This window comes from Dunckerocampus dactyliophorus, chromosome 5 (assembly GCF_027744805.1).
Source record: "Dunckerocampus dactyliophorus isolate RoL2022-P2 chromosome 5, RoL_Ddac_1.1, whole genome shotgun sequence".
NCBI lineage: Eukaryota > Metazoa > Chordata > Actinopteri > Syngnathiformes > Syngnathidae > Dunckerocampus > Dunckerocampus dactyliophorus.
This window is the reverse complement of record NC_072823.1, coordinates 19,108,067-19,252,245: the sequence shown is the minus strand read 5'-3', so window position 1 is coordinate 19,252,245 and position 144,179 is coordinate 19,108,067. Positions and strand designations below refer to the sequence as shown.

The 144,179-nt window shown below is 40.2% G+C and overlaps 5 protein-coding genes across 13 annotated transcripts; 3 read left to right on the top strand and 2 right to left on the bottom strand.

The window, feature by feature from the left end:
* Window positions 1-31,518: 31,518 nt before the first annotated feature.
* On the bottom strand, window positions 31,519-37,077 carry si:dkeyp-59c12.1 (Ras-related and estrogen-regulated growth inhibitor-like protein). Its single transcript, XM_054776140.1, has 4 exons — window positions 36,968-37,077; window positions 36,834-36,887; window positions 36,684-36,760; window positions 31,519-33,393 (listed from the first exon to the last, which is right to left on the bottom strand). Exons 1-4 carry the CDS (start codon window positions 37,014-37,016, stop codon window positions 32,962-32,964), a joined length of 612 nt encoding a protein of 203 aa, XP_054632115.1. The 5' UTR covers window positions 37,017-37,077; the 3' UTR covers window positions 31,519-32,961.
* A 17,146-nt stretch (window positions 37,078-54,223) lies between these two features.
* On the top strand, window positions 54,224-95,389 carry slco3a1a (solute carrier organic anion transporter family member 3A1a). Its single transcript, XM_054777411.1, has 10 exons — window positions 54,224-54,867; window positions 61,980-62,436; window positions 87,020-87,118; window positions 87,201-87,479; window positions 88,198-88,362; window positions 88,493-88,691; window positions 89,875-90,019; window positions 91,723-91,895; window positions 91,986-92,050; window positions 92,984-95,389. The coding sequence occupies exons 1-10, from the start codon at window positions 54,706-54,708 to the stop codon at window positions 93,334-93,336; spliced, it is 2,097 nt and encodes a 698-aa protein (XP_054633386.1). The 5' UTR covers window positions 54,224-54,705; the 3' UTR covers window positions 93,337-95,389.
* Window positions 95,390-95,531: 142 nt separating this feature from the next.
* On the top strand, window positions 95,532-120,718 carry st8sia2 (ST8 alpha-N-acetyl-neuraminide alpha-2,8-sialyltransferase 2). Of its 3 annotated transcripts, XM_054777412.1 has the most exons (6): window positions 95,532-98,588; window positions 100,978-101,031; window positions 101,912-102,049; window positions 102,120-102,377; window positions 106,402-106,695; window positions 111,654-120,718. In XM_054777412.1, exons 1-6 carry the CDS (start codon window positions 98,491-98,493, stop codon window positions 111,964-111,966), a joined length of 1,155 nt encoding a protein of 384 aa, XP_054633387.1. In that variant the 5' UTR covers window positions 95,532-98,490; the 3' UTR covers window positions 111,967-120,718. The 3 variants fall into 3 exon arrangements, with proteins under 3 accessions (XP_054633387.1, XP_054633388.1, XP_054633389.1); XM_054777413.1 differs by lacking the exon at window positions 100,978-101,031; XM_054777414.1 differs by lacking the exons at window positions 100,978-101,031; window positions 101,912-102,049.
* fam174b (family with sequence similarity 174 member B) lies at window positions 114,740-141,846 on the bottom strand. Of its 2 annotated transcripts, XM_054777416.1 has the most exons (3): window positions 137,465-141,837; window positions 137,026-137,157; window positions 114,740-118,402 (listed from the first exon to the last, which is right to left on the bottom strand). In XM_054777416.1, the coding sequence occupies exons 1-3, from the start codon at window positions 137,752-137,754 to the stop codon at window positions 118,399-118,401; spliced, it is 426 nt and encodes a 141-aa protein (XP_054633391.1). In that variant the 5' UTR covers window positions 137,755-141,837; the 3' UTR covers window positions 114,740-118,398. The 2 variants fall into 2 exon arrangements, with proteins under 2 accessions (XP_054633391.1, XP_054633390.1); XM_054777415.1 differs by lacking the exon at window positions 114,740-118,402 and having other exon boundaries at window positions 137,007-137,157; window positions 137,465-141,846.
* Window positions 121,061-141,841, top strand: LOC129181786 (uncharacterized). 6 transcript variants are annotated; one of them, XM_054777404.1, is made up of 5 exons: window positions 121,061-121,791; window positions 121,868-121,893; window positions 122,198-122,302; window positions 122,408-122,548; window positions 122,659-141,841. In XM_054777404.1, the coding sequence occupies exon 5, from the start codon at window positions 123,150-123,152 to the stop codon at window positions 127,671-127,673; it is 4,524 nt and encodes a 1,507-aa protein (XP_054633379.1). In that variant the 5' UTR covers window positions 121,061-121,791; window positions 121,868-121,893; window positions 122,198-122,302; window positions 122,408-122,548; window positions 122,659-123,149; the 3' UTR covers window positions 127,674-141,841. The 6 variants fall into 6 exon arrangements, with proteins under 6 accessions (XP_054633379.1, XP_054633380.1, XP_054633378.1 ...); XM_054777405.1 differs by having other exon boundaries at window positions 121,061-121,795; XM_054777403.1 differs by having other exon boundaries at window positions 121,061-121,893.
* Window positions 141,847-144,179: the final 2,333 nt, after the last annotated feature.

Here is a 144,179-nt window from a genome sequence, read left to right as displayed (position 1 = left end):
TGGGGGAGAGAAGGATGTTGGCTAAGCTGACATCCATCATGGACAACACCTCTCACCCGCTACATGACACTGTTGTTTCCCTGGGCAGCTCCTTCAGCAGCAGACTGTTACACCCACGGTGTAAGAAGGAGAGGTTCTGCAGGTCCTTCATACCGACCTCTATCAGGCTCTACAACACCTGAACCATTTTGTATTCACTATGTCACGATGCATTCTTTACTTGTGTATCTTGCTTGCTGCTGTAACAGGTGAATTTCCCTGCTGTGGGATTAATAAAATACTACTGCTACTACTACTACTACTAGAAAAGCTGTTGACTATGACTTCCTAAATACGTTTTTTTCCTTACTAGAGCCCTGTAGACATGAAATAACACCCTACAGTCACATTAATGCTCCTATTTATCTTTGTTTACAACACATTGCTCAACTGTAACATGCAGCCTACGGGATCATTGCAGGAACACAATAGAAAGCCGCTGCTTTAAACATAGCATGCTACCGAGCTAACTAGTTAGTTTCCTATTTATTTATTCTAAACTTAAGAAAGGGATTGAAACGGAGTGGGTAAGAAGAACCAAGTAAGACGCCAAAAGCTCACCACTTCCACATGGAATGGGAGGAGAACTTTTTTCCACTATGTCATGACGGACATGCCATGGTTGACTCCATGAAGTATGAAGATAATCTATTCTAAAGTCATGTCTCATCAGTGTAACATTACTGACACCTGGCCACAATGCTACATATAACATGTCTTTCAATATTTTTGGACTAATAATTGTCCATAGTCAACCACAAACCAGTGACATGACAATATCATCAAAGACTTGCAACTTGACTTGGACTTTAGTCTGATGACTTGCAAAAACTTGAGATTTTCAGTGAATGTGATGAGTAAAATGTGTCCCCATTCAAAGCATTCAACTAACGTGATCGTCGTTATGTTATGTCCAGCAAGACAACATTTTTCCTTTGAATCTGCCTCATTGAATACATCCTGAATAAATCCTGAATGCTATGTCAGCACACTTTTTCTGTTGTCATACTGGCCTTATTTTATTTTTAAAAATGTAAAAAAAATAAATAAAAATGCCTTAATTGTAGTTGTCCAGCTCTGCGATTGGCTGGCACCCAGTCTGTGGTGTACCCCGCCTCTCTCCCAAAGTCAGCTGGGATACAGTACAGCATACCCCCGCGGCCATACTGAGGATATAGTGGCATAGAAAATGTATTTTAAAATGTATTTGTCACATTTAATAGATTGTTACATTGTTAACATTTATTTGGTAAACACTAAACAGTGCTTATGTACTAGAAAACCTCAAGCCCGTGACTTGAGACTTGACACGATGTGTCTTGTCTTGACTTGAGACTTAACTTGGATTTGCCATTAATTGAGACTTGAATTGAGACTTGAGATTACAGACTTGAGACTAGCAAAACACTGACTTGCTCCCACCCACAAAATGAATCCTGTCATATTTTGTATGTGTGGGCTCAATCAGACGGCATATTCCACAATGCAAGCTTTTTTTTTCACAACTTCAAGCAACTGCGACCTTTGAGTCCGCTGAGTTTTGTGTTATGGCTAAATTAGATGATGACATCTTTTACTGTTAATATGTACAGGTAATTGTGGTAATAATAGCAGCTCCAGGGAAATGAGGCTTTGATAGAAAGCAGAGTGGGTAGGGGTCTGGGGGGTCTCAGACTTTTACAACAAAGTATCAGAACTTTTCCTGGAGAAGAAAAGGCTGCATGTACTTCATTCACATATAAACGCTGAGAACACAAATGTTTTTCCGTTTATAAAAAAAATAATAATTGGGTGTGAGAAGTATCTGAAAACATTTTTGTAACCATTTTTCTTTTTCTGGCTATCCTTTTACTGAACAACCTGTATTAACATAAGAAAGCTCCAAAGGAGTCAGTGCCTCACCAGCGATGAACTTCACCGCACGTCACTGACGGGTAGGCAGGTGATGTGTACAAGATTATACTCTTTGAGAAGGTCAGTGAATATCCCTATTATGGGAAAATCAAACCTAATATATGCTGCCACAAATGTCCTTGGGGTACATTGGATTCTGATTGGATTCACATGTAGAGAGTACCGCTTACTGGTGGTGGTGGAAGTGAGGGGATGAGGGATCTGACTATAGAAGCTGGGAAATCATCCCATTTCATGCATTTTCCAGTTTCTCATCCTCAACAAGCCTCTTGATCTCACAACTTACTGGGATGAGAATGAGTTCATCTAAAAAAGGAGAATGAGCCCTCACTATAAGCTCTGTAATTGGCCTGCGGGGCAGTTATCGCTGCAAATCCTGCAACGTACGCCGCCAACTGTACGCATAATATAGTATCTTTCATTGTTTTATTATCCGTGGATGATTTCCATAAAACCATTTTACACCAGGCTTTCTTCCTGTGGATAGATGAGTTTGCGCAGTGCAGGCGCGGCCGGTGCATTTGGTACAAGGACCTTCAGTGAGCCGCCCAGAATTCTTTTTCACAAGACACTGTGAGAGCTAGTATTAAAAAAAAACCTCCAATACTGATAGTAATTATGTTCCACAACGGGGTTTTGAAGCATGGTTGCTCATGTCGAGAAATACACATGCTACTACAATATTTTACCAGTATAATTCCCCTTACACAGTGGTTCTTAACCTTGTTGGAGGTACCGAACCCCATCAATTTCATATGCCCATTCACCGAACCCTTCTTTAGTGAAAAATAAAATATAATTTTTTTTCAAATTCAAGACATAGGTATAGGTTTGTTTACTGGTGCACAAAATGACAGAGACAGGACGCTGACTCCCATCACGGTCCGTGATACATGTGAATCCATGCTGTACATGTTTGTCCGACCACTTTCTTTTTTTGCTCGACATAGTTAGTATGGATTCAAATACTGTATTAAGAAGGAAATCACACGACGTGCTAGCACTGTTACGAATGGCCAAGGCCGTGATACAGGAATCCAAAATGCAGAGTCGAATACGTGAAACAGAAAAGGTCTTTAATACAAAAATGGATAACAAAAAGGTACAAAAACAACACAAGAAACAAAGTACAACAAAAATACATCCAGACCTAGTCGCGGGAAATAGTAACAAAAAACACTGCTAGCAAGGAGAGCTTAGCAGGGAAAAATACAGACACGTAACGAAAAGAGCTGCTAACAAAAAACTAGCAGAAGTACCGAAAATACAGCTACTGCTGAGAACGTCAAGCAGGTAGGTAGGTACTTACAGGTGAGCCGAGCGTGGGTCCAAAAGCCAAAACACAATGCACAAGAACAAGCTGGAAGGAGCTGAACAGGGTGTAGCAAAGGGACAATCTGGCACTGGATATGAGTAAACACACAGCTTAAATAGATCAACTAATCAGGGACAGGTGAAGATGATCAGCTCATCAAGGTGCTCAGGAGTGTGCTGCAACAGAGAAACAGTAGATGGCAGTACTGCAGCACACAATCCTGACAAGCACATCAGTCACACGTTGACTACTTGATGGTGCGTTTCATTTGTACTTGGAACTGGGAAGTCGGAGTGAGAGTGACGTGATCGAGTTAAAAACGTTCCAGATGCTAAGTCAGAAAAACTTCACACTATAGCAATATTTTTTTATTAATTATTGATTGATTATTTATCGTTTACACACGAGGCAGCCATTCTTGATTGTTAACTCAGAGGTGGTGTGGATGCTCTGACTTCCAAGTTGAACATTCCGACTTCGGGGGGCGTTTCAGTCGGGTGTTTCCGCTAGGAACTCGGAAATTCCAACTTCCAAGTACAAATGGAACACACCATGAGTGCGCTAAATTCTTCGCAGCACTGATTGGCCAAGGCAAGCAATGTAATGTGATTATCTGCAGCCAGTGATGGCTAAGCGGGGCGTGTCATCACGAATTGACACGATGGGTCCGGTGTGTCTTAACCTCTGTGGCGGAGGCTCCGCCGAACCCCTGGGGCCGACTCGCCGAACCCCTAGGGTTCGATCGAAACCAGGTTAAGAACCACTGCCCTTACTTTATACAGTAATACATAGTGACCAATATGCCTGACTTACATTACTGCTAGTAGCTTTGAGTTAGTGATTAATTTCCACCAGTAATTGGCGATGCTTGTGAAGTTGGCGCTCAGCCAAACGTTACAAGCATAAATAGAACGGCTCGGTGATCACTGCTTCAGACAACTCCAAACATGTACTCTACAACATCATCTGGAGCAGTTCACAATCAATATTTATCTAATAGCACGACAAAAATATAAAACCCTTTTAAGTAAAATACATCTACTCACCACAGACGCCAATTGCTCCTCCTTAGTCAGCCATTGTGGGCGTAACTTATCTTGTTGAACAGTTTTGCTCTGATCAACCAATCAGGACTGGGGGCCTGCAAGCTGGCCCAGTGGTGAGAATCAGAAGTCTAAAAATACAGCCCCATTGCTAATAGTGTGTATGTGACAGGGGCCAACAATCCTGATTCTGAAAGCCCTGGACAGTTTACACTGATATTATTGGTATTGGTATGAAAATAATCGGAGATTTCCAGAATAAAGTCGTAAATTAGAAAAAATAAACTTGTAAATGTACGAGAAAAAACTCATAATACTACGGGAATAAAGTCCTACAATTATGAGAAAAAACTTGGAACTTTATGTTACAGGCATTGCCTGAGACAGCTATGAGAAGGGGGGGTCTCGGGCATGTGGAGTGGGAGGGTTAAGGAAGGCAGAGTGAAAAGGACATGCTAATCTAAATGCTAAATGCTCAACTGCTCTGATTTGTCGCCACGTTATAAATAAAAGCTTGCCTGAAGCAGAGGAAAGTTTCCTTCCGTCCTGAAGAGCTATGCTCTATTTTCCCTCTGACACATGTGACACATAATATTACGACTTTATTCTCTGAAATTTACGACTTTATTCTCGTAATATTACAACTTTATTCTTGTAAATGTACGACTTTATTCTTTCTCTAAATGTCATATCTATATATGTCCTCATATTCTGTATACACCCTGTGTCCTCTGGGTCAAAATGACCCATTTTCGTTTGAGTGGCATTGTGGCTCGGAAAATTGACCTTCCACTCTCTGCATACCTAGTTTCAGCCTCACCTGTATACACCTGCTAAGATTAGCAGCCCCTAAGTAGGCATGCAGGTCAGTGTCATTCTTCTGAAGATGAGTCATCATTCTCTGGGTTGTAGTCCTCCCGATCTTCTTCTGATACATCCTCTACTTCCTCTTCTGAGTTGTCTTACTGGACATCTGAAAAAATCAGCTCTAGAGCCTGTTCAATATACGCACTCATGGCTTCAGCATAGAGGGGTACTGTCATCTGCAGCACCTATATAGCCTCTGGGAATCCACAGACAAAGAGGCAATATTGTTACATTGGGTCAGATCAAAGGCAATGCAGTCCACGAGAAGACCACCTGTCTTGTATTTGTATTTGTACTTTATTTATCCCACAGCGGGGAAATTCACTTGTTACAGCAGCAAGCAAGATACGCAAGTAAAGAATACAGTGTAAAGAATACATAGTGACTACAACATGGTTCAGGTGGTGCAGGTGTTGTAGAGCCTGACAGCGGTCGGTATGAAGGACCTGCGGAACCTCTCCTTCTTACACCGTGGATGTAACAGTCTACTGCTGATTGATCTGAGACAGAACCAAAACATTCTCATATTCTGTGGTGTGTAACTAACTCTGTGACTGTGATTTAAACTCAATTTGACTGCTGGGTCATTTTGACCCCAAGACAATCTTTGTAATTATTATTGTACAGCTTACATCGAAATGTGAATAAAGGCAACAATTCACTTTTTGTAATGTTGGAGTCAGTCTAGGAAAAGTAATCAAATTTCAAGGTGAAATAGTATTGTTTAGGGGAATTTTTTTGTTTTTTTTTAACACAGTGGCGGGTCATTTTGACCCGACGACAACAGGAGGGTTAAATGTGGCCCTAATACTCTATCCTACTGGAGGACAAGCAGCATAGAAAATGGATGGATGGATGGATGGATGGATGGCGCTGCAATGCTGCCTCTGTCCACCAGAGGGAGCCAGAGAAGCCTGGAACACAGAGGGAGGCTGATGTCATTGCAGCACCCCTATGGATGCATTGCACAGACACAATGCATTATGGGAAAAAAAGAGTTTTTTTTATTTTAAACTCTTATTGGTACACGTTTGTATATTTATCAGGTATACCTTTTGAGTGTTAAATTGCTGTGTGATGAGTTTAGTGTTCTTTGTAAGATGAGACCATGAGTCAGACTGTTATATTGTTGTACTGTTATATCATGACCTCCTGCGATTTCCAATGGGTTGACAAGCTCTTTGTGAGTGCACTGATAGCTTGTGATTGGCTCCTGTCAGAGAAAGCGATACCATTTCCTCACTGACTCACGAGCGGTACAGTATTTAAACAATTAGTAGTAGTAGTTCGGAAGAAGATGTCACAAAATTACAACTTAGCCATAAATTAGCTGCACCGCTGTATAAGCCGCAGGCTTCAAGGTTTAAGAAAAAAGTAGCAGCTTAAACACCGGAAATTACGGTAATAGGCCATATTCAAACACGCAACAGCATTATTTATTAATTTATATATTTTGGAAAAACCGTGATAGAGTGAAGCTGCGAAATTCAAGCCGCAAAGTGGTGAGGTACGACTGTATAATATACACACTGTATAATATACACACTACTGACAACATTACTTCCAATTTACAAATAAAAAATTTTGTCATTTAGAGCATTTATTTGCAGAAAATTAAAAATGGCCAAGCACAACAAAAAAGATTATGAAAAGTTATGAAAGTATGGTTTGTTATTGAACACATAAAATGTTTTGTGTACATTTGATTTGACTAACGTTCATGTATTTCTGCTAGAGAAAGAATTCAGAAAATAGTATTTGGTGGAATAACCCAGATCTTTAATCACATGCACTCCACCAGTCTTTCACACTGTTATTGGGTTACTTTATGCCATTCTTGGCGCAAGAAACAAGGAGCTTTTTTTTGTTTGATGGCTTGTGGCCATGTGCTTGCATTGTTATGCAACAGACACTTGAATGAAACAGCTGTCATACATGTAAAGATGCTAAATTCAGAACATTTTCAGGTGGTCTCTTTGATTTGTATAATGTATATATATACTGTATATATATATATATAGCATATATTATACCATATTTGTTGCGCAACTATCCAGGCAAATATTTGAAATTTACATGAAGACTCCAGGAATTACAGTTAAAAAATAAGTCATTACCTTGAAATCCATATTTCATATGTGTTTGCTTTACACTCCCCGCATTCTCCTTTCAAGCAGCTACTTTTGTTTACCCGCGCCCCAGGATTATTTACCTTATTACCTTATTATTTACCTTACCTTATTTACTGGTAAGAATGATTTAGATGAACAATGGACTCTCACAGAGCTCATTCATCTGTTTCAGCCGCGCGGGTCAGTGAGTCAGTGCTGCTTATAATGGAAGGCAGTCTGAGCTTTTTTTTGTGCACCGCTCCCCTTGTTTACAAGCTACGGCAATGCATGATGTAGATGGTGCAAGAGCTCCTGTGAAAATGTATTCACGGGTGTTACGCTAGCAGCCAGAAGACGTGGTAGCAGCTTGTTTACAGACCTGTTACATTGTCATCAGCTAACACCGTGGATTAAAAGACAGGCAGCAATGAAAAATGTAAGCATCTTTGTATGTCACATTTAGGACCACATGAATACAATTTGCACACATAAAAAAGGTTGTTTCAAACCATTGTGAGGCAATATATGTGAAAAGCCATGCACTTACTGTAGGAACATCTTAAAGGGATAGTTCGGATTTTTTGTATGACAAGTTGTATGACATCCCCATCAGCATTGTAGTCTAATAAGAGTGACTTACTCCCCACTTGGTCTCCTATGTCCAGTTCTGGTCAGATTTCCGTGATGAAGAACGTAGTTCCACTTAGTTGCTGGGGACAATTAAGTAAAGAGTTTGGCTTCTCAAAACAACATGCGTTCAAAAGATTACTGGTAATACATTATCATCACAAAAATGCCTTCTGAAAAAAATCTGACCGCACAAAACGCTTGGCGTTATATCTGTCTCCTGCCGTATCCCTGCGCACTGTGGCCTGCGCGTTCATGTGTATGTGACGTAGACGCTTGTATCTACTTCCGTGACGGAGCGCCGTGGCCATTTTGTTTACGTATGTGTTCCACAGCGGAAGAAGATGGGAGTATCTTTGTCACATTCACATGACCGCACAGGAGGTTTTCTTTTTATATTAATACAGGTTGTGCATTAAGAGATTACCAACAAAAAGAAGATAATAATTCACTTTGGTTAAAAAAAGATTTTGTTTGTTGAAATTGTTTTTAAATACTCTAATCCCATTTATATATGTTTTTATTAACTGTAAAATGTGTGGTCTTACCTATTATTTGTATATGAAGTACATGCACCATATCGTTCTCCAGGAAAAGTTCTGATGCTTTGTTGTAAAAGTCAGATCACCTCCTGGTGAGCTTGGGTATATACAGTATATACAAATACAGTCAAACCTGTCTTAGCGGCCACCTTTATAGAACGGCCACCTGCCTACAGCGGCCACTGAAAAATCCCCCTCAGCAAATTTACACGTTATAGACCCTGTGTATAGCAGTCACCTGTCTAACGCGGCCAGCAGCCACCCATTTGGTCTCCCTTGGTCAATATCTGACCGCATATAGCGGCCAAATTACCGACTCAAGTAGAAGCTTCATGCACGAAAAAGTTTGTTTTTTCAATCAATGAAGCCGTCGTGTGTAGACTTTAATTAATGAGTCCTAGCTCAGTCACAATCATTCACAAGATCCACACAAACTGTCAGTTGTTTGACATAAAAAAGCAGTCTTCTTTTGAGCTTGCTATTTCCTGGTCAAACATGTAACTTTAAGAGCATTTGCACCAAAACATTATGTAGGCTGGGAACAGGACGTTCTCCCGGCGACGCTACAGTACAATACAATACTGCCTGCACGCTAAAGCCATGCTAGCATATGTTTTTCAAAAGCAGCGGGAGCAAAACTGAGTCTCTTGATAAGCCATAGATGTCATGTTATACATGGTGTTTAGTACTGTACATTTGATGATGAAACGTCATGTTTTAACTATCTGATATCTGATGCAGAGACACTTTGAGACATGGCCGTCATGTCTCTGCCGTATTGACTATATGAGGTTAATTAAACGCTCAAGCGTGGGTTGCCTGCTACTCCAGATGCGTTTCATCATCCCTATTATTGGTTGTGACACAAAGTAAACAGCAAAGAGTGACACATATGGATGTCATCTAGTACATGTGACGCATCAGTCAGCCACGCAAAATCATTTCTGAACTTCTTATGTTAGTGACGTCCGTGAGGAAATGATCCACATACTTTGATGTAACTGCTTTCTAACTCTTCTGCCAAGCGCAGCTACTTGACTGTTTTCCCTGAAGTATTAAAATTCATAAGTGGCTTTTATAGTTTCTCGTGTTCCTGCAATATGGAAAGCTATGTGCAACTTTGTAATTACAGTATGCTAACGAAGGTAACCTGGGGCGCTTCAGTTTAATGATGAATGCCTATATGGTGCATCAAAGACTAGTACATGTAGAGCAGACTTGGGCAACTGGTGGCTCACAGGCCGGGTACGGCCCTTGCTTCTGATTAATCCGACCCCCTGAGTAATTTTGCAATTCCAAAGGCGTACAGCCCACCTTTGTGAACACCTTCTCTTTAGATTTTGGATCATCAATTGCAATAAAAGTAAACTGTTGTAAGACGATTAGTTCTTTCTCCAATAACACTCCCCTTCTCTCTTGAATTATCATTGTACACTCACGACGAAGGACGCTAACAACGTGTCACAGAACAGGAAGAAATCATGAACAAGAATAAAGAAGGCATATCATACATTATAGCAATCTATCCATCCAATATAGGTCGTGGGGGGCATGCTGGAGCCTATCCCAGCTGACTTCGGGCGATCTTATTTATCAAATTAAAAGCACAAAATGAATACAGACCCACCATGCATCAGTGCATCTTTTTCAGATAGAAGATTATAACATCGCTGTTTGATGGCAGTGTGCTAGCATGAATTAACTTGAGGTTGTGCACCGAACACATATACACATTAGCACTCAATAATGTAATCAAACCTTACCTTCATGCAATTCTCACATAGTATCAGCATTTGGGACCAAATATGAGGTGAGAGAAAAAGGGGAAAAATACAGTATAGTGTTTTATCTGTGCAGGGTGGGAGAAAGTTAGCACAGGCACAAACTATGGTGCGGTCAAGGACTGTCGAACAAATTGGGACAGGTCGCCGCTAGCCGAAACACAATTAAACATGCAAAAACTGGGGGATTACTAACGCTAATTGATTTGCATTTACATAAAATTTTATGTAGTTATATCCAAGTTTCTTTTTTTTATGTGTCTTTTTTTTATCATTGCGGCTGAAAGTTTCCCATGTCCCAGTTCGGCCTTGCCCACGGACTGGTACTGGGCAGCGGCCCAGTGGTTGTAGTCCCTTGTTTTATAGTGTTAATGAGGAAGTTGACAGTACTACAACAGATGTCGACATAAATTTACCAATTTTTCATGGAAAAAGATCCCAATTGCATTTAAAATTTTATGTTGAGAAAAACGGTTGACCGTGTATTATGTACAGTACATCTTATATTTGTGTCAATACAACAGGATTGAAGAATGAAGGATGATCAAAGGATGAAGAATGCTGCTTTACAAAGTGACATCGCCACCGACTGGCATGCATAGGACAGTGTTTTCAGTCATGTCAAGTCGCTTTAAATGATAAGAGAGGCATTGCTCCATATTATACTTATTGTTTGAAAATATTTTGACTACAACGACTAATGCATATCCTTTTTTGCCTACTTTCAAATCAAATCCAAAAACAGGTATAATCCAGGGGTAGTGAGTGCATTGAGCCCTTGTGAGAAACCTCCAAGTTTTTCTGCAACTTATAAAGCATATTTTTTGCAAATAATTAGGTGGAATTGCAGTTGGATGTTGGCATTTTTGAGTTGAAAATGAAATACTTTGAAAGGCAAGCACTGTAAACATGCAGTAGTCTTGTGCATAAATATGTTTTTTATGTCTATTTTTTATGAGGACAAAACAGGGCACAATGTAGAACTATATAAGGGAAATGTATATTTTTCTCCTCTTTGTCATTGTGTGCAATTTTAAGTACCTCCAAGTGCCTTAATAACGTGCTCCGAAAGGCACTTAGCACATGTAATTATGTATATTTATATTTATAAAGAAGATCATTTTGGTTCCATGGCAACCAGCGGTACTCAATAGGCGGCCTGCAAGCCACATCCGGCCCCCAAAGTTTTTCATTCGGCCCATCAAACATAACCCAAATAATGAAACCATTCAGTCTCATTAGCAAATTGCTTGTTTAGGCAGTATTTTAACATAATTATTCATTATTAGCATTATTTTAACAGTGAGCCATACACTTTGCAAATAAGCAGCAGTAGAAGAAGTCAGATCACATTTAAACAAATAACGCTCTATAACCCTAACCCTAACCCTAACCCTAACCCACTAGTCAATACTAAAATATCAATACCTTAGATTCTAGATATTTATGCCCTAAAATTGATTCTCAAATCAAATTATTGATACTTTGTTACGTAAGTCATTTGAGGTAATGTATATCATTAACAGGTACACAGAGGAAAGTAACTCAATTATTGAGTTCTTGTCTAAATGGTATGCGGTTGTGTTTCTTCGGCCTGGGTAAGTGTGTAATGCGTAAGCACAGCGGCACACTGCTCAGTCAGTCAGTCTCAGTCTGTTGAAACGATGGCAGATCATAAACGGAGACGTGTGTGAATTTTGCATTCATTTTTATTCTTATAGTAGTTGTTTACAATTAATAATTTATTTTAATTGTTTTATCATTTTACCTATTTTCTTTTTTTTTATTGTTTAAAACACAATTTTCACATATGTTTTACAGTATAATTTTGTCCACTGTTGTTAAATTTACCAGACGCACTAGGTGTATTTGAATAAACGGGATTGGATCAATATCACTGATACTGGCCTGAATTTTACTCAGTATCGGATTGGAAAGAGAATCAGTGGTATGGCTCACTTGTTGACACTGAAAATTGGACTTTTAACTCGTGTTTACTGTGTAACCAAGTAAACATCGCTTCGAAGGAATGTAACTTTTGGAAGGACCTACAGGCAAAATATCAAAACTAACACACACACACACACACACACACACACACACACACACACACACATATATGTATACATATATATATATATATGTATATATACATACATACAGGGTGTATAAAAAAAAGTATACTCTCCAAAAAGTAGCCACTAAAGTTACAATTGAATATTTTCATGAAATGTCTTTATTTGCATATGTTGATATGGACATCATCCTTGGGTCCATACCAAAATGTATTGCATAATTGCATGCATGACTGAAAACAGGCTTGTGGGCGGAAAAAAAAAATGTCACCCAAAAAATTAAAAGGTTAAAATTTAAGGAAAAGTCTTAAACAGTGATGCAAAATGAGAATTTTTGTTCTCCTACGCTGCGATACCCAGATTAACCCTTTGTTTCACGTTATTTGCGCTGGGGTAATGGATGTAAGTTTTTGTCAACTTAGTCCTCAACATTTGGATGCACAGTTGCACTCTCCCCCGCATGTCCTGCACTGGTCCTCTGATCATTCCCCCGTCCCTCCGGAGAATGTTAACTTCAGCTCTGATTCGATGTTCAATGTCGTCGAGATGATGTGGTGGTGTCACATACAGACCCTTTCCAAAAAATTAGAATGTCATGGAAAAGTTGTTTAATTTCCATAATTCCATTCAAAAAGTTAAACTTTCATAGATTATAGATAGAGGCTGGTTGTTCACAGAGTGCTGTGTCCAAGCATATCAATGGAAAGTCTAGAGCAAGGGCAAAATGTGGCAGGAGAAGATGCACCAGCAAAAGAGATGACCTTGGGCTTCAGCGGATTATCAAACAGGGAAGATTCAAGAATCTGGCAGAGATCCAGAAAGAGTGGAATGAGGCGGGAGTCACAGCTTCAAAAACCACCACATTCAGACGCATCCGGGAGATGGGCTACAACTGTCGGGTTCCTCGGGTCAAGCCACTTCTGAACCTGAGCCAACGTAGGAAGCGTCTCCACTGGGCCAAGGAGAAGAAGGACTGGACTGTTGGCCAGTGGTCCAAGGTCCTCTTTTCCGATGAAAGTAAAGTGTGCCTTTCATTTGGGAATCAAGGTCCAAGGGTTTGGAGGAAGACGGGTGAGGAACAGAACCCAAGCTGCCTGAGGTCCAGTGTGAAATATCCACAGTCCATCCTAATTTGGGGTGCAATGTCCGGTGCAGGTGTTGGTAAACTCTGCTTTCTTAAATCCAAGGTCACCGCAACAGTCTACCAGAATGTTTTAGAGGACTTCATGATTCCTTCTGCTGAGGATCTGTATGGAGATGCAGATTTCATCTTCCAGCAGGACCTGGCCCCTGCCCATACCGCCAGAAGCACCAAAACCTGGTTTGATGCCCATGCCATCACAGTGATTGACTGGCCAGCCAACTCACCGGACCTAAACCCCATTGAGAATCTATGGGGTATTCTCAAGAGGAAAATGAGGGGCACCAGACCCAACAACAAAGAAGAGCTGACAGCAAGCATCAAGGAAATCTGGGCTTCCATAACTCCCAGGCAGTGCCTCAGGCTGATTGCTTCAATGCCACGTGGCATCAAGGCAGTGATTAAGGCAAAGTATTCCCAACCAAGTATTGAAGATTGACATATCGTTTTGAAAGTACTATATTTTGATTAATTTGATGTGATCCTAATTTCTTTCTTTTTTTTCTGCAAAAACTGATAAGTAAATGGTGATTTCTTCACAGTATTCTAGTTTTTTGAATTCCTGTTTTCGTGGGTTTTATGAGCTGGAAGCCCAAATTACGTAAAAATAAACAAATAAACACTTGAAATCGTTTAAATCGTGGGCCCTGAATATATAATCTATGAAAGTTTTACTTTTTGAATGGAATTATGGAAATTAAACAACTTTTCCATGACATTCTAATTTTTTGGAAAGGGTCTGTACACTTTTGATTTCAGATGGCCCCACAGACAAAAGTCCGGCGGTGTCAAATCAGGTGACTTCGGGGGCTGTCCCACTGGGCGGTTCGAAGCAATAACACTGTCACCAAAAAGCTCTGTCAGCCGATCAGTTACAGTTTTTCTCCGGTGTGGTGGAGCACCATCTTGGGCCCACCAAGCACATGCCAACCGACCATTTCCATGAAGACAAAAACACAGCATTCCTCTAAGAGTACGAATGACATGCATATATATATATATATATATATATATATATACTGTGTATATGTGTATATATATATATATATATATATATATATATATATATATATATATATATATATATATATATATATATATATACAAAAGGTAAAAAAAAGTACATATATTTATGTATGCATATACATATATATATATGCATACATACAGTAAATATATATACTTTTTAAACCTTTTTTTAACTACTGTATACCATCTGGGCCTCGCAGTGTCTGCCAAGAAAAAAAATCAGGCACTTGGACAAATGTTATTGTGGACCTTTGCTCAATACTGTGATTTGCTTAAACACCCTGAAGCATGCAGTGTTTCCTGCGTCGCTTCCAGCGAATCAGTCGCATTTAGAACGACAGCCTCTCCTGTGAATCCCATCGGTGCTTGTGAGGTTTTGCAGATAAAATGTGGAGCGTAATTAAAAAGCTGCTCCACAGGGTGCACCAAAAACATAGCAAGGCGGCTTTCTTTAGTGATAATGTAGCAAATGCATAATTTCAGGCTGTATTGATCATATTTTTTATTCTCTCAGCTTGGAACAAATTGTTTTCCACATGTAATAGCGTAGTTATTATTTTTATAGTGTTGTTTTTTTGAAGGCAAAGTGAGCTTTGAGTGCAAGGTGGAATTATTGTATTGTATATATATATATATATATATATATAGTGTTCTCCTTGCAATTACCTTCCAGCCCTCCTCACCATGATTTCAGCTTCCCATTGCAGTGTGTGATATTCAGCGTGACAGTATTATTCACCATTCTGTATGTGACACGCCGGCACGCCAACCAGCACCTAAGGATATGATCTGCTAACAGATGAAAGTGTTGCGCTTCACTTTGAGCATGACATTTACATCAAGAACCAGAAATCACTTACAAAACCGCATCACAGTGCATATTACTACTCCAATCAGGGACAAATTCAGGATATCAATTTTAGAGGTGCGTATCAGAATGTCAAGCATAGAGTACAAACAGCACATTGCAATGAGCAGATTTAGAAAAGTCCAATAAAAATGAATAGTGGAATATGTTGCTTTTAAATGAAGGTAGTAAATATTATTCACTTATTCACTACCCTTAACGACCCCAGTGCTCACAGGACATCAGGAGCTTAGCCAAGGGTGTCTAAAGTGCGGCCCAGGGCTGTTATTTTAATTATTTCAAATAATGAATATAATTAATATATATAAATAATTAATAAAAAATAAACAAAAACAGAAACAACAGCAAAAATAGAAAAGTTAACAGTAATTTTACCAGAATAAAGTCAAAATGTTAAGAGAAAAAGTTGTAATTTTACAGGAATAATAATATTATCAGGAAGAATAATGTCATTTTGCTAGCATAAAGTTGACATACAGTGGTGTGAAAAAGTGTTTGCCCCCTTCCTGATTTCTTATTTTTTGTTTATTTGTCACACTTAAATGTTTCAGATCATCAAACAAATATAAATATTAGTCAATGACATCACAACTGAACACAAAATGCAGTTTTTCAATGAAACTTTTTATTATTAAGGGAGAAAAAACGTCCAAACCTACATGGCCCTGTGTGAAAAAGTGATTGCCCCCTCCTGTTAAAACTTAACTGAGATTAATTGAGATCTATCAGTCTGGAAAAGGTAATAAAGCCATTTCTAAAGCTTTGGCACTCCAGCAAACCACAGTCAGAGCCATTATACACAAATGGCGACAACATGGAACAGTGGTGAACCTTCCCAGGAGTGGCTGGCCAGCCAAAATTACCCCAAGAGCGCATCAAAGACTCATCTAAGAGGTCACAAGAGACCCCACAACAACATCCAAAGAACTGCAGGCCTCATTTGGCTCAGTTAATGTCAGTGTTCATGACTCCACCATAAGAAAAACACTAGCCAAAAACGGACAGCTCCAAGACAAAAACCACTGCTGAACAAAAAGAACATTCTGGCTCGTCTCAATTTTGCCAGAAAAAGCCTGGATGATCCCTAAGAACTTTAGGAAAATACTCTGTGGTCTGACGAGACAAAAGTTGAACGTTTTGGAAGGAGTGTGTCCCATTACATCTGCCGTAAAAGTAACACCACATTTCAGAAAAAGAACATCACACCAACAGTAAAATATGGTGGCGGTAGTGTGATGGCCTGAAGCTGTTTTGCTGCTTCAGGAGCTGGAAGACTTGCTGGGATAAATGGAACCATGAGTTCTGCTGTCTGACAAAAAATCCTGAAGGAGAATGTCCGGCCCAACCAGTTATTAGGTTTCGGGGGCAATCACTTTTCACACAGGGCCATGTAGGTTTAGCCTTTTTTTCTCCCTTAATAATAAAAGGTTTCATTTCAAAACTGTATTTTGTGTTCAGTTGGGTTATCATTGACAAATATTTAAATTTCTTTGATGAACTGAACTGAAACATTTAAGTGTGACAAACATGCAAAATATAAGAAATCAGGAAGGAGACAAACACTTCGCACCACTGTATTACCAGTATATACCACCGTATAGGGAAAAAGACGTTTTTAAAAGTCGGAATGTTATGTGAAACAAACAAAACAAAATAAAGTTGTAATTTTTTGCAAAATTAGGTTGCGGAAAACATTATAATGTTACGAGAATAAAGTCAAAATTTTATAGCAATAAAGTCATAATTACGAGAAGTTAATTTACAAGAAGAAAGCTGAAATACTTGGAAATGTAAAAAAAATAAATAAACAGTGGCAAGCATGTTGGCCACAGTCAGGAGATCGGGAAGACCTGGGTTTGAATCTCTACTTGGGCGTCTCTGTGTGGAGTTTGCATGTTCTCCTCGTGCGTGGTACTCTGGTTTCCTCCTACATTCCAAAAACATGCATGTTAGGTTAATTGGCGACTCTAAATTGTCCATAGGTATGAATGTGAGTGTGTATGGTTGTTTGTCTATATGTGCCCTAAGACTGGCTGGCGACCAGTCCAGGGTGTACCCCGCCTCTCGCCCGAAATCAGCTGAGATAGGCTCCAGCATACCCGCGACCCTAATGAGGATAGCGGCATAGAAAATGGATGGATGGATACTCATAATGTTATAAGGAGCAATAATTTCATTTTAGTAGAATAGAGTTGAAATATTAAAGAAAAAATATGTAACTTTTTTAAAAGTCGTGACATGATGTAAAAGTAGGGAAAAAAATGAGCAACGAGTGAAGTTGATACAAATTTTTCAACTATATTACAAAGCTGAGATTCAGTTTTTTCTTGAAATATATATAACATTATAACATATCTACGTGTGATGCTTTACAAAATTTCAAGGTGGCCTTTGCATCCTTCATTTTTCAGTATGTGGCCCTCGTTGAAAAGACTTTGGACACTCCTTGGGCTAATCTAATGTTTTGTATTTGTGGTTTTAGAAAGACACAATTTATATTACACAAAAATGTACAAAACGTGTTTCAAGCTCGACTTGGGGAAGAGCGGGAGGGGCTTTAAAGAACCGATTGCCAACTGTGATGCGACTGTGATATTTAATGGCCTGCTTCTATTGTGAAGGCTTGACTTTAACGGCTGCAGGACGTGTTACACTTCTGTACCAGAGAGTACCGGATTTTGTTTTCATTAAAGTTAAAATAACGACTAATGAGAGACAAAGAAGACCAAAATACGGGAGTTTCCCGAGGAAAACGGGAGGGGAGAAAGATATTATTAAAAATATTCTGCAGTCAAAATATTCACATAATAACTGCATTATTATGAGGTTAGAAGGCAATGTTATAAAATCATTTCACTGTGAAGGGTTTTCAGAAAGGCCAGCAAGAGAGCTCCTTGATGACAATTGCTTTGGACTCTGCTGCCCTCCCGTGGCCAATAGTGGTAATTCAAGTATAATTATTTTTGCACATGTAACATTTTTCTTACTCAACATCATAGAAATCATCCTTTTACATTACATTACTCTATAGTAATACAATACCTACAGCAATTTTAAAAGTTGTATATAGTTTTAGTTGTATAGTTATTATACTCTAGTTTGTTTTTAGTTAGAACAATCAAATTTAACTCTTTGAAGGTTGTGATGATTACATGTATGTGTCATCACATTTTTAAGTATAATAAATACTACATTAATACTTTTAGTATCATCATTTTAGTACAAATCTGGTTGTCTCGGTGAGAAAAAAATATATGACAGCCATCACAGTGTTTTGATAGTGAGGATAAGAAAACACATGGATGGGTTGCATTAAGGCTACCTGAGCCAATACTTATTCTGCAGGTTATTAGTAGCGCCCTATAAATACTGTATGTTACTGCAGCTGTTACCTTGTATTAATCTACACTTCCTGCACGGTGAATGTTGATGCAGATTTCACCGCCATGCTGAGGTGATGTACTGTATAGAGCTTACCTGCTATTTTACTTTACTAATTGCACCACTTTGCCTCACTCGTTTGTCAAATTGCCGTGAGCGCGCTGATATTGTGTGAAATGATTAAATCTGCGTGTGCAGTCATTCAGCGATGGAAAGGAAAAGTTCATTCTCCCAACCACCAACCCACATCAAAGTCAAAATCTCATTTTAGGGACCATAAGAGTTTTTTTTTCCCTGCAGATTGTCAGAGTCAATGGCCACATAAAGTGAAGAGAACCCAGTTTTTCCCGATGTAACAAAGTAAGGCCGTTAATCCTTTTAAAATTGATTTTAAATTAAAATGATAAAATGATGTATCTTGAAGAGGGAGCTGACCTGGAAGGCAAAGCTCTCAATTTACCGGTCGATCTACCCTCGCCTATGGTGATGAGCTTTGCGTAGTGACCGAAAGGATAAGTAGGTACAAGCGGCCGAAATTAGTTTTCTCCATAGGGTGGCTTGGCTCTCCCTGTCCCTGTCATCCGGGAGAAACTCAGAGTAGAACCGCTGCTCCTCCACATTGAGAGGAGCCAGATGAGGTGGCTTGAGCATCTGGTCAGGATTCCTCCCGGACGCCTCGCTGGGGAGGTGTTCAGGGCACGACCGGTAGGAGGACTCGGGGGAAGACCCAGGACACACTGGAGAGACTATGTCTCTCAACTGGCCTGGGAACGCTTCGGTATCCGCTGGGAGGAGCTGAACGAAGTGGCCTGGGAGAGGGAAGTCTGGGCTTCCCTGCTTAGGCTGCTGCCCCCGCGACCCGACCTCAAAGAAGATGGATGGATGGATGGATGGATGGATGGATGGATGGATGGATGGATGGATGGATGGAAATAATGTATTTTATAAGGACTGTATGCCCTGCGATTGGCTGGCGACCAGTCCAGGGTGTACCCTGCCTGTCACCCGAAGTCAGCTGGGATAGGCTCCAGCATGCCCTCGCGACCCTAATGAGGATGAAGCGGTATAGAAAATGGATGCATGGATGGATGGATGGTTTTAATACTTTTTCAGTTGAATTATAGGGGTTAATAGTCACATTATTAAAAATGTCAAAATCAAAAAATATTTAAAATTTAATTTAATTTAATTTTAATATTTAAAATTCATTTATTTTGATTATCATGGGTGCAGCACAGTTAGGAGATCGGGAAGACCTGTGTTCGAATCTCCATTTGGGCATCTCAGTTTACGTGTGTGGGTTTTCTCCGGGTACTCCGGTTTCCTCCCACATTCCAAAAACATGCATGTTAGGTTAATTGGTGACTCTAAATTGCCCATAGGTATGAATGTGAGTGTGAATGATTGTTTGTCTATATGTGCCCTGCGATTGGCTGGTGACCAGTCCCCCCCCCCCAGCCTAAGTCAACTGGGATAGGCTCCAGCATACCCCTGTTACCACATTGAGGATAAGCGACATAGAAAATGGATGGATGATTATCATGGCCTTATTTTGTATCGGGAAAAACTGTTGTTGTAACAGGGCTCTCTTCACTTTGTAAACTAAATCATAATAGTAAATAAATTATTATACTAGTATACTATCCATAGCAACAAATCCTATCAAAATGGAATTCTAATAAATCCAATTAAAAATATATGGGGGGCAAGAGATGCCCTCACAATCTAACACATTTGGAGCCCTTCTGCAGGAATGAGTCAATCATACTCTCTTGCCAAGTCCAAATGTGCCATACTGATGCCATTAAAACATGTAACAGCTTTTTGTACACATTTTATACTCTTACCCTTAACAAATGATTGTCTTTTTTTGTTGTCCAAGTTATAGGTTTATGTTTTATGTTCATCATGGTCACATTAAAAAAAAAAATAACAAACTGCTATTTTGACAAGTATCTGCTCACGTTCTACAGCAGCAGCAGTCATGTGTCGCTGCCCGTACATTCATGCTATAATATCCAAGCACATAGGATGTCTTGCTGTGTGTGTGCTTTCCTAATGCAATCAACAGCATTCTTCACATTCAGTACACATTCACGCCATCTCCTCCCTTTCCCCCTTTTTTTGCAGCATAATCAAAGAAATTTCAAACAAAAGGCAGTTACACAATCCCGGACCCCTGCAGGAAGCGCAGGATGGCTGCCAGCCAGACACTCACTTGTAAATTTAATACTGTAGGTACATGCTGCTCAAACTATAAGATGAGTGAATGGATTTATTTAAGGGGGCTTTTACGAGGCTGGAATGTTGGAAATGGTTTAACTAAACTGTGTTTCTATTGTTGATTATAGTTAATAAAACAGACTTACTTTTAAGGTATGCCTGCCTGCACTAGACAGTACATTTTTGTCAGACATAAAAAACATACTTCCCATAGAAAACAAAGCAAATGTGTCCCAGGTTCAAAACCTTTAACTGTACAAGCAAAGGTTCAAGTCACATTTTACAATTATAAAAAGAAGTTAACGACTGTTAATAGCTCAACTTAAAAACAATACAACTCTCAACTGTAATGATCTGTTGGCAACACAGGTATTTATCTCTTGAAATTGTACGACTTTAGAAATTCCACTGTATTTCATATGTAGTTTTTAGTGATACCAGATAATATCGGCCACCGATACTTATCTGGCTGACACTGGCATAATTATCTTGGCGGATACTAGCATAAAAATGTGATATGGGCTCACATCTGTATTGATTTTTTTTTACTACAATAAAAACCGAGAGCTTTTAGCCCCAAGGTCGCAAATTTGCTACACCGCTGAACTTGCTGCATCATGAAGTTATATATAATAAGAATATAAAATAACAACATGAAAGTTATCAATCAGCAAATTGATGTGTTTTAAACGATACCCCTTTAACTAAAAATAAATGAAATCTTTCCAAAAATAACATAAATCAAGGCACAAGAAACACAAATGTATTGTTATATACATATATACGCAGCAGCTGTATTCATGGATTTGACAAAAGCTTTCGATACAATTAATCACACTATCTTAATTTCAAAATTAGAAAGGTATGGAATTAGAGGATTAGTTTTGAATTGGGTTAAAAGCTACCTAGCAAAGAGGAAACAATTTGTAAAGCTAGGAGAATACACATCTGGGAGTTTACACACCACGAGTGGAGTACCCCAGGGGTCCATACTGGGACCAAAACTATTTAATTTGTATATCAACGACATTTGTAAAGTAACTAAGGACTTAAAATTGGTTTTATTCGCGGATGATACCACCGCTTTTTGTTCTGGTGAAAGTACACAACAACTCATTAAAAAGGTCAAGGATGAAATTGTCATATTAAAGTCATGGTTTGACAGGAACAGATTATCCCTGAACATAAGTAAAACTAAAATAATGCTATTTGGAAATAGCAGAAGGGAGATGTACGAGCAAATACAAATTAATGGAGTGGATATTGAAAAAGTGGAAGAATATAAATTCCTCGGGGTTATAATAGATGAAAAAATGAGTTGGAAATCTCATATTAAATATATACAACAAAAGGTGGCGAGAAATATCTCTATATTGAATAAAGCAAAATATGTCCTTGATCAAAAATCACTCCACACTCTGTACTGTTCCTTAGTATTACCATATCTAACGTATTGTGTGGAGATATGGGGAAATAATTACAAAAGCAATCTTCACTCACTCACTGTATTGCAAAAAAGATTGGTGAAGATTATTCATAATGCCAAGTATAGAGAACATACAAACCCTTTATTTTTAAAATCACAGATATTAAAATTTGCAGATTTAGTTCATTTTCAAACCGCTACAATAATGCAGAAAGTTAATAATAACTCATTACCCAAAAACCTCATACAGTATTTCTCAATCAGAGAGGAGAAATATGATCTTAGAGGAAAACTAAACTTAAAACACTTATATGCGAGAACTACGCTGAAAACCCACAGCATTTCCGTGTGTGGAATTAAACTATAGAATGAATTGAGTAAGGAACCCAAACAAAGTACAGAGATGAGCAAATTCAAAAAACAATACAAGCAGTTGGTGTTTGCTAAATACAAGGCAGAAGAGTCTTGATTATCACAATGATGTTCTGTCAGGTTTGCTATTTCTTGTTTTGTTTTGTTTAAAGAAAAAAAAAATTCTTTACTCATATTTATGTAATTATTTATTTATTATCACTTATTATTACTATTATTACTTATTTACTTATTTTATGGGACTTACCGATATGGATTATGTATTATTCTGACAATCACAGAAAACATGACATGGAATGCAGGAAGTGAACTACATGTACTGTACAAGATGTAGAATGGATGGGGGGTAGGATTAAATAAGCTTTGCTTCTTCCTACTCCTTTTGGACATGTGGAACTGTGAAAATGATTCATGAGATGTATTCCATTGTAACCTTCATGTTCAAATAAACTAAACTAAACTAAACTAAACAATAAAATATGTAATAAATGAATGATCTACTCAGAGATGGGTGGACTAGCCAACAAAACAACTGTACTCATTCAAGAGTATTGTTACTTTACAGCAATTTTACTCAAGAAAAAGATATGTGATGTTACATATATCGGTATCGGTTGATATCGGAATCAGAAATTGAGCGTTGGAAAATATCGGCATATCGGCATTAAAAAAAACGGACATCCCTAGTATTTTTGTATATTTAATACAGAGCAGTGTTTTAATGGGGACATCTATATGAATGAATAAGCTTGTCTAGTTATCACTATACAGTTGTGCTGTTTTTGGCTGATTTGGCTGTAGTGATGATTGTCCCCTGTGAATTCTCCCTAGCAACAAGTGAAGATACAGAAACATGACGCATGATTGCATCATTGTCTTGATTTCCGTTGCTGAATCTGTTAGCTAACAAAAAGGACGGTTTATAATGAACCCACCAAGGATTTTATTTGTCTGCATTGTAAAAGGAATTATTTCAGTAGCCTACCTTTGCTATTGTGCCAAACTACCAGAAGGGTCTCCAGCTGGAGGTCAGGTTCCAGTCATCCGTTCTTCAGGGATGAGTCACTCATCGCCATGCTTGGTTTCGTTAACAGCCTCACGTGCAGAAGTCTGCCCCACTTCCCTCCACGTGAGCCTCGCCGCCATGTGGAAGAGGAAACGTTTTTCTATTAGATCAAAGCTTTGCTCGCTGTGCCCTGGAGACGTGACCCCGCCTTGCACAGTGTCGGCTGATTAGCGGCCAAAGCCAGCAAATGTCTGCCTTGTCTTATTTGGTTAGGAGGCCTCTAGGTGATAGAACCTACATTTCAAAAACTGCTTCTTTATCCATTCTGCTGTTCTCGATATTGCAAAAGCGCTTCATGTATTTAATTTGTATTTTACGAGAGGCTGAAATTGAGTTGCAGGTGGTGAACACGCGCTGCTGCTACTGCGGTGTAGCTCAAGTCAGTAGGTCACAGCTACGTATACGATCATGGTAGGATGTCAGCGTGCACAAAAAAAAACCCAATACTGACAGTATTACATCGATGACCTGTGAAATAACATGACTACTTGTTGTTTTTCAGAAACCGTTACAAGTAAGGGAGGATTATACATCTTTCTTCCATACACTATAGTCAATACATGCGCATATCATACAGTACATATTACCTACAATTCATGTTACATGCTATACATCCATTACAGATAATCTACAGAGCCTAATACATATGTAAAGTACATATAAATTAACTGTTTTTTAAAATTCTACAGTACGGCGGAACGGTGCCAGGACGCGTGAGTGACTTAATAATTTCTTAATAATTTCTACTTTTTTTTACACAGCAAAAACTAAATTTCAAGAAAGTAACTATTTCTTTTTTTCTTCCTAAAAAGAAAACATGTCTCGAGTAGCAATTTTCACTTGAGAAAAATAATCTTATATGAACAAAGTATAGCTAGCCAATTCTTATAAAAATATTTTTGGCCAGAAATGAATTATTTTTTTGTAATAACAAGCTAAATACCTTATTTTCATTATTCTTTAGCAACAGATTGAGAATATTTGTCTTAAATTAAGAATAAACTGTTTTTTTTAACTTTCTAAATTTAAGAATGGACTCATACAAAGAAAATAAATGGAAAGATTTGCTGATTTCGGACCAATGTGAAGGCTGCACAGCAAATTTCGTAGAGTATACCAAGATTTATTAAATTAAATCTGTGTAAATGTTAAATTATTAAATTTGATTCAAGAAAATATTGCTTAAATCTAGCCTCATAAAAGCATATTTTGTCTCAATTTAAGAAATTCATCAGAGCATTTGGCTTACTTCTTACCTTGTAATAAGAACATTTTACTTAAATCTAGCTATGTGACTAAGAACAACCTGCTTATTTTAGGACTCATTATATTCTTAAAAGTCACTAGAAATAATATTCTAGTAACAAAAATTCTAGCCAGGCAACTTTTGCTTACCACATTGGCAATTTTTTTTTTGAAATAAGAAAAGTTGTCTCATTTTAATATAATTTGGGCTTCTTTCAAGTATGGCTGTTTTTGCAGTGTAGGTTGATCATCAAAATTCAAACAAAGATTTGAAGTTCGTTGAGAGTGTTTAAGCAAGAGAGAAATGTGATAAAATGTTAATGCCTGTCCGAGAAAAATGTATCAAGTGTATGGTGAGGGGCTATAGAGCCTTAAAACATATAATCATTGTAAAAAAAATGAAGTTGGCTACTTTGCGGATTTCACTTATTGCGGGCTATTTTGGGAACCTATCCCCCGCGGTAAACGGGGGAACACTGTATTTTTGTAGTTAGAGCATAGAATACCTGTTTACCTGTTACCAAGTCTGGTGCTTGTTTGTCCATTAAACATCACAGTAACATTACTAACCCCTACTGGCCAGTGTAGAACACTACATATTCTCACAACGTTTTTGAATGCATCTTCTGAATGCCTTATATTTGTATGTTAGTTCATTTATCAATTTTTATGCTTGAAAATGCTTAATTTAGGGAATAAATATGTAACATTTGCTTATGCATATTTTTTTAAATAATAATAGGCCGTATTCAGCCTGTCAAGGGAACCTTTTCTGATGGTTCATTAATAAATAAATTTTTGAAAAACCATGATAAAGTGAAGCCGCGAAATTTGAAGTATGAGTTGCGAGGCATTACTGTATTACACTCAGTAACTATTACAAAAAAACAGTACATATTACATAAAGTACATACACACTACACGCTACATACAGTACATATTAGATACATTACATATTCTATACAGTACATATTAAAGTGCATATATACCACATATTCACAAGCACTACATATGGTATACACAACGTAATACATGCAGTACTTACTACCTACAGTACCTACATATTCTGTACAGTAGAAAACTCAGAACAGTTCATATAGCATAGCATACACTGGATGTTAGGTGGTGCTACACCACAGTGGGAGGTAATCCATTAAATCCCTGGGTGAAAAAGCAGCAAGTGCCACTAAACTTTGAACCCTGCTTTCCTCTGCTACTACTGTTGCAAGGTCAATTATGAACGTGTGTGCGTGCGTTTGTTAATGTCAGCTCCTTATATGGATAGCGCTCTGCTTGAGCTGCAGGGGGTCTTTAAGGCTTTGCGGGGGAGCTCAAGCAAAGGATAGCTGGCATGGATGAACAGTTAACACATTTTTATTAAGCATGCATGAGGTAAAGGCTCATTGAGCACTTTGGTTAGTTCCACACATTCCTGACCCCCTCTGTGTCTCTTTTATTAGGAAACTGAAAGGCATCATATGAAAAATGCTATAGGTGGCAGATTCCTTGTGTGAAGACACCGGAAACATTGTGTTCGTGTAGTTTGCTGTATAATAAAATATGCAGAATTCTGTGTTAGTGAATTTACGCATATCACACATCATATACATGTATTTGTATTTCTCAAGATTGCACGTTCTCCCCGTGCATGCGTGGGTTTTCTCACGTACTCCGGTTTCCTCCCACATTCCAAAAACATGCATGTTAGGTTAATTGGCGACTCTAAATTGCCCATAGGTATGAATGTGAGTGTGAATGGTTGTCTGTCTATATGTGCCCTGCGATTGGCTGGCGACCAGTCCAGGGTGTACCCCGCCGGTCGCCCGAAGTCAGCTGGGATAGGTTTCAGCCTTCCCCCGCGGCCCTAAAGAGGAGAAGCGGTATAAAAAATGGATGGATGGATGGAAATATTATAACCAAAATATTGCATGATGAGGAAAAAGGTCATATTTTTACAAGAATAAGGCATTATATATATATATATATATATATATACACATATATTTTTTAAAAATAAATGTTATACTGCATTCCTTAGCAGTCCTCACCTTAATGCGGGTACGTTTTTGTCTGTAATATTGAATATATATATTTTTCCAACTTTATTCTTGTAAGTAATTTTTTTTCTCCAAATATGACATATTTAATTTTACTAAAACGTGTTCTTTGTTCACTCAATACATTATTAAAAAAAAGATTTCAAATTACGATTTATTTTCGTACTGCAACTTGAATACTACTAAAAAGGCGAGTTCTTTTTTCGCAACACTGGTATTATTCTGTAAAAAAAAAAAAAAAAAAAAAAAAAACATTACACACACATACACATTTTTCTGTAATATTGCAACTTAATTTTGAAATTCTTGTGATTCTATGACTTATTTCTCGTCAGATAATAAAAATTAAAATTTTAATGGTGACACTCAGCAGCATTTTTTGTAAAAGAACAAATTATTTCTTGTATTAAGACATGTAAAATCTTTTTTATGTGTTATATGATGTAACCTTATAATTAAGACCTATGATTTTATTTGTAGAGTGGCTGTAACAATCTTTGATACAACGTATCAAAGATTGTCTACGCACAGATATGGTCTGTTCCCAGCCAACTTAGTGTATTCCTTTCTTCCACTTCTTTGTTTACCTTGTTTGTGTGCGTGCTTACCTCCCCGTCTATACATCTTAGTTAAGCTGCCTCCGCCATAATAAAATAAGAACAACTCCAATTAGATGAGGTAAGAGAAAATTGCATTTCGTTGTTGCAGTTGTGTGTCTTGAACATGTGCTGACAGGAAACATTTTAGACAGAACATGCTGCTTTCTTTATGTCCCAGGAAAAGGATTTTGTTTAACATTAGGAAAAACCTCAAGTTTGACTGCAGGTTAAGTCTTTCATTTGGTTTCTTTTTGGCATCTTTGGACAAGCTTTTATAAACTGCAGATTGATTTGGCAGGTCGTAACTGCATGAAATTCATCTCCAAAATCCTTGAAACATTGAATGGATTCATGTTTTAATTTCAGACATGTGAGATTATCACAATCCACAATGCAAGTAAAAAAACATACTGTCCAAACAAATCTGAACAGGAGTAGGAAAAAGCATAAGCTTTTTTCATCCTACCCCTTCTCATCTCATCAAACATGAGCATTTTGAAAACTGTCTAGTAATTAATATTCCCACACCATTGCCCATGATTTCTCAGTTTCACATTCCAGAGATTGTTTTTTTTATGACTTCCCTGCTTGCGCCCCTCGGCTTCAAGCACGTAGGAGTAGAACCGGTGCGATACTTCTCATTAGACAGAGCGTGAAAAAGCAGAACTTTGAGAGATCACATCATTGTTTCAGGAATGACCTGAAATCCGACGTGTTCGCATGCTTCCCTGCCTTTGGCACCATTGGAAGAGGTGGGCTAGGGCACAGCACCATTCCATGCACTCTCACATGCCTGCGTACCTGAGTCCATTGGATGACTCTAATGTTATCGCTCCTTGCAGGTTATTAATGATAACCGACACAATTCCTAATATTAATCAAATAGAAGGAATCCAAATAATCCAAAAGTCAAGCCCACGGCACTACATTCATACGTGTAGTAAAGATGTGTCATTTAGTTCATGTGGTTGCTTCTCCTCCGCAAGCTGCCACCTTGCACACAATAAAGTCAGGGAAGTTGCAGTAATACAGCATAATAGAAGTGAAGGGACAGGTTCTAGCATGAATGCTCAATGTGGCCAGGAAAGGGAGGGGGAATCGTGCGCACCCAAGTCCAGTGCGGAGCGAATGGCCTTGTGTGAGCACTCCCTTAAAGTAGCATGTTCTTTGTCTCAGGTTTTTATCCCAGAAAGTTGAAAAATATTCAACTTTTCATCGCCGTCGCCCAGACAAGGACCAATCAGCGGGAGTTTCAGTGATCGACCAATGAGCGGACAGGATGCTGTTCAGTACTCTCTCGCAGTTAAACATGGCGGAAAAAAATGATACTTGCCATGAAGGGTCATAAAAGTTTGCATGGTTTAAATGAGGGTGCAATTAGGGTTCTTTTTGGATGAAATGTCTGAACGTCCCCATTAATTCTATTAATGATATGAACTTTTTATCAGCTTTACTATGATTTTCTCACAGATCTATCTACACTTTCACAAAAGATGTTTACTTTTAAAAAGCTCATGAAAAAAACATTTCCAAATATGCTGTTGTTTGTGTGTTAGTGAGTGTGCGATTCTGCAGGCACTTAAACATGCACTAACCTGGGTGCAGAATATCGAAGAACTTGTGGAAGGTTTGTCTATGAGCTGTGAGTCTTGAGCTACCATTAGCACAAGTATACTTTGCTGCCTCAATGTTGGTGTAAGCTATTTTTTATGACACCCTTATTTTGTTATTTTGTTAAGCCAAACGTTGTAGCTGCTTCTTCTTCGTTGGTGTCTTGAAATTTAAAAAAAATTATGATTCCAGGAGAATCGAAATGTTAGTCCCAGTTCCCATTGATGATCGAGCCTTGATGCCCAATCCTTTATCTTTAAAAAAAAAACAAGGCTTCAGTGTATGCCGCATATCTTTTGCTTTTTCTTTTGCTTTTTTTGGGCAACCTTTATTCCAAACATACACAGGAAGTTCTCATACTCATTGTCACTTGGAATTTAAAGTTCATCTAGAGCAGTGGTTCTCAATTATTTTCTGTCATGCCCTCAATGGGGGACAGAAATGTTTTCGTGCCTCCCCCAATTTGAAGTACTATTGAGTAACTGATAATATCCATTTATTTATCGGTGCTGTACAGACTGAACTCGATACGGAAACCAGCAAAATGCAACAAAATGGAGAGCAGTGAAGCATACAAGCGTATTCAGGAGTCAAATTCCATGCTGAATACAACAAATTCATACATGTTGGCAGGTCTGCACTAATACTGAAAGTCCTCCCTGCCTCTCACCCCCCCACCCCCCCCAGGCGACAGTTCACCGCCCCACTATTTGAGAAGCACTGATCTAGAGTGTTTTGTTGGTTTGAATTGGTTAAATTCTTTTTATACTTTTGTGGCAATAAGAATCCAGACCCAGACAATCATCATTAAAGTTCATTAACTTTTTTTAATTGTGCTTGACGTATTTCTACACTTGTACAATATAATGATTTAGTTTATTATTTCATTAATATTAAGTTATAATGTAACACTTTAAAATCTTTTTTTTTTTATCAATTTCATGTAATGATTCACTACATACATACTGTACACTGTATATCAATATTTCTTTTCTATGGGGAAAATTGTTTCTAAAGCAGAACAAAATCAGAGGTCAACCATCATCCCGGCAAAGGAACGTGTTCAACCTTCAAATTTTACTGTATTTTGGAACTGACAAATTTTGAGTTTAGAAAAGTAATACAATTTAGACTTTGTTCTGAAGCTGTAATCCATTGTGTGATTAGAAAAGAAATGAAAATCACACTACGAGATGCTAATTAGCATGTAAGTGTAATATTCCAAAATGAGACATTATCATTGAATGGCATTAACTGGTGCTGCTATTCATTCATTCTTCTACCTCCTTTAATGTCACGCAATGCAACTGTTTAGTGAGTGTGCTGAAGACAAGCTAACATTTTAGCGTGTTGTGATGCCACCAGGTCAAGAGACACCGCAATAGCGACCCACAGGGGGCCAGACGGGCCACGTTCTGCTTTGTTAACCTGCGCCTTGTTCCTGTCAGATTCCTCATCTGTAAAAATGAGAAAATCAGGGAGAGAGAGAAGGAGTGCAGTGCAAGGGGTGGTGATGATGGGTGCCCTGCCACCAGCTTACCTGCCATTTGACCTCGCGTGCTGCAGCCTCTAATGGCCTACTGAGACGGACATCTCCCTGACACAGAGCGACAGAGGGTGAAAGGAAGAAAAGCAAAAGAACATTGTTGATGCAGAGGGGGGGTCACAGCAAGGTTACTGGAGCAAGATAACGACACAAAGGAGAAATACTCTCTTTTGTCTTAATAATTTAAAGGAGTGTAGGAACAAAGGTGTACTGAGTGGACACCTGCACAATCTAATCAAATTATCAGCCATAACAAGGCAGAATTGTTGAAATTCTGATTTAGGATGGCATGAAATTGTGCATTTAAGTGTTTTACTTTGTCACAGAAACTTAATAGGCCTAAAATATCAGTTTAACCTTTAGTTGCTTAATTTATTTAGGATGCTTTCACAGTATGCAAAAAGCATATGACCTATAAAAACGCCAGTGCAGCATTACTGCATCATACATGAGTAGGTTCAGGCCCATCCATTAGAAACTCCATGGCTACCATCTATCACTAGGTGTGTAAATATCAACATAAACCTGCTGGAATTCGATTTGAACTGAAGGGATGATGTCAATTGTGGCAATTATCCTTACGATTTGGCTTCAGGTTGAGACAAATGACAAGGTATGTGTTTTATGTGAGTATTTATAACGTTTATTTCAGTCCCATTTGTAAAAAGCTCAAAGCACTTTCTACAACTTGGAGCACCAGAGCTCACAAATATAACATACAATGTTTAAAATGACAGCAACATGTTTAAATATGATGGTTGAAGTTCTTGTGTTCACACATGACAGGGTAGTTTCTTTGGCATGTGCAACACATATATATACTGTGAGTTGTTTTTTCTCATAGTGTCGATGCTTCGTTAGGTATTCCAGAGCTAATTAGAATAATAATAGTGAAGATAGTAGAGAAGTTTTCATTTCATGTAATTATCCATACATCCATTCACTTTCTATGCCGCTTATTCTCATTAAGGTCGCTGGGCTATGTTGGAGCCTATCCCAGCTGACTTCAGACGAGAGGAGGGGTACATCCTGGACTGGCCGCCAGCCAATCACAGGGCACATATAGACAATCATTCACGCTTTAGAGTCGCCAATTAACCTAACATGCATGTTTTTGGAATGTGGGAGGAAACTGGAGTACCCGGAGAAAACCCACGCACGCACGGGAGAACACAGGAGATTCGAACCCAGGTCTTTTCATATAATTGTTTTAAATTATATTATTATTTAACACAATATAATTTAATATTTAATACGTTTATTTTTGTGGTCCTAGAAGTGCACTCTTGATGAGGTGTTTCTCATATTTTGGTTGCCAGGTACACTTGGCAGAACAGTCACAATAATAGCCACATCGTTTAAATGTGTTATTGTTATTGGATTGTGAAGGTGTGCCTAATGTTGTGTCCAGAAAGTGTCTGTTGCATTTCGAGTTACTATGTCATTTACTATGTCACTATATCATTTCATTGGACATTGGCTGCATACTTCATGAGCTACACCTGCACATGCTTATACACAATAATGGTTGAATGGAGGCAACTGGACTGTTTTTTGAAGGCGTTTCACCTTTAATCCAAAAGGCTTCTTCAGTTCAAGATTTTTAAGTGTGGAGTCTACCTATTTATTTCCCCCGTGGGTGTGTCACAATAGGGTTGATATTGTTGCCTGGCATGGCTGGTGAACGACCGTCCCGCATAACAATAGGTCATTCAATAGGTCATTGTCTGGTGGCAAAACAGTTCATTAGTTGCCACTCTGCCTGTGGAATGAGACAATCTTTGGGGGAGAGATGTCAGGTTACAATATCTTAATGAGAAACTTAAAGATAATCATGCTGATTTAACAACACGTATTGTTATTATTGTGGTTGTAGAAGGACTTAGAGGTGTCCCTAATATTTTGGTTACCACAATAACAATAAACCATACCTTTGTTGTATGATGCATATGAATTTGTACAGTAGGTCACTAGTATGAGTTTAACGTCTGTGTTGTTTCCTTGTGTCTTCAGGCTTTGGTGGTAAAAGAGGTCTTTGGCACCACAACATGTGACATAAATCCAGTGGATGTACACAAGTCTCCTAAATGGAGTCTGTTCGTCGTCTGGCAAACACGGCTGACACGCTCTTCACGATGCCCTTGAGTCCCATGCATGGCCTCCTGGCACTCAGCTTGGCGTCCTTCATACTATCCAGCAACCCGTGAAACACCGCCAGCACGCCGTGGTAGTCCTCTGCCGCCGACACCTCATAGAAGAGGCAGCCGGCGTTGAGGGCCAGGAGGCGGCCCTCCTCGCTCAGCACGGTCCGACGATGGTGGAGGTCACGCTTGTTGCCCACGATGACCACGGAGGGCTCTTTGTCGGCGTGCGTGCATCCTCTGACGGATTTGATGACGTGCAACAGGCGGGTGACAGCATTAAAGCTGGCACGGTCGCAAATGCTATAGGCAAGGATGAAGCTGTCGGCCCACTGGACTTTCCTTTTGAAGAGTGCCGTCTTCAAGGAGACATCCTGGCAGGAGAAGACACGTAGGTAAGATGTCTACACCACTGACTATAATTATGCTCATTGCTTAACCCTTTACAGCAGGGGTGGGCAAAATGAGGCCCATGGTCCACATATGGCACATTTTGATGTTTAGTCCGGCCCATTTGACATTTACTGTTTTTATCCTGCAATTGATGCCTTCCTATATTTACTTCGACTAGATGGCGCACTGCAAATACAGCTGACCTTTTTATACGTGGAGTCAGCTACAACACAAACTCACAAGAACAGGGGTCTCAAACTCTTGTCTGCTGGACAATATTTTGTGATCCCTACTTGACATCAAAGTCTAGGGAGAGATCAGAGACAGTTGCTCGGGCAAGCAATAACCAGCACTGAACTTGCAGTGACTTGTCATGCAGTGAAATGAATGGGGGTCACTAGACAGAACACAAAAATGACAGCACAGCATGTAACAGGTAAGTAAACACACACAGGGCAACTACTACTACAGACCTGATCAAAATCTTAAGACCAGTTGAAAAATTGCTAGAATTTGCATTTAATGAGGTTTTAAGTAGAGCAACAATATGCAAAAGCAAGAAGGAGGAGTGAGACAAAAAGCACTTAGAAAAAGTAATTTATTGAAAACAACAATTAAACCGAAATAGGCTGTTTATCAGCTGATCAACTCTCCAAACCAGAACAAAAAATGTTGTCAGTAGGACTCAGTAATGAGTAGCTCCACCGTTCTTGTTAATCACTTCAAAAGTTAGTTTGGGCATGCTTGATGCGAGTGTTTCCAGGAGGCTAGTGGGAACATTGCTCCAAGTGGTGAAGATGGCTTTACGAAGGTCATCAACTGTCTGGAACTGATGGCCATTTTTATAAACGTCCCTTGCCATCCATCCCCAAATGTTCTCTATGGGATTTAAATGAGGGGAACATGCAGGATGGTCCAAAAGAGTGATGTTAATCTCCCTGAAGAAGTCCTTGGTCAAGCGAGCATTGTGAATTGCAGTGTTGTCCTGTTGAAGAACCCAGCTGTTACCACACAGACGAAGGCCCTCAGTCATGAGGGATGCCCGATGCAACATCTGCACGTAAGCAACCGCCGTTTGACGATCCTGCACCACCTGAAGCTCTCGTGCTCTACTGAATGAAAAGGCACCCCGGATCATGATGGACCCCCTCCACTGTGTCGGGTAGAAAACATCTCAGGTGGGATCTCCTTGTCATGCCAGTAATGTTGGAAGCCGGACCGTCAAGGTCAAGGTTACATTTTTTCTCATCAGGGAATAAAACTTTTTTCCATCTTTCAATGTCCCATGTTTGATGCTCCCTGGCAAAGTCTAAACTGACAGTTTTGTGGTGTTGAAGGAGACGAGGTCTTTTAAATTTTTTTTTTCTTTTTTAAACCCTTTTCCCGCAGATGCCGTCTGATGGTTATTGTGGTGCAGTGGGCACCAGTAAGGACCTTAATTTGGGTGGAAGACCGCCCTGTGTCTTGATGGCCAGCCAATCGGATCCTCCGTGATTTTTTTGGGTCTACCACTTGACTTTTTTGTTCCATCATGCTCAGGATCTTTCAAAAAAAATTTTAATGACTGATTTACTGCACCCAACTTCAGCAGCAATGGCACGCTGAGAGAGGCCTTGCTTATGCAGCTCGACAATCCGACCACGTTCAAAAAGAGAACGTTTCTTAAAACCTTACTTAAAACCTCATTAAGATCCATCCATCCATTTTCTCCTCATTAGGGTCGCGGGGGCAGGGTGGACCCTCCCAGCTGACTTCCGGCGCCAGGCGGGGTACACCCTGGACTGGTCGCCAGCCAATCGCAGGGCACATATAGACAACAACCATTCACACTCACATTCATACCTATGGACAATTTAGAGTCACCAATTAACCTAACATGCATTTTTTGGGAATTTGGGAGGAAACCGGAGTACTCGGAGAAAAACCCATGTACGCACGGGGAGAACATGCAAATTCCACACAGAAATGCCCAAGGGAGAATCGAACCCAAGTCTTCACGATCTCCAGGATGTGACTGTGTGGCTAACCACTAGACCACCGTGCGGCCCTCATTAAGATCCAAATTAAGATTTTGATCAGGAGTGTACTGTGGGTTCTAGGAAACAACTACATTAACTCTAAACACAAAACTTAAACAACTTTTTACACAGCAAGTACCGCAAAGCATGCTGGGAATCCAGAAGCTCTCCCAGCGACAGGAGTGATGCCAGCTCCCAGCATACCTTACAGAACATTTTTGTAATGTCTGGAATAGATTAATTAAAAACATTTTGTTTTGGTATGTTTCGGTTTTTGTTTGACCTTTTGAAATGGATTAGTGACAAAAACCAAGGTTCCACTGTACATCCATATGGACCTGAATATAAGACAGTATTTTTTGCCAAGAAAAAATACTGCGTGTCATCTTATATCCATACATGCAAACCAACAGGCGACGCCAAACGACTTCTCCCCAAGCGTGTCAGAGCTTTTCTTTCTGTCAGTCACACACACTGCTGTGCCCTGGAGGGAAATATTTAGCCAAAAACGGGTCTTGAAAAACACAACGTGTTGTCTTATATTGGTGGTTGTCTTATAGTCGGTTCAAAACAGTAATTAAAAAGTGAAAAAAATCATGGCAACAACTTTCTAATTAACTGCTTTGGTTACCGCTGGCCACACACTAATGTGCTTTGGGTGCCATTAAAACAATTGATAGAGGAATGGATTGCTTGTGTATTTTAAACTGATATCTCACTCATTTTTTGCTCATTTTTTTCATTGTTGGCCATTCCTGTTTCATGGGGAACTCTTTGGAATAGTTTTGATCATTTTTCATCATTAGCGTTCTCAGTTACAATAATTGTATGTCAGTTTAATATGCTTTTCTTTCATTTTAAGTAAGTTTTCTTTGTTTGGCTGAGTTAAATCACTGCCTTCCATTAAAGTTTAAGGTACCAAATATGGTTCCTTTAGCCTAGAAATTGCTGCCACATCCAAGATTCTACAATGAAAACTACCACCATTTTATGATGACTTTCTACCAGTGAAACCTTCCAACAATACACCAAGTACTTGTTTAATAGAAACTTGTAGTCTATCTAAAACCCTCTAATAAATGAGGTAACCCAAACATTAGGAACAGCTGTCAGTATGATACTGGCCAGTTCAATTATTAACATATTGTTAAATCAATATCTCTCTGTATTATCTTTGGAAGTGCCCATTTTTTTGATACAGCTCTTGTATTGGATTTCATTAGATTGTGATACACTATCAATAGTGTCCTTACCTCAGAAAAAGGTGAATCCCAAATATTAACAGCAATTTCCCTCCCATCTACTATGAATCGATGAGTGTAGACGGATTCTGAAAGACATTCATACTGTAAGTCATTTTTCCACGATAAGGTGTCAGTGTTATCACAAACCAAAACACATACCAATGTCTCCATACTCTCCTATGAATCTCCTCGTCAACAGCCGAACGGTAAGCGCTGCAGGACAAAAAAAAGTGAATACTAATAATAATGCACATATACATAACACAGAGGAATAGTGGATGTTTATTTTTTACCTGACTTGCCCACACTCTCTGTACCCATCACAACGATGTTAGCTTCCATGTTGAGTGGAGCAGGTATGTGAGTCCACTCAGCTCCATGAAGGTTCTGTGCATGCAATGTTTTCTGCTTGCACTGCTGGGCACATTAAAGCAGCTCTGCACATGAGGGGGAGGGGCTTCTCACACGTCATATTCAAGAACATGCATACATGCCTCCTGTCCTGTGCACACGTGTTTATCAAGGAGTCCTGAAAATTCTAGTTCATTATCTAGGTCATGTGGTTCGCTATAGTAGGCTTTTATTATTATTTTTAATTGCATCCCGGGGTTTTGTTAGGGAATTTTTTAAGGCCTTTTGTCCGTTATAAAGAAATGTGTGCAACAGCTTGACTTTTAAAATAACATAAAGTCCATGTTGTTATTTATTTATTAGTTTATTTATTTACTTACTTACTTACTTACTTACTTACTTACTTACTTACTTACTTACTTAGTTTTTTATTTGTTTTTCATGTGGAAAATAATTCCCTGTGTTTTTGTTAAGTTTGAATAATTATTTCAATAGGACCACTTTTGGTGTTTATTATGTGAATTCAACTTTTTTATTCAAATGTTTGGAATTCTTTCTTTTATGGAAGAAATAAGTGTCCAAAATAATCTGGGATTTTGGGGAAGTTAGCCCTTAACAGGATGTGTTTTTGTTCAATTCACAAAATATAATGTGTGAAACTGGTGGACATGTAAAAAAAAAAAAAAAAAAAAAAGTAAAATCTTATCTCGCTTTAAAAAAAAAAATGTTGATTAAAAAAAAAAAGGAAACATAATTTCCTGGATTTTTGCGTGGCCGTTTTGAAGATTATTTTTGTCATTTACTAGGTACATTTATTTATCAAAGAACAAAATATATGAACCCAAAAATTATCACAATTACAGCATAACATTTTCTCAGTAAAAAGAGCACAAAAAGTCAAACTAATAATGCAATCTTGTTTGTTAACGCAGACATCACGTTGCCTTTATGTGTAATACTAAAACAGCCATCTCTTCACAAAAAATCATATAATTGCTAAATCAACACGGACCGCTTTTGAAATCCAGCTTCTGTCTATGAAAATGTTTATTACTGAATTACACCAAAACAGCCGCCAGAGGGCAGCAGACTTCAGAAAACTTGATGACTTCATTTTTCCTTCCACGTGTCACACAACTGGACGCTGATTGGGTACAAGGTGGCACGTAATTGGCTGTACACTCTTACACCCGCCCAACCACACTGCTCAATGATCTTTCAACGTCTCTGTTGATCATTGTGAGATGGGAGGTATCATGTGACTTAGGTGAACCTCATCAACATACATTAATAATAACTAGTGTATTTATTAATATAAAGGCTATGCAGGTGCAAACTTTATTGACTTATCAATGCTAAGTACCCTGACTCTTGAGTATGTAGGTTAATGCAAAAGGCAATGTGTACATTAGAAGCACATTATTTGCATGAGAAGTAGTTATATAGCCCCTGCGAAAGCCTTTCCACTGCAGCGCTGTGTACCTCTGCAAGTAAATCTTCTTATGGGCTTAACATACACACACACACACCTCTGTGTGTGTTCCATTTTCAGGGGGCAATAAGGAAATTAACTGAGCTCATGACAGAAGACACTGCAGAGGAGATGTTATTTAAATGTACACTTGATCATAGAAGACAGGTTTTTCTTGCACATTGTGCTTACTTGATTGGAGAGCACATAAAGGATCTTTGATTAGCGTTTTTGAAGTACTGTATGTCCTTATAGGGGATTTTTGACAAACATTTTGGGCAGTAGGTGATTAAAAACAGCAGATCACTCATATAGAGAATGTTTTGCCATTGTTTTTGCAGTAGGTCCTCAAAAACAACAGAGCGCTCCTGTCGTATAGAGAATCTTTGACAAGCAACAATAGCAGGAGATGCTCTGATGTCATCTTTGTTAACCACCTGAAGGGAGAATTCACTTGCCAGTATGCCAGTATTTTAACGCCTCAGAGGTGGAATTTCATTGTACTGTGTAAGTTTCTCCTGAAAATATCCCAAAGTCAGGATCATGCGTGCTTGCTTTACAAACTGACTAGTGGAGAAGAGCACACAAGAGATATTTATCTTGCTCCCCGCCAGCCTTATTATGGGCTGTCTAATGGAGTAAACATGATTAAGAAACTCCAAACTTTTTAGACTACGTTAGCACCCGTAAAAGAGAAACAAACGTTAGTTGAGACCTGCAAATCACCACATCACCTACAGAGATGTGTATCGTTGTACGTGTGCAATTTCAGCCTTCTATAATAACCATAAGTGTTTAAAAAGAAGCCAATGCAAACAAGACACTTCATCTCATCATAATGAAATCCATTGGTAATGGTAATGGTAATGGTTTAATTTGATTCAAACATGCCTACAAGTTACAGTGTAATACATCACATAATTCAATTCACAGTTCCACATTTCCAAAAGGAGTAGGAAGACGTAAAGCTTATTCAAGCCTACCCCCCATCCATTCCACATCTATTGCAGTATTTATTCATTTCCTGTAGTCCATATGTGATTTGTCTTGTATTTGTATTTGTACTTTATTTATCCCACAGCGGGGAAATTCACTTGTTACAGCAGCAAGCAAGATACGCAAGTAAAGAATACATAGTGACTACAACATGGTTCAGGTGGTGCAGGTGTTGTAGGTGTTGATTTTTAATACATAGAGTGATAAGGTAATGTAACAATAAGATGATGCAATTATTAAGATGTTTGTGATAATAAATAGAAACCATATATAATAATCAGTATAATAATAAATAAATAATAATGAATTGAGACAAACATAACAAACAAGTTCAAGATTCTTCTTCCTTGTATTTTGCAAACATCAACTGCTTGTATTGTTTCTTGATTTCACTCATCTTGGTGCTTTGTTTGAGTTCCTTACTCAAACAAAGCACCGTTCCATAATTTGATTCCACATACTGAAATGCTGTAGGATTTTAGTTGTTCTCGCATATAGAAAAGTATTATATGACAATTTGGGGTAGTAGGTTATTGTTATCTTTATGCATTATTTTAGCTGTTGGAAAATGTACTAAATCAGCAAATTTTAATATTTGTGATTTTTTTTTTTTTTTTTAATATAATTTTTTATTGAGCACCGACAATGTATGTACATGAACTTACATGCAGTCATACAAACATACAGACAAGGGAAGACATTTTGGAACAGTGCTCAGGTTTTTTTCTTTTAACAATATAACACTCAGGCGGGACGCCTGTCATACCCTCTCCCCCTACCCATGAACAAAAGGGACACCTCCCAGTAAAAGGCAAATAGCAGGGAATCTCAGATACATTGAGAGAAGAAACGAGAGGGAAAAAAAAAAAAAAAAAACAGAAAGAAAACAACAACAAAAAAATGGAGACAGACTGAATGCGTGTAAGTGATAAAAATGTGGATATAAGATATCAATAGTATCTATATCATAAAGCTGCACACTCCTCACTGATTACATGAATTGACTTCACTTTATTACATGGGCCATCCAATCCTGTCAAGTGGGGATAGTTTGGAGCTTACGCAAGTATGTCAGTACTGGGTTCCAAACAGAAAAAAATTTGTCTCTACACCCCCGGAGTGAGTATTTTATTTTTTCTAACTCGATATACTGTATTAGGTCACTCATCCATAGAGACACTTTTGGTGGCTTGGTTGATTTCCAATGGAGTAATATCCTTCTGCGCGCGAGTAGTGTTGTAAAAGTGATTATGTTTTTGTGACTTCTCCTAATTGTAGGACAACTCTCGTCTACCACGCCAAATATGGCCACTGTGGCAGAGGGTTGAAAGTCAGTATGTAGGGCCTCTGACAGAGTTTTGAAGACCATGGACCAGTAGGGGGTCAAAGATGGGCAGGACCAAAACATGTGAGTTAAATGTGCAGGGGCCGTGTGGCATCTATTGCATCTTTCATTTATATTTGGGTATATTTTTGCTAGTCTCGCTTTTGAGTAGTGACTGCGGTGCAGAACCTTAAATTGTATTATACTTAACCTTGCACAAGAAGTGCTATCGTTTACTCTTTGTAGTGCGTTGTTCCAGACATCCTCCTCCAAGATAACTCCCAGCTCGTTTTCCCAGTCTGTCCTTATTTTTTGAACAGTTATATCTTTAAGAGAGGCTATACACTCCTTAACTCTTGAAATAATTTTTTTAGGGTTTAGAGGACTTTCCAGAAGCTTGTCTAGCGCAGATACCGGCGATGCATATGGGAAATTCGGATCGCTACACTGAAGGAAGTGGCGAATCTGGAAGTACCAAAATAGGCTGGATCTAGGGAGGTTGAATTTAATTGATAAGTCTTCAAAGCTCGCAAAGGTACTATTTATATACAAGTCTTTAAAGCTGCAAATACCCTGTTCCCGCCAGCGAAAAAAAACTGAGTCCGATTTAGCTGGGGGAAAGAGGTGATTGTTAGTTACGTATTGGACCAATATGGAGAAGGTTATTCAGGCCAAAATTCTTTCTAAGTTGGGACCAATATTTGTGATTTTAAAAATAAAGGATTGTATGTTCTCTATACGCGGCATTATGAATTATCCTCACTGATCTTCTTTGCAGTACGTTTAGCGAGCGAAGATTGCTTTTATAGTTATTACCCCATATCTCCACACAGTACGTTAGATATTGTAATACCGGAGAACAGTGTGGCGTGATTTTTGATCAAGACCAAATTTTGCTTTATTCAATATTATTTATTATTATTATTTATTAGGTATTTCTCACCCCCTTATGTTGTATATATTTTTTTTCATCTATTATCTATATTCATCTACATTTATGTTTCTTATTTTTGTTCACCGTTTCCATGTCCAATTTTTAATTAGCTCTTGTGTGCTTTCCCCAGAACAAAAGGCAGTAGTATCATCCGCAAATAATACCAACTTTAAGTCTTTCGTCACTTTACAGATGTCATTGATACAAAAGTTGAACAGTTTTGGTCCCAGTATGGACCCCTGGGGTACTCCACATGTAATATTTAAACTTGCAGATGTGTATTCTCCAAGCTTTTCATATTGCTTCCTGTCAGCTAGGTAGCTTTGAACCCAATTCAAAACGAATCCTCTGATTCCGTACCTGATGTTGTGATTAATTGTACTGAAGGCACTTCTACGATCTCATTATTAACCCTTTTATTGTTTCCATTACAAACAGTTGATGTTTTTGCTTTACAATTATTGACAGTATCAGAGATTTCCTTTTTTGTTTAGTTGTCGCTCTTGTGTCACTTTTTTCTCGAGCCATTAGCCATTTATCTTGAGCTAAACCTTTTTATTAAAATTTTTTTTTTTTTTTTCCGTTTTAAATGAATGTGAATGTGACCTTATGTGACCGCCTTACAATGCAGTCATTCTCTTTGTGACTTAAGTGGTTGGCAGCTAGAAATAAAACAGCGTTGGAGAGGAGTACAGTAAAAGTAAAAGAGATACAGTCCCTTTCATTTATTTTGGACTTGACTCAAACTGGCAACTCTGAGGTGAACAAAGTCATGAATCAAAGTGAATCAGCGTGGACGTTTTAGGGGAAGTTTGAGCCAAGCTTTGTTTCACAATGGGTGAGGTCCTTCCACCATGTTGGTTTCCTTTTACGAGGAAAATGAACTCTTGCATCTGCATGGATGACAGTGACAGCAGCAGCAGAAGCGTTTTGCTCCTTTTTCAAAGGATGTATTTTAGTCGCTGACATTTTGTTTGGGAGAGTTTTTCTGGCATGGAGCATGTTGGAAAGCTGACTAATTGGGCTCTGCATTGAAAAGGTTCTGTGCCACTGGAGGGTCTTCTGTGGCTTGGATGAATTCATGCGACGGAAGAGGTCATTCAATTGCAACGGGATGAGATGATCATGTGCTCGCCGATTGCTGCATTTCATGACGCTGTTGTTTTCTGAGTATCATTTAGACGTGTGTGCGTCCAGATTTTAAGAAAACATCAATACCGTTTTCCCTCTCACGTCACACAAAGAAACATTTACTACTTGATACTCTAAATCAGGGGTCACCAACGTGGTGCCCGCGGGCACCAGGTAGCCCCCCACGACCACATGAGGTGCCCGCAAGCCTGCTTTTCATTCAGGTTTTCAGTTAATAATGAAAGAACAGTAGAAAGAAATGCATTCTGAAATACAAAATGTGAGTTGTGGACACCAGCATTTTGTTAATGTTCTGGTAAAACAAGCATATTCGCTTTGTTTGGGTTTAAAATAAGCTCTGAAAATAAATGTTACAAAAATGAGTAGCTCTTGGCCATTTTCATTTTGTAAAAGTAGCTCTCACAAGGAAAAACGTTGGTGACCCCTGATGTAAATAAATGACCACAGTTCGGTACGCACCTCGGTTTTAAGGTCACTGTTGGGTTCATCTTTGATAGGCTTCAGTAAGGGAACAGAATGCAAAACATAAAACTGCTTAGATTTTAGGATACAGCTTTCATTTTTAAAATGAAAAGTGCAAACTGCTAGCAGGCAATTCCATAACAAATATAATTCTTCAATAAATGAACACCCCTCATCACCAGTGCAATTATTTGTACAATATTCAAACAAAAAATCCTTAAGAAACATGACATAAAACTCACTTATGTTTAGAGCATGAAATATTTAGGTAACACTTTCCACAGTAAATGCATGCTCACTCTCGCAAGGCAACGTTTGAGCATATGGCCACTTTAATGGCGCAGAAGTGGGACATGGTGGTCATAGCCTTATTTGTTAAGTAACAAGTTACATTCAGGAACATCACATGATTACACTTATACAACTGAACATTCAGCAGAGCTTACATTTTTGTACTGCTTCTCCGTGTCTCATCAATTACGGATAGTTTGGTCAATTCCTGTGTTTAAATGGTACCATTTTCTAATAGGGAGGGAAAAGAATAGAGAATGAGTAGCAAGAGCTTAAGCAGTGAAAGAAAAGGACGGAAAAAAAAGAAGAAGTGTTGCAAAATAATGGTAATAAATATGAAATAAAAATAAATAAATATGTACAAATAATACAAAAGAAATAACTATAAATTGAAAATAAATTATGCCCTAAAGCAGATTTTCTTTCAGGTTAAAAATAAATTATGGTGAATTTTCTTATATTCCGGGTCACAGGAAGCTGGAGCCTATCCCAGCTGGTCCCTGCATTGCTTGCTAAGCACATATATCTTGTTCAATTCAACAGGAAAAGAAAGAAATCGGTGAGGGTGAAATGATTGACTTCATTTGCCCATTCTGTCTTGCATAAGTGTTCCAAATGTGTCAGATTGCAAGGGCATTCTCTTGTATACACCCCCCTTTAGGTCACCCCATGGTTATTCCTGCACGGACAATTACTTTATCATGGAATGTGTTTAATACTAACATGGCTAAATAAAGAATTTAGACACGTTCAGGCAATTATGAAGAGTCAATTACATGAAAGCAGTGCATGCTGTTTTTTTTCACCATCTCTCTCATCCTGTAATTCTGAAGGTGTTCGTGTGAAAGCTTCCTTCCTGCCAGAGAAATGACATGCTAATGAGCTGCTCTCCTCACAGCTGCCTAATGAAGGCTTTCCAATAGAAGTGGCCACCGATGATGGATGCCTTCAGTCTTATCAGCTGCAAAGCGACTGCACAATTGATCTTAATGGTTAGCTGAAATGTCCCAGTCTGTCTTTGTCCGCAGACGGGCAAACACTCCTGCACTCTCTGAATAGAATAAACAATTTTAACGAATGACTTCCAGTCAATGCTCGGAGATGTTTATCTATAGATCTATAAATCTCAGATGTCTCACATGTTAGCACTGTTTTTGTAACTTGTTAGGCCAGACCAAAGCAATAGCAACAACTCGTGCAGGAAAACTACAAAGGAGTACAAAAAATAAACTAAACTAAATAAATAATAGAATAAATACATGTTATGTTTTCAAGAAAAAAAATCCTAAAGTATTTATTTCTTTACAAAAACAGTGCTTTATGTCGGGTAAAAAAAAAAAGTAAATTTAAAAGTCTTTTAAGAGAGGGAAAGTCACATATTTTATTGAAAAAACATTTACATTATCAATATAATAATATGTATTTTCAGTAGGCAAATTTGGGGCGAGAAAAAGTCATAGTTTTGAGGGAAAAAAAATATTTTCTGAAAATTTATATATATATTTTCTTGAAAAAAGTTTTCTTGCATAAACTCATATACACTGCTCAAAAAAATTAAAGGAACACTTGGAAAACACATCAGATCTAAACTGGGGGAAAAATGATCTTGAATATCTTTCCTGATAATAAGTGGGTGATGTATTAGTAACAAAATGATGCCACATAATTTGATAGAAATGAAAATGATCACCCTATAGAGGGGGGAAATCAAAGACACCCCAAAAATGAAAGTGAAAAAATGATGCAGCAGACTGGTCCATTTTGCTAAAATGTCATTGTAGCAACTCAAAATGATTCTCAGTAGTTTGTGTGGCCCCCACGTGCTTGTACGCATGCCTGACAACGTCGGGGCATGCTCCTAATGAGACTACGGATGGTGTCCTGGGGGATCTCCTCCCAGATCTGGACCAGGGCATCACTGCGGTACCTGGACGCATGGAGGAGATTCCAGGAGACAGGTAGTTAGTCCAGGAGAGCTGGACAGGGCCATAGAAGGCCCTTCAACCCTCAGCAGGATCGGTATCGGCTCCTTTGTGCAAGGAGGAACAGGATGAGCACTGCCAGAGCCCTACAAAATGACCTCCAGCAGGCCACTGGTGTGAACGTTTCTGACCAAACAATCAGAAACAGGCTCCATGAGGGTGGCCTGAGGGCCCGACGTCCTGTAATGGGCCCTGTGCTCACTGCCCAGCACCGTAGAGCTCGATTGGCATTTGCCATAGACCACCAGAATTGGCAACTACACCACTGGTGCCCTGTGCTCTTCACTGATGAGAGCAAGTTCAACCTGAGCACATGTGACAGACGTGAAAGGGTCTGGAGATGCCGTGGAGAACGTTATGCTACCTGCAACATCATTCAGCATGACCGGTTTGGTGGTGGGTCAGTGATGGTCTGGGGAGGCATATCCCTCGAAGGACGCACAGACCTATACAGGTTAGATAATGGCACCCTGACTGCTATTAGGTATTGGGAATTGATACCATTGACTGGCCCCCACGTTCACCTGACCTAAACCCAATAGAACACCTCTGGGACATTATGTTTAGGTCCATCTGGCGCCTCCAGGTTGCTCCTCAGACTGTCCAGGAACTCATTGATGCCCTGGTCCAGATCTGGGAGGAGATCCCCCAGGACACCATCCGTAGTCTCATTAGGAGCATGCCCCGACGTTGTCAGGCATGTTTTGGGGTGTCTTTGATTTCCCCTCTCTATAGGGTGATCATTTTCATTTCTATCAAATTATGTGGCATAATTTTGTTACTAATACATCACCCACTTATTATCAGGAAAGATATTCAAGATCATTTTCCCCCAGTTTAGATCTGATGTGTTTTCGAAGTGTTCCTTTAATTTTTTTGAGCAGTATATTTCGGGGGAAAAAGTTGTTTTAGAGAAAGAAAGTCATATTTTTTACAATAGCTATAATCTTTCTTGTTCTATCTTTTCTCGAAAGAAAGTGTTTTTTTCCAGGAAAAAAAGTCACATGTGACAATCCAGTTGTTCCTGTATGGACCTTGTTTGTCTTAAAATCTTTGCACTGGTCATAGATAAGGGGCCTTCCCCAAAACTGTTTCCACAAATATGGAAGCATGTAATTGTCCAGTTGTCCCGATACTTTCGTCCAACTAGTCTACTATCAAGGAAAAGTCTCATTTGGATGGCAGTAGAAAGTACAGCAGGCTCATGTTAAAAAATATGTACATGCACGTGTCCTGTTACTTCATGACTCGTCCCAGAGGGGAAAAACTAGAGCGTGTTGCTTTAAATGTTTTTATCCCTGAGCTGTGCAGACGCAATCGCCACACGCTGGCCTCACGATTGATACAAGTGTAAAAATAGACGTGGGGGAGATGATAGGCTTTTTAAAATGTAGAACAGACAGCAGCATGCTATATTTAGACAGGACACAATTATGCCACAGTGTTGTCCATGGAAACTGTAAATGCCACTTGGCTCGTCAGAGAAGCATTCAGTAGGTGCTCTGCACATACAGTATGTGACCCTCCTCCCTTGATTACTCTTCGTCTTGTCAACGTCGCCACGAATGAGAGCTGACAACTGTTTTCAAGCGTTTTCAAGCGTAGACATAAAAGGTCCTCTGACGAAAACCAGCATGCACAGATGGCCGCTAATTACATGACAGTCCTAAAAGATTGTCATTTTGGTGGCTGCCTGATGAAACTGAAGCCACACACTTACTCACAGTGAATCTGCGTAAGAAACACATCAGGGGATTTCTTAGCAGTAGATTGAACTTTGACTTCTGCTCCACACCATCTCTGCAGGTAAAAATTCCAGCTGTGCAACACCCGAGTGAACATGGAACAGGCCTATTTTATTTTATTTTCTGCCTGAACAAGCTATAGAAATCATTGAGGGAACCAAAAGTATGACACGTGACATGTATTACTGCGGCTTTAAGGTGTCATCTTAGGTGCCATGAGCAGTTATAATGACTAGGAGTGACTCAACCTCAGCTTTTATCCTTCAAGCCTATGATTGTGGAGAGAATTAGGAAAGTCCCTGCTTTAAGTCTTAAATCATATGATATAACTTTGATGTTGACAATACATATGGAGACAATGAAAGGTACTGAAAGGATGTTATGATACTTTTTCTTACTTTTCCTATGTAACTACCACAAGTGGAAACATGAATGTATCCATCCATTTTCTTACCCAGGTCAAGGTTGCAGGGACAACAGTCTCATCTAGGAAGTCTCTGGTCACCTCTTCCAGTTCCACCAGGGGGACACCGAGTGATTCCTCAGCCAGCTGAGACATAATCCCTCGAGCGTGTCCTAGGTCTGCCCAGGTGGGCATGCCCGGAACACCTCACCAGGGAGTCATCCTGGAGGCATCCGGACCAGATGACTGAGCCACCTCAACTGTCTCCTCTAATGTAAAAGAGAAGTGGCTCTACTCTTAGCTCCAGATGATCTAATAGGGTGAGTCTAGCCACCCTGCGGAGAAAACTCATTTTGGCCTCTTGTATCTTGCTCTTTCAGTCACTGTCCAATGCTCATGACCATAGGTAAGGGTAGGAATGTAGATCGACTGGTAAATTGAGAGGTTTGCCTTGCTCAACTCCCTCTTCCCCACGGCGGTCCCGTACAGCGACTTCATTACTGCCTGTACCTCCAACCTTCCATCACTGGTGAACAAGATCCCGAGATACTTGAACTTGTCCACCTGCGGTAAGACCTCACTCCCACCCCGAAGGGTGCAATCCACCCTTTTCCAGCACCTCAGATTTCGAGTCTCATCCCAAAAGCTTCACACTCAGCTGCCAAGCACCTGAGTAAATGCTGAAAGTTACAGGTTGGTGAGGTCATCAGGATCACATCATCTGCAAATAGCAAGGATGAGATCCTTTAAGGCCCCAAACTGGACACCCTCAAGGCCTTGGCTGTACTTAGAAATGCTGTCCATAAATATAATGAACTGAACCGGTGACAAATGGCAGATCTTGCGGAGGCCAACGTTCACTGTAAGCAGGATCGACTTACTGCTGGCAATGCAAACAAGGCTTCTGCTCTGGTTGTACAAGGGCCGAATGGCACGTCATGAACCCCGTACTCCGTGAGTACCCCCAACAAGACACAGCAAGGGACACAGTTGAATGTCTTTTTAACTGTCAAAAAAGCACATGTGGACCATTTGGGTAAACTGCCATGCACCCTCCAGTATACTTACATGGATGTAGAGTTGCTCCAGTGTTGCACGGCCAGGATGATAAACACATTGCACCTCCGGTAGCTGGGGTTCGTCTAACGGTCTAAACCTTCTCTCCAGCCCTCTGGAATCGAATGTCCCAGGAAGGCTGAGGACTGTGATCCTCCTGTAGTTGGAACACACCCTCCGACCACTCTTTTTTATAAGTGGATCCACCACCCTCGTCTGCCAAACCAGAGATACTGTTTCCGACTTCCATGCAATGTTGTAGCCTTAAAGAGAGGGGGAAAGTTGTCCACCCTAGGAGCTGTCTGTGAAAAAAAAACAATTTCAAGAAGAAAAATAATAAAAACGAGAGTTTGCCCAATCGGTCTATATGTGCATTGTGGACTTGGTATTTGACCGTGACCGGGGTGGGGGGGGGCGTCATTTTTCCTTGTACAACCCGAACAGGAGCCTTAAGTCGAGCCTGTGCCCTGTGAATGTTGGCCTCCGCCAAGGCTGATTCTGATTCTGTTCATAACGTTTATGGACAGAATTTCTAGGCATCTACAGTACAGTAATGCGGTCGTTGTACTGGACCGTCGTGGTGAAGAGAGAGCTGAGACGGAAGGTAAAGCTCGCAATTTACCAGTCAATCTATATCACACTCACCTATGGTCATGAGCTTTGGGTCGTGACCAAAACAATGAGATTGCGGATAAAAGTGTCCGAAATAAGTTTCCTCCGTATGGTGGCTGGCCTCACCCTAAGAAATAAGGTGAGAAGCTCAGTTGTCCGGGAGGAGCTCAGAGTAAAGTCACTGCTCCTTCACAAGAGAAGCCAGTTGAGGTGGCTCAGGCATCTAGTCCGGATGCCTCCTGGGCGCCTCCCTGGTGAGGTGTTCCGGGCATGCCCAGCTAAGAGGTGACCCTGGGGCAGATCCAGTACACGCTGGATAGATTACGTCTCAATGCTGGCCTGGGAACTGGATGAGGTGGTCGGAAACCAGGAAGTCTGGACTTCCATACTGAGACTTCTGCCCCCACGACCCGGACCCAAATAAGCGGAAGAAAATGGATGGATGGATGAAAAAAAAATATTTAAAAAAAAAGTTTTTGAGAAAATGAGCAGATATTTTCAAGAAAAAAGGTTTACATTTTTTTTTCAAGAAAAAGTTGTATAATTTCAAATATATATGTTTTTGAGAAGTAAGTTCTTTATTTTTAATACTAATGAGTTTTACCTATTACCTTATTGAATCGAATTGTGTTCGACACATACTGTATGACAACATGAAGCAAACAAGCAAATACACTAGGTCCCCAACTTCGTATCTCCGACTTGCGAACATGCGGAGATATGAACGCAAGCTGACTGGTCTTTATTTTCATGTATTTTGCCTTGTAGCCATATTTATACTGGTACATGCTTGACCAGTAGAGGGCACTGTGACACTGCGAATGGGAGCAACAGGTAGCGGAAGACCGGGGGAGGAGAAGTGAAGAAAAGCTAAGTTGTAGCTGTACGATGCAACCCGGACAGAGTGTGTGATTGAAGTTTATGAAGAGTTAATAGGCCTGCTTAATTCTACACCACCCACAGAACACTACCTCTTTTAGAAGAGTCTAACGACGACGACCATTTGGTCTTTTTTCAATAACTCCTACTCCTCCTCCACCACCACCAGCGACGTACTGTATGCTCAACACTCCACTTCAAAGGTAAATAACATTTATAATTACGTATTATTATATCATTTTTATTATTATACAACAGAACCCATCATTGAATCGGAATGGTGGTTTGAGGTTTAATTTGGACCCTGTGTTCAGCAGGTTACTGAGACCAAACCCACAGCTCTTAGTCAAGCAAATGAGGTGGAGCCAGGGCGGAGCCAGAACAATAGATGCTAACGAGCCAGTATCAGAGTCGTTCATACCCAACTACAGGGAGCTACACTTCCCTTTGATCGGAGGTGCTAATGGAAGGAGAGGATTAGACCACAACTCCTCCCAGTCTTAGTGTAAGGAACCAATAGGAGGAGGGCATTGGCACACCAATTCCGCCCTCTCTTTCTGTATTTAAGGCCTAGGCTACCAGCACTTGTTAGTTCGCTGACGAAGCTCTTCGGATGAGGAGCGAAACGTCCGACACCTTCTTCACAGAAGTACAGATGACGTCTCAAGAAGCCTTTCCCTCGTTGGACAACTCCTGTACGACTGAGAGCCTACACAGATGCATTTTTATTATTGGTTTTTTTCATTAATTATCCTCGTTTAATATTACTACTGCATCCAAACTCATATTTACATACATACGCATATACTGTATGTATATATGTATACAGTACATGTACATGTAGTACCTTTATAATTGGTAAATTACCTTTTGTTCGACTTACGAACAAATCGACTTGCGAACGGTCGTCTGGAACCAATTGTGTTCGTAAGTTGGGGACCTACTGTAGTGTAAGTGTAAGTGCACGTTTGAGTATAAAATTCAATGTAGAAGTGCACATTGGCCTGCGTTGATTGGGTTGGCAACATACAGTCCGATAAAGTTACACACAAATATATTCTGCTAAAGTTATACGGAGGTTTTTACATCTAAAAAATGTGATCAACAAAAGGTGTACAGAAATGGTACAAAACAGTATTTACGTAGAACTTCCACTTAGTTCAGAGACATCCCCCCTTTCCTCAGTTTCTACCAGCAGACAGGCGGGGCATCTTTTCCACTGTCCACACCCTTTTCCAAATTCTAAAAATAGTACGCACTTCTGCAGGCAGAACAATAACAAGGCTCTTCTATTCAAACATTCTTGGCAAAGTCTGAGGTGTCTCCGCCCTGGCCCACCTGACTCATGTTTCTAAACATCTACTGCATGTGTGTATACGTACATGTGCAGGTTTACTGTCACACAGACAAGCAGGAAAGAATTTGACAAGATGTGCTGGCAGCTTTAAGCTTTTGTTAAATTTACTGTTTACACCTTTAGTATACTTATAGTATACTTACTTGAGTATACTCGACAATATTTTGGCTCTGTTGTGCTGTTAAAAGACTTACACACAGGTTGCTACATTACCATATATTAAAGTGTCTGAAGAAGAAATAGACTGACAATGACATGTCGTCTGAAAAGTAGTTCCTGCCAACATGAATGTTAAAAAATGTATTTCTTATCAAAAAGGTATAGTTGAAATCACATGATTTATTTGAATAGATTTCTATATCGGAATCCTTGGTATCAACATTTTGGTATCAATCCACCCATCAGTGTCAGAGCACTGACAGTGAATAGTCATGTACATTGGATATTTTTTATACATTTACAAAGCATAGTGGAGCATAGTGCAGTTTGATGATGTCTTACTTGCTTGACGATATCGGTATTGGCAGCAAAGCCGATAATGATGTGATCTGATATCTTTTTTTATGCCAATATTGGAGGATTTATCAGACATCCCAAGTAAAATTATATAGAGTATATAAAGTCATCCCTCGCTACCTCACGGTTCAAACATCACTCCCAGTCCCTCACTATATTGTTTTTTTCCAAAATTAATTAATACATGATCGCTGTTTCGTGGTTCACTACGGCAAATATTAGTAAAAAAATATGCTTATTTGAGGAAACTCTATGTCTTTATTTTCTCAAATTAAGCATTTTCAAGCACAAAAATACCTAAATTAACCAAAATACAAATACAGTATAAGCCATGAAGACAACCATTCAACTTGTGAATGTACTTTTTGGGTTCCTGCAGGACCCAAAGATGGCAAAAAACCCAACTTTTCCGAGGGGTCGATTTTCGCCCATTTTTTCAGTGTCGGCATTGTCGCGAAATCAGGACTCAAAGATGATTTCGAAATCACATTTTTTCAAGTTGCTGAAACTACACTTTTCCGGCCCGGGAGGTGGGCCAAACCCCCTAAACATTCATCAGGGGTCCCGGCAGGACTCAAAGATGGCAAAAAACTTAACTTTTCCTAGGGTCGATTTTCACCCGTTTTCTCAGGGCCGCGGCTGTCACCAAATCGCATTTTTTCAAGTTGCTGAAATGACACTTTTCCGGTCCGGGAGGTGCTCCAAACCCACCACACATTCATCGGGGGTCCCAGAAGCACCCAAAGATGGCAAAAAACCCAACTTTTCCGAGGGGCCGATTTTTGCCCTTTTTTTTCAGTTCCGCGGCTGTTGCGAAATCGCATTTTTTTCAAGTTGCTGAAACGACACTTTTCCGGTCTGGGAGGTGCTCCTAACCCACCACACATTCATCGGGGGTCCCGGCAGGACCCAAAGATGGCAAAAAACCCAACTTTTCCAACGGGCCAATTTGCGCCCGTTTTTTCAGTGCAGCGGCTGTCGCAAAATTGCAAGAGTTGCTGAAACAGTATTTTTCCAATCCGGGAGGTGGTCACTAGGTGTCAGTAATTGTTTGGTAGGACAAACACCAGACCTGCTCACCGGAACAACAGGCTTATATTGCAAGTGTAAATTATCTCACAACAGGCACAAAAATAATAACATAACATAACATAACATAACATGAACACAGCATAGCCACACGGTGACCGTCAGGAGATCGGGAAGACCTAGGTTTGAATGTCCGCTTGGGCATCTGTGTGGAGTTTGCATGTTCCCCCCGTGTGTATGTGAGTTTCCTCCGGGTACTCCGGTTTCCTCCCATTCCTAAAATATGTATGTTAGGTTAATTGGCGACTCTAAATTGTCCATAGTTATGAATGTGAGAGTGAATGTTTTTTTTGTCTATATGTGCCCTGCGATTGGCTGGCGACCAGTCCAGGGTGTACCCCACCTCTCGCCCAAAGTCAGCTGGCCAAAGTCAGCTGGGATATGCTCCAGCATACCCCCGCGAGGATAATGAGGATAAGCGGCATGGAAAAAGGATGGATGGATGGATGGATGGAAACACAACATAATAATAATTATTATTATTACAATTATGATAATTATTATTACTTATTATTATTAATATTGATTTTAATAAATTATTTATTTATTTCTTAGTTTAAGTTATAACCGACATAATTTTTTGGAGAGTTGTAAATTTCCGAGAAAGCAGACACGTTATCAAGAAACAAGTTTTATATTTTGGAGGAAAAGTTGTATTTTTTTCAAGAAAAAATATTTAACATGACATAATTCATGTTTGTATGAATCATGCTGTATATTTTGGAGAAAAAAAATACTTTTTATCAAGAAAAAAGCTGCATATTTTGGAGAAAAAGTTTTCAATAGCTTGTAAATTAAATCCTTTGACATTTACTTTCAGAATTGCCTTCTGGTGACGTAACAATCACGTGATGTGTCCTGACGTCCCATTAAACGTATACGTCATAGTCAAACTTTTTTTTTTTTTACTTTTAGTCGTTGCTCTCATTAAACCATGTCCTTACTTTGTCTCTGGGACCCCCAACATTGAGCTCCCGCTTCCCCGCGCCTCAGGACCCACGCATGAGCGTCCAAGGGGGCGGAGAGACATCAGAGTCCAAGAGGAGGCAAGCTAGTCAAACAGAGGAGTTGACACCGAGAGCTGAGCCTCCACGGCGGAGGACACTTCCCTCACTGCGGCGCTGTACGCGCCTCCTGGGGATTCTTTACGCACTCATGGTCGTCTTGTGGCAACCTCCGGGAGCTCAAGCGCGGTGACGACGACGACGTGGAGGAAGAGGAAGAGGAAGAAGAAGAAGAACGATGTTTAGGTGCAGTCGCAGAGGAGTTCGGACTTAGCTTCCTCAAGTGACTTTGGAGCGATACAAGCCAAGGGAGTTTCGGATGTAATAGCCTTGAACGAGTTACTTTTGGCCGGCTACCTCTCCCTTGTGTTCCTCGCTCTGCTGAGCCGGAGGAAGGTGAGGTGGGCATGCAGGTGAAGAAGCACCGGGAAGTGTCGCACCGGAGCGGCGGGGACATCCTGGAAGTGGACGTCCCCCATAAAAAGACCTCCTGCTTCTCGAATATCAAGATATTCCTAATTTCGGAATGTGCGCTCATGTTGGCACAAGGCACCGTGGGAGCATACCTGGTGAGTGGGGTAGCTCTGGTCCCACTGCACGCCTGGTGCCTGAGGGGCTCCACAGCATTGTTTAGTGACATGGATGAGGGTACAGTAAAAGGTAGAATACTCCCATAGGGTATATTGTCGGACTCTAAGGTGTCTTTTTGTACCTTTTTATCGTATTGTATACAAAAGTAGTACCACCCCAGTGAAATACCCTAAAATACCCTAAAGCAGGGGTTTCCAACATGTAGCTCGTGACCAACCGATAGCTCGCCCCCTGGTCATCAAAGGGTCAAAAAATTATCTACATGAAGTACTATTTTCACAATGAATGATGCAAATTGCAGATAAGTAAGTGAAAGATGTTGATTATCAGTTTTTAGATGGGAGCTATAAGATACCGTTATCAAAACATTGACATCTCCAAGTTAGGCGTGTGAAATTGGTGCCTATTATAAACAATACAGCACAAGTGGCACCCGGCTTTTTTATTTTGGCTGACATATTCAAAAAAGGTCAGAAACCTCTGACAGCTACAAGCTTTGGATTGATTCTGCTTTCCTATCTGTTATAATCACTGATAAGAGTTGGCTGAATTCTTTCATGAAACGGCCTGACTAATCAGTGACCTTAAAGCTTCCAAGATTAACAGTCTTTTTAGGAAGCCAGATTTTTGTTTACTATTATTGATTGTACCCTGTAATGTCATTCAAGGTCACATACAGTATTGTCATAACCCTGGCATCCACTTCTATACCTTAACAGTGTTTATTAAAACATAAAACATTGATTGATTACATTGACTAAAACACTGCAAAAATATAGCTTTAGTGAGACTCCAGCAGTGAATGCCTCCTTTAAGTATCGTTTACTCTAAAAAGGGCTGTTTCCTGAGCTAAACTTTAAACAGTGCTGTCATGTTTCCAGTGAAGAGTGCACTGTCTCCTGTTGGTACGCTCACAGGAAGAAAAAAAAACTGCTTTAAGCATGCAGTATAACAGCTTGTCAATGTTGCATTGCCACAAATGAGCATAGAGTAGGTAAAAAAAATGATATAGTTTTGAGAGAAAAAAACATTTATAAAGTCTCTTCTGGAATTTGTTTGTTTTTAAGAAAAAGGCTTATTTTCAAGAAAAACATGGGATAAGAAATGCTTTAAAGATGCATTACTGTCCTGTAAATAGTGTAGATTTTACCTCAAATTTGAACAAATGAACTCTGACTGAACTTTTACTATTTCTGAAACCTACAATACCTTTTATAATGTTATAAAAGAGGCTTCAGGTTAGACACCTGTTCAAACATAAACATGGAACAATTACTTGGACAAACACCATAGCTTGACCCTCTGTGGCTATAGCGTTTGTCACTACTGTAAACCGAACATGCAAAAAGTCCTCCTACCTCTGTATGAGTTCCAAACTAATTGGATGATGGCAGCAACCCAGCTATCCCAACCCTTGTTTTGGGCGATCCGATAATTAGCACAAGACACTTAACACATTGCGAATGAACACGCAGTCAAATGTTGCAGGAGTGCACTTGAAGTAAGAGTTTTTTGTAAGCTAAAATTAGAAATTTAGCTTAAATACCATATTTCATCTAATCAAAGGCGACCCAGTAAAAACTGACCTGACCATTTTGGGTCCTGTCTCGAAGTTTGCTCAACCATGCATTAAAGCAGTGGTTCTAAATCATTTCCTGCCATGCCCAACTAGGGTACAGAAATTATTTCGCGCCCCCTCTGATTTGAGATATTATGAATAACCTGCAATATTAATTCATTTATCTGTACAAACCACTGTATGATATTGATATGATATTTCCCAAGCACGAATAAAGACACTAAAAACACCTCACTGACACCCCCACCCCCGTAACACAATATTTGAGAAGCACTGTATTATACCAATGGTGGTCTAGTGGTTAGCATGTTGGCCACATGTTGTGTGTGCGTGGGTTTTCTCCAGGTACTCCGGTTTCCTCCCACATTCCAAAAACATGCATGTTATGTTAATTGGCGACTCTAAATTGTCCATAGGTATGAATGTGACTGTGAATGGTTGTTTGTTGTTGTTATGTAGCCTGCGATTGGCTGGCGACCAGTCCAGGGTGTACTCCGCCTGTCGCCCAAAGCCAGCTGCGATAGGCTCCAGCATACCCCGGCGACCCTAATGAGGAGAAGCGGTATAGAAAATGGATGGATGGGTGGCTGTATTATAGCAACCGTAGAGAGTGTAACCTCTATAATTTTACCATAGTAAAGTCTTCTAGGTGACACATTACTTGGGTTATAACATTAATAAGGCTAGTTGTTGAATATTTCAGTGGAATTTTTTACCTAATTTAAGACTGACAAGTACAATTTTACAAAACCAAAATGACACACTATTGAATGTATGAGTAGATGTGCACGTTATTCAGAATTCCATGGTGCTACACTACAGAAATCAAAGATTAAATCAGAGGAAATCGAGGTAAAAAGTACTTATTTTTGACATGTAAGACATCTTATTTTGTAGCAGGCGCTCTCTTTGTTAGACTAATTTGCTTATCTTAAATAATTTGCCAAGAAATCTGAGCTTTACTATTCCAAAAGCAAAATGATCTGTCAATAGAACAAACAGCATTGCCAAAACAGCAGAAACATGTAAAATGGCATGTTGCTCAAAAGGCTTGAAACAAGCAAAATGGTGTTTTGGCAGATTTGTTAATTTTGACTAATATATTATATGTTAGTACATATTACCATACTTAAGATGAGCAGCGAAACGAATATGTGCACTGTCTTCAAATATGATGGTAAAAAGTTTATTTACGCAAGTTTATTTATAAAAAAATGTATACGGCAATTCTTGTTTGAGCCATAACATAACAAAATTTCAGTTTATAAACTTCCATTTAAGCACTTTTGTTTCAGTGTCTACTTGTTGAAGCAAAGTCCCTGACCATGGAATGCTTTGTCCCCTTGTTGGTCTCTGAGGCAATGGGTTGTCACACAACTGGGTGAAGTTTATTTTGTTGCCGTGCAACATCTTAAACATTTTCCCCCAGTTTGAGTGGTGAGGTTGACAAAATGTAGCTGCCGTAGTCTCTCCGTAATATGTAATCCACTTTTTTTTTTTTACCCTCCCTATGTAATTTATGTTGGTTCCTGGAAGGCTGTCTGGTCTATGTCAAGAGTAGAAGTGCACTAGCATGTTGAACCTGTCGAAGGAATTCATGCATAGTGTTTCCAGTGCTGAGCTGAGAGCTGCTGAAGCTGTCAATCACACACATTACCTGCTTAGGCCTTCTTCCTTAATGGGGTGAGATGTGGTGTGACGAGATGATGGCATCCTCAGCTGCACTAAAGCTGTCGTGTCAACAGGTTGCTCCTCAGTCTTGGCATCATGTCTAAGAACAGGATGAGACGTTGCCCTTTCTAGATCCAAGCCAGTCAGCCACCTGTTAATGCAGCCTTATTCAATGCGAGAAAGCGATGCCCAGGGGGGAAGGGACGTCGCAGCCTGTTCGGCTGGTTTTCTGCTGACATGTGCTGCTCCCACCGATCAGCCTCCCCGCGTCGTGATGTGTTACGAAGGAGATGCCACTTTTGTGGTCGCAGCAGTAGCAAGAACAACCTGTTGTCAATTCTGCTTCCTCAAGGTCACAGTGGAGAACTTCTTTTATAACTCGCGTGGCACCTCCACCACGTTGTCGCATTGTGCTTGTCAATGTCATTTTCTTTGTATATTGCTGCCTTTTCTACCGTTAATTCCGGTTTATAAACTGCAGCGGTGTACAAGCCGCAACCACTAAATTTAGAAGAAAAAACAGATTTGTTCTTACTGTATACCTGTATAGCCTGCATCGGGGTATAAGCCGCACGTGTCCACATGATAAAATGGCATATTGTGGTGCGCGTGAGTCCGTGAGGAACAGTCAGCTCTGTATTTGACAAGATCCAATCATGAGCTTAAAAAAAACGTCACGACAAGCTCGTGAACACATTGGAAAACTCATCACATGGCAACTCAACAATCAAACGTATACCTTTAGAAATATAGAAACATGTATCGGTACGATTTCAATACATATATATGAATATATAAGTTTGCCCAGAGGAGCCGGAGCCCAAAGCCCAGAGGGAATCTGACGTCATTGCCCAATGAATGTGCTGCTCAGACGCAGTGCCTTATGGGAAAACCTTACAAAAAAATTAATCCATATTGGGACATGTTTGTATATTTGTGTATACACCTTTTGAGCGTTAAGTTGCTGTGTGATTAATTTAGTGTTAATATTGTTCTTTGAAAGACGACACTGTGAGTCAGACTGTTATTTTGTTATACTTGTATATATAATTACCTTATTACAATAGTGCCATTAATTTTTTCAGCCTTCATCTTAGCGTACTTTCCTGCAACAAAACAAGACTGAATTGAATTTCTTACTCTCTCACAATCACACACACAGGCTTCTACAACGGACTGTTTCCACATTGATAATACCAACAGCATTGTTTCAAGTTATTAACAGACATATCATGAGGTATTACGAGCTAGCAAAGCTGCCGTTTGTGTTTACTCCGCTCTTAACGTTACGTTATTGTAGTAGTCGTGAGGTGTAGGGTTTTGCACACACACTATTCTCCACATTGCATACATTCTCCCCATTGGTAATACATCGTCTGCTGAGCCTTTAGAGCCAGACCGGCGAACTAATGTTATGGTACGCTAGCCAGCCTCCATCTTGGCGTGCTTCCCTCAAAGACAACAAGTGAATTGATTTTTTACGCACGCTCTCTCTCTCTCAATCACACACATGCTTTTACTATCACGGACTGTTTGAGTGTTGGCATTATCAGCAGCCTACTTCACAGACATGTCGGGAGGTACTACGAGATAGCAGAGCTGCCGCTAATGTTTGCTCCGCTCTTACGTTATTCTGCTGCTCACTGTAACATTAGTAGTAGTTGTGAGATGTAGAGCACTGGGATATTTATTACAATTTCGAGAGAGTTTTCTGCGTTTACCTTGACATTTGTTTGCTCTCAGGACGTTGGTCACACGAGAAAACTGCCCTTCCCTGACGACAGCGTCCGCTTCAGATTGGCTCTGCCACTAACGTGTGCTGTGGCTTGCTTAACCAATCAGATGGCGCCGTGGGTGGAGCAATGCTCGAGACAGAAGTCGTAGCCGGCAGGAGAGAGAGAGAGGCGCGGCTGCATCTGAGCCGAAATAACCCAGTTTTAAATTGATTTCTTGATATCGGCCCGTCGGATTTAAGTAAAGGCTGATATACGTAAAAATTATGTAAAAAAAATATTGACCCCCATTATCGGCCCGGCCGATAATCCGTCAATCAGTAAGTAGTAGTTCTGAAGTAAAGGAGATGACAGTCTTACTATAAATTAGCTGCATCGCTGTATAAGCCGCAGGGTTCCAAGTTTAAGAAAAAAGTAGCGGCTTATACCCCGGAATTTAAGGTACATATTTATTTGCCCATGTCCGTTTTTTTCCCTAAACTACTTTTTTCAGGCTTTTGATGAACTAAAATATTTGTACGTCTGGGGATTACTGTGCCAAATTTCAGCTGTTGCCTTGGCTATCAACAAACTAAGTTGTACAAATAGCTGCAGATGTTGCCTAAATGTTTTATTTATGTTAGCGATGGGGCTGATCTGATCCAGTGTTGGTATCTGGGCAGATTTCCCATCCATGAGCCACATCTGTGCTTTAATGCTGTCAGCAATCATAGCTAGAAGAATATCAGCAAACAGAACTGTCAGAACTGAAGCAGCGAATGTGTCAGGCTGAGCGCTTGTGTATGTTTGTATGCGACAGATGTCCAAATTCAGCTATTAGGATCGGATCGGAAGTGGAAAAAATGTGGATTGGTGTGTAATTTCCATCTCAATGGTACCTGACATTTTTTTGTTGTGTAATTTGTAATTCCACAGAAATTCAATAAATCCAAAGGAGAAATGCCTCAAGTTGCAAAATAAAACATTAGCGGTCGGGCCATCATCATGTAAAAAAGTCACGGAAGCACGCAGGTGACTACTAACGTTTGGCGCCAGCACTAGCCACTATTATTACTTTTCGAGTATTTTATTATTTTATTGGTTAAATAACACAACTATTATTATACCCTTGTCATTCAAAATTTAAATAAAGAGTGATTTAATGTATCCATTTTACAATACGGTACTTGTTTACAATTGTATGGTACAGCTTGACTCTGGAATAGATCAGTTGTATTTACATTTTTCCATGTTTCCGACAGGAAAATATATTCAAAATCGAAACAAATTGTAGCTCAAGCGTCATGTTTACCTCAGATGTTCTCCAGTACATTTATACCACGAAAAGAATGCGAAAGGATCTTAAACTCAATTTAAGTCAAGCTAATTTAATCAACTCCTTTACAACGCTGATTTGCAGCCACCCGCATTTGGCTCTATAAAGGAACCATCCATCCATTTTAATCCTATTCGAGGTCACGTTGGAGGTCATTTCTACATTTAAACAACTTCTACTCCGCTACAAAATAACCATGCACATTACATCAGAACAGTGGAAAAATGTTCCAACAGTAAAACCACAAGTTTGGATGAGCCACTGGGAGAATGGAAAAATCCTGATTCCAGTCCCAGGGACAGTTTGGGAGTGATTTGAAAATAGCCTGAGAAACGTTTTGGTGTGTCAGTGGTTCACACGGTACAGACACACACACACACACACGCATGTGCACATGCAAACACACACACGCACACACACAAAAGTAAAACCCACCTCATTTAACTTGACACAAAGTGATTGTGAGGCTTTACTGTGGAATGTCATGAAGTTTTTGATGGTGTGATTGGCTGGTGTGTAGATGCCAGCTGGTGGAAGGCTTGAGATGAGTTGTTCCTCGCTTCTAAGCCATGGAAATAAAAAGTATGACTGGCCAGCTAATGGGAAACAAGCCTGTTGGCAGCGATGCACCAGTGTGGAACAACTGATCTGCTTGTTATTCATGGTAGTCCAATGGAAAAGCTGCGTGACTGATTATGAAAGCAGGGGCCAACGTGGCAATGTTTGTTTTGATTACTATGGGGAATTCCACAGTATTGCTTGGTCATTCTTACTGTCTCCTGTTGTTCGCAGGTGAGTGTGCTCACCACCCTGGAGCGTCGCTTCAACCTGCAAAGTGCCGACGTCGGCGTGATCGCCAGCAGTTTCGAAATCGGCAACCTAGCACTCATCCTGTTTGTCAGCTACTTTGGGGCCAAAGCTCACCGGCCCCGTCTTATCGGCTGTGGGGGCATCGTCATGGCACTGGGTGCCCTCCTCTCTGCACTCCCCGAGTTTCTCACAAACCCGTACGAGATAGGGGACACGCGACGGACTAATGTGGGGCGGGACATGTGCTCCAACAGGAGCCAGGATGCCCAGTTGGCGGAGAAGGACACTGCGTGCGCCAACAGGGCCAACACCAACATGATGTACCTGCTGCTGATCGGGGCTCAGGTGTTGCTGGGCATCGGAGCCACGCCTGTGCAGCCCCTGGGGGTGTCTTACATTGATGATCATGTCAAGAAGAAAGACTCTTCTCTCTACATAGGTAAGCCAGATCTCCAATCATTAGTTCCAAAATGCCGTTGTAACAAAAGGAAGTGCCCCTGCTCGTGAACACACAAAGCCATCAGGTGCAATGTTTACATAGTTTGAGTCAACACTCTATTTACAAGCTATTTACATAATGACTACCGAGCATGGGCCTGTCCTTGTGAGTACCAGGTGAGCAGATTTTTAATCTTCCTAACAGCCGTTTGAGCGGCGTCAGAGGCCAGGTGCGTTTCGATGGGTTAAATGTCTTTGCTTCGCCTGAGCACACACGCCCCTCCCCTCTCTACAAGGCAAGATGCTGCTGATGCGGCTCTTCAAAAGGAGCATTCCAAGTGCTGGCAGTGCAAATTTTCTAATGTACAATGGCCGGTTAGGGATGCATAGCTGCTATGGTGTTGATTTTTGTTCATATAAAAAATAAAAAAGGTAGCTTAAACTTATAAGCAGCTTTTTCATCTTTTGCAAGAGACTGCATCTCGTCAGGACATGATGGAATGTTTGTTTTCTATGACATTGTGTCTGATTTAGCCTGGAAGGACTTGGCTTGGGGACTATGAAAAATACTAAACACCCTTGAGCTTCCCTTCTCACTGCTGTGCAATTCATGTGGAACCGGATGCATAGTTGTAAATGACTACAATATACACTGTAAAGGTGTTCCACAAAATAGTCAGGGTTCCAGTAATACAGTTTCTATTGATTTGATGATTTGAAAAATGCTGTGCATGGTAATGAAATATTGTTGTTATTGTCACTTTCACATGGGCAAATCAGTTACGAGTGAGGTAGTATTTCTAGTACCTGGTCAGTTAACTGCCATACTGTCTAGAGCAGGGGTCGGCAACCTTTACCATCAAAAGAGACATTTTGCCTCCCTTTTCTGTAAAAAAAAAAAAAAAAAAAAAAAAAAAATAGTCAGGAGCCACGAAACATTACACAACTTATGAACTTGTTACAACCACAAAATTAATCAAACAGAAGTGCGCCTACATTTGTAGGCCTACTCTGAAACCATTTAAACACTTTACTCTGTAAGTCCTACTGAGTGGTTCCCATATTTGTGTAAAATAAATAAATGTAGCCAGCTTTAAGATTAAAAAAAAGTCCTTGACTGACTTTGTAAAGAGAGCCATTCTTTCATTTTCTCAATAATTTCCTGTTTATTTTTTTAATTCGGAGAATAGATGCGTTGATATTTTTATGAACCATTCTTTCATGTATTCTCCATCTGTGAATGGCTTCCCATCTCATTTCTTGCTAAATCTGCCGACTTTCCAAACCCTCTTGGTGTCTTATTTTCTCAAAAGCGACTGCCGACAAATGCAAAGACTTCTCCTGACGTAGCTGCGAGATTTTTCTGGTATTTGGAGACGTGAAAGCGAAAGCACATATTGTTCTGAGCAGTGACTGCACAGTCAGCTGCAGCAGCACACTATCTGCCTCTCCTGGAGTCACCACCTCGGCGATTAGCGTGTCACAGGCTCCGAGCACGTAGGTACAGCGCACTTCTAGTTATAAAACATATTTCTATGCTCATGTTAAATTGATTTATTTTACTGCGCTGTAACTTGGTTCAGACTCAACTCAAAACTCCCTCACCTTTTTTTTCTCCCACGCAGTGAGACTCACGGCATACACTAGCCTAGGTCCCCCTCTCTTGCTCATCCAATCAGCAGTCAGAACGCAGTCTAGATGCGTTCACAGACTGGCAGTGCGTCGGATATTTCACATTCTTTTCGAAAATGGACATATACCTTACTTCGGTATTGAAAAAAATCACTGCGAAGGGCGCCGCATCAAGGCGGCTGAAGAGTCGCATGCGGCTCCAGAGCCACGAGTTGCCGACCCCTGGTCTAGAGGTACTGGAGGTGATATAAGCCACTGCTGGTCACTCATTGGTTGAATAGATTAATGATTGCCATGTCATAGCATTTGAGGATGCACGGCTAAAAATGACAACAATAAACACACACCTTGTAACAGTGCCCCAGCTCTGGATGCTGGAGTATTATACTCCAGAGACTCCACTTTGCTGCAGTGGTCTGGTTTCTGCCTGTCCTCAATCTACTTTTGGATAAAACATTTCTTCAAGATTTAAATACAGGAGGTTTTTGTTCGCCTCCATTGTTATTGTTTACTATCATTTCACATTCTGACTGATGCATTCCATTCAAGCCAGGATAGTAGCATAAATGAGGTAACATAGCCTCGCCTCCCAAGCGCACATTACCATTACATAACTGTCACCTATAGCTCAAATGTGTGATGTTCGAACCGCGTTGTAGCAAGGGACAACTGTACCGTCGAGTTACACTGCATTAAAACAGTGTCTTCCTGTCTAGTGAAAAGTAAGCTTCAAAATAAAAGCATGGCAGTATTCACTTGGATTCTACCGTCGCAACTAACAACATGCACACGTTATTTATGTAATTTATGTTAGATTGTAATTTCGTTTAGATTGTTAGCCACGGGCAGAAAGATTTGTCATGGTAGTCAAGAAGACATAACGAAATTACCGCAGCAGCTCTGCCAGATGAGGGTCAAAACAGTAGAATCATTCATCAAATGATGTCATCAAACTGCCGTCGGTTCAAAAATCTTTATCGCCCTTGTGTCTCTGGAAAAATGCAAACAATGACTAGTTTTGGTTTCAATTTTGTCAACAACCAGTTATGTCCATCCGTCAGCCAGGCCGAGGGGCGTGGACACTGTAATGTCCGCTGTAATCTCATAACTTTATCTCAATTATATTAAGGGATACCATGTTTGGCATATGCTGAGATATCAAGTACTGTTAGAAACAAAAACAATGTGACTGTAATCCAAACTGTTTTGCTCTGTGCACCTGTGGTAGACATAGTGTAAAACAGTAAATTTTAACCAGGAATGAGAATCGCGTGTTTGACTGGCCTGTAATTTGCCAGATCAACCCTGACCCGGACTAGAAGAGATGTGTCGGCAAAGCTGTTTGTTATCGCTCTGCTGCAGAGACAATAAGAGCGTGAATGGATGCTGAATTAAAGCTACCCTTTCTGATAGCCGCAGCAGCAAGATGTGTGCCCACCTTTTGTCACTCTGATACAGATGTGACCTGCCAACAAAGGGGCAGCACTGTGCTCTGTAATCTCAAGGCCAAAGCTGATTTCCTAAATTACCCTTCGTCATGTTTGTTTGTCCTGTACATGATCTTGAACCTCACGCTTTGTTTGGGGTTAGAAAGGAGCCTTTAGAAATGCCAGAAAGGCCTTGACATTCTGGCACCCGGGGGGATGGGCGGGGGGTGTGATTTGTTTGCAGTTTACAGCAAGGAAGTGGACTGGGAGTGATTGGATTTTGGCAGGCGTTTGGTTCTGTCGTCCTTTGATAAGCTGCAGCGAGCTTTGCAGGGAAAACAAGCGGTGAGCAGCGGGGAACAATGTGGTATTGAGTCGCGCTCAGCTGATCGTCCTAATCCCTCTGCTGCAGGCATGTCATGTGGCCCCAGCTGCATGAATGGCAGAGATTGTCTGAAATTCTGCAAGATTGGCTCTCGTGTCCTGACAATTTGTTTGCATTATTCATCCGTTGATGTCTACACAGAAGATTTGCCTGTAGGTTTTGCATATGTCCTACAGACTCACATTTCACCCCAGTCCAAATTATGGATATACATTATACACTAAGTTTGGCTGTAAGGTATTGGTGGCTTTTCAAACAATAAAAGTAAAATCCATGCATCATCTGACTTACGCTATGTCTCTGCAGAGCATTTGAAAGGGATTTTAGGAGTGCTTTGAAAAAGCCATTGGAGGGAAATTAAAGAGGAAGAAGTACTTTGAATAGGAGAGCCGCGAGTTTAACCTCGCACGCGCTTTGCAGACACATGCACCACAGTGTGGAAAAAGAGTGTGCTTATTTACTGAGGCATTACAGTTTTACAAGAACCATCAATTCATGATACGTGGCTAGAAATGACACATGCACATGCTAACATTACATTGCTACTTACTGCAGTATTGTATTCCATAGTCTCCACTTCATTGCAGTGGCCCTCATTCTCTGTGAATAAAAGGTCTCCTTACCAATAGCCACAGTATAACATTACCTGTACATAGTAATGTTCTTACACTGGTGACAGTTTGACTCTGTAACATATTGTCAACTATCATCGTCAGTTATAGTCAACGACCTATGGTTTGCGCTTTCAATGCTTTGGAAGACATACCACAGATAATCAAAGACTTATGGGCAATTAGTTGCTATGTGGCCCTGCAAAGACTTTTTGTTTGATGGCGACCATGTTTTTCAACCAATCTTGCTGAAATTTTACATGTTTGACAAGATCTTGCCAGTCCCCTAAAGACATGTACCAAATTTTGTTTGAGTGGGTGTTTTGTAGAGTGCATTAAACTGTGTGAGAGATTTCAAGTCAATTCAACATTCGGTATGGAGGTCGATTTTGGGGTTTAATAACAGTGCCTACCTGAGGTGTATTTGTTAGAAAAATAGTAGCACAAGCAACACAGTCAAAGTGCATGTTTTGCAACATTATTACCTTTTTGTGTGCAGCTGTTCAGGTGTGGAAGAGTTACCTTACACAAACAAATACACACGGAACTCAATGGAAGACACTTTGTTCCGCTCCTCATGGCTGCTTTTCGAGAAGCTCATTGTCACCTAGCAATGTGTTGCCGGTAAAATTAGAGACTTGGGACTTAAAACACACAGGTGAAAATTGAAAGACTTGTACAGAGACACGTCCCCCCTTGTCGGGATATGGCAGCACAGGGAAAGCTGAGGCCTCAAGACAAACCATACTGTATAATTGCAGCGCGGCACAGGAATGCCAACCAGCTTGCCCTGTGCTGGTGGATGGGAGTGGGCTGGGGCGTGCATGCATACCACAGAGGCTTGTGAAAAACAACTCCTCCAGAGGCGTTGGAGCGTTCCTGCTTTTACGGTGTGTGCTGTGGCAGACAGTGCTGGTTAAACAATAGTAAATCAGGCTCCAGCACAGCGATTGCTTTTTACAGACTGATCTCGTCTGGCTCTCGCTTGGCTCTCGTCTGGCTCTCGTCTGTGTTGCCGTTTTTTCTTTTTTCAAGTTTCTTGTAAAATTACCTCAGCCTTTTCAAGAAAATTCTTTGAATACTTATCTCTTTTAGGGGTTTTACTTTATTTACCTCTTGTCTCTGTCTGAAGGGAATGACTATGACTTTACAGATTGCGTCAATAGGAGCTCCATTCCCACTGCTCTCTGACCTTTCAATGTCCACTGCTAATTTTGGCTCTTCCCACAGGACCTCCTCTGCTCCTCCCCCCCACTATATCTATATATCTATATCTATATGCTGTGTATATATGTATACTGTATACACTGTGAGTGTGGCTTGGCTTTACACAGCAATCGACCTCTGAAGCTTTTAAACAGCTGGGAAATCTTCATAAAACTATAATGTACAGTATGAAGAGCCTTATGGTATGGCACATTTGCAGGCTGATGTGATGATTAATTGATAAAGACAAATCAGTGCTTTTTATGTCAAAATGTGGGCACACTTTTTGCATTAAAGTAAATAAGGAATGTATGATCAAACACAGTGTTGGCCTTTCTTATGTGCAAGTAGTGTCACACAAGACTAAAAAGAAGTTAACCACTGTAAAATGTAAGAAATAATATGCTACCTAAACTTTGATAAGTGATGCTGGTAGGCCTGTCATGATAATTGCCAAATCAATTAATTGAATGATTAAAAAAAACAACTCCTCCCTGAGCTACCACCTTATCGTGGTGGAGTCCTGAGTTTGCGTGTCCTGATGAAGGAGGAGCTAAGTTGTTTTTATGCCCCTAGTAGGGTCAACCACGACAAACGGATACTAGGTGAGGGACCAGACAGAGTGGCTCAATAGATCCCTATGATGAAACAAACCATTGGACCACGTTTTCCCTTGATGCAGACGCGGGTCACCAGGGCCCCCCTCTGTAGCCAGGCCTGGAGGAGGGGCACGATGGCGAGCATCTGGTAGCCGGGCCTACACCCATGCGGCCCGGCCGGGCACAGCCCGGAGAGACGACATGGGTCCCCCCTCCAATGAGCTCAACACTCACGGGAGGGGCCAAAGGGCTCGGGTGCAGAGTGAGCCAAAGGCTGGGACCTTGGCAGTCCGATCCTCGGCTACAGAAGCTAGCTCTTGGGACATGGAATGTCACCTCTCTAGTAGGGAAAGAGCCTGAACTGGTGCATGAGGTTGAGAAGTTCCGGTTAGATATAGTCGGACTCACCTCAACGCACAGTAAGGGCTCGGGAACCAGTCCTCTCGAGGGGGGCTGGACTTGGTTTCACTCTGGCTCTTCCACTTTGCCAGCAGTGAGAGGCGCTGAGCAGGGGTGGCAATTCTTGTTGCGCCCCGGCTTGTTTCTTGTTAACTCGGTGAACGAGAGGGTAGTTTTCCTCTGCCTTCGGGTGTGGGGGACGGGTCCTGACTGTTGTTTGTGCTTATGCGCCAAACAGCAGTTCAGAATACCCATCCTTTTTGGAGTCCCCTTTTTGGAGTACTGGACAGTGCTCCCTCATGGGATTCCCTTGTTTTGCTGGGGGACTTCAACGCTCACGTTGGCAGCGACAGTGAGACCTGGAGAGGTGTGATTGGGAGGAACGGCCCCCCTGATCTGAACCCGAGCGGTGGCTCGGGCATCTGGTCAAGATGACTCCCGGACGCCTCCTTGGGGAGGTGTTTAAGGCAAATCCGACTGGTGGAAGGCGTCGGAGAAGACCCAGCACACGTTGGAGAGACTGTGTCTCTCAACTGGCCTGAGGATCCAGCGGGAAGACCTGGACGAAATGGCCGGGGAGATGAAAGTCTGGGCCTCCCTGCTTAGGCTGCTGCCCCCGCGACCCAATCTCAGATACACGTTAGAAGATGAATAGATGGGTGGATTAAAAAAAAAACTATGTCGATAATTTTGCCTGCCTCGATAAATTGATATGTGCATGCATGCTTGTTTGTTTTCCTCGTCTCTTTACCACACAGGCTGGATGATAAGAGGGTTCACTCTGCTTCTGTCTGTGCGTGTTGGTGTCCCAGTGGAATGAACGGAGAGAGTGAACCCTCCTCTCAGACATTCAGCCTCTTTGTCCCTGTGCGTGGAGGTGGGGCTACTTGCGAGTGGATACACAGAGTGCTAGCAGCAATTTAGCCTCGTTAGCCAACATACGCTAACACGAATGAAGGCACAGAAGCGATTGTTTCTAAGATGAATGCCACAGTCCCAGTGTGGGAGTATTTCAGTTTTAACCAGAATGAACAGGGTGAGTGCATGAACACAGACGAACCGATATGTCGCATTTGTTCAAAAGTAGCTTACTGAGGCGTTTGGTTGGCAAAGTAAATATACATGTGACATGTGTACGATTGCTTCATTGCAAAAGAAATGCAACCTTCAGCTCAGTGTTAGAAATGTTTGACAGAGGGTACGAAATGCCTGGGAGAATGTAAAAGTCACAAAAGCAAATTCCTGAACTGTACAACCGAGTGGAAGAAGATGTGTTGAAGTACATCAGAAACATTGCATTTCACTCTACCACCACAGATATGTAGTCCAGCTCAAATATGACCCCTACATTACTTGACCCCCTACATTACTTGAACGATGCACTACATAACTGCGTGTGTTTGTGGTTTTTATTGGAGGTTTTTTTTTCTTAACATTTTTTATTGTTTTTGGTTATAATTGTGATTTTTATTTAAGTGCAATTTTTGCTAAAAGAGACAGAGTCCATTTTATTTTCATTGAGGTTTGTTTAATTCATTATGTTTGTTTGTTTAATTTATTTAAAAGCTCTTGATATTGTAATATTTACAATATTAAATAGTCTTGAGAAATTAAAGTTTTTTGCTTTAGATACAATTGACTCTCATTATTATTTCTTATAAGTAATGAAAAAATTGTGTCAAAAAATGTCAATATATCGATTATCGACAATAATTTAGGACAATTATCGTCCAGAAAAATGTGTTGTTATGACAGGCCTAGATGCTGGAGTCTTATTTCTCTGATATTCTTCTCTTAACAGGTGTAGTCCCTCTTTGGCTGTAAACCACACCTTTTCAACAAATAACATACAAACACCACCACCGGCGAGCATATGTAACCACTAGTGGTCTCGTATACGCTTACAAAGCAGTCTCGGAGAAGCGACTGGCAGTTTGAGATCAATGTGTAGTTATGATACGTTCAATGATGGTTAACGCAAAAAAGAAAACAAAGGAAAAAGCTAATAGTAAAACTTTGCCAAATTGCTATCATTTGCTGACCACAAACATAGCTAATGTTTGTGTGTGTGTGTTACTTGGGGCGTGGCTTGCAACGGCAGGGCAGGGACAGGACAGGTTAATACGCTCATGTATGCACATTCAAAAGTTAGCGCCCCCGAGGAGTACCTTACCAAGTCGACAGCACCTTTTAACGCCGAGCATCTCAAAAGAGTCAGATAAAAAGCAAAACCCTTGCAATTAATCCTTCAATGCCCTGTGAACTGAGGTCTATATGCTGAGGTCCATTATTGCATAGCATGACACTTTTAGTATTGTATCAAACATACATGACTGTATTTGTGTTAGCTAACTCTTCTACTCCTGAACCGCTGCGCACAACAGGGTGAACACCCTACTCTACACCCCAGCTGTGTTTCTTGTGCTATTATTTTTCTGACAAATACACCACATGGTAGCGCTGTTATTAAATCCTAAAGTCTTATCCAAAAGTTCACACAGCTCAATATGCTGTAAAAAAAAAAGAAAAAAAAAAAAAACTTTAGGGTGTTTTGCCACAAGACCACAAAATTTGGTACACACGTTTCAGACAAACACGTGTGTAAGTGTAAAATATTAGCAAGATTGGTTGAAAAACATGGCCGCCATCAGGCAAAATATCTTTGCAAGGGCATGGGCAGGTCCTGGCAACTAATTGTCCATAAGTCAGTGATTATAAAAGTTTGAGGATATTTGTACTGTATTACATGTATGGTAAGTGAAATAAACAATCTTTTGACCAAGGTACGGCGCAAACTTGTAATGCTGATTGGGACTGTTGATTAGCTTTGTATGTCGTTCAAATACTAAGCTGAACCCAGTGGACATTTGCATGGCAGCTTGCTTTCTCAACTTTTGGCCATGCTTGTATGCAAAATATTAGTCAGTGCAGTAGTCGCAACGCCAAAGGCCTCTGGATGTTAATGCTTTCTGTCCTCTAGCTCACTTGTTTCCACAGATTAGCAGTTAACTATGAAGAAGCACAACAGGCCTTTGTTGTGCCTGCCTCTACCTGGAGAGTTAGTTTTTTTTTCTGCCAACTTGCTATTGAACATTTCTTCAAAGCTACGAATGAAAGCCTTTTTATGAAGATACATTTCACACAAGATAAATTTATCCCCAGGCATTGTTAGCAAAAGTGCATGGCGGTGGAGTCATTGACAAAAGGTCTCCGGAGACTTTTCATTATTCCCGCAGAAACACTTTGACTCCAAACAGTCACTGCAGTAGGGCGTTTATATAAGCTACTTAAACTCTGCACATGTTAATGTCATCTTGAAGGATTAGATCCTAAATGGGTTTTTCCGGGCCTTGCCATAAGCCGCATGCTGAGTTTGCCTAGCAACACACGCTGCTTTTGTCTCAAGACGGTGCTCGGTGGTGTGGCGGTAAGGGTCACCAGCTCGCCGCTGCATTGCATCGTTGCGTTAATGAACTACGCAGGTGGTTGACGCATGTTCGTCGTCCATGTGGCTGACTTCACGGTTTCAGAAGCCGCCCCAGTGGCTGTGTGAGTGTGCAGAGGGCAGCGAACATGAGATTATCTCATATCCAGCTGGTCAACAACATGCTGCCGTGGCCTGCAGGCTAATGAGTGATGATCACATCAAGTAAAGGAGTCAGACAGGATCTGAGCCCACGGCCCAGTGAACTTACACCGTTGCACACTCGCAGTTTGGAACCCATCCGGGAGATGTTTGTTTACGTCTGCATATGATGCGGATGACTCATTCGGGCTAAACTTATCGTCTTAAATGAACCCAGATGCACTTGAAAAGATGATGTCATCATCACTCATCGACCTCTGCTGTGTAGTAGCACCACGGGAACACGCTATCAGCCGTCAGCTAAATCACTCGTACTCCCGCCCGCCCTTCCCAGTGAGTCTGCTGTTTTTCTGGGATAGAATCACAGTGGTAGTGTAAATATGGTGCCTGGGTAGTTCGTAAGTCAACCTAATAATCAGCCCTTCTTGGGAATGTAAACAAAGTAGTTCTAATGTTAGCTTACTATATAATTAAACATGTATTGGTGCAATTACAGGAAATGAAAGTGGAAGAAAATATGGACTTGGTTCCTCTCTTTGCGGCTAAACGGCTTTCACTCTTCTGGGTAGACTTTCTACAAGATGAGTGAGTCTGGGGGAATTTTTCGGCAATTCATCCAGAAAAATATGTAAGGAACTTAAATGCACTGGAACACTCTCATGCTGGAAAACTGGTCCCACGAAGTTGGAAGCATAATGGATGAATTATTTTAAACTTAAGCTGTGAGAGTAAATATGTGATGAGGTCAAACATGATCCGCTAGTGGACTACCTTGTACAAACTTTGAAACAACAACAAAATACAGTAGTAAACCCGAGATAAGAAAATCCCACTTTCTTTAAAGACAAAATCAAAGACAAGAATATCCCAAATTAGTCTCATCATATTAGTAAAATCATATTTAACTCACACTATATGAATCATATTTATTTATTAGTTACATCAAATTTCCAAAACTCCTCCTCTGTTTGCTAACTTGCACAACCTTTGAGACAGTTTGAGTGAGGGAAGAAAAGCTCTGCCTCCCACCTGTTAGTTTGCATGTATAAACCTCTAGACCCCAAATATAAAACAATTTAAATCTTTTTAAGAATATTTTTTCTATATAGATGATATAAAAAAATATAGTCTCATATTTCAGTCAGGATAGTAATTTGTTTAATGGTCAGACTGTCGCCGTTATAAAACCTTTACTTTTTTAAATTAAAAAAAGTGCACACAACAAATACCTCTACTGTAAAAGTTTACATCAGTGAAACTTTGCCTTTGAAAACAAGTAACAGTAGCAGCCAGCGGCAAGTTCTGGTGGCTCACTAATTTTGACTTTGGTTTATCTTTTCTACCTTCAATCTTTATGACGGTCATTCATCCACATGTCCAGCTTGCAACAGTCATGATGATGATGATGATGATGGTTTTTGTGTGACTTTTGAAGCCCATATTTTGGTCGAATTCCATATTGTACCACCTTCGTACAATATTATATTATTAATACATAACTATAGATGAGTTTCTACTTTTAGAAACTCCCACAGTTTGGAGTTAAGGTAAGTCTGTGGTGTAGCACCACACTCTTGACTTCAATCACTATACCCCCAGTGAGCTTGACCTTGAAGTTTCACTGGCTTTCACTACTTCCAGATATTTCCATGATTTTGTTATCCCTATCGTGCTGCCTTTGCAGCAGCTGGTAACAGCAAGGGTCCTTCCGGGTGGCATCCTACAGCATGGTGCCAAGTATTTGGGCCAAAAACATGATTGTGGCACCTTTCTTCTCCACCAGTAAACCTCTGCCACCGTGCAGCTTTCTCAAGGCAATCTAGGTCAGGCTGTGACACTGCTGATTAAAACAGGATTTTTGTCATCCATTGGGGGGAGGAGGACCATGTGGATAAGAGGTGGGAGGCTCATAAGCACTGCAGCATCAGCAAACCATCGCCTCACAATCAGACGTTGGATTGAGATGCTCAGTTCTTTTACGTTGCTAATAGCTACCACTACGCTTGAAAACCACTCAAGAGTTTAGGAATCATGAAAGCAGCTTCGGTCTAAGACTCACTGCACACGCAGCGATTCATTTCCCAGAATTTAAGCAGCCGACCTTGCACAAGGACTTTGTTGCTTTGGAAGTAGGGATCCACGCTGCGCTTGGTGGCTTTAACCGCAAATCCCAAGCCCCATTGAGTGAGTGGTGCGTAAGTGGTCGCTGCGTGGATTACTCGGGCGCATGTTCAGTGTAAGATGTTCATATTACTGCTGCTAGTGTGGAGGGTGCGGAAGGCACGTAATTAAATGCACTCTGATCAATATCTGGGTGGTTATTTTAATGATCTCAATAGGTTGCTGGACAAATAGACGAGAGGCTGTTTGTGTTTGGTAACTAAACAAGTCATATTTTTAAAAAAAAAGCAATAAAGCTATGTTTTTGGCTATATATAGAATGAATTACGGGGTATAGCCAAGACAATACATTGTAGAATCTGAATATAAGATGACCCCTTTTTTTCAGACAAAGAAAAAAATGCTGTTTTATATTCTGCTCAACACCGTCATCATTATGAAAATTGTTCCACGCCACCTACAGGACACGGGGTACATGAATAGAAATGACAAGAATATACACACATGCTAACATTAGCTTATCCTGTTGCTGCAATATTATGTTCCACAGTCTCCACTTTGCCGCACGGGCTTGGTTGCCTTTGCTGCCGTCAGTCTCCCTCAATGGTGGAAACTGGTATTACATCAATCATAAGTTAGTATGCAAGGTAAGGTAGTATGCAATCCAGGCTTTCCCATACGTTCATTTATTTGTGGCGACACCGCCTCGTCTACCGCTGCATAAAACCCACACCCAAACAACACTCATAAGTCAATGACTTCATGTTATGAGGGAATGTCGCACATTTCTTCCGATGCAAAACAAATAGCTCAGTTTTACCTGTGAGTCAGGCGATGACGACAAGAACAAGCATGGTTGTCATAAATTAAAGAAAGCGAACTGAAGCCTGCAACACTGAGGGAGGGAAAGGAAAAGGAAAAACTCCCTTGCAGAAGAAACTGCAAACAGAACCCAGACATTGTATCCTACATTTATTCATTTTGGGCTTAATCTGTAGGTTACCTCACAATGAGACACAAACAGTGTTCTATGACAGAAAATACAGCACAGTACACTTGGTGTCTTCTCCATCCTGATAATTAGTCCACACTACTTGCTGAAGCACTTGCTAACTGTCCCAACCCTCCCTGTGTTTGTCTGTAATAGAGCATCTGCCCTTCCACCTACTGCATAACCAGCAAACAATGCCTACAGTGTGCTGCTCTGTCTGGGCCCAAAGCTAACATGTCAAGCAATATTTGCAGATAGAAAAGTGGAAGCTGTTACAGCATGAAATTCCATATTTTTACTTCCCGTAATTGTAATACACAATTCCGAAGAAAACACATGCACTTAAGATTCTGCTAAGCAAAGTAATTCAGGTCAATTAGTGCTTTTAGGTCTTCCTGGAAGACTTGGGTGTGTGGTGACACAAGGTTAATTGGACTCAAAGATTATGTTCTTGCAGGTCATTTTAAAGTAGCCTAATGGCATTGACCTATATGGTAGGAGAGGAACATCACAAGCAGCCTGAGTGCAACACACATCTCATCATCAATGACAACATTCCATGTGTACTTTTCCAGTGGTGTGTATACTCCACTGGAATGGGCACTTGATTCAAGTGTTATTAGAATCTATGAATGTTCTGAACACCTGTTTCCATGCTTATTTTCAGCAGAATAATGCTGCCCGGAGGAGTTGTGTCAGAGCATGAATGTAGTTAACATTATGGTGTCCTTCTTTAGACAGCTGTGTGGGGCGGAGCTTGCTGAGTGGTGGGTGGCAGTCCATGCATTCATGCATTGTCAGTGACAATTACAGGTTCACACATTCGCACACATTTATATACTGAAGACATGCACACATACAGAGATACCTGTACACACGTACATACTGTATACACACTCACAGTACATGCAAACTTCCCCACATAACTCACTGAGTTAACCAGGGGGTTATTATGTCGTTGGTTTTATTACCGTGACGGTGATGTCGGCAATAGGATTATAGTTATTATAATTGTGTGCATTACAGTTACTGTCATTCTCTTCACTATCATAGTTAATCATTTCATGACTACTATTACTACTGATAAATGTATGACTGTTTCAATGCAGTATTATCATTGTGGTTGTTATTATTTTGTCCTCTCAGTCACGGTCTTTATAACCATCACAGACATTTGCTGATATAGTCCTGTTTGTTTCTTTTGTTTTGCTATTGTTATCGCAATTGTTGTTTTTGCTGTTGTTATTGTCTCTCTATGTATTGTCCCCGCACTCCTTCTCCGTTTTAATTTCTCTTCTTCTCTATCCCCTCCTGCTCCTGCTGGTTTTGCATGAATATTTGCATAACAAGAAAACATCAAAGTCAAATAAATTTTGTATAACAGGGGAAGAGTATCTTACACTTTTCCCTGGCAGGGCAAATCTGTTGAGCACGTAAGGGAATTTAGATCAACTATACTATCTGCCCTAATGACTGGACAGGACAAAAAAAAAAAAAGATAATAGAAGGTACCGAAGGCTTGAATCTCCACTTCCTTGCTAGCCGCTTGACTTTCATCTTAGACGCAGCTCTGCTGGCTTGACATCAATAAATTCATTCATCTCCAAGATAAATTCACATTTCCAGCAGCTCTGAAAAAATGTCATAATGAACTTAATCACAAAATAAAACAACAAGGGAAGGCATCGGAATCAGAAATTGAGAGTTGGACAATGTCGGTATATCGGTTATTGACAAAAAAGCCAATATCGGACATGCCTAATATTTTTACATCATGATTTCAATATACATAATAGGTAACTGGTAGATTCCAATAAAAATGACACTATTTATGCTCAACCGACTAATCTTCCTACATATTCTATTTATTGACTCTCCCACTTCTCTTTAATTTCTTTGGATGGCCATCTGACAGCTTTTAATGACTGAATTGACTGAATGATTGAAAATTTAACACATTTAATTAATAATGATACATGAAATGTGGGTGCTGTATGTTAATTAGTCTGCAAACTGGCCTCAGCTGAGTCATGGCTGTTTCCGTTGTGATGTGGCAAAATGTCACTTTAGAAAAATGACTTGTAGGTGGTGCTAACACTTGCTAACACTCTCTGTAAAGCTCTATTCAGCTAGCTTCAAACTGCCTCTTATTTTTTTTTTTTTATAAATATGATCAGGTACTTGCCCATTCTTATACAGTATTTCAAGAATGCACACTTTTTCTGTAATTTATTATTTTTATGTTCAGTATTATTTAGCCTTAAGATATATTATTTATCTATAAAGACAGAATATGGACATATTCACACTGTGTCCTGTTTGCCAAGATTTAATACCATGGCTTTATTCTCTTATATAATATGTATATGTATATAAGGACATTTTTAGTATAAAATGCACATTTACATAACAGAACTTCACTATCAAAAAAGCTTTTTTCACTCTTCATGCCATATGGGAGTGCATTTTACTTAAGTGAATTTTCTTTTCATTGTCATCCAAAGAGTCCTGAGATGTGGCAGCTTGGTTGTCGCAGCCCCTAAATTATACAACAGGACAGAGATCTGTCTGGCACTGCACATGTTCATACTACACTTAGAGTTTTTTATTGTATCTTTAGACAGAATAAGTGTATTGGTAAAAATGTGTTGGATTATGTTTGTATTTCCGTATACTATTTGTTTCCCCCCATAATTGCTTTTTTTTTTTTGCATTTTGTAGAGACAACTTTTACCAGAATTCAAATGTTGGTGAATGATTAGAAATGCAAGTGACTGAATTCTTAATCAGTTAGTTATTATTAGACTAATCGATTATGATTGTTGTCACTTAAATCAATGGTGAGTCACATTTCTTCTGTAAGTAGCATTTACAGTCCAACCTCGTTTTTTTTGTACACCCGTTTTCGTATGATTCGGTTTTCATCAAATTTTCACAAAAACCTTTTACCTCGGTTTTCGTACACTGTTTGTTTTTGTACAATATTGCACTTCGCAAAAAGTACGTTTGAGCTGTACTATATCGTTCAAAGGCCCAAACAAAGCACCCTGAGCGCTGGTGACTTACTGTCCATGCTTTTTTTTTTTTTTTTTTTTTTTAGATGACTTCTATATAATCTGCCATGAGGCCAAAGAAAGTTGCAAGTGTCAGCAGTTTCATCAAGGAGGTGAAAACACTATTTGAATTCGATCTCACTAATGAGTTTCAGCCATTCGTCGTTTAGATTGTTTTCAGCATTAAAAGTAATTATTTTTTGCATTTTGTTGTTCATATTTTTGGGGTGTCTGAAACACATTTTTTCTGGAAAAAATTGCCTCATTTTCGTACGTTTCGTTTTTCGCCTGACCTTTTGGAACGAGTTAATGACAAAAACCGAGCTTCCACTGTATTGAGTTGGTGATTTTTATCAGTGTTGAAGACATGGAGTCTTGATGACAGCCAAGCATTGTTGGTTAGCTCCATATCAGTGACCTCCGGGAGGCCCAGATAGAGCTCGAGCTCGGCTTAACCATGGCCGCATGTTGAGTCGGTAATGTGTGTGTGTGTGGTGTGTCGCTTACAGCCTTCATCAATCTCTGCACTCACCCCACTCCAGGGTCAAAGCTCTAATAGTTTTAAACACGTCCATAAGCCACACTTTTTATTTAGCAGCCATATGGCTGATGAAACTGTCAGATTTTTAAAATGTCAGCCGATTTGACACAAGCTGATATTTTTATTGGGATGAACCTGCAGTGGGGGCCTTTCAATGTTGAATTGAGAGACTACGTTATGTAGCATTTGCTTGTTATTTATGTCAGCAGAGGAGCAACGTAACATCTCAGATGCATATATCTTGAATATTTAGGGGGAAAAATCATGTGAATTTTATTATTTAAATATTTTTATTGATTTAAAAATACATTTAAAGATTTTTTTTGTCATCTAATTTTAATAGTTATGCAAATGCAAATTTTTTTACATGTATGTGCAGGTGCTGTAAAATTCGCCTGATTTAAAAAGTTAAATTAACAAACAAGTTTTCCATGGATGAGCGACATGGATACTAAAAGCCACTTCGGTGGAAACAAGGCTTCACATCCTGGGTGAAAGCTGCTGTCTAATGCTGTTAGCGCTTCCTTATGGATCAGCGAAGATTGGAGCGCCATTAATCTCCTCTACTTCATCAAAATAGACTTCACCTCAGCGACTGCTAAAGCGTGACTTTTACCTGTTATGAAGGGCGGTCCTCTTACATAACAGCCATGAAGTCACAATACCCTTTACAATTAATTAAAATCAAATGCAAAGCAAAAAGAAACAAATTCCTATTTAATTTATTGAATTTAATTATTGGACTTTTGTGATACTTAAAATATGTACACACTGACATGTAGCTAGCTATGAGAAAAGCAGGTCTCTCGAGCTCATTTTGTGTCTTAAATCGCTTAACAGCAAATGTTCAGTTTAAGAATGTAATTTGTCATATAAAGATATGGAAACGCAATAGCATTCCATTTATTGTATCCACTATGTATCTACAAGTGTTGGGTGAGTGAAAACATTACGGTACTATTATTGAAAAATGACTGTTATTGTCAAGAAAAAAATGCTCGAATGTAAATTGTGTTAAGTTAACGATATGAAATGCGAACAATATCATATCTTAGATGCATTAGCTTATACAAATATACCCTGGCAGAAAAGAAAGCTAGAATATGCACTTCATATTTGGGTCAGTAACATTAGCTTTTCATAATTAGCAACTAGTGTGCTCAAGCAAACAACCATGGTTAGCTAGCTAGCTTGCATAGCTAAGCAGACAGAAGGTATGCACTTTAGTGGACAGGTAGCTGCGAATTGTTATGATATACAGTGGAACCTCAGTTAGCGTTCACGAGGGTTAACATGTTTTTTGGTTCACGCCGCAATTTTGCCTTGGTTTGCGTGCATTCTCCAGTTAGCGTACAATATGCTGCTCGTCTTGTTGTGTTGTTAATACACTGCGTAAGTCCATCTGTATTCTTAATAAAGTTTTTATCAGAAAACATCCTTCCTTTTTCGAATCCTACTAGTTAGCGAACAAAATGGCAACCTGAACTGTAAGTTACGTCGCCTGTCTATGATGTCATCAGTGGTTGACACAAAAAGCTTTACATGCATAAAACAATTCTAAATGCATCAAATTACACATAAAAGGGCTAAATGGACATTTAAGGTTACTTTTACCTTCATTGAAGGCTACTGTTCCCAAAACCACAATGTGGCAGTGAGACACCCCTTGAACACCATCTTCCTTTTTTTGTCATGAGTAGTGCTTTTCGCCTTCTTTATCAAAATGCTGGCACTTGCAACTTTCTTTGGCTCCATTTTGGGTTATAGTATTGAGGTGAGAAACATGATTGAATTCAGAAACAACTCATGTCAAAACAGGAAGGTGGTGGTGGTTGATCTTGCCACGTTGTGTCTTTGGGAACAGTCATGTCAAGAATCACGACTTCAATGAAAGTAAACTTAACCTTAAATGTTCATTTGTGGGTCATGCTCCCAAAAGAGGTACCAAAAGCGCGACGTAGCAAACCAAAATTAAAGTTGTTATTCTCGAGCCAATTGGCCAAAACCAAACTTGTTCTGTTTCAGTTTGTGAAGAAAAACTTGCAAGAAAATATCACATTTCAGTATATTTCATGGTTGCAGGGCACTGAAATCTCACTTGTAGTGTTTAGATTAAAATGCTGTAATTTACTTGCTTATTTTTATTATTTTTTGATAAATGCTCCATTTGCGCTTTGTATGAGTTTTAAGTGAAAGATTTTGAAAAAAACAATTGACATTTTTACATATGCTTCAATGTTTCTTTAGTAATTCTGTGCATTCATATAGAGTCATGAGAAAAATGAAAAATGTTTATTACAATTTAAGATGGTGAGGTTTTTTTCTATGAAGTTTTTTTTCACAGCTTACCATTTTTGGTGTTGGTGGGCTGACCGTGGCGTGATGGAATGGCGACATAATTTGACGTAACAGCGCTAGTGGATGGACTCTGCAAAATTCAACACTGTGTTCTTCAAAGCATTGCTAGTTAGCACAAGAGTACAGTAACATACTTTTTCAGGTTTCTCTAGCATAACGTAACATAACAATAGAATGTGTCCATTGATCAAAAGAGTGCTCTTTCTCTTTGAGATGCAGGTAGACTGCAAAGTCTTGACCTGAAGAGTTAGCCCATGTGTGTTGTGCCATGCGCCTGCTCAGTGGCTGCTTGGTTTCCCCAATGTAAACATCAGAGCATTCCTCATTGCACTGGACAGCATACATGTACTGTATATGTCCTGTCTTTGGGGTGTACCAACCTGTCTCAATGTGTTATCAGGTTTGTTTTGTGTTAACATGTTTGGCTTTCTGGAACGGATTAATTGGATTTACATTTTTTGTTATGGGAAAAATTCATTCAGTTAGCGTCCGTTTTGGTTAGAGTCAGAGCTTCTGGAACAAATTAATGACGCTAACCAAGGTTCCACTGTACATAAACAATGAACTGTTTTGATATACATTAACAATATGAGCGCTTCATATCGCCTATTAGGGAATTTGTTGCTGGAAAGAAGTTGGTTGTTGTTTTGGTGCGTTGTGTGATTTACAGTCCATGGGGTGTCCTAATAGTTATATATATTTGTTTGCGTAAGATGACTGTTTTAATCCTGTAGCGCTATGCACAAAAGGGTGACTCTTGTTTGACTCTTTTGTGTAACTGCCAGATGTTATCTCACATGCGCAGACTGTAAGGAAGTGTGCGACCTTCCCTTCTTGGCCTTTTCGAGCGCTTCTTGTCTTGTCTTCTTGTGAGGTGGAGGAGGAAAAGATGGCCTTTTGTTTGAAAGCTCTTTGATGTGTATTATTTTGCAGACCCACTTAATGGCTCCATTTTTGGTCATCTGTGCCCAGTCTCCTCATTTTGTATCACCAAGTTGACATTTCGGGGTTATCTGTGGACACCTGCAACACTGTGCTCTTTATCTTTTGGTACGGTTTAGCTTGCTCTCAGTTTCAGATACAGGGCCCTTGTGAAAGCTGCACAAGCTGCTGTGTCTTATCTAGCTTGAGGGGGATTACCCAGCCAACTTGAGCAGGATTACTGGTGGAGGAGAAGGAATTGGCTTTGTATCGTGAAAAAAACCCACATCAAATGAACTGCGGACAGAGCAAACATAATGCTTTTGACGTTTCAATCACTGTGAGCTTTTCTTTCTCAAGTAAGTAAAAGTTTTGACCGTGCAGCTTTCATTTTTACTTCAACCCATGGACATTCCTTCTGGTTTCAAACAATAGTGCAAAGGATATCTCCTATTCAAAATGCGGAAAGGAAAAGTCTCATGGGCAGTGGCTTTCCCAGCCGTTTCTATTGCTCTCTAAACAAATTAGACAGAGGCAAAAACACCAGAGCAGAGCTGTGTTATTGAATTACTTCTTGACATGCCTCCCCAGGAGGATAATTTACAGGAGACTAAAGGGCTTTGGTGAACTACAACATGAAGAAATTAGTTTGTTTTGCACTTATCTAGCAAAAGGGATTTGCGGCAGTTTGAAAAAGTACAGTGCAGTGCAAACATGGCCCACGGCTGTGGTTGCGTAGTGTCCTTCACGGGGAATTTAATGTGCTTAACTTTTCCTTTTTTAATCCTGTTGTGAAAAAAACATCTGTGAAAAATGTTTTGCATCTTGTACAGTTCTTCACTTTCAGTTTGACCTGAGAGGAAAGGTCCGTACGCACTGTCAGGCAGGTGTTGAGTCCACCGATTTGCACTCAGGCAAGGCCTACTTCCCCTCTTTTGGCACCATCGTTGGCTGGGGCGCGGCACGATTCCACACACATTCATGCACGCTACGTAGTTGAGTCATAGAATGCCTCTAATGCCTTTGCTCCCCTGCAGGTTATTAGGTCACAAGTCATCATACATATCATACAAGGACTCAAAATGATCCAAGAGTCAAAGCCACAGCACGCTCACTCACCTGCTACATTTGTGTGCATAATACAGACGTGTCATTTAAGTCATGCGATTGCTCCTCTCGCAAGTGATGAATGACAAACCGCACCTTCCACAGTAGAACTAACCATTCAAAATGAGACTAAATAATTTCACAGTTTTGCCGGTGGACTAGCGCGAAAAGTGAAAAGAGCCGCGCTGAGACAGGTAGGCACCATGCAGTGGACGAGGGGCAATTCTGAGGCAAGATTAGATAGATTACATTACAACAATTAATCGCTGAATCGATAATTCATCGATAATCTAATTATCAACAACTTTTTGATTAATTAATCACTTTTTGATTTAAAAATGTAAATACCCTCTGATTTCAGCATCTGAAATGGGAATATTTTTTAAATTTCCTTAGTTATCCATGTAAGCACACCTACAGTATTACCTTTGTAGATATTCACACACACCAGCTTTGACTTTGGAAAACAGTGATCGGCATTTTTGCCTCTTTTCTGATATGTTGCAGACCAAACTACTAGCTGCATGTGTTTGGTTCATATTCATTTGGTCTGTCTAGGGCAGTGGTGCCCAAACTACGGCCCGGGGGCCACATCCGGCCCGCCAAGCGTTTGAATCCGGCCCACCAGTTGCTTCCAAAGTATTTCATTTGAAATTTCAACATACAAGAGTCACAGTAGCTTTTCACATGCAGCCATCCACACAGCTAGATGTTCATTGCATACGAGATGGTTAGTGCAGAAACAGCAGATTAAGAAGTCAGCATGGTCCCTTGTAAATGTCTAAACTTTTTATTTTTTTATTTGTACTTTTTAATTGTTTTTAGCTATGCTTTAATGTTTGTATTTATTATAAAATGTTATTACCATACTGTTTGTTACTCCACTTTGGGCCACTAGTGTTGTTATCATCAAGGAGACCACACTTCTTAACGCAAATGAGTGTGGGCACACATCTCGGTGAAAACGTCGCTCCTTCTTGGCGTCCATTGTCTGGTTGAGCTGTCATCAGCTTCTACAATTCACTAAACTTAATTTCCTCTTTGAGGTTTCCTGTGGTGAAGGCAATTGTGATGTTGTTGCTACAGGAAGACAACATCAGGTTTCTAAGGAAACACTTAAGGCAGAGAGGGCCCCGCCTCATTTGCCACACCACAGGCCAATTTGCCAATTTCCATATAGAAACTCATGTCTCCTCCATATATATTGTATATTGTCATTGTGCGTCACAATCTGCGCATCTCTACTGTGCATTTTTATCATGTCTTTTTGCATGTTTGGGGAGTCTGAGTAGTTTGGTACTTATTGTGAAGGCTCAACATTACACAGAAGGGATAAACCCTGCATCTTTTTTTCCCCTCTCGGTGGCTGTTAAACCACAGGTTTTCACTGTCTTTCTTTTGCTTCATGTCTCATCCTGCCTCAGTGACTCTGTTTGTGCGTTATTATACTGTATCTGGGAGCTGTTTGATTTATGTGTGAATTACAGTCCAAAAATGCTTGACGCCACAGAAAGTGAGGACGGAACAAAAATAATAACTGAAGTGACTGATTAAATAAAATTGAATCATTTAATTGTACAAAGCTCTATTTTATATTTGTAACTATTGTTGTATTTTTGTTTTTACATCATAAAATCTTACTATTTTCACAAGGCACAGCAGATTCGTCTACCTCTGTATGCACTTTAAAATGTTGGTTGCACTACTCAGCTGTTGGTGTAAACTCACGCGTGTTACACTTGCCGTACTGTTGTTTACATTGAACTCATCAGCGGTATTCATGCTGGCTGAGCAGTTTGCTCCTTTCCGCTTTTACAACATTGGTTCTGTTGCTACTGTGATGTGCAATGCACTTGTTATTAAGTGACCATGTGGTCAAAGAGAGCAATGTTTTACATCCTAAAAAGCTGCTATTTTAAGAGACCTTTTGTGTCCATGTATGTCCATGTATGTGATAGGATAGCTGTTCCTGGCGTTGGAACATCTATGTGGCATTCATCTGCTGATGTAGAACAAAAGTGCGGATGAAAACAGGGCGTGAATCATGTGGTAATGGCAAAGGAAGTGGGATGATTTTATTTTCGCAGTAATTTAATTGATGCAGGGGTGGCTGCTCATATGAGGATGGTGTCTGTGTGCCAGATAGTCTCTTGTGACCATGATATCATCTTTTGTGACAAACTGAGACATATTTTTTCCGACATTACATAATAATTGACTCCTGACTCATTGACAGCACTACTGTTTTTTCATTGTTGGATGGCTTTGCTGTCAACGTTTAAACATGAACTGTCCTTTTTTTCAAATAAGAAAAACTCTTCATAGTGAATTTAACAACACAAGACATTTAAGATGTCTAATTAGATGTCATATTTGCAGGTGTTTCGCTGATGCAATTCACTTGAATATATTCATATTTGACATTTCCACTATAAATTAGCATCGAGCTAGCACATTTGTTTTGCAGTGCTTCAAAGTAAAGGCTCTAAAATACAACTCGTGCCCCACTATTTGAGAAAGGCTCGTCTTGACTCGCCTGACTTCAGTTGCAGGCAGTGTGGATTCAGGCCCCACTCAGTGGCGATGTGAATATGAGTGTGAATGATTCTATTTGTGTGTCCTGCAATTAACTGGCAACCAGTCCAAGGTGTAGTCAGCTGGGATAGTCTACTCCCAGCCAATGGTAAAAAAGGATAGACGAATGAATGGTTGTCATCATATTTATCTCTTTGCTATCACCGGTTCGCTTCTGTGATGGCATCAACAAAAACCCAAAGAAAAGGCAAAAGACATGTGCATGTTAATCATCAACTTCCAGGCTTTTTTGGGACTTTAAAGATGTTTTCCCCACAAATGTTCTAACTGTATGATATTTTGTGTTAGTGTACTAATTCCTTCCAGCAGCCCATTTTCAGCAGCAAAGTGATTGTTGTTGCCAGGTAGTGAAATCCTTCAAATACAGTGATCCCTCATTTATTGCAATTATTGGTTCCAAACCCGACCATGATAAGTGAATTTCCATGAAGTATGATTGCTTATTTCTAAATGGAGTATTTTTAAAGTTGCAGCATGGAAAACCTGTTTATGACCTTCTATAAGTGAGGGGACCCTCTCTTCTATAGTCACCTTGCCAAACATGGTAGCCATTATAAGAGTAAATAAGCCATTTAAGACACAAACAAGACTTATGCTCATGTGTCTTGCTATAAATACTGTATGTTCCCTAGGGGAGCAGAGTGAGTGGCAGACAGGATGTGACGTCGCGGGATCAGTGTTCCGTTTCATCTTACGGTGGTAGCTCGTGTTTTTATTAAAAAAATGTATTCAGGATTATTGTGTCTGTTGTGAGATCATTCAAACCGGCAATAAAAGCCTCTTGTTCTGGCGATCAAGTCTGGTGCTTCTGTGTCTCACCAAACATTACAGTAACATTACTGACACCTTGTGACCAGTGTAGAGTCCTACATATTATCACGTCTTTGATTATGTCTTTGTAATATTTGTGTCTTAGTTCATTTTGCCATTTTTATGCTGGAAAATGCTCAATTTAGGCACAAATGTGTACAACTTGCTGAAATATGCATGCACCTTGCGCATACTGTTTAAAAAAATGTTTTACATCTGGTCTATCTGCTATTCTTGTGCAGGAATCCTCTTTTCCACTCTGGTGTTCGGGCCTGCCTGTGGCTTCATCCTGGGCTCCGTCTGCACTAAATATTATGTGGACGCCATCTTCATTGACGACAGTGAGTTAGACAAGTCCAAACTGTTTCCTCATGAGGATACCCTGTCTCTTTTAAATGAACAACATATGACTTGTTCTCACAGGTAAGCTCGACATCACTCCAGAGGACCCGCGATGGATAGGGGCCTGGTGGGCGGGCTTCCTTCTGTGTGGTGCCTTACTCTTTAGCTCTGCCCTCCTGATGTTCGGTTTCCCTCAGTCCCTGCCCACCAAGGAGAGAGAGGAGGGGCCGGACAGTGAGCAGGCCATGCTTCCTGCTGCTGCTCCTTTGAGTCCAGACTATGAGGCTCCAAAGACAAGCAACGGTGCTGTGAGCAACCACGAGCGGCCCAACAGCCCCACCTGCTGTCAGCAACTCAGGGGTGAGCCTTCAAGAAGCATTTGAACATGATTAGATATAACTACTACTGTATGTATTCAAGCACATGAAATAATAGTCAAGCAACTCCGGTGGTCCCATTAATGTTTTGTACAAATGGAGAAAAAACATGTATTGTACACAGCAAAAACTGAAATCTAGGCAAGATTAAATATCTTAAGTAAAGGTAAAAAATAATAATTTGTTACTATTTTTCTTAACTAGCTCCTTCTGTGCCAACTAATTTAAAATCTCAGATATACTAATTAGTAAACAAGAAACATAATCAGAAAAAAGATCTTACTATCTTTTCATTTGATATTCAATCGGTAAATTAAATCAGTTTCTGCAGTAAATTATCGTTATTTTTCAGTCTTTCATGCTATTTTAAAGCAAAACCATCCAATACACAGACATTGTAATTGCCCTTAAAGGCTAAATTAGTTGCATAATAGTATATAAGTATGAATAAAATTAAATTAAACTGGAATAAAAAGCATGCAAATCAGCACACCAAGGGCGCTTTGTAACAACGAGGTTTCAAGAGAAAGGAATAAGCTAATATTTTACCTTGTGTTGCACAGTGGAAATGATTTTAAGTTCAACCAGAATGACGCTATAATCAATAACTGGTTAGTTTGGCTGCATTTTTGGAATGCAGTGAAGCAAGCACAGCTCCCATGCCTTAGTGTTGTAATTCTGTCTTTGTCCCCCACCTGCAGTGATCCCCAAGGTAACCAAACACCTGCTGTCAAACCCCGTGTTCACCTGCATCATCCTGGCAGCCTGCATGGAGATCGCCGTCGTGGCCGGTTTTGCCGCCTTTTTGGGCAAATACCTCGAGCAGCAGTTCAACCTCACCACCACCTCGGCAAACCAGCTATTAGGTCTGAGGAACATGGTCGTTTCTTAGCTAATGCTGAGAGACGAGCATTCATACTCATGTGATTGAACATTTTGATTTGATTATTTCAAAGGGAATTTCAGCATCCAAAGACGAATCCTTTGTCTTGACAGGCATGACTGCCATTCCGTGCGCATGTCTGGGAATCTTCATGGGCGGTTTGCTGGTGAAGAAGCTCAACTTGTCAGCGCTTGGAGCCATACGTATGGCCATGCTGGTCAACCTGATCTCCACCGCATGCTACGTCTCCTTCCTGTTCTTGGGCTGCAACACAGGCTCTGTCGCAGGGGTGACCGTCACGTACAGCAACAGGTAAGAGAAGCTCCAGTTAATGACTCCATTCAATTCACCACAGCATGGTCGCGGGGTGTGTGGTCTACAAAAGCAAAGAAGTAACACAAAGTCAAAAACAACGGCTGTAGGCAACCTCCTGATGTAGTTTTTATTGTTGTTAACGCCACAAGACGGGAGTGGCTGCATTTGAAGTAGCATGAGTGCTAAGTATCAGCAGCTTTGTCCACCTCTGCTTGTGTTTTAAGATATTTGCGCTACTGAGCTGTTGCTGTTACTGCTACTACAACATTGGTTCTGTTGCTGCTATTTTGTGCAACATACCGTACTTGTCAATACATGACCATGTGGTCCAAGTGAGCTAACATGTCCTTTCAACTTTCTCATGCGCTCCAAATTATTATAAAAATGTCAAATTTCAGAAATAAGAGCCTTTCTCCAATTATCGCTAGTTTCCAATAGATAAACACCCCAGCTATAATTAATCAGCATTTACAGTACTCCTATTAGCTATATGTACTCTCTTCATGACACCAGCAGTTTGTCATTAAATTGCTTGGTAATGTTGTATATTTTTCTCCATAGTAGAGTCAGTTGTGCTAGTGAATAAAGTGGTCATATTAAAGCTACAAGGGGTTGGGAGACTTTTATTAGAGGTGAACTATGCAGTCAAGATGTGTCAATAAAAATTCTCATCACTGCAGGTCCTCAGGGCACAAACTGCCTTATATTTTATTCAGTTTTGTGTCGCCTTATCGAACCTATAAAAAAAAAGGAGATTGGCTGTCCCAAGAGCGGCTGCTGCACAGAATATAGATGCAGCTAACCTTTGCTAAACAAGCTCCTGGACGGTGTGAAAGTCTACATGGGTTGTTGATTACTTAATAATAGAATAGGGCATCAGATCTGTAGAATATAAACTCAGTGATTCACAATCTAATCGGATCCAATACAAACGAGTTGTATCAAAAAGGAAGATGCTTCAACGTGTACAGGAGCTAAAGTTAGCATAGTAGGGTATTTTTCTTAAGCTGCTGCATTTCCCTTTATTATCTTCTATATTCTCACTTTCTATTTGAATTTCACATAAAAAAAACTTTGATAACTTTATTGCTGTAAAATGTCTACATTTATTTACATGTTGTTTTTTTTTTGTTATATGGACAGTTGGTCCTCACAACGCAAATGCTTGTGTCTGTTGAAGTACTCTGCAGGTGGGCAACAAACCAGAACCTCCGTGCATCAATCACTGCAACTGCTTCACCTCCTCCATCAGCCCCGTGTGCGGCGCCAACGGCGTCACCTACCTGTCAGGCTGCTTTGCCGGCTGCACCCACATTCTCGCTCAGGTTGGCGACAAAGAAGATCGATGCAAACTTTAAAATAATGGTGTTGCAAATATTTTTGTACCTTAAAATCCGATGGAAAATGTGGAGTTTTACCGACAGTTGCCACATACTTTGGAGTGAACTTGTACTCAGGACGATTAAGTCAGATACTGATGCATATATCAAATATTAATTTTAAATGTCAGAAAATACCCCCCAAAAATTCCTACACTGAAATATTTATTAAAATGATATTATTGTTTTCCAACGCATTGACTAAAACTAAACTTAAACTAAAAATTTAATGACTTCTTTATAAATAAAGTGGACTAGGCTAAACTGTAACATTAAAATTCTAAATCTAATGGTAACTAATGATGTATTTGTCAGGAGTGAAAAGCAGCATGGTAACAGCTTAGCTGCTAAAAAAACAGCGTCAGGTGGAGGTGTTAGCTCGCCAGCGTGGGGAACCTCACTCCATTATGTGTGTTCTGCATGTCATGTACAATATTTAAAATAGAAGACAAAAGTTTAAACAAACTTTCTCACGCTGTTAAATTTGGACTGGTACTGCATATATACATAAGTATTGCAATACAGTGTTCCCTTGCAAGGTTCACCTTTAGCGGACTTGCTGTTTCGCGGGTTTTTGTAGTGCAGTTTTAGTGTTTGGTTGGTTTTTTTTACAGCATATGAATGCGCATTGTGTTCTGCGTCCTGATTGGCTAAGGAAGAACCCACCCATTGTTTTCTGCAACCTGATTGGCTAAGGAAGAACCCGCCCATTGTGTTCTGCGTCCTGATTGGCTGTAGACCATTGCCAATCAATCTCCTTTGTGCCCCTTACTGCCATCTTTCCTGTTGTTTGATCGCTAGCAAACAGCTTGCAGAGACTCTGTACTATGTTAGCACGTTTTCTCCCCAACAAAATCCACAATGTCGACGAAGCGTTCTGCACCCTAAAGGCAGAGGAAGATGCTAACCATCGCACAAGAAGTTGGACTTGTGGACTTGCTGAAGGAAGGTAGACATTCTGCAGCTGTAGGGCGCCATTACAGAATGATGTAAATGAATCTTCAGTTGGAGGAATAGGAGGGGGACGAGGATACAGCAACGCTATGTTTTAACAAGGACACAAAAACGCGGCGCCAGGACAAAGAGGCATGGCCAGAGGAGTGAAATACGCGCAAGTCCAACCTCGTAGGTTGAGCATTAAAATTCAAACAAAGGTTGGAACTTAGACTGTTTAGACAAGAGAGAAATGGGAGAAAATGTTAATGCCTGCCTGAGAAAAGTGTATAAAGTGGGCTGGGGTTAAAATATATATAATCATTGTAAAAAAAAAATAAAGTTGGCTACTTCACGGATTTCACTTGTTGTGGGCTATTTTGTGAACCTATTTCTCCCCCCCCCAGATAAACGAGGGAACACTGTATTTACTTCCTGTTTACTTTGGCAGCCTGTTTAGGCAGCAAACGTATTTGCACCCTCTGCTGGTTGCTGCCAAAAAGAGAAATCCATAACCCATCCATCATTGTCAGTGCTCTACAAGCATTTAAACAATTAAAGTCAATATATCTAACACACCCATTCATAATGCTGAGGCAGGCATTCAGATGCTATGCAATATGTTGTAGCAGTACAAATCACCTGTTTATCCTTATGTGGAAAGCAGACACTGGAGAATGCTTAGCCATAATTGGCCTTTTTTTTCCTCTTCACAGAACCTGAGTGGATGTGCTTGTATATCTGCTGACAGCGAATTCGCCACAGCTGTTCCAGGAAAATGCCCGACCGACGGCTGCCAGGAGGCCTTTCTCATCTTCCTGTGCATCATCTGCTTGTGCAGCCTGGTGGGGGCCATGGCCCAGACGCCCTCTGTGATTGTCCTCATCAGGCATGTCTGCACACGGGGGGGGGGGAAAAATGCATGAGTGTAAATAGGAAGGCATGAAAAAATGATAATTTTGTTTCTTTTCTTTTGAAGGACCGTCACCCCAGAACTGAAGTCGTATGCCCTTGGAGTGTTGTTTCTCTTGCTGCGACTCTTTGGTAAGACACTGTCATCTTTTACCATTTTAATTTGTCATTTAGTGTTCTGGTTTCTGCAAAATTCTCTTGACATTTTACATGGCAAAATTCGTACGGCACACGAACAAGCTTGCCATGGCTCATTCAGTTGTATGAACGGCAACACGTGGCTACATAGCTTAATTATGTACCTTCTGCCATCTAGTGGAAAAGCATGTAATTGTTCTTCCCAGCACAATACAATATGTTGATGGCATAAATAGATGAACAAAGATACAGTACATTGTTTGTAGTAAATGAATGATCATTTTTGAAACAACTGATGATCTCGCATGGCGCACTAATGTGCCGCTGCACCGTGGTTTGGAATTACTGGAATACATTGTGGCAAGTTTGTGCAGTCGGACTTTGTAGTCTCTCCTGCTGACACATTAAACCACATTAAAACACCAAAGAAGTTAGCAAAAATAACAATATGTGGTACATGAAGAATTATGTAAAAAGACAATACCATACCATAATAGCCTTCTTGGGTCCTTGCGTCCTGATTGGAAATTGCGGAAATAAATCCCTGTAGGACAGTTTATTTATTTATTTATTTATTTATCTGTACAAAACTCTGTATGAGTTGCTGGCACCAGCATAGTTCAAGCATAAATAAAGACACTAACAGACCTGTAGTATATTCCCTCCTGCCTGTCATCTCACACCAGGGGGGCCCGTCCCACTATTTGAGATGTCCTGCTCTAAGAAGAGTACATTTTATTTACAGTACTACTACCTGGGACTCAACCACTTGCATTCTAAGGCAGGGGGGAGAGGAAATTACATTCCCTTACCTTCATTTCCAGACGTGCATCAAACTGTAATGTGTATTTCTTCGACGTGCAAAGTTTTGGTGTAATCCTGTTAACCAAGCCGTCAAAACAACGCCCCGTGGTTTTCGTCCCACAGGGTTCATCCCGCCTCCGCTCATCTTCGGCGCCGGGATCGACTCCACCTGCCTTTTCTGGAGCTCAGATTGCGGCGACAAAGGTGCCTGCCTGTTGTACGACAACCTGGCCTACAGATGGCTGTACGTAAGCTTGGCCATCATCCTGAAGGCCGTGGCCTTCCTCCTGTACGGCACCACGTGGTACTGCCTACGCCGCAACTACAACACCTACATCAAAAGTCACGAGGCCCAGATGTCGCCCAGCGAGTTCTACCCCTCACTCTCGGACGGACCCAAACTAGTGGACAGGACAAAGTTCATCTATAGCCTAGAGGACCACGAATTATGTGAAAACATGGAATCGGTTTTGTAGGCCGTAAAGCAACATGGACGACGTGGACTATTCATGTTTTCATTGAAAGTATGTAACGACAGAAACCGCTGCTCTACTGTCCTCAATACAAGGGTCCACTTTAGGTGTGTGATGGTGCTGGTGGTAGAATTGATGAGCTTGTTGTGTTGTTGCTAGGCAGACAAAGACAACAAATTGTAGCTTAGCTTGTTGACTGGAGTGGTGTTACTACTACTAGTTGCCATATTCTTGTAGCTCTGTAATGGCTGCAGGTGTGCATGAGAGAAAATGACAGTGTCATCTGTCTTACCAAGGAGAACTAGGGCCACGCCCAACAGAAAAATTACCACTACGTATATAGAGTCCTAGATTGACTGGTGACCAGTCCAGGGTGTACCCCGCCTCTCGCCCAGAGTCAGCTGGGATAGGCTCCAGCATACCCCTGCGACCCTAATTAGGATAAGCGGCGTAGAAAATGGATGGATGGATGGAAGAATGACAATAAAAATTTAATTATGAGAAGAAAGTTGGAATATTACAAGAATTAAATTTTTTTATTGAACACATAGAATACATTCTAAAATGTTGTTTTTACGAGAATAAAGTTGAAATTTTACAAAAAAATAAAAGAATATACCAAAAAAATTAATGTATGTGTGGAATTTTTTCTCCCAAACAATGCAACGTCTTTCCCCCCCCCACATAACTTTACGTATAACTTACGTATACTTAATTCTTGTAACGTAGCAAAATATATTTCTATTGACTTCTTAAATCATATCACATAGTTTATGTAACATCTCAACATTTTTTGTAGTAATTCAACTTTATTCTTGTCACGTTACCACTTTCTTCCTGTAACTTTCTCCAAAAATACAATATGATTTTTATTCTCAATTTTATACCCATACATTTATGTTGGAATATTACAAGAATACATTCTTAATTTCACAAAAACATATTTGTATGAGAAAAAATGTATTTACCAGAATAAATGTAGGCGTGGAATTATTTTTCTCCAAAAACGGCAACTTTTTCATGTAACTATGTAATATTTATAATTTATTCTGATAAATATTTTTTAAAGTGACTTTTAAAATAATACTTTTACGCAACATGGCATTTTTTTGTAGTATTACAACTTTATTTTTGTCACTTTACCACTAGATTTCTGAAACTCTCTCCAATAATACAATGATTTTATGCTCATAAATTTACGACTTTCATTCATGACATTACAACTTTTTTCTCATAACATCACAAATGTATTCTGAATTTTTGTGTGTACGTGTGGCCCTTGGACTCCTTGGTACCGTGTGTGTTCAGTGAGATGTTTTCTGTATTTAAAAGTTTGGGGTGGTTCTTCATTAGCACAGAAGTTGCCAAGAGTTTACCGTCATTTGATGAGAGAGCAGATCACCCTGACTTTACTACTCTAGTGGCCTCTTAGATGTTTTTCAAATGAAACCAAACTGATCGTGCTCAGTTTAGCTTCTCATGCTGGATCACACACACACACACACACTGTCGTCCATACTGTTTAGAGACAAATGTGCAATGATATGTGTGATACATCGTACTAGTGAGTGTGTCTTTGTTTCACAGTTCATTCAGCAGCCTAATTTGTCTGAATAAGGGATTCTACAAATAAGATGTGTATTTCCTTTGGACTCCTGCTCAGAGACAGTGCAGGAGAAGAAAAAGAGATTAGGAGTATTACATTTGTTATTTTGGAGGCCCAGAATGCTTTATTATATTGATGTCAATGACTATATTCTACACTTCCTGTATCTATATGATGTCACAAGAGATGATTTGCAGTGAAAGTAGCAGAAACACAACATGTCTTCTGACTAGATCTGTGGTAGCTGCAGAGACAACAGGACTAAGAGCGTGTGTGCGCGCGTGTGTGTGTGTATGTGTAGTCGAAACACGTTTATTCCTGGTGTGTGTGGAAAATGTCAATTTACGATGCTACTGATCTCTGCAGTTCTAGTTTTGACCTTGTTCTCTTTTCTTACTCTTTTTGTATGGCATTTATTTTACTCTGGAAATAAATACTTTTTTAATAACATTGGGATGAGTGGCAGTTTCTGCAATTGGCGGTGAGCGCTCTGATAAGCATGATGCAGTGGAAACTGCAGAATGGATATCATATGACAGGACTGTACAATTTTTGAAAATAACAAAATCTCGCTTCCTGGTTAGGACTAGACAGGACTCAAATAATATAATGATAACGATTATAAATGATAATGGTAGGCCGCACGGTGGTCTAGATCGTTAAGATCTGGGTTCGATTCTCCGCTTAGGCATTTCTGTGTGGAGTTTGCATGTTCACCCTGTGCGTGCGTGGGTTTTCTCCGGGTACTCCGGTTTCCCTCCACATTCCAAAAACATGCATGTTAGGTTAATTGGTGACTCTAAATTGTCCATAGGTATGAATGTGAGTGTGAATGGTTGTTTGTCTATATGTGCCCTGCGATTGGCTGGCGACCAGTCCAGGGTGTACCCCGCCTCTCGCCCGAAGTCAGCTGAGATAGGCTCCAGCATACCCCCACGACCCTAAAGAGGAGAAGCGGTATAGAAAATGGATGGATGGATGATAATAGTAACAAAACATCCTCTTTTCTGCACCTTTATCCAGATTTGCACCAATATACTGTATGCTCATGGGCCACCTCTCCACCGGAAAGAGGCTGTATACTTTTCTGTGTAATCTCGCTAAATAACTAAATCTTTTCACCCCAAATTAGATATAAACTCGGATAGTGGTGACCCAATAAAAATTGACCTGGGACCCATTTTGGGTCCAGACCCTCAGTTTGGGAACCCCTTCTTTTTTCATGATATTCTACAACTATAGAGTTGAATTATCTATACACATACAGGAAACAGGGGCAGACCTTTAGGCAAATGCAGGCAATTGCCTGGGGCCCCGAGATTTCCAGGGGCCGCCAAACGTCTCATAAAAACATATTTTTTTTCTTCAATTTAAAGTACATGCTACTATTTTAGGCTTAATTCACATGCTGAAAACTGCCATCAAAGTGCGTAATCTTTCAGAAGTGTTTCAACCGCTGCCCCTCCCTCCTCAGAGGGACCATTCCATGTTACGGCGCATGTCCGGAAGACGGGAGCGAAGCAAGCAAACTTGTTGGCGCATAGCTACCTCAGTGGAGCCGAGAAGAGGCGAAGGCGAGTGGAAAACATTTTTTTTTTTTTTTTTTAAATGGTACCGAAGGTGTCAACCTTTTTCACAGTCGCAACAAACGTAGACACAAGTACAGCAGCACCGCTACAGTCAGTGTTGAAGCTGAGAGTGGTGCTTTTCATCACAAAGATGTCAGTATTTAAGCGGTAAACTCTGTTAAAAGTCGCTTCATGTTCTTATCAATGACAGTAAAAGTATTGCGATGATTGACTTGTTAGGTAAAAGTAATCTCCTAGGAGGATTTGAAGGACTTTTATCTAGTTCTCAGGAAAATGTGAATTTTCTCACATTCGCACTTGTTAGAAGGATGCTAAACATTAATATTTCAAATACGTAGTTTATAAACATGGCTGTGTAACTAGCAACTTAAGCTGACAGAAGTGTCACAAAACCAGGAAAAAATGGCCTAATTTACATACTCACATTTTGTAAAAATGTAAAAAAGAATTTAAAAAGATGTGGAGGGCCCTATGACTAAATACGCCCAAGACAGGAAACACCACATACATTGTTCTCCTGTCTGACTCAAATGCAGTGTGCTTCACTACTGATGCTTGTCACATCAAGGACACAGCACAAGTGCTTGAAATAGTCTCCTGGAGAGTGTCCTTGTTGAAAATCAAAACACACACACACCAAGCTTGCAACTTCCAAAATAGAAGCTGCTCGAGGGAAGCGTTTTCATCTTTAATCAAGAGGCAGGCAGTTGCCCTAATGGCTGCTATACAATGGAGAAATGTTGCATCGGACAATACACACACCTCTAACCACACTGGTGAGTGTGTACTTCACGTAGTCATCTAAATGTACGGTACGTTCAGTGTCAATAAAAATCATGATAGTCCTAACATGAAGCAGCATTGATGCACAGTATTAGTACTATTTACTCAATGTCTAAGTACTACAGTAGTAATATAAATGGGGCGTTAGGTAGGCTGCATACCAAGAAGATCACAGTACACTACCTTACAAGCAACAAATAGTAATGTAAATATTTCAACTACCCACAACAAGGATCCTCAAACTGTGGCAAGAGTACCACTGGTGGTACTTGGGTTCCATCTAGTGGTACTCAGGAACACCAGTTCCAAAGATTGTAATGAAATGATACAAGCCACATATTCAAGGCCAACCTGTAATTGTAAGCGCAGGTAGTGGAAATGGTGGTACTTTATGAGGCGGTGCGAGGTGTAAACGTTTTTGAATTGACGTTGAACAGGGGTGGTCATACTTTTCCCACCAAGGACCACCAGAAACCTTGAGAGATGCGGTGGAGTCACTTTGATACATTTTGTACATGAAGTATGTTAAAACCACTTCCATGTCGGTCATATGCTAAGTTATCTGAAGAAAACATCTTTCTGAGTAGTTACTTTCATTTGTCAAGTGAATACATTTGAATGTCCGCTTGTTGCCAGGCAGAGGACTCCGACCTGGCTGCCCCTATAGGCCAATAAAAATATTAGCATTAAAACAGCCACGCCCACCAGAGACAAAACCAGGAAGTCAGTCAAAGTATAACACCACTGAGGAGACGAGGTTTACTCATTTTGGAACTACGGGTATCATCACCCTGTCTCCTTCGTACCAGAACTACTTTTTTTTTAAATTTCGACCCCTTCCCCTTTAAGACGGCATGTGGTCCGCATCATCCCGCCCCCGCTGCCTCTGGAGGTGCGCGCTTTGAAAGTTAGACCGGGGAATTAGCGCTAACAATGGGGAGTGGAGACCATAGCCGGGCAGCACACTCAACCACACAAGACGGGGAGAGAGAGAGTGGGTGAAAGTGTGGGTGGGTTGGTGGGAGAGATTGGACGGCTGCTTTGCGTGGGAGGGGTCCGGTGATCACAACAAAGGAACACATGATGAGTGGACGGCTGTAGAAATGGGAAAGAGAGGGATGTGATGTCAGCTGCAGGACTGGTGCGGATGGTGGTGGTCTTCCTCTTCCAAGCCCGACCATGCTGCCTGCATCCAGGACGCTTCTCTTCCTCTTTGTGACGCTGCTGGTACTGGTCCTTATCGTAGATGATATCTCACAAGTGGAAGAAGAAGCTGCGTAAGTAGCCTGCAGTCATTTGTCATCCATTGTACTGTTGTGTGTGTATGTGCCCATTGTGTCCATCAGGTTGTTTCCTTCAGGGGTTCACAGTTCATTAAGCAGTTGCTGGTATTGCTTCTTTTTTTTAAGTTCAATGTTTGTGGCTTGTTTCTGCATTTGCAATGCAGCAGCTGATCCAGGAGAAGTGTTGGCCGGGTCCCCAAGGGTAGGCTATTTGTCTTGCAGCAGCTTGCATCTGGGATAGGCTACATTTCCACACTTAAAGAGAGAAAGGAAAGAGGGGGCAGCAGACTGTGGGGGGGCTGGTTACTCTTTTATTCTCTCTTTTTCCTGAAATGGATGTTTTAAGTCACACACACAGAGACACATGTGCCCCACTTTCATTTTGCACTTGCAACAATTCTTAATTTAGCAAAAGCCAGTGCCCACATCCCTCTCACTCTCATTAGGGACGCTCACATTTCCCCCTTTCGGCAAGAACGTTTTGTTTTGAATGCAAAATTATTGGGTTGTGATTTGTCATGGGAGAACAAATGGAAGCACTTTCACCGCAGCCTGAATGCAGCTTAATACAATTACTACAACAATAGGGGATGTAAAAAAAGAAAGAAAGAAAGAAAGAAAAAACGAGGGAGGTCATTTTACCATCTTGGTATTAACGAAATCTACGTGTGAGAGTAGGCCATCTCTATGCACATGCTTATCACATCCCATACAAGAGCTGGAACAAAAAATAAAGCCTAATCATGACAATGAGGTTCCGTTATTAGTTTTATTCCCTTTTAAATGATGCCTCATTTGTAGGGAAGGTGCATTTGTGTGTTGTGCTAGACCTTCACTGTATATGCTGCTGCTATTCCATTGGCAATCTAACATAATTATTATTTTATAGTCAGGTGCCTCAATAACATGTGGAAGAACAAGCCTCAACAGCATGGTAACACACTGCTGTGGGATGGCACCTCTACCAGGAGTTGTTGCAAGTGTTCAGTACGGTTGAGGTCAGGACTGTAGGGCCCTATGAAAGCCGTTTTATTTTTTCTCAAAATCCATTTGAATTTTAAATGAAGTTTTTTACTTTTTACACTTATTTTATCACCATAGAGTGTGTGTTTTTGGTGGCATTGAATAAAATGACAGTTAAATAAATGCAAACATCCACACATTTATTGATGCAATACATCATTGGACAATTTTGGTATTTCAGAAACGGATGTAGCTTCGCTAACTTTTCTAACTTTACTTTGCTACAAAATCCTCAAGAAAGGATCATATCCGTGCTTGTGGTTAAAGAAGACGTAGTTGCAGATGCGATTGTAATAGCTTTATTAATGTAAGCTATTTTTTATCCCACTCTTATTGTATTACCACTATTAGACAGGATGTGCGCCGCGCTTATTTTAAAGGCTGGAAGTGTGATGTGTGTTGAAAATGTTTTGACTGTTGCTAAGTGAGATAGCTATCTGAGTGCCTCTTGCAGCCCTGGCTGTCCCTATTTCATACAAAACTCACACAAAGTCAGCGGCCATCCTAAAACGCTTGGTTACATTAACAAGCACTAAAGCCCAACTCATACAGCCTGAGTGGCACACACATGGCAAAAACTAAGCTTGTCATCATTAAAGTCAATCTCAATGCAGAGAGGTATCAATATTATATTCAGTAACACCATATCACCAGTCAAGGACTGAAACCCAACCGGCAAGATGATAACACTCCAATCCACAGAGTGGTGTTTACCAAAGACTACCCCCAGAGTTTTGGTGTGGAAAGAATGGCGGCAAGCCAGCTAAACACATAAGCGATCAGCTTATGGATGCTGTTCATGCCAGAATGGCCAACACAACCACAACACTTGAGATGGAGTAGATTGCCATCCCACAGTAGTGTGTGACCAGGAGAAGGTGGAGTTCTTCCACATGCTACTGAGGCACCTGAGTGGTTGTAAAAATAATAATCCATTGTATGTTGAAAGACTTGCTGATTATAGCTCACAGATGAATCAGAAACATTCCTCAGTACTTGTAAAGCTGCAATAATAACCCGAGCACTGCTTGACACAGCTCTTATATATGTAGGTGTACCTAATGAAGTGGCAACCAGTATCCTCTCCTTCCCAGTTAAAGGAAAGCCACAGTCAATATAATGGGGCTCCATTAGGGTTACATTTCTCCTCGTTACATCAGCAAACGGGCCCACAGTGGATTGGTCTAAAAATACCTGCTCAATGCGTGCCTTTCACCTTCATTCGTTCTTAAGGAGAGACACACACCATGGCTGGGTAACACAGTGGAGTCCTCATTGCAATCGGATCCAGGAAGTATTTTTAGCACCATAGCATTAAGGAGCATTAGAGTCATAACTGGATGTGAATTGTTTCTTGTAGAAATACTGGACAGTCAAAGATGAACCTGCACCGGCTCATCCCGAAACCACACAGGTCTGAAATCCAATTATCTCCACATACGCACCTGCCTGTACAGTATATTGCGAGATGCAATTTATATACACACTCTGCTGATGGGGGGAATGTAGTTGCCACTTCAATGTAATTTTCAGCTGTGAAAAAAGCCAGCGAGTCATTCTCACTGAGTATCTTATTATGGTTTATTTGGAAGAGGCAACTGCTACGCCCGCCCAGACGGCAGCGTCCTAGAGGACATCTGCATTGACGGGAATCTATAACGGCTGAATATTGTATTTCCTGTCATTGTTTCTGTTTTTTTATTTGTATTCAATAATTTATGTTTCCACTCATAATTACTCATTAAAATAACAATTCCAAAAAACAGTTGAATGTTTTTTTCAGGTCAGTGTTGAAATGTGTAGATTTTTTTTAAGCGCCATTGTAAGCTGTTAGTTTTACCGATGCCATGTTTGCTCTGCAAGCAGTGTGTGTTAATGTCAACTGGTGGGGGAAAAGGAAATTTCCCCCTTTATTATTAGCACAACAAATTAAAATTACATTAAAGTATTTGTAATGTGGTATCTAATTGAGTGGAGGCCATTATATGAGGAAATACTGTATGACCATCCTTCTGATTTTCAAATTACACCCCCATACATATAAAAATGTATTTCTTTGGAAATATTCTTGACTACAATTTATAGTCCGCAAGTATACATTGTGTTGAACACATGAAACAATTCTATTCTTAGCAATTTTTTTTATAAACTGAAAATAAACTCTCCTACATAACAGACACCTAGAAGTATAGATAGATGGATATAATTTAAATGTGTCTGATAGTTTTACCGTATACAGTAGAGCCTCCTAATGTTACGCTGTGTTTTGCAATCAATCTTGTGTTCACATTTAGAAAGACGATGGCACACACTGAAAGCACTTCACTACCAAGACTCGGTATAATAAATCCTCCGCATCGGGCATACAATCACAGTGCCAAGCTCTCATCATCCAGCTGGACCTTCAACAAGACCCTCTCCAACCTCATCAGGTAGTCCATCGCTTGAGCTTGGTTGTCTCCTTCAATCCCATTTTTAAAAGCATAATTTGTCTTTTCGCAGGAAGAATATTCTCAGATTCCTTGACCCGGAGAGGGACATCTCGATCCTTAAGGGCTCGCTGAAACCTGGCGATATCGTCCACTACGTGTTTGACCGCCAAAGCACCACAAACATCTCAGAGAATCTATATCGTCTTTTGCCAACCGCGTCGCCGATGAAGAACCAGCACCACCGGCTGTGTGCCATCGTAGGAAACTCTGGCATCCTACTCAATAGCAGCTGTGGCCCGCAGATCGACTCTCATGACTTTGTTATCAGGTATTTCTTTGATTAAGGGTCAACTTACACAATTACGATTTAATTGCTCCGATGTGGCCCAGTTCGTATCTGGGTCATGGTCGCTTTACGAGAGGACAAAATTTAAATTGTGGATAAAAATCAACCCTTGCGACTGCAGAGTTAAGACGCAGATAAGATTTGCTATGTTGATTTGAGACGGATGTAATCAAAATCCACCAGTTGATAATGTATACACACACGTTTGCTGAAGGAACACACCCATGGTGAATAAAAGGACACCCAAGGTAAATCAAAACTATAGCGAAAGCATAAATAGCATAAATAGTAAATACACAGTCCAGTTTGGACACATGTTTGCATTCAATTTGAAAAGTGTCCAAACTTTTGACTGGTATTATATGTAGGATAAAGGCACCAAATCAGAATTGGGCTTTATTTTCACATCAAGTCTGGAAGTTTTTACTTGGAAATACTTGTGAAACAACACAACACGTGTGATTGAAATGGGCTGTAATTGAAAAGGAATAGCAAATTAGTTTTCGGTTTATCTCCCGTTCCTCAGAATGTAATTGGCATCGAAATGATGAGACCGTCACGGGACATCAGAGTTGTTGCTCGTCGAGGTTTTGGAGGAAAGCTGCCCTTTTTTGGGGCATTTTGCCGATCATCAGCATTCCTTATGTGAGACATGAACACACATCTTTCTCTTTTCTGTGTGTTCTAAACATATAAAAACAGCTAAATATTCCACCTATAAAGGCGTCTGGAAAAAAGCTCCAAAAACTGCCAACAACACTCCATTTACCTAAAGGTCGTCTCCCAACCTGGCGGTTGCGGGTTCGGTCCTACGTCCTCCCATGATCATGTCGAAGTATCCGTGGGCAGGACACTGAACCCCCAGTTGCTCCTGATGCTGTGCCATCAGTAGGTTAATGTGTCAAAGCGCTTTGAGTGCCTTGGAGGTGGAAAAGCGCAATGCCTCTGGCCACAACCGAAAGGTAATGCCACATATTGGAGCTGCCGCCACTGCTGCTGTGTTTTTCAGTATGGAAAAGTTAATGCAAGATTAGATTTAAATGAATTGCTAGAGTTCGTATCTATGTTGCTATGTGAAATCAGTGCGACCAGGAAGGAAGTTCTGGTAATGCTTTAAATGACCAAAGTACGGCAAAATACTGTAAGTATTACATGATATCATGAACATACCTGTTACTACATGGTCACAGCATGGATATAAAACGATAAAACATTGTTGGGGGTTTTTGGAGGTGTTTTACAAGTAATAGCAGGCTTTGCAGGCAGCATAGCTGTGTCTCATCACCTGCAATAATTTTTTATTATTTATCGCTGTTAATTGGTTCCAGACCCGACCGATAAGTGAATTTCCGCTAAGTAGGATTCAATACTAATAAACTGAATATTTTCATAGTTAGAGCATAGAAAACCTGTTTATGACTTGCTAAATGCAGTTTTTAACATTATTAAAGCCCTGTAGACATGAAATAACACCCCTATAGTCACTTTAACACCCTACTAATTCTTTGTTTACACCACATTGTGCAGGCAATGGGATCACTGCAGGGACATTAGAGACGGACGCCGCAAACATAGCAAGCTACCGAGCTAACTAGTTAGCCTCGCCAGTTTACTTATTCTAAACTTCAGTGTTTCAAACGGAGTGGGGAAGAAGGACAAAATAAGAAGCCAAAAACTTACCACTTCCACACGGAACGGGAGAATAACTTTTTGTTCACTATATCATGTCAGACATACTATGGTTGACTCCATACAGTGTGAAGGTATGTAATATAACTTCATGTCTCATCAGTGTAACATTACTGGTTCCTAGTGCCCAGAATACTACATACAAGTAGTATACTACAAGTCGTCTTTCAATATTTTTTTGACTAACAATAGGCCATAGTCAACCACAAAGCAGCGATCATTTACCAATTGATTCATTTTTGAAAAAGCACAATAGAGTGAGGGAGCGATGTTCAAACCACGATGTAGCGAGGGACAACTGTAACTGCAACCCTACGCAACACAAATGCAAAGACAAACCCAAGCACTCTCAAGAGTCCTGTTCCCATTTAGTATAGGTTTCTGTGTGTGTGTGAAAACATCAGCTGCCTCTGATTAGAGTTTGGCATTTAGCACAAGAATGGCAGATTGAGCTATTCATCACTATTTATACCTGTCAATGGAGGAACTATAAATCTGCCTGTGACAGGAAATGCAAAACACGAAAGTGTCCTGGTTGGTATTCTGTAAGCATCTGGAGTGAAGCTAGCACCAAATGAAACATCTGGTGTAAAGATGTCTGTGTCACTACTCCCCCATTCTGCTGATTGATTGCTTGCTGGGAAAAAAGGCCACAGCCTTTTTATTCAGTTTTTTTTATTCTTACATTGATCACGCTATGCTATCTTTTCTCTTGTCTTCTTCTGAATGCTGATGAGCAGAGGTCATGACTGTTGTCAACTCATTCGGCATGATAATGACGGTCCGGGATTGACTGAGGGCAAACAAAGGCGAAGTGGCCTTTTTTAATAAGCCGAAGAATGTACTCTGCTATTCATGTGTCGCACGGCGTGATAATCTTGGCTGACAGTGTCTGGGGACAGCAACGGGACTGACAGAAGACGGTGTATCATCCTTGATGAGGAAACTCAGCTAAAACGGAAAACATTGGGTTTCTTGTGTACGAGCACACACGTTATATAATCCCTGTGATCGTTCCATTCTGTCAGTTATTTATAACTGTCGCTTTCTTTAATAGAAATAACCTAAAAGACTAAATAATCCACAAAGTCAAAGCCCACGGTACACTCATGCACAAGCACAGGCGCACACGACAGACATTGGGGGTGTCCCGATGCGTATTGACACTGATATCAATAGGATATCAGCAAGAATAATTCACACTTTCATTACTTATTAAGGCTTGATCAAGTGATATTACTCAAACAGGGAACAATAATCAGCAATGGTACGTATGAGAAAAACGTCTTTAAAGATCTGGAGTATAATTTTATCCACGTTGTAGTGGCGGCTAGGCATAATATAGCGAGGTTTGATGTGCTCAATTAAGTGTTTAAACTCGACTTTACTCACCACCGACAGGGGCTGGTCATCTTTTCTGTTCTGGCTAATGACTCCTTGTCATCCCGTGGGCGTTTCTCACGCTTTGCAAATGTGTCAAGCCGTGGTGGATGTTTCAGGAAGCCGTGGCGTTGCGAAAATCCGTCTTCAAATGCGTGATGAGTTTGGTCGTATTGAACTTCCCTGGTCCCACAGGAAACTTGTGCATGACAAGTTTGTGCTCACTCAACTGCAATGTCTTTTTCGGACTTTAACGAAAAATACTCACGGCTGACGTCACTCCTGCTCCCTGCCTAACACGTTAGCACACGCTGTTGTTGTGATCACGTAGACTCTATCTGGCCGCTGCTGGATAAACGAGTCTGGAATCGACTGTTTGTATCGGAGTGCCAATATCTGTGATTTTAGATGCAGGCTGTTGTAATCCGATTTTTCTTGCTGATATCGACCCAATATCCGTTATCAATATTGGATTGGGACACCCCTAATAGACATGTCATATGTGATCCTTCCTCCCGCCAGTTACGTAACAAAACTGCCACTGTCCTTATTGTATGTAATGCAAAAGATTCAAAATAACCCACAAAGTCAAAGATCACAGTATGCTTATTCATGCACAAGCATGAGCACACACCACAAACATGTCATATAATGAAGCCAATCGGTCCTCCTGCCAGTTATTAACAATAACCTCCATCTTGCACAGTTCAAATTTACAGAATGACTCAAAATAATGAGCCACAATGTCAGGAAAAGTTGCAGTAATACACAAATGAATGTCGGGGGATCATGTGAATGGTCCGTGGGAGGTATATGAACAGCAGGGGCCGGAGACTATCCCAAGTGACTTAGTGCTCTGAACAAGTCACCAGTGAATCACATGGCAATTTATCCCATTACACTACCAGTGTCATTGAATGGTTAACTTGCTCTCTAGGTGCAACCTGGCACCAGTGGAGGAATACTCTCACGACGTGGGCTGTAGGACCAACTTGGTGACCATGAACCCTTCAGTGGTGCAAAGGGCCTTCCAGGACCTCATGGACGATGAGTGGAGGGAGCGCTTTCTGCGGCGGCTTCAGAGCCTTAGTGGCAGCGTGCTGTGGATCCCGGCCTTCATGGCCAAGGGGGGGGAGGAGCGCGTGGAGTGGGCCCTACGCCTCATCCTACAGCACACTGTCAACGTACGCACCGCTTTCCCCTCTCTGCGCTTGCTCCACGCTGTCAGAGGGTAAGAAAATGCTATTCTTGTGGTTTTACTATTCGTTGCAGACAGCTACAATGTTGTCCATTGTTTGACTTGTCTGATGCTCATCTTCTCCACTCTAGTTTTTGTGCATGTTTTAGTCGTCAGCCAAAATGCCAAGCTTATTCATTTAATTAGCTTTTCTGAGTCCAATCCCCGTGAGTTTTGTTGACTGAGCTGCAATAGGCATTTCATTTACTCCTGTCTGAGTAAAATGTGAATTTATGGGCAGGGGGTTCCTGTGCATTTAAGTGATTCTAACAGACTGACGCTGGGGCTTTCTAAATACCACAGATGATGAGCACTCCTTTCTCAGTCTGGTGTTTGTTGTCTTTATTATTGGTGGTGATTTCTGTTCTTTGAAGACATTTCTGCAGCTGTCATTGACTTCAGGCTGTTATAAAAACCTGCTGCCTTTTGTTCAACTGTTTTTGCCCCTTTCTGTCTCATTATGACCACACTGCACACTGCTGTGCATTCTTCTTCCTTCCCCTCATTAAAAAAACACCCCTGCCATTTTGCATGACGTGCAGCTCTGTTTTTGTTTTTCGTTTTTTTGGGGGGGGGGTTTTGCAAAACGGTATGATTTTTGTCATTAACAGTCTGTGTGCGCAGCATTTTTACTCCCCTGAATTATTCTTGCAGATGAAAGCAGAGGCCATTTTTTCCCCCGACTAGGCTGTGAAATAAGTGCATTCCCAGCATTTCAGCAAGACTGAAAACAGGCATCAGCCATTGTGTGGAAGAGAACAACAAACTGCCTAAATCATGCTAGAAAAAAATGAATATGCACTTGGAGAGAGCATAACTCGGCGGCAAACCTAACAGTTCACCTTCTATTATACGCAAAGCAACAACACAGACCAGGTCATTAACATAATTTTCCCTTGAAGCCCCTTGAATTCATAACGAATGTGTTAGGAACTGAATCAAATTAACGCTTCACATAATGAAGAAAGCTGCTCCTTTGGACAGCAGAAATTCATATTTTCATAAAAATATCGCAAAATTGAACAGTAACTGTTCAAAAGTCATAATTTTGCAAGAAAAAAATCAATAACAATGTTGTAATATTACGAGAAAAAAATGAAGGAGAATATTATGAGAACATGTCCATAGTTATATGAAAAATAAACATGATTACAGTTTTCTAACCATGCATAGGCTTCTGCCGTTTATGGCAGACAGCATGGATTCGATTGCCGGTCAGAGTTGCGTCAGGAAGGGCATCCATTACAAAAAGTAAGCCAAAACAATTCATCTGTTTGGCTTGCTGTGGCCACCCCCTGAAAAAGGCAAAAACTGCAAGTGGGAAAAAAAAAACAACATTTTTACGTGCAAAACACTGTACTATAGTGGGTCCCCGCACATTCGTGATTCAGCCTTCAGGCCCCGCAAATTCACTATACATTTTATAATTTAAATTACGTTCAATAAGAGTGTGAGGCATATTTATTATTATTTGAATTTTTATTATTGCAAATGATGATCCAAAACTAGAAGAGAACATCAATGTAATTTGGAGTGGGTAAGAGAGAGCCGTGTGTCTATTTAAAATTACTCATATAATTGCACCATTGTGTGGTAGTCCATGAATGGAACCCCCATGGAAAGCATCTACTGTATTGGAGACAAAGGATATCATTTTCAGAGAATACACTAAGTCCCCAACTTACGAACACAATTGGTTCCAGACGACTGTTCTTAAGTCGAATTGTTCTTACGTCGGGGAAAAGGTAATATTACCAATGATATAGGTACTACATGTACGTGTATACATATACAGCTTGTGTATTTATGTAAATATGAGTTTGGATGCAGTAGTAATATTAAACGAGGATAATTAATGAAAAAAAACAATAATAAAAATGATATAATAACGTAATAACGACGTAATGATAAATGTTATTTACCTTTGAAGAGGAGTGGTCGAGCATACGTCGCTGTGGAGGAGGAGGAGATATTGAAAAAGGACAAATGGTCGTGGTGTCTGTGGGTGGTGTAGAATTAAGCAGGCCTATTAACTCTTCATAAACTTTAATCACACGCTCTGTCCGGGTTGTATCATACAGCTACAATTTAGCTTTCCATTTAGCTTTCTCTCCCCAGCGTCTGTTGGTCCCATTAGCAGTGTCACAGTGCCCTCTACTGGTCAAGCATGTACAGTAGCAGTATAAATACTGATGGAGCGACTAGAAGGCAAAATAAAATAAAATATAGACCAGTCGGCTTGTGTTCGTATCCGCGAATGTTCGCAAGTCGGATGTTCGTAAGTTGGGGACCTAGTGTAAACATAATTTTTACAAAAATAAATTGACAATATTAGAGTAAAAAGTAAAGTAAAAAATAAAAAGTCGTATGCTTTTATTAGGGCTGTCAAAAGTAACGCAATAACGGCGGTAACTAATTTATTTAATTCATTACGTACATTTTTTTTGTGTAATTAACGCATGCACACCAGAGCAAACACGCCTCTGTGGTATGATGGCAGACGGAAGCGCAGTGGAGGTCCCCACACAGTCACACAGAGTCCGACACTCTTTTCTAACTTCATTCTGACCTGAACACATCAACAGCAGTACAATTCCAAAACCAAATACTGTAGGTATCTCCGACTCACACACGTCTCTAGTCCGTTCATCCTGGTAACGACACTTCCTCATTCTCATTACAAGAACATGTGATGCATTCAGGGACATTCTGAACATCACAGAAACGGCTTAAAATGCGTGTGTGTGTGTGTGTGTAACTTGGTAACTCTTAATTCAGATGTACAATTTATGTATGCTGGAAAATACATCGAAAACAAGTCAATTTGAACGAATCTTTTAACTTGATTGACATATTCAGTTCGTTTGGAGCTGTTAATACTTACATATACTTACCTATATATATATAAACAAATATATAAAACCCTGTGCTGTCATTTATCTTTCTGTTCATTAAATACAGTAAAAATGGGCATATTTCAGACATAGTTGCTAATGGTGATTAATCATCTTTAATTAATTTAAAAACTGTGATTAATGTGATTACAATTTTTAATCATTTGACAGCCCTAGTATTTATTAATTAATGTATTCATTTTCTATGCAGCTTCATCCTCATTAGGGTCACGGTGGTATGCTGGAGCTTATCCCAGCTGACTTTGGGCAGGAGGCGGGGTACACCCTGAACTGGTCACCAGCCAATCGCAGGGCACATATAGACAAACAATATAAATACATTTATAATATATTAGGAGAAAAAGATTTTTGAAATAGAATTAAAGACAGCAGAATTTTACAAGAATGAAGTTAGAATATTACAGAAAAAAAGTCAGAATTTTATGTGAATAAAGTTGAATTTTTTTATGAAAATAAGTCTTAATATTAGAGATGTTCTAGTGTAAAAGTGTAATTCATATTGTAAAGTAATAATAAAGTAATATTTTTGGGAAGACACAACATCGAAAGAGAATAAATTGATTTGTGGGAATTTAATGGAAATAAAGTCATATTACCCGCTAAAACACCTGCAATACAGACAATACATATTACTGTAAAAAAATTCATTGCAGTGTTACAAGAATAGAGTCGTAATTTATTATCATGAAGACATAAAATGAATGTGATAGGCAGTGAGTACAGTTCATATAAAACAAACAAAAGCTGCTCCTCTGCTCAGCTCCAGTTCTTTCTTCTTCCTCGTTTAATTGCAGCATTAAATAGCAACATCTGTGCTTTGACCCTCCAACAGGTTGTATAAAGCTCTACTTTACAGTATTAGCAGAATATTGCAGAAACATGTGGGTAGGGACAAGCAGAACCTCCTTGGTTGAGGTAATTAGACCTTCCTTCCCCCCCAGCTTGTTAGAATGCCAAATTACCTTCTGCGGTATTGGATTTTCAACCTGTTTGTCCTTCATGGCACATGAACCACTATAAATAACACAAGCTCTGCACGAACATTACATTCCAACTCTTAACAGCCAGAAAAGCGCAAGGCGTGAGGACACAGCATGGAGGTTCACTAATGAACTGGCGACTAGCAAGGGTGAAAAAGCAATCAATTGGCCATGAGAAGCTGTTCCTACAGGACAGCATTTGGCGTCACTCTGCTTGTAAACAAAGAGAGGGCAGTGTGATGCGTCTACATGTCCACGCGTGTGCGTGATGATCTAGTATCAAGAAAACATATATAATCTGTCTGTTATCTCCTTGTGCATGCTAATAAGAAAAGACACATTTTGCCTCCAAGCAAATCATGGCGTTCCATTAATTTATCAGTGGGACGCAGTGTAACTAACCAATAAGGGATGATTCTCTGTCGGCCAATCAACACACTGCAGTATTTCTACCTTCACCCCTTAGGTACCATACAACTTGGCATTGCACCGCAACATAATGGTGCCAAAAATGCTTATTGTATTATATATTATACATATTCTATTATACAGTACTGCAAGTTTATAAACTTAGAATAAATAGAATCTCATTGAGGGCTAAGTCATTTGGAGTGTATCATATTATGGCAAATGCTTAATCCATTTTCTATACTTACATGTTTAATATAGTTGTAATCCACAACCAAATGCATATAACCAGAAAAAACTACTTATTACAGGAATAAAGTTGTAGTACTACGAGAATAAGGTCAGAATTTTATGAGAAAAAGACGAGTAAATACGACAAACGGGCATCGTTACGCGTAGTAAAAGTAACATTTCACAAGAATAATGTGGTAATATTACTAGAAAAAATAATTTTACAATACTAAATATGAGGATAAAGTTAAAATGTTACAAGAATAAATGCATTTCATTCATTTGTTGTTGTTTTTTCTTTGCATCCCCTGTACAAATAGAAGACAAGGTCACCTCATTGACAGCCTTTGAGCTGACATGTTTCTTGGCTGGCTGAAGCTTAACGATACCTTTTCAAACATCACCTCTTTGTTGCTAGGTACTGGCTGACCAACAACGTCCACATCAAGCGTCCCACCACGGGTCTCCTCATGTACACCATGGCTACCCGCTTCTGTGAGGAGATCCATCTTTACGGCTTCTGGCCATTTCCTCACGACCCGCAGGGCAAAGCGGTCAAGTACCACTACTACGACTCTTTGAAATACGAGTACACCTCCAGGTCCAGTCCTCACACCATGCCTCTGGAGTTTAGGACTCTGAGCGCTTTACACAGACAGGGGGCACTGCGGCTTCACACTGGGAGCTGTGATCCAGAGACCATCCAGCAGGAGGAGCCAGAGAGCAAATAGCTAAGTGGAATATCTCCATGGAAACACTTCCTGGTCTAACAGCACTGGCAGCATTCCTTTATACAACTGGAATTAACCTATTTTATTTGAATTCAGTGACATTTTTTCATGTCTGCCTTGTAAAGGTGGTTAACACATTTAGCTCTCACTCGAGAGTTCACTGTGACGCACATGCTTGGTCCAAACAGATCCCTAATTTCAGAGGGTTCCGCCTGACTCAAATTCAGTGTGATCATGTTCTTGTTACCTGGGGCAGTCAAATGAAGAAAAGGCTGAATGTAGTGTTGCACGGCGCCCCATGAGACACTACGTGGACACAATGTGGGAGTGTAGCAGCTGTTCACACAGGACTGTTTGCACAAACATTGCCAATAGTCACCTCAGTTAGTCAAGACACCAGCTCTTCCTCTTCACTGGAGGAGGTTAGAATGTCATTTCGTAATGAATGTATGAAAGGTCTATATTCCTAGAAATACAAAAAAAAAGTGCTTTAAACTAATTCCCCCTATTATAACCAATATAGGCTACAATATTTAACCAGGTATGCAAGTAAGTTTGTATTTTGCAAGAAAAAAAAGTAGCAATTTTACTAGAATAATGACATACTTAGTAATAAATATTAATATACAAATAAACTAGAAGAAATCCTATATTTTACATGAATACATTTGAAATATTACAAGAATGAAAACATCATTTTATGTGAATAAATGTGAAATATTACCGGAATAATCGTAATATTCGGAAGTAACAGCATCATTTTGTGAGAGAAAAGTTGCAATTTTAACGTACTAAAGTTGTATTTGGAAATAATAATGTTATGAGGAAAAAGCTCACACTATTACAAGAATAAAAGTGTAATTTTGCGAGAATATTTTATTATCTTACAGGACTAGTTTATTATGATAAATTAGTCAGACTACTATCAGGGTGTTATGGTACGCCATAGCAATCACAGTTGGGTGCAAAGGTCACGGTTCGGTTCATTTTTGGTCCAGTAGTAGAACAACATTCAAAACATAAAAGTGCTTAGCTTGCTAGCAAGTCATTCTCCTTTAAATATAAATAATTCTAAAATATAAATAATAAATATGATATATAATGTAGTGTTTTTTGTTGTTTTGTTTTTTTTTTAGAAAAGGGCAACGACGCAGACAAGTGCAACACTAACAGTGGCGGCTCACTGCTTTTGTCTTAAGCACTTGTCTTTGTATGTTTATGTTCTTCACTGGGAAGGCCAATTGTTCCCAGACAACAAAAGAGGGTCTCCTGGCTCTGGCTTCTCCTTGGCACTGTGGCTAGCCTTGACTCCTGCTAGCCAGATGCTGGGCCGCACTGTATTTGTTTACGGAGTAGATGCAAGAAGCACTTCCTGTCCTTCACTTTTAATGTGTGCCGTGTGGGAATTCAGTACGCTTCTGTACGGAACCCAAAAACGTGATTACGAATACATGTACCGTTACAACCCCATATGTTATGAGACTAAAGTCTAAATAGTATGAAAACATACACACACACCCTGTATGTATTTTTAAGAATAATTTCATAATAGAAGCAAACTAAATGAGATTAAATTAAACATTAAAACAAAAAAGTTTTGATATTACAAGAATAAAGTTGTAATGTTATCAGAAAAAAAATAAGATTCTAAAAGTTCTACTTTGAATAATGTGGTAATATTACGATAAAAATGTTATAAGAATAAATTCCCAAAAGTAAATTTTTGGAAATAAATTCTGCGCCGGCTGTGTTAATTTTGACATTCACTTTTGAATGCAATTGCAACGTTTTTAATCATAACATGTCGATATGTGCCCTGCGATTGGCTGGCGACCAGTCCAGGGTGTACCCCGCCTGTCGCCCGAAGTCAGCTGGGATAGGCTCCAGCGTACCCCCGCGACCCTAATGAGGAGAAGCGGTATAGAAAATGGATGGCTGGATTACGACTTTTTCTCATAATTTTCTTTCTTTCCAGTGTCGCTCTAATACTGCTTTATAACTACATATTTACATTTTGTAGTCTTACTTGAAACTCACAACCTTCAAAAACCACAACATGAACGTCTTGTATGTGTGGAATTCATCTAAATTATAACAGAGTTGTATAAGCTCTCTATTATCTTAGGGTTAGCTTCTATTTTAGCTTACATATTTAGGTTGTCTCCAAGTAAGCACTTTTTTAGCCTTTTTTGCAAGGTAATATGAAGATAAAGGTTAAGAAAAATATTCAATTAATATATTTTATTTCTGTTTGGTAGCTTGTAGTGAACCCCCCCCCCCATGTGACGTGTAAGTACATGTAGAAGCGTTGTCGTGACAGGATGCGCCTGTTGAGTTACACATGGCCTCAATGCACTGCCAGTTAAGTTAAGAATAGACATGAAAGTTGCACAAAGGACGTCAGCAGTCGGACGGCGGTGAATGCCTCTTTTTGTGGAAATCTAGACAGTTCCTGTCGTAACAGTTTGGTAAGGTGGGGTTGCTTTTTCTTTCTCTATGTTGTCCTAATTCCAACAAATAATATTATTATGTGTGCTTTGCTTTTCTTGAAACATCAAGAACAACAAATGTATCTCATTCATTTGACATTTAAATTGTGCAGTTACGACAAGATGAATGTATTTTTGTGTAAGTCTTAAGAGAAAAGCACTTCAAAGGTGGTTTTATTATTTCCGAAACATGAAAACTGAGGGGGCTACACTTGTGGCTACGCTTGAAAAACCTCTATGGGAAACCAAGCAGGGATGCATTTCAAAAGCATTCTTTCTTTCACAAATAGGCCTAAGGAAATAAGCGAGACTCTTTGAATAGCTCACACAATTATACTGAGTTATTTTACAGGAGGAATAGTAGGTGGACGCAATCAAATTTCACTGGATAAACATTTAGCTATGATGCAATCCTGGGATAAACGGCAACCTTGTACACTGAAAATACATCATGTACCACCAATGAACAGGATGTAAAACACCGGTCTCAAACTTTCACTTTCAAATCTGTTTGTATGTTAAAAACTGAAAATAAAACTACTGCAATGGTGTTGGGTAAAAAACAACAAAAAAGTATTGGTCCTCCAGGAAAGATGTGACTGAAAACAAGATCAATGTGAATAACAGTTGGAACGAAACCAGAAGGTCACTTATTAAAAGATCTTTGCAGAACCTTAGCTCCCAGTGGTTGATGATGTCAATCCTTCTACATGAATATGGTATTTAACAAAGCAGCTATTCTTTTCTGGTTGGTTGTGGGGAACACATCTAGTGCAGAGCGCTGGAACAGTTAATCGATGATTAATCAGGATCTATCTTGATATTCAGTTAATCATTTTTTATTTAAAAATGTAAATATCCTCTGATTTTTGTCTCTCAAATGTTAATATTTTTTAATTTCCTTAGCCATCCATGAATGCCGACCTACTGTCTTTGTGTTTTAGGCAAAACAAGATATTCACACACACATCATCTCTGACTTTAGAAAACAGTCATTAACATGTTTGCCTCTTTTCTGATATCTTGCGGATAGCGCTGTCCACAATGGCGCATTGACTAATTTAATTACTTTCACATTTTTAGCGTCATCAATGCATGCGCATCTTGTTGGAGCCACAATAGTGTCCCACAAAGTCACACATAGTCTACCGCTCTTTAATAACTTTATTCTGACCTGAACACATCAACAGCAGTGCAATTCCAACACCATATATTATATGTACCTCCAACTCACAAACATCTCTAGTCAACTCGTCCTGGGAAAGACACTTCCTCATTGTGACTAGACAACAGAGAGGTGCATTCACTGACTCTGAAAATCACAACAATGTGTTTATTATGCCTTATGCTTGTATGTGTGGTCTGAATAAACAGACAAACAAAGGAAAAGAGTACCCAAAACATGTGAATTCAACCCTTCATGGCTCATATAACGCTGTTAAAGGATAACTGCACTGACCTTGAATTTCAACTGAATTTTGCCCATCCTCCACAATCCTTATGTGAGACATGAGCACACGTCTTTCTCTTTTCAGTGCGTTCTAAAGATATAAAAACAGGTAAAAAGAGTCAGCTAAGAATGTATGTAATGGGACGCACCTATGTGGGTGGCGGGAGTAGTGGGACATTGCCGTGAGCCGCTTCACTGACACATTTTTTAAATCATTTTTCAATTTTTGCCAACATCGGTAAGTACCTTTATCCAAGTCTCGCACAGTAAAGCACGGCTTGCGATGACATATAGGTCGGATATATGCGACCTGACCGTTCAAACTGCAGTAGATCGGATACATATCGGATTTATATCTACATACGAACGAGGCCTGGGTCGCATTGGAAAAAAATCGTAATTTTACTGTTCACACTGACATGAAAAAATCAGATATAGGTCACATATATGCAACAAAATCATAACTGACCTGCAGTGTGAATGTAGCCTTGGTGTAGTGTTCGTTTCTATGTTGCTATGTGAAGTCGACGCGTCCAGGAAGATAGTTTCGGTAAAGCTTAAAATGACCAAAATACGACAAAATACTGTGTTATGAATGTGCCCATTAGTACATGGCCACAGCATGCATATAAAACCATAAAATGTCGTTAGAGGTGTTTTAATAGCAGGCTTTGTAGGCGGAATAGGTGTGTCCCATTACCTGCATTAATGAGCTACTTCTGTTTTTCTATCTTTAGAACACACAGAAAAGAGAATGTTTATGTCTCACATAAGGATTGTGGATGATAGGCCAAATTACCCCACAAAATGCAGTTTTCCTTTAAAGTGTGATTCAAATGTTCTGCTACTATTAAAGATACGTTAAGTAAATACATTTTCAGACATGCGGTATCTTTTAGCTTGATTCATTTTTCTGTTTATTTGGAGCTGTTCATACACACATACTGTTCATAAAATACTACAAAAATGGGCATATTTCACACATAGTGGCAAATGGTGACTAATCATAAATTAATTTGAAAACTGATTAATTTGGTTAAAATTTTTATTCATTTTACACTCCTAGTTGGGGACCAAACTATTGCGTTTGGTTCATTTTGATTTGGTCCGTCTACTACCTACCGATTACTTAACTAAAGCAAGCTTCAGATTAATCGACAAAAAAACAATCATTAGTTGCAGCCCTACAAGTGTATGCTTTATTATGGTGACAGTTGAGATCACTGGCCGCATCATGTACTGTATTATTTTGCTGCTTTTGTACAGATCAAGCAGGTATATAAATCCTTTATTTATTTTAGTGATCTTTCATTTATTATTTTGTTAAATTAGAGTTATGGACGGTCATAGGAGTTGATGGATCATTAGAAATTCAGAATGGAGTTGCACTACTTGGCTGCGACCAGCAGAGGCACTGTCAACTGAGTCTGATCAAGACAACCCTGGCTTGGAAACAGGAGTTTAAAACATTCAGAGATATTCTCCCTTTTCTATTAAATATATATATATATATATATATATATATATATATATATATATATATATATAAAACCCAATTAAGCTAGGCGGGATAAGCGGTAGAAAATGAGTGAATAAACAATTGATCAATGAATTTCCCCAGAGTCGATCAAGGAAAGGTTGTCAAATGAGTGTTTTGTGTCTGTATTCCAAATTGCATAGTTTCCCAAATTTTGCTTTATTTTGTATAAGTAAGATATGAAAAATGGTGTGAATTGTGGAGCAGGATTTAATGCAGAGTTCAGACAGTCAGAATTCATTTTCTTTGGATAATTTCCCCCAGAATTTAATCATTAAATGTGCTCATGAATACTAAAAAAACTAAACAAAAGCACATTACTCAACCTCACACGGACCAGCCTTAAATTAGAATGATCAACTTTCGTGACATTGGCCAGTGTTTTAAATCAAGTAAGAAAAAAAATCGATAAATCACATTCATACACAGCAAACCGTGGTACAAATACCCAAATATAGTCTTTTCAAATATGCAAGCTACAGACGACATACCAGCACATTATAAATACAGAGGACAGTAAAAAATATAGGTTTACCCCATCTATTATAGCAGAGAGCCTTGCACAGTATATATGCACAGTATATATGCACAAAATACTTGTTAGTGTTAGTTGACATTTGGTATAAAAGTCAAGTTAAATTTGTGTGCAAATTGTGTTTATAGTGTGTTGAACTTTTGTTGCATGTGGACAGAACGCCAACAATGATGAGTGCAAGTCCACAACAAGATGTTCTATGTTTGTAGTAATTCATCCCCAATCAGCCTAATTGGTGAGTGGCGTTTGAGAATGCTCGGTGGACTTTAACATGACAAAGAGGTTAGAAAACAATCGCGATGTGTTGATAAATGCTGGCTCATGGTCAATGGCGAGACTTGGCAAACATAAAATAGTAAGAGACGTCTCATGAGCTGATCCACGACGAAACGAGGTGGTCAAATATTGGTCCATGGTGGATTCACCTGCAAAGACAAAACTGCTGTTACTGGCTTCATATAGAAAGACAGAAGTATGCAAGTCCTATTTGAGGGGACAGCAGGTAAATAACAGGACGCCATAGCTTCCCTTGAGGAAGTGCTTGTGTGTTAAGGAACAATTGAAAGGACGGAAGGGTGAAACCTTGCGCCAACTTGTACTATATTTTGTCTGTCTCCACATTTTCTGTGCTTAAAAAAAACACACTTAGAAGAGTTCGCCACAAGTTTCCCGCCCCTGGTTTAAACAGTAGCTAAGCTTCATAAAATCCATTTTTACAATCATAATATTATTATAATTTTTTAAAAAGGTATAAAAAAGATACCACTGCATCTCAAAAATAAACTGGCACGGTGTAGTGTGGTGAAACGTCACTAAAAATAGGTCTATAGGAACCATGGGTGTGCCTTTTGAAGTCTTTAGTGGGACCTCTGAAGTCGAAAGCTTCTGTGGTGGTACATTTCGGAATTTGGTACAAAATTTTTGAGGAAGCTCTGAACAGCTCTGAACACCCTCATACATGACATCGTGTGAGAAAACAAAGCACCTATCAAGTATTCAGTTTAGTGAACATCAAAGGGTTCACTTATTCCCAAAGATGCATGACATCATGCAATATACCGTAGCAGCATACCTCCCAAGATCTAACTCTAGTTGTTTTGCTTTTTCGTTGGCTTTTTGCACTCCAAAAGTCAACTCGATTGTATTTGTATAGCACCAATTCACAACAGAGATTACCTCAAGGCACTTTGTCTGCAATGATTTGGCGACAGAGGCAAGAAAAAAACAACGGAACCGAGACTGGGCGTGTGAGGTGGCCACCTGCCTCGACCGGTTTAATTGAGATGGGGAGGCAGAGGGTCCGGAGAGAAAATAATGAAAGGGCTCTGTACGGACTAGCTCTGCCTCCAGTAGGACCACCCTCAACAGTGATCAACTTCTTTTTACACTTGTATGATGATTAAGAATGCTACAAATCGAGACGCATGAGGCAATACACTTCAGGAAGAAGCCTTCTTTAAAGTTAACATTGCATTTTAAGATTAACAGTGGTTAGCTTATTGTTACACTTCTATGACTGTAACAATGTTAAATGTTACTCATAAGTAGGCTTTAGGTATGAGATTCTGATGGTATAACCTTGGGCAAAAATATCATGGTTTGACAGTTTCACTGTATTATAATTACAACTCTCTCTATCAAAACAGTCACTTTTAAACCATACCAGCATACCCCCGCAACCCTATTGAGGATTAGGCGGCATAGAAAACGGATGGCAGGACGGATATAACATGATGAAAGTAGAACATATGTATTTAAAATAAATAACAAAAAAATAACTAATTCTTTCTAAAAAAAAAAAATGCAGAAAATGCAGTTGTCAATGCAGTCTACTGTGTCTTAATCCTGCAACTCAAGTCATATGGATATTTTCAAAAAAAAAAAACAAAGCAAAATGCAAATAAATGCAATCAATTGACCCAAGAAGGTCACAACATGAATATATATTTTTTAAACTCGTAATGTTACTTTATTGTTTCATAGTGGCAGGTCACACTTTTCCACAAACTTCCGTTTTCGGGACATGTGATTGTTGTTTGCAACCGAGACGTTGTAAAGTTGTTGTTGCTTGTTGCTCAGTGGAGAGTAAATGCTTTAGACTACTTATCCTCCATTCCTGTCTCCTTCTCAATCACATCACATTTGGTGACCCTCAACGTGAGTAATATGTCGATCGACAACGCGCCGCCAATGCTAACGAGGCAGCAACGCCGGTTCTATCTATGCCCGGCGTATGACAACACAGCACACGCCTGTGGTTTCACACATTGAAGCCCAGTTTCAACTACGAGGAATAACACACGATGTGGCAAAGTATTTCCATGTAGTGGTCGAGCTGGACCTCCACTTTTTGTCATATTTTAGAAACGGTATGACGCCAAATTTTTGTGGTTTTGAAACGGTGACTTTTTCATACTGTGGTATACTTTGAAACCGGTAACCGGCCCATGCCTAGTCGGTTTTATGACGACCACAGTTTGACCCTGGATTATAACTGTTATTATTACCCTGGAACAGACTATTTGTATTTCCACTACTGTGGGGAAAATTGTCTGGAAAAATTGCCAAACATCGTGGAAGCCATTAGAGAAATTTAGAGTAACTAAGTGACAAAATGTGATGACGTCATATAAATTTAATCATTAAAAATAATCGTCAGAAACTAACTGTCAAAATATGATTGATGACTTGACACATCAGATGACATCATTTTTTTAAACTGTGAGTAGAGAGGTCTTAGAGGGCTGCGGAAGGGGAGGGGGGTGTGGGCGAGATTCTTGGGGGCTGATGTGTGTGTGTGTGTGTGTATGTGTGTGTGTGACTCTTGAGTGTGTGGGTGTGTGCGGTATATATTATGAATAAGGTGGGCCTCGTTTTCCCACGGGAGAAGACAATGTGCTTGTAGTTTTAAAAAACATATCTGATGGGGGTGTTTTTTAGGAAACTATAATCAATAGCGGGGGCCTCATGGTTCACATGAGATCGTTTTAATAGTCGCGCCATTTTTGTGGGAGACACCTCTCACTGGCTGTGGAGGGAAGGGGAGGGGGTATGTGGGGGCATTCTGGGTTTAGTGTATGGAGTCTCTCAAGCAGAAAGAATGGTGGGGGTCTCATGTTTCCTGGGGAACAGGATCTGCTTGGGGCGATGAAGAAACATATCTGATGGGGGTGTTTTCTGGTAACTATGATCATTAGGTTGGGGCCCCGTGGTTCACATGAGATCATTTTAATACTCGCGCCATTTTTGTAGTAGATGAGGATTTCCTGGGCGTGATCTATGGGGGTCTCTCAAGCAAAAAGAAAGAATGGTGGGGTGCTGTCTCGGGTGTGTGAAATATATAATATCAATAGGGTGTCTCGTTTTCCCACGGGAGAAGACAATGTGCTTGTAGTTTTAAAAAACATATCTCATGGGGGTGTTTTTTAGGTAACTATAATCAATAGCGGGGGCCTCATGGCTCCCGTGTCAATAGCGGGGGCCCATGGTTCACATGAGATCATTTTAATACCATTTTTATAGTAGATGGGGGTTTCTTTGGACTGATCCGTGGCGGGGTCTTTTTTAGCTAGCTCTAATCAATACTAGGGGCCTCATGGTTTGTATAAAAAAGACAATGTGATTGAGGCTTTAAAAAACATATCTGGCACTTAAACATTCCTCCCCTATTGTATAAAATGGTATAAAAGGCAGGTGTCGACGGTAGGTTTCCAGATCACTCGCAAAAATCAGCGAACAACGTCAAGACAGAGAGTTTGAACACAGAGCCTGGAGACGACTACAAGACATCGGACATTGACATGGGCTGTTGCATGTACGTAAGTTTCATATTGTATATAATTTATCTAGGGTGTTTAGCCTGAAAGGTAAATTTTTTTTTCTACTTACAGGAGAGCTGCATCTTCACCAATTGAAGGTACGTTTTCAAATCATGTAGCTGAAAGAAATTTCTTTTAGAGGTTTATGTTTCTCAGGGTGCGTGTGTGTGCGTGCCTGTGTGTGTGCGTGCCTGTGTGCGTGCGTGCCTGTCTGCCTGTCTGCGTGTGTGTGTGTGTGTGTGTGTGTGTGTGTGTGTGTGTGTGTGTGTGAGTGCGCATGTCTCTCTACCTCTGAGAGAGAGAGAGAGAGAGAGAGAGAGAGAGAGAGAGAGAGAGCCAGGATGTTGATTATATAATATATATTGGGGAAAATAAAATAAATTGAGTATGTTTGATTTCCAGTGATCGATCTGACTTCACCGCCACCAGTGGCCCTAGTGTCACCGGTCCAAAACCCAATGCAGGGATTTAATGTGGACTTTATAACGCCTCAAAACCAGGCACAAGGTAAACAATCGTGTGTAGGTTTAGTTTAATACAGGATGATGTCGGGAATTAGCTCTTTATGTTTTGTGTAAATGCTGATGACTAACAAGATCCTCTCTGACACAGGATTTGCAGAGGGCGATCGCTCTACGATAGACGGGGGAGTTTGGGGACAGACTTCGGGATTCGTGGAAAACACTTTAACACCGCCGGTCCAAAACCCACTGCATTTTATTGTGGGGTTTACAAGTCCAAACTCAAGTCACGGTAAGTTAAACAAATGTGTGTCGGTTTTAATGAATTCATATTTATGTCAACAATTATCTCTGTATGTACTGTGTAAATGTTGATGAATAACAGAGTCTGCTCTGTTATAGGGATTGCGCCACTGACCCCCTCAACGCTGGATGTGACAGAGGGAGAAAACGACACAGAATTCGAGGAAAACACAGCAGAGTCCGATGTGGGACAAGAAACGGGACAGGAGGAGACATCTGACGCTGGAGTCTACAACCAGGAAAGATTTCATTATTTTCCAGATAGTGAAAGTGAATATGTTGACATGCAAGCTCTAAATCAGAGGGATATAGTCTCAGACAATGATGGAATTGAAACAGTGGATTTCAACACCTCTGTGCTAATTGTCGAACAAGTGTTCAGAAGATACATGTATGATATAGCATGTTTAAATCGCCGCATGATTGAGAATATATATAATCAACTTAGACAGAACGTTAGACGCAGGCATTCTGTCAATTCATATTCAGCTAACGCTAGACGTGCCACTCGTGAACAAAGAACACTGCCACAAAGAGTCCATCGCAGGTTGCAATTTGAAGACTAATTTTTGATCGGGTGATAAAGACAAATGGCTGAACCAGATCACAACAATTCCCCTGAAATTAGAGAGCATCTCCTCCACTTGATCTCTGAGATAAACCGAGAAAGATCCGAAGGCGGGGCTAATCAGGGTTCTCCCCGAAACAGTCCAATTCTGCCTCAGCATGATTCACCTGAAAGAGGGGGAGAAGTTTTTCTTCCATCCCCTGATGAGCTAATTTCCTTGCTCCAAATGTACAGATACCCCTGCCCCGTTCCGCATAGCAGTGCGGAATCAGATCACAACAATTCCCCTGAAATTAGAGAGCATCTTCTCCAGTTGATCTCAGAGATCAACTGTCAAAGATCTGAAGGCCGGGCTAATCAGCCTTCTCCCCAAAATAGCCCAATTCAGGCTCGGCATGATTCACCTGAAAGAGGGGGAGAAGTTTTTCTTCCATCCCCTGATGAGCTAATTTCCTTACTCCAAATGTACAGATACCCCTCCCCCGTTCCTTCGCCCGTATCGCAAAGCAATGTTGACTCAGGACCTTGGTCTCCATCAGACAGTCAGTGTTGTGATGCACTCAACAGTCAAATAGATGACCCGTGGTCTCCATCAGACAGTCAGTGTTGTGATGCACTCAACAGTCAAATAGATGACCCGTGGTCTCCATCAGACAGTCAGTGTTGTGATGCACTCAACATTCTGGAAAGAGGCCATCAGGTGGGGGGTGGGGGCGAGGGTGAACAGACAGAGAGCGTCATCAATCAGAGTAATGAGGGTCAATCCACATCTATGGGGATAAACAACACAAATAGTGCGGCTGTTAATGTTCCAGCACCTTGCACTAGTGATGACATGCATGTCACAAACCGTGAAAGATTTAATAATGTTGAGATTCGCTCTTTCCTTCGCTTTCCACCACCATCTGCAATTCCCAATTTTCGTGAATTTTATTTGAATGTCACAAATGGTTTTCGCGATAGGATTTCAAGCATGATTCACAGAGCTGATGTCCAGCCAAATGACGTTATCCAAGTTAATCTGCGTGCTGATCGTTTGCAAGACGATGTCTCAATGAGCGTGCGTTATGGAGAGGGGACAGTGTCACAATTACAGGAACTTTTAGACAGATTAGTCCAGAGTAATATGTCTGTTTTCACCGATGGATCGCTTGAGCTAATTGTCAATTTTGTGAAGGCTCCGCGGGGAGGGGGTAAGAGACGAATTGAATCATGTCTTGCGAGCGAAATTGTGAAGAAAAAAGCACGACATTTATTTGTACTCCCCAATCCCGATCAAACATGTTTTGCTGTAAATCTGGCATTACTGACAAATCCGAAGTTGACGATGATGGAAGCCATAAAGGCAGGCTGGGACATCCATACCAGAGCAGGTCTGACTGCTGATACAATGGTCACATTCGATGATGTTGTCAAATTTGAGGAGCTGTTAGCGTGTAAAATTGTTATCTTTTACCAAACGTCTGACAGAGAAAAAAACAACAACCTGGTTACATTTCAAACAGGAACACCCGAACGAGACACAATACGCTATCTGCTTTTACACAATAATCATTTTTACGGGATAAATAATATTAAGGGATTTCTAGGTGTGAAGTTTTTCTGTAAACATTGTCACACAGGGTATCAGTGTCAATATAAGCATTTCTGTGAAAAAAGCTGCAACATCTGTTGCACAGATTGTAAACAGGGTCCAATTCAAAAAACCTACTGTGCTGATTGCAATCGATTCTGTACAAATAGACAATGCTACGAACGACATCGCGAGAAAAAATGGCATCCGAAAATCAAAAAGATGGCCAGCATGTGTCAGACCAATAAAACATGTCCTAGATGTAAATCATTGTACTACACATCTATCAGAGATCCTAAAGAGCATACTTGTGCTATCAAGATGTGCACAATTTGTAAACAACCTAAAACAACATTGTCGTCTCGTAACAATGAGTTAGAGCAGACATCAGCTAATAACTCTATGATTGAAAGCGGCGAAGATAAACATGTCTGTTACATGCGTACAAAACCAATCAAATCTGAAAAAGAAATACATGAAAAAAAGATTGTATTTTTTGATTTTGAGACTTCTCAAACCACTGGAACCCATCTTCCGGTGCTTGTGGTGGCTCAGTCACTTAATGGTGAGCGCCGTGTCTGGAAGGGGCATTCATGCGCTTTAAAATTTCTTCTCCATTTCCGACAGAAAAAACATAAACAGACAACTTTCATTTCCCATTTTGGCAAAGGTTTTGATCATCATATCATCTTGAATGCTTATGTAACTCAAGGTTTGTCACCGTCTGTGATAGCACAAGGGAGTAAAATAATCCTGATCCTGGATAATGACTTTCAACTTAAATTTATTGACTCGTTCTCATTTATTCCTATCCCACTCAGAGACTTTTCCAAGGCGTTGGGATGTAAGACACAGCTTAAAAAAGGCTACTTCCCACACAGATTTACCGATCTTTCAAAAAATGGCTATAGAGGAAGCTATCCACCGGCCGAGATGTACTCACCTGACGAAATGAGTCCAAAACAAAGAGAGGATTTCCTTAACTGGTATCAGACTGTCAAAGATCAAGAGTTTGACTATGATGCAGAGTTAGTATCTTACTGTGAAAACGATGTTGAAATCTTAGCCGAGGGTGCAAGCAATTTCCGTAATGAATTCATAAAAACAACAGACTGTGATCCTTTTGACAGTGTGACCATTGCTTCAGCAGCTTTGAATGTCTTTCAAACAAAATTTTTAAAACCCAATACAATCGCGATTCCCTGTCCTAACAATTACAAAACAAACAGCAAGGCTTTCTCACATGCGTCTATACAGTGGCTTGAGTATGAGGCCTTCTCACGGGGGATTTCAATAAGACATGCTTTGAACGGAGGTGAAGTTAAATTTGGGCGTTATTCAGTTGATGGATATGGAGAGTTAAATGGAGGGAAAGTTGTCTTTGAATTTCTAGGCTGTTATTTTCATGGCTGTCCAAAGTGTTATATGGGAAGTGATGTTTCTCCATTGTCAAAGACTTGTTTTAGTGAGGTGTACTCTGAGACTTTGAAAAGGCTGGATCGATTACAAAACGATTACAAGGTGCAAACTGTGGTGATCAAGTGGGAACACGAATGGAGTGTACAGAAAAAAACAGACCCGAATGTTAAATCTTTCTTAGAGAGGTTTCAAGAACCAATTCCGTTAGATCCCAGAGCAGCCTTATATGGAGGCCGTACGGCTGCTATCCGTCTCCGCCATGTTGTCAGCCCAGGTGAGCGTGTAAATTACGTTGATTTCACATCGTTGTATCCGTTTGTAAATGCACATTTTCACTACCCATTAGGGCATCCGAAAATAATTCGAAAGGATTTTGACAGCATTGAAAATTACTTTGGATTAATACATGCTAAAGTTTACCCTCCACGTCAACTGTTTTTCCCTGTACTGCCTATTAGAAACGACAAAGGGAAATTAATTTTCACACTGTGTCGATTATGTGCACTCGTGAACAATCAAACTACTGACTGTACACACAATGATGAAGAACGGGCCCTCCAAGGGGTGTGGGTAACGATAGAAGTAATCGAGGCAGTGCGAAAGGGGTATTTTCTGGCTGAAATTTACGAAATATGGAACTTCGAAGAGAAATCAGATGTGCTGTTTAAAGACTATATCTACACTTTCCTTAAACAGAAGCAAGAGGCGTCGGGCTACCCTAGCGGAGTTGAAACTCTTCAGACTAAACAGGGTTACATCCGTGACTATAAAGAGAAGCAAGGTATCGATCTCGATCCGGAGAAAATTGTCTACAACCCCGCAAAAAGACAGATTGCCAAACTACTGCTAAATTCTCTCTGGGGAAAACTAGCACAAAGATCAAACCAGCTCTCAACCAGTCTGGTGAGCACACCGCAACGCTTTTTTGAATTTCTCTTTTCTAGCAAGTACGACATTTCACAGTTTCACTTCATAAATGACGATATTGCACTTGTTCAATGGCGCCATAATTCTAGGTGTGTCTTACCCCCAGGCGACGCAAATATTTTTCTAGCGGCGTTCACAACTTCTTATGCACGACTTGAACTTTACAAGCAATTAGATTTGCTCCAAGATCGTGTTCTGTACTGTGACACTGATTCTATCGTTTACACAAGCAGCCCCTCTGATCAATATAACCCTCCACTCGGTAATTATCTCGGAGATTTGACATCAGAATTAGATCATGGAGACTACATATGCAATTGGAGCGCTGCGGGTCCCAAATCGTATGCCTATCTCACACAACAGGGTAAGGTGACTTTACGTGCTAAAGGGATTACACAAAATTATGAAAACTGTAAAAAAATTAACTTTGACAGCCTCACAGATCTGGTAGAGGGATATCTCAGAGAGCCGGACAATCGGCGTGAAATCTCTACACATTACAATAAAATTACTCGCAATATGAAAGCCTTTGAACTCACTAATAAACAACGCATAATCAACTTCGCAGTTGTCTATGATAAAAGACGACTCCTTGCAGATGGAAAAACATTACCATTTGGTTATTAGTTCCAGGATGAAACGGCAGCAATTTCTGAAAAGGACTGTGTAGATTTATGACGGTTTGACCTGATGACTTTTCTACCCAGACCTTTTTAGAATTATATCATTGTTTTGTAATTCTATTCTGTTTTTTATATTTTTTATCATGTATTCTGTGTTTTTCTTGAAGATGTATTCTGTATTTTTAGTCATGATGTAATCTGTAGTAAATCATATATGCACATATGCTATATCAATAAACCCTTCTTCATTTGTTTGTGTTTACATCTTGATGTCTGTGAATAAAATCAGTGTTCTGGTTATTTAGGTTGCCAGTTTACAGAAACAGCAGATGCGTAACATGGAAGAAGTATATTTTGATCCTCGTTTCAAACTTCCATTCACCGCTCTCCTTGTAGGGGCAAGTGGAAGTGGGAAGTCGTTCTTTGTGAAACATGTACTCCAAAATATGAAGGATACTTTTTCCAGAGTTCCCGATCGAATCATCTGGAGCTATTCATCCTACCAACCCATGTATGATGAATTGGCTAGAGATGTAAAGATTAAATTTATTGAAGGAATCCCTGACTCTTTGACGGATGAAAATATTTTTCCATCAAATCAGCACAGTCTTTTAGTTGTCGATGATTGCATGGACGTTGGGGCGAATCATGATGAATTAATGAAGGCATTTACAATGTATAGACATCATCGAAAATTATCTGTAATCTTTCTAGTTCAAAACTTGTTTCATCAAGGAAAACATAGCAGAACTATTAGTTTAAACACTAATTATATGGTCCTTTTCAAATCGCCTCGTGATAAACTGCAGATTAGAATTCTGGCTCAGCAAATGTTCCCCGGACGAAGAGAATATTTTCTTCAGAGTTTTAATGACGCGACTAAAGACCCCTACTCATATTTAATCGTGGACTTAAGACCCGACTGTCCAGAACATTTCCGACTGAGAAGCGGCATACTTCCACACGAGTGGCCTGTAGTGTATCAGTATAAAAAGTGATTTAAACCATGTCAAAGCGGATTAAAAGAAACCTCCCCATTTTAAAAGCCCTGCTCAGTCTAAAACCAAAAGAGAGACAGAGCCTTCTTAGCCATGCATCGAAAGATCTCGTCCTGGCAGTCTGTGAGATAGCTTTGAATGTTTTGAAGGGGAACATCCCACTATCCTCCGAGCAGTACAGTAGGTTAAAAAAGCAGAAAAAAATCATCAAACTCTTTGCTAACCGTAAAACTGCCATAAAACATAAGCGTAAGGTGTTGACACAGTCCGGTGGTTTCCTTGGGGCGTTATTAGGAGCAGCAATCCCACTCCTAACCAGTTTGTTTACCGGTGGGAGATAGACACAGACCATCGTCATGGCGTCATTTAGTAAAATGTACATGATTTCCCCCCATCAACTAGAGACTTTAACCCAGAAGAAGACGCATGCAGAAAACATCAGCGAGAAAGCTCAGCATGTTTTGGAAGAGAAAATGGAACGTCTGTTAAAACAACCTGGACCGGTATACAGCAAGTCACTACATTATAACGATCTACTTGAAAAATATCTGGCCTTACTCAGAAAGGAGGAGAGTCGCAGTCGTGAAATACTTTTGAAACTACCTACTACACCCACAGAGAAAGGAGGTGAAGATGTAGGTGACTATGTCAAGGTTGAAGAGGAAGAACGTCCTGACAACATTGAAAAAGAGATTTTAGACAACATAGGATCACGCAATCGGAAAAATGCGGCATATATTCTACAGAAGCTTCGTAATTCAGACCTTCTAAGATGGAACCGTTCAGGCGAGATAATTGTGCAGGACAACCTCATTAAAGGGTCTCATATTTTCGATTTAATGAAAACTCTGACAAACCGTCGATTCCACGGACGGACCGTACCTCGCGGATGGGATACATTTTTAAAAACAATTTCTGAATTAAATATTCCAATCACAACTGTTATGAACACTCACGCACGCGAGCAATTACGACTTAAACCCTCCAATACCACGAGTGAACCTCGCCCTCAGATACGTCGGAGTAAGAGAAAACGCGGGGGGAAAAAATCTGGGGCGGCATCACCGTTAGACAGAGATTATGACAGTCCGAATCTCGTTCATCAACTGTATACACCTACAGCGTCTGAATGGCGATTGTCTACACCGATCCCCTCCAACTGGTTAGATTTCACTCGATACAAATGAATTCATGCAGACTGTATGTTTTTTTTTTTACCAATAAAAATTTATTGGGAATTATACATCGGAGTAAGAGCATTTATTCAGAACAGATATAACACTCATTAAATAGTTTTAAAGAGCATGCTTTCTGATTACAGGTTTTAGCGGTCTTCACATGTGAAATACATTTAACATTTTTCTTGACAAACTTGGTGACAAGAGCATCATTCTTTTTTAAATTATCAGAATACAGCCTCATTACTTCTTGAAAAGAGAGTCCTTTAAAGCGTTGACAGAGGAAAAAAATAACATGGGCGCCACAAGTCGAAGAGTTGTCATCTTGTACTTGGAGTTTGTTGTAGCGTATTTCATGAGAATTTCTAGTGAGGAAAGTTATAAAACTTTCAGGATAAAATATAAAATCCGGTTCATGGCCATAGCTGTCGAAGAAGCATGATTTGTCTTGTTCAGCTTCAATAATCATCCCCACCCAGTGTTCACCCTCACGGGTTTGGTCATGGGTGTTAACGACGAGATAGCACGGTCGTTTATCAATCTTAGTTGGCAGTAAATCACTAGGCCAAACCCCTCCAAACGTCTCGCCCAAGATCGGTCTCAGGATAGAATCTATTTGATGGTTGTTCATTTCTCCAGTTTTAGTAGTCGATCAGAACCTGACGCTTCGAGTTTATCTCTATGACACTGTCGTAACAAGCGTACACAATCAATGTCATAGTTCTCGGTAACGCCATTCTGAATCTTAAATCCAAACGGCATGTTCCATGTAGCGCAGGAGAGAGAGCTTCAGCGTCCATTTCATCGTCTCTTGACAGATTGAACAGAAACAGTGAGTAACCATTTTCAAAGTTTTCGCGGTCAATACTCAGGGGAGCGTCTCTGAGGTGTCTGTTTGTTCCCAGATAGAGATTGTAAAATTCGCGAACACTCTGATGTGTATTAAAGTTGGGTTGGTAAGGTTTCGCCGGGATAAAGCGTGAATTTACACTGAGAGAGAGGTATTCAAGATTTGCATGTTGGAACTTAAATGGGTTCAGCTCCCTTGCTCCGACAAATGCTCTGTGGTCGACAATTCCGACGACTATATATTTTGGAAGTCTACCCAGATACAAGTTGTCCTGTGAACATACACGTGACTGCGCTGGAATGCTAAAATTTTTAACAACAACACGACTTATCGGGTAAATTGCGTTGGATTTCATTAAAGCGGCTGAATGTCCTAGCATGACATCCGGCGAGACTTGCACCTTTTTCACAAAAATGCTAGCACTCAGAATGTTTAAATTGAACTCGTCAGCTGCAGCGGACATCAGTGTAAAAGCACTTTTAGCCTTTACAAGTTTCAATCGCACATCCACATTGTTTAGCAGGAGTCTTTCGGAAAAAAAAATGTCACTGTGCAGGGGACCAATTAACTCGAATGGTCGCGAACCACGAGTGAAGCTTGTACGCTTGATAAGGCCTTTGTTGGGGCCGCCAGGTGTCGTGTCAATTGAATCTAAATCATCGCCATCGTCTTTGTACCACAGACCTGCTGAAAACTGACTCTCCAATGTTTGTCGTGAAAAGTTGAGGAGGGTTTCAATAATAGATCTGTAAGGATGAGTTGCGGATGAAGAGCTAATGAGAACATCGTTCAGACTGACATCTACCTGTGAAAATATAGTATTTAGAGGGTACTGTATTATTCCACAGTTATCAGCATTTCCGAGATTAGTCCCATCGGCGTTTGTAATCTTGAGGCGTAAATAGAGTAGTGTTGAGTTTAGATCTAGATAGAAACTCCCGTTTCCAGGTATCAGGAAATCTAACACTTCTTGATCAGCAATAGAGTTCAAAGGATGGATCTCTACATAATTGGTCTGATCTATAGATAGCTGTGTCATCGGAGGAGCAAAGAGGTCGAGCTCTGATTTGGTGCACTCTGACGAGAGGTGATGTGTAAGAGACATGGTTAAAATATATCCCCTCCGCCTCGTTGACTTTTAACTTTCCGGTGTATTTTCGATGAGGTTTTACGTTTCTTTTTTGGTATAGCGTGTGATAATGCTGCTAGAGCTCTTTTTCCTCTTCCACGTGCTATTCGTAGTAGTCCCGATCCGTCCTGAGTTTCGTCACGTCGACGATTGGCAATATGGCTGGTTACAGCTCCAACAACATCAGATGCTATCCCTCTCACAGCAGATTTCAAATGTGGCCTGGCAATATTAGCTCCACGTTTAAGAAGAGGCAAGACGAATCTGAATGCCCTACTCAGCATAGAACCAAATCCCCTGCCGTAAAGAACCGGGGCACCAACAAATCCGTTGAGTGATCCGCCTCCAGCCTGATTCACATAATAATCCACAAATCTTTGCGAATTCATTCTGGGTTATTCTGTTGAATTCAGATCAAGATCTTTGATACCGGTCTAAAGTGTAGTTTGCAGATGGTCTTCCCGTATGTGAATCGAATCGGGGTATTTAAATCTGTTTTTAATTCAATCTGGATATCCTGTATGCGCTGTTTATTGACAGGAACGTAGTGTAAGCGGTTGTAGGAGAAAGTGATCAGGTCACCGTAAGATCCTTCCTTTTTAACAATTCTTAGAAGGGGAACAACATAGTCTCCGATATGTTGTGCTTCCACAATATTGGTATAGACGAAAAAATTATATTGACCGCCGTTAATATCGCAGGGATATTTACTCACGGGATTTCCTTCTGTTTTAATCCATTGACCGGGTTCAAAACCCAGCATGTAGGACAGCGGCGCTTCGAACTTGATAGAATATTTAGCACTCCCTAATATATAAATTCTTCTGTTTATAGAATTGTAATGAAAAATTAGATCAATGTTTACTGACTTAAATAAAGCATTTATCTCCCTCAGTATTAGATCAATGCTGTCATAATGTCCCCTAGGAATTTTCATATACATTGGAGGATTCGCTGGCTTCGAATGATCCAATAATTCATAACCATTCTCACCCCCACGTATATTATTCCATGTATGACAATACATAATTTCAGCTAAAGCGACCTCGTAAGCTCCATCCAGCTCTATAGGTTGTGACAATGTTGTCATATAGTTCGAGCTGGTATTGCTCGGGAAAATGTCATTACAGGCATTCGACGGTAGTGTCACGTAGAAAGACTCTCGTCCTGTCATTGTGCTGTTTCCTGGTCTTTCTTGTTTCTCTTCTTCCTGAGCTCAACGACCTCGTTAGCAGCTAGCCAAGAGTCGAACTGACGAGGCCATCCTTGCCACCGGACTAAAACCATCTTCTGACCATTTTTAATTTTCCAGTCTAAAATTTCTTCTATGCGGAAAAGAGTGTCAGAACCAATTATCACTTTCTGCAGTTCTGGTTCATAGAATGTTCCATTCAGAATTTCACCTCTTATATCCCTTAATTTATAAACAGGGGGGACTCTGGGGATACGTTCGTTCACTATAAAATATTCATCGCTGAATGACTGTTCATACATTTTATCAAATACTCCACGGTATTTTGAAATCCGTACAATGTCTCCTTCTTTGAATTTAAATACGGATGGTTTTGCGCTCAGAGATAGTGTCCCATATAAATTTTCAAACACTTGCGAGGTCTTGCTAGGGGTTACCTCCGCAGGTTTCATTTTTATTCCACTATGATAACTGTTGTTATAGCTATCGAGTAAATCTTGAATTACGTCTATATACCTACGAGTGTTTTTTGCAGTGAAGTACCGCCACATTTTTCCCTTCAACGTACGGTGAAATCTTTCCACCACTGATGCTTTCAGTTCACTTCCTGTTGCAAAGTGTTGAATGTTGTACTTCATCATTAGTTTTTCAAAGAGTCGATTAAAAAATTCTTTCCCTGAATCCGTTTGAATTTTAGCCGGAATACCACTCTGGTCTAAAATTGAAGCAAAAGCCTTTGCAACTTCAAAGGCTGTCTTGTTTTTCAGTGGTCGTGCATAAGCTTTCTTGGAAAATACATCTATTACTGTAAGCAGGAATTTAAACCGATCATTGTCTTTAGACAGAGCACTCATATCACAAAGATCGGCTTGAAATTGATACAAAGGACGAGGAACAAAAACACGATTTCTAGCATAAGTTTTTCGTGCCGTTTTGTGTAAGGTATATGCATCCTGAGCTGACAACCAGTCTCGCACTTCATCCCCGCTAACTTTTTTTCCCGTCTGCTCTTCGACAGCCTTTTGAAGTCTTTCAACCCCACCATAAGATCCAGCTCTTGCAGGATCATAATATATACTCTTCAGCATGCGTTCTGTCTTCTTTGAAGCCATGTCTACTAGTGAACAGAAAAGATCATACGACAATGTTTTGACTTCGACTTTATTGATGACCACACATGATTAGTGATTACACAGTTAGTGATTACAATACATGTTTTATATTAAATCAAAAAAACAAAAAATCTTTTTTTTTTTTTTTTTTTCAAAATTGAAGCGTGTAAAGCATGTAATACATTTAGCAACTGATCAACATCAACTTTATCTCCATTCTTCAGTTTACACACCGCTACATCGACTACATAGGTATACAAGACGTGCATGAGACTAGAGTTGAGACTACACACAGAAATATTCCCGATAATGCCCCGTAATGTTGCTTCAAAACCATCGCTGTTTAAGTCTGACCCGAGATACACCAGATTCTCCCAGTGGTCTAAAGGACCCTTATCCCTTACAATGGCCATCACTCTTTCAAAACGCTCCAAGTCTTTTGTATCGACATCCCCGCTTGCCAGATATAACGATGCATCATTGATCCGATTAGCAATTGCATGTTTTAAAAGAAAACTGTCAACTGGTTTAGGGGGTGGTTTAAAATAATAATTTCCCATTTTGATGAATCAAGGATTCCAGAAACCGAGGAAACGCTGCAGCAGATCTTCCCTATCCGTGTCGTCTTCTATGTAGGCGCGCCTGATCTCTGCAACTTTCTCCAGAATGTTTTCTTCAGGCTTCAGATCGTAAAGAAAAGCCTCCGCTGCTCCTTCCACTCTAGCATCCAGTATGTCTAACCCAAGTAATTCCAGTGTATACTTGAGAGCTGGAAGAAATTCCCATGTCATCAGATTCTCTGTTAACAGTTTAAAGTTAGTGTTGAAATATCCAGGTTCTGGAGGATAGAGACAGGGATGCTGACGTTGAGAAGGGTGATCGACTTCACAGCCGTAACAGTCTTTTTTTATCTGCTCCTGCACCACCACTTGCACGGCGCTAGCCACGCACGCCTTTACAGTGTCTAGAAATCCGCCACTCGCCGCTATCGGAGACTGAGGCGCGGGCGAGTCTGGAGGCGTCAGGACCGCTTTGTGTGCTCCTATGGTGTAGACTGGAGCAGGCGCTGCCTCTTCCCCGCTGTCATTATCCCCCCAGTATGGACAGTAGGATGGAGGTCCGCATGGTAGCTCGCCATGGCTCTGTCCATTGTCGAGGGATTGGGAAAAACAACCGACTGTATACATCGGTGAGCCTTCTGGCACCTCTCGCTCAGTCACCTTGGGTGGAGAACCGGAGCTGGCTATGGATCCTCCAGTGATCCGACCAGGGGTGAGCGCTATGTCCCCCTTCACCATGCACGCGTAGGGATCGGTCTGGTACTCTTGCGCTTCACACGTCGTGACAAGGGTCGAATCATTCTCATGATAGCGGTGGAAAAGTGGCCTATACATCTCAGCGTGTCCTGAAGATGTCTGAGAAATGTTTGACAGCCAGTTGAGAAGCTCTTCATCCCGGATTTCATAGCTGCTGCAGCTGGTGCTGCTGCTGCCGACGTTGTTTCCAGCAAGAGAGGTCAGAGCGTTGTCCGAGGAAAAATCAGCCATGATGAAGTAAAGTACTTTCTCTATTCCCACTTCTTCTGTATTTATATTTTAAAACGAGTGGGTGTGTCTGGTAGGCCGGTCTGAGAGGCGTGTCTTGTAGATGGAGGGCCTAGTGGGAGGCGGGTCTGGTAGGAGGGTTCTGGTGGGAGGGGTCAGAGAAGCAGGACTGGGAGGTCTGTGTAGAAGGCGGAGACCCGCATGCGTGATTACGCGGAATCAGTCTCCAATTCAGAAACATAGCCTCTCCTGGCCAATCCATCAGCCTCCAGTTCTCTGTCAAAAACGGGGTTCAGATTTATCCGCCTTTTAACACTAGCCAGCCTCTGTCTTCCAACACCGCCTTCAGCTCGAGTGGTTAACCTCTTCTCCAGCAGGTCATGCCTCCGCTTCACACTATCTTGAGTGAAAAACAAACTCATTTCTTTCAAGAGATCACCCAGCTTTGGGAAGTCTTCCACCTTGAACGCCAGGTGAATTGGGAAATGCCGCTCTTTCTCCATAACAGTTCTTGGTCTGACACTATTAGCATCAGAGGAGCCATATCTCACCAGCAGCCAGATGTGTGATCTCGAACAATCGACGAAAAAAGATCCCTCCCCTTCACGCTGTAGCGAATCCGTTCTCACCGCTACACTTGGCGGCATTCTCGTAAGTCCTACTTCCCCTTCATCATGCACATGCTGCATGTAATCGATGAAATCTTGAATGGAGCTCTTCAGTTTTTCAAATTCAGTAGAATAAATTCTCAGCTGCGTAACCTCTGGTTCCATATATTCATAACTGTATAGATCCACAAAGGGAACTACTCCCATACCTCTAAACTCACTAACCACCAGACGTCCCCCGTCAAGATGCAGACTCTTTTTCCTGAACACAGCCATTTTTTTTTTTTTTTTTTTCTCCAGCAGTCACTCATAGTCTGACTGAAACACTCCTCGTTATATAAGACATCTCATATATTTCCACACCCCCCTCACCACCTTAACCACGCCCATCAACCCTCCTCTAGAATAATAGCCACATTCTAATGTAAATAACAAAGTCACGCCTCTTCCTTTTCCCCACACCCCCTCACCACGCCCCTCCCAAATGATGTCATCTGATGTGTCAAGTCATCAATCATATTTTGACAGTTAGTTTCTGACGATTATTTTTAATGATTAAATTTATATGACGTCATCACATTTTGTCACTTAGTTACTCTAAATTTCTCTGCCATTCTGTTTGACCTCAGAGATTTCACCATAACACGGAATTGGGTATGGAATGAATTGCATGTCTTAGTTTTTCAACTCTATTTGCTGATGAATTATTCCATTTAAATGCTGAGCTCATTTGTGAAGAACAAACCTGTAATTGACATCAAATAGAGTGGAATCGTCTTCGTCGTCGTTGTCATTGTTGAGTGGGGCCATCTCCACTCTCTCTGCTGGCGTCGTTATAATGTCATACTTTCGTGTTTTACGGATTTTCCTCCCAGATCTGTCCACAAAAAATGACCACATAATACACATTACATACTAACGATTACAATTTTCAGCAAAATGATGCCTTGATGAATAACAAAAACCTAAAAATGCTAAATCTGGTTATGACTGCTCACAGTTAGGCTTGTATGAATATTATTAATCGGCCGTGACCTTTCCTCTAACGTCACATGCAGTCAACACAATCACATGCTTGTAATTGATTCATTTCTCGAGGAATTTGAGGCTTCACACTAACAAGGAGGGGCAGAATAATAATAAAAGAGACGTTATCGTCATTTACTCTATGGTCTGTATCTTACCTGACCACTTTGACGAGCAGGCAGGTTATGAGAGCAGCTGTCAACACGCAGGTAAGAATGACGACCACTTTGAGAGTAGGAAGATGCGTCATGAGGGTCGACATTCGGGTTCCGACGGCTGCGTGGGTGTCATTGTTGTCAGTGTTGCTCCCGTCATCCCGGAGGCTGACAGATGCTGATATCGTTGCGTTCAACGGCGTGGCGGGAGAAGACAGAGTTTGGGGCTCGCAGTCGATGCTCCAAAACGCCCCCACCAGAATAAAAGTTAAAGCAAAGTAAAATCTCGCCATGTGTCCACCGAAATGATTAGGATGGATTATTTTCCAAAGTAGCACAAACGCGACGACAGCTGTCACATTATAGACGTCCGATTTGCTATTTTACTCAATAAAAAAATGCAGGACAAAGACAAGCATTAGGTCTCGCACGACTTAAAAATAAACCTCTTGATCGTAGCTACCTTTTGCTTCCAAAATGTTGTCCCCTTTAGGTGAGTTGAAGCTACAACTTCGTGATTGCATTGAGAATTAGAGTGGTGATTTGGGATAATCCTACCCCACCCCCTCCGGAAAAGCTCAGCGGGACCGCCTTCTTGCTCCCGGTTTACGATTGACGCCTTCACGGAGCCTCGGAATCGACATAATCTCATCACTGCTGTCATCAGTTTGACGTCACCATTTATTGTGTGGCCCCTTAAAGCCAACACACTGATTATGCAGTGGTAATCAAACTGAAGTTTGCCGTTACAAACACAATAATGCGCAGTTCAGAGGAATACATTTAACAATATACTGTAATATGTTTATTGTTATTTGCAATGGTAACTTACTGCTACAAGATACTGACGTGTTACTTATATTCCCCCCTTATTCTCCCGTTATGCAGATCCACACCACTTCAAACTACAATACAGTACTCACATATGTTAATGTAGGAGCAATACAAAAACCAAGCATTGTTACATGTGTTGATACATTGGGTCATTGGACTTTGCAGGTGCACCTAATGAAGTGCCTGTTCTTTCCAGTATTAAATTTCTAATTTATTTCTCATTTATTTCTCAAGGTAATTAAAGTCATGTGAAAAAATGGGTTGTGGTAATAATACTTTGGAAGACATGCATCAGGGGCGTAGCACCAAGATCTGGGCTTCCATACATAAGTCTCCTGAAGGGTGTCCTCTCACCCCATCCTAAACCCACCTCTCCTGTCCCCTACAGACACACACGCTGTAGTCTATTCTTAAGTTATCTTACTATGGTTTGTTAATTGTGTTTTCACAAGCCATAAATTAGTTTTAAGTTTCAGCTCATAATATTGGACATCAAAAGGCTGGCCTGTTAATGACCCCCAAAGTACACGATAACAACTATTATAATTTCCTTCCTACAGGTGACTAAAAACATGATATTTCTTCAATAATAATGTGCTTTAAGATTTGGGCTGAACTAACCTTTCTTTAAAAAAAAAACGTAAGCATTTTGCTGCCTACTTTTACCTTTTTCCATCTTCTGTCTCTCTTTTCTTGTAGCCTGATTTGATCTTTGTGGGGGACATGTTGCTGCGTTGGTCAGAGCACTGTATACAAATGACTCACTTAGCAATAGGCTGCAATAGCAACTCTTAAAGCACAGGTGTCAAACTCAAGGCCCGGGGACCAAATTCGGCACGCCACATCGTTTTTTGTGGCCTGCAAAATCCTGGAGAAAATGTACATAAAGACATTTGTTGTCAATTTCGACAGAAAATGTATATTGTACGCAACTGGAGTTTTTGCTTTTTGTTGTTGTGGTGGTGGTGACTGTTGTTGGCAGACAAAGGTCTCACTCCACTGCATCTTAACGACTGTTGTTTTGCCCCACATATGAGTGAAACCAGTCTTGGTTGGGGCATGTCGTATCAAGCCTTTGAGCATTAACTGATTGCTAGTTGCTGATACCTTGCTTTGGATGACAACCTGAACAGTCCAGTTACAAACACATTTCAGGCAAAGTTGCGGCCCTCTGAGGGCAACCATAACTGTGACGTGGCCCGCGGTGAAAATGAGTTTGACACCCACACCTTAAAGTTACCTTTACCATTCCGAGTGCTACCAGGTGTGTTATGCTTTGCTATTATTTATTGTAGCATTACCCTAGAAAGCAAAGACATGTTGGCTGGTGCAGTCGAAAAGTGTCATATTTAGGAAAAAGGACAGCTTGCAGCTCGGCTCAGAATTAAAGTCACAAAATAATCATGCTGATTGCTGATTACTAATCAACCTGGGTGACCTCATAAAGAACAAAACAGGAAATGGGTATACCAAAATAAGAGTCTGAGACAGGAAATAATGGCACAAACAAAGGAAAACAAAACCCAGAAGTCCCAGGTGGAATTAACCATTTTTTATTTTTGCAAGGTGGGTGTCGGTAGTCTCAGATAGTCTTAATTTGATTCAAGTAACCTTATTAGTGAATTTTCTTAGCAAAATTAGGGCTGTCAAAGTTAACATGTTAATAACGAGTTAACGAAAAGTACCTTTAATATTCAGCAGAAACAGAAAAAGAAAAGGGAATGGTAAATTTAGCTTCTCTGCTCTCGACAAGACCAAACTTATTTGTAGTTAGTGTCGCTGTGAGTTTAGTTGTCATAGGGTACATCAGCTCACAAATGCCTGAGAGACGCGAGAAGGTACTGGAGCACTGCAGGTATTTTTTATTGTCATTTATACAGTGGTATCTTGGCATATGAGTGTCCCAACTAACAAGTGTTTTTGAGATGCGAGCTGTCTCTCGGCTGATTTTTTGCTTTGAACTGCATCCTAAAATTTGGGTTACAAGCAGCTAGTTACTGTAAGGCATAGCCGAGGACAGCTATTTTAGGGGCTTGTCTCAATGTGACAAAGGCCGAAGTGAGAGAGCACACACACAGCGCTCAATGATATGGCACTAAAGATTCAAGGGGGACTTTATTAGCATTAATATTAAGGGTGCCAGGAGACACCTAACTCACGAGACGAGAAGAAATTTTAACATTCATTTGAAGAAAAGTACTTTTTTATTTAACTGATTCACAAAACAATGCAAGTTACCACTGTTATGATAATCCATCCATCCATCCATTTTCTCTGGCGCTTATCCTCATTAGGTCGCACACTACCACTTATGTTTATTATCATTCATAGTAGCGATGCAACAGTTCAGTCTGATTGGCTTCTGGCTACCCGGTTCTCGCGAGACAACTTTTCTCCAAACAAGAAATCTCGTCAGGTTTAAATCTCACAAGATCCTGTGACCACCATAGTTATTATTATTATTTATTTGCAATTTATTAGCATTTGTGCTTGAACTGCTGTGTTTGTCAAGATGACAGAATAAAAGTTGCATGTTGGAAGACCTGGGGTGTTATACTTCCACGTCGTTGAAGTCGCCACACTAACAAAAGTGTGTGTGTTTGTATGTGTCTGTAAAAGAGTATATGGGTGCAGTCCTAGTTCTGTAAATTACTGACTGTTCTTGAGCACTATTTTTTGTAAGTTGTCAATATTTATTTTTCTAACACCCTGTTTTCATTTCACTTAGTTGTTGGGGTTTTTGCAAACCTTTATTTGTAATGTTAGTCAGAATTATATTTCGTGACATTATTTGCTTGAAGAGAATAATATTTCAGTGATGATGATGATGACAGTTTACCTTACTAATATGTACTTGTTTTACATTGTGTTTGTTCTTTATACACTGAGATCCATTTTGTGTTGAGCTGTTTTAAGAAAAAACTGAATGTTTCACAAACAAAAATTTGCATTAAGCAAAAATATTATCCAATGTCATGTTCATAGGTGTATTAAAAACTTTCAAATGATCTGTCAAAGGTACACTTATTATAGATAAAAACTTCTATCTGCAATTAATTACGAGTTAACTACGGACAACATGCGATGAATCACGATTAAATATTTTAATCGCTTGACAGCCCTAAGCAAAATGTATTTTAGTTAACATTTATGTTGTCGGATTTTATAATGGACAAATCCATCTTTAAAACCTTACAAAAGCCCAGGACCAATACTTTGCCATTTCGACTTGAAAACATTCCTGTGTGGACACCCCCTCAGAGTAGCCCGATATGATAGAGATATTGTTCCACTTAATTTAGCATTCCTTCTTCTTTCTTTAGCTGTAACTTACTGGTGTGTGCGAGTGTAGTGTAGTGCTACTAAAGTAGTGTTACTGTAGTATGTCAAGAGATCACTACTACAGTGTAACGTAGTGCTGCAGATGCTGCCTTCATGGCAAAACTGGGGCATTGCGCAACCTTTTAGTCTATTTAAGTCAGCCAATGAGTACCTTCTGCTTGTAAGGTCTCCAATAGTCTCCATTGTATTGAAAAACCCAGCAGATGGCAGCACAAAACAATTACAGACTGCATTTTTCATCATCTAATAGGGTCCAGAGGCAATTTGAGAGTTTTTTAAAATATATATATATATATATATATATATATATATATATATATATATATATATATATATATATATATATATGTATATATATTTACATCTGCATTAAAGGAAAGATCACATCTCTAAGGAGGAACTAACTACACATTCTGATGTGTCCGTGCAGAAAAACTGATACAATCAGGATTTACTGTACTGCTTACTGTTTTGGAGCTTGTTTACTAATCTTAAAAATGCTTAAATATATTTAACATCCTTAAAGTGAGCCGTCGTTAGTTGTTACTGCACAAGTGCTAAATTGTTTGCCAAGATGAACAACACATACGAAGTTGGGGCGTAACCCGATTGTGTTGTTGACATTCAGTATTCCTGGTAAGTGTTTAAAAAAATATGTAAAGTATGTATGTTTATGTAAACTGATTAACTGATTAACTGATTGACATAAAAATCAACCACAATACCAATGGATGTAATCCTGCTGTGTTAGTTTTGCAAGGCACACCCTTTCACAACAATGTCTTTATTTGTCAATGGCTATACAGTACAAGGATGCATTTCCATCTAGAAGCTTAGGAAGTGGTTACATAGTCATTTCTGAGCAGCATTTCTAGGAGCCACATATTAGCTGACAGTCAGTTTACTGGAGTAGGTCATGCAAAGTAACCTGGCACAAATGTAAGGTGAACACTTCCCCGTTGCAACCTGTTCTACCAGTCAATGAGTAAAGCTTTGTTCACTCCACTTACAACGGCTACATTGGTACACCCCTCCCTTACCCGGTACTCTTGTTGCTAGGCGGCTGGTCTTTTTAAAGAAATCTTCCTGTGCAGTGGGCATGCGCTGCAATGTTGAACATCTCATTGGTTATTGAGGGGGGTGGCGTGCATACCGCAGACTCCTTAGAGCAGCAGCTACACAAAGGTTGCACTGACTGGATAGTCTAAAGTTTGCCAGCTTTTCTCATACATACAGTTCAAAATATTAATGCTTGAATGATGAATAGATCTGATGAAAATGTTAAAATCCAAAGACACTCATGGCAGATTTCTTTTGTGTCAATTGCCAATGTTGGCACTGTAATAATCATTGTTAGTCGTGATAATCAAACCTATTTGCTGTATACTATATCCTGGTGACAGATTGCTGTTTAACTGAGGGACAGGCATAGCCATCAATTCATAAACTATTGAGAATTCTGTCAATTGTGCAGGATTAATTGTTGATTGTGTCTTGAAGCAACTGATGCAAAATAGACTGCACTTTTTAATTAGCGTCAATTAGTTGCTTTCAACTAACTGTCTAAAAACGACAACTTGACATCCAGCAGGGAATTCTAGAGTGTGAGGCGGGCTTCCGCTTGGACGCACCAGAGGAAGGAGTAAAGACAGAAAAAATACCAAAATACTGTATTTCCCAGTTATGTTTAAAGGAAAACCGAATTGATTTTTAGTTCCTACAGTGAGAGAGTCAGCAGGGTATGGGATTAGCAGAAAATGCCACAAAATATTCACCAGAAAACACACTTTAGTGGGAGAGTAGGAGAGGTTCCAACCATATTACAGTCTCTGTGCAGAGAGGCTCATTGTGCCACACTTTGACAACCCATCGTACTGCTGAAGTTTAGCGACATCCACTCAACTATGGTACACATCCAAGCAGCATTATTCTGCTCAGTGCCACACTGACATTGAAAAAGGAGTTTAGAACACAGTGGAACTTTGGTTAGCATCTGCCCTGGTTAGGATGTTTTGCGGTTAACGTAAGAAATTTAGATTACAATTTTCGGTTTGTGTGCGTGTCTTGTTGTGTTCTTAATACACTGTGTGAGTCCAACTGTGTTCTAAATGTACTTTTTTGTGAGCGTTCCGAAAGACACGATGTGGAAGCGAGCTATCAACCACCACTTTCCTGTTTTCAGTCACGTCAAGAAATACATCTTCAATGAAGGTAAAACTAACCTTAAATGTTCATTTACCCCTTTCAATCATCACTTATATGTACTAATATTCATTTTAAATTGTTTTCTGCATGTAAAACTATAATTGTAAAACTATAAAAAGTTGTTTTGTGTTAACATATTTGGCTTTCTGGAACTGATTATTTGAATTTACATACGTTACATACGTTTTACATTCGTTTCGATTAGAGTCGGACCTTTTAGCTCGCAAATGAGATAATAAGCTGGCAAACTAGGGAGCTAGGTACCAGTTAGCCTCAAATGTATTCATTTTAAACTTAAGAAGCCAACCACTTCCACACGGAATCGGAAGAGAACTTT

What these genes read in the sequence shown, in the direction of transcription:
- slco3a1a (XM_054777411.1), top strand. Translation starts at nt 54,706, where the DNA reads ATGCAGGTGAAGAAGCACCGGGAAGTGTCGCACCGGAGCGGCGGGGAC. An exon ending in CTGCTGTCAGCAACTCAGGG is followed by an intron (nt 87,480 to 88,197) that starts GTGAGCCTTCAA and finishes CCCCACCTGCAG; the next exon opens with TGATCCCCAAGGTAACCAAA. An exon ending in GCACCCACATTCTCGCTCAG is followed by an intron (nt 90,020 to 91,722) that starts GTTGGCGACAAA and finishes TCCTCTTCACAG; the next exon opens with AACCTGAGTGGATGTGCTTG.
- st8sia2 (XM_054777412.1), top strand. Translation starts at nt 98,491, where the DNA reads ATGCTGCCTGCATCCAGGACGCTTCTCTTCCTCTTTGTGACGCTGCTG. An exon ending in CAAGTGGAAGAAGAAGCTGC is followed by an intron (nt 98,589 to 100,977) that starts GTAAGTAGCCTG and finishes TGTTTCTTGTAG; the next exon opens with AAATACTGGACAGTCAAAGA. An exon ending in CTCATCCCGAAACCACACAG is followed by an intron (nt 101,032 to 101,911) that starts GTCTGAAATCCA and finishes GTTCACATTTAG; the next exon opens with AAAGACGATGGCACACACTG.
- si:dkeyp-59c12.1 (XM_054776140.1), bottom strand. Translation starts at nt 37,016, where the DNA reads ATGGAAGCTAACATCGTTGTGATGGGTACAGAGAGTGTGGGCAAGTCA. An exon ending in AGAGAGTGTGGGCAAGTCAG is followed by an intron (nt 36,888 to 36,967) that starts GTAAAAAATAAA and finishes TTTGTCCTGCAG; the next exon opens with CGCTTACCGTTCGGCTGTTG. An exon ending in AGGAGAGTATGGAGACATTG is followed by an intron (nt 36,761 to 36,833) that starts GTATGTGTTTTG and finishes AATGTCTTTCAG; the next exon opens with AATCCGTCTACACTCATCGA.
- LOC129181786 (XM_054777404.1), top strand. Translation starts at nt 123,150, where the DNA reads ATGGCTGAACCAGATCACAACAATTCCCCTGAAATTAGAGAGCATCTC.
- fam174b (XM_054777415.1), bottom strand. Translation starts at nt 137,754, where the DNA reads ATGGCGAGATTTTACTTTGCTTTAACTTTTATTCTGGTGGGGGCGTTT. An exon ending in CTGCTCGTCAAAGTGGTCAG is followed by an intron (nt 137,158 to 137,464) that starts GTAAGATACAGA and finishes TTTTGTGGACAG; the next exon opens with ATCTGGGAGGAAAATCCGTA.